Below are 103,781 nucleotides of genomic sequence, written 5' to 3'. Positions count from 1 at the left end.
AAAGCAGAAAGGGAATTTCCCTGGACAGGCTTCTTCTGAAGGGGGCTGCTAACACAGTCCTACTAGGGAGTCCACAGCACAGTAAAGTAAGGTCAGACCTTTAAATAGATTTCATCTGCTTCACAGACCATAAATGTTCCTCTGGATTCTGCTTGGTAAAGTGCTCATTCAGGGTCCCATTTTTTGTTTGTTTTTTTGTTTGCTTTTGTAAGCTTTGTAGGTGGAGGCAAATGAAGGAAGCGAGGCACATGGAGGGAAGCTATGCTTCTTAAGCCCTTTATCCTCACAAAAATGCATCAAGAGTCTAGTACACTGTGTAGGTCAACATTCAGAAAATGCTGCCACTCAAGCCAGGTGCCAGCTGGATTCCTAGTAATCTAGTATATAAATAGAGCTGGTTAGGGACTTTCAGCAAAGTATTTGCCCAGCAGACCAGGACAGCTCTTTTGTAGCAATAAAAGGAAAGGTTTTCTGAACCCTAGCAGACAGCATGTGTTATGAAGTACAGTGTTCTCTAGTATCTAGGGGATTTTTTTTCTTTGCATCTGCTCAGTATGTGCATTTCTAAAGTCTGCATAGCTCATACATCTAGTAAAAATGATCACATCCTCCTTCTATGTCCTGTCCAGGTAATTGTGCCACATGTTGTAAATGCACCACAAAACAGACTTGTTTCCCTGGCAGCACAGGAGAAAGGGACTCTGTGTGTCTCCCTGAAAAGAGGGGATGGGAGGATTGACCCTGACTTTCAGAGAGGGCTCATCTCACACAAGGTCCAGCCTTACAGTATCGATATCCTCACCTGGGCTGGTTACACCAGCTCCCTTTCTAGCACGTAGAGGGAGATCCCCATTTTTACAACTTGCTTTAGACCCGCTTTAGGATGAGATGATTATAAACAGCTGGCTGGCTGTGTTTTGTTGTGTGGGTTGAACGCCTAAATGCATGCATGTATGGGTACACCCACAGCCTCCCACCCACCCACGCACTGCCAACACAGCAGTGTACAGCAGCACGCTCAGTGTTCACGTTATCCACCCTGGAGAAGATTTTAGCTTCCTACAGAGCTTCCCTGCATTCTGGCCTTTCATTCTTTCTGCCCATTTGCTCCTTTCTGGGAGGAAGGATCTGCTTTTATTCTTGGAAAGACCCTCTGCTGGGGTAAAATTATCAGCTAAGCTCTAAATCCAGGGGGGAGAAAAAAATACCAACTTTTCTGAAAAAATTTCTGCCATGGTCTGACCCTGCAAACACTCTTGGACAGCCTTTCTGTTTGCATGGGTAAACATGCAGCCTTCTCACAGGTCAGCTAGCCCACCACAGCTCTTTGAGTTTTTGCTCTCCTCCTACAGTCAAACAAGTTGGCGTTTCTTCATCAAGCCTGCACTTCTCAAATTACTCAGAGGGAACTTAACTTATCGGTCTGAAGGTCTGGGAAATAACAGAGGCTACACCTCCTGATTCAGCCTCAGTTGTACTAATGGACAAAGTGGCTCTTGTGTTTCTCATCAATACTATTCATTTCTGCTGAGAAGTGACTTGGCAGAGAGAGCTGACTGAAAAAGAGCAGAAAGATATAAATGTATTCCTATCTAATTTCTTCTCAGAGTCTGTTCAGATATAGTTTTTCATTTCCATTGTTTGGGGTAATTAAAAAAGTTTCAGTTATTGTATTAGATAAACTTCCCATCAGAAATCCCCCTATAAGCAGAATTCTTACAAATTGATTTGCAATGTCACTTTTGCGATACTGAGATATAGCTTTGGGCTTTTTTCTGCTTAGAAACACAAGGAGGAGCAACAGTCTTTCCTGGATCTTTGGGGTGTTTTTTGTTTTTGTTTTGTTTTGTTTTTCCTGGTAGAGCTGTCGACAGTTGTAAATTTTGTCTTTGTTTTTCTTGACCTCTTCTTGGCTGACAGAAGAAGGTGAACAGGGACTGAGCTGAAACTTAAAGATAGGCTATGCCCTTAATGGAAACATTTTCATCTACCTTCTTGTAGCAGACACATTAAAAAAGCTGAATTTTAAAGAGCCTTCAAAGAAGAAATTGAGTAATTAAACACAGAATTTTGACTATACAGTCGTTCAAGCATTTTTCATCTTGCTTATGTTATGTGAATGGACTAAAGCAATAGTCAAACCCATTAACTCACTTTGTTAGTCATTCTTTATCACCACAAGGACTGTTTTCTGTATGCTGCTCTTCAGAGAACAACCAAGATAAGGGTCTCTCTGGATATGACTGAGAGAACTGAGTGACATGGAAAACATTGGCTTTGGCAGAGAAGAAGCTCTTCTGCCTACAAGGACAGCAAACTCAGAGTCCTGCTGCGAATATTTAATGCAAAAGGGCAGTGTATGTGTCACAGGTTGAATGGGTTAGACAATCATTTCTTCATTGATTCTCTTTTGGGGGTAGAAAAAATACCAGAAAAATATTCAGGGTCCATACAAATAATCTGTCCTTTGAACACTGTCCTTTTTTGTGCACAGGGACAGAAGCTGACATACTGGTAAAACTGAAATGATCGCCAGCGTTATTATGACTCCTTATTTTTAGGCAAATGGTTCCTAATTAAATAAGAACCTAATTCAGCCTTCTCTTATACTTCTTTTGTCAAGAGAAAATAATGTTAATGAACCAGGGTCTTGGAATAAATAGTTTATTTGTAAAGACATGAGCATTGCAACTATTTCTGAAGCAAGTAACGATAGTTGCCATTAAAGGTAGAAACTTGGATTAGGTGGTTTGCCGGTCTGATACGATCTGCTCACTCCTACACTCCTACGCTTTATGGACACTTTTTTTCCCCCCATGAGATGGCTTAAGCCAAAAAATTCATCTGTATTCAAGTCTTCCACGAGCTGGTGATTATTTGGATATAGAGGTTAGCTGTGGTCACCTGCAGGGGCTTCCCACCACCACACGTCTTCAGAGATCTTACTTTCAATTACAACTACAAGCAGAAGTTCCAGAATAGCACAAGAAAGGATGTTCCCCAAACTGTTTCTAAAATCAGGAAGTAGAAGAAAGCTGTTAAGACCTCCAGAACTAAAACAAATGCTAACTTCATTCACAATGTATGCATTCTTGTTGGGTGCTTCTACCACCCAGGCTTTTGGGCTTCCCCATCATTAAGTAGCTTTAAGGCTTAAATACAATGTGATGGGACTATGCTTGGCTGTTCAGAGAACCACAAACCCTCATGATCAATCCACAGAAAAGAAGTCTGCAGGCTGTTTGAACCTGTTGCTTGGGGATTAGCTCCGTGGACATCTCAACACAACCAGCATGGAGAAAGGCCAGGGTAGTCCCCTTAAACGGGCATCGTGTGGCTCAGAACTGGTTACGCACTGGTTTCATCTCCTTTCCAGCACAGAGCGCATGGGCTGAGGGACAGGGGGTGTCTGGAGAACCAGTTGGACCTCCCTGACCTTCCTCCTGGCCCTGGGGCCTGGGGTCTGGCTGCAACTGCTTCTAGGTTAGAAAATACTTGCAAAAGGCACATAGGCCTGATAAGTTTCGTACTCTGGAGAGAAGATTTGTTTGACTGATCTCCTCCAGTCTGTCTCCAAGGCTCTCTGTCTTGAGACTTCACAATAAGACGCCTCGTATAGCAGAGACAAGAAGCATAGAGAGGTCTGTGAGCTGGCTGGTAGGTCCCCAGGGACCAGCCAGGATTTGAGGAGACCTGGAGAAGAATGCGGCCACTCTGTGTGTCTTTTTCTCACCTTGCACAGCCCATCTTCTCCATCTTTTTTTTGTCCTGGAGGTGGGGAGGATGGCAGAGGTGCTGCTGTGCTAAGGTTGCAGTCAACCAAGGCTGTCAAGCAAGGGGAGGCTGAGGCATCTCAGGAACATGGCAGGATGGATGAAGTGCCCCAATGACTCGGCTTGCTCAATGCAAACCACACTCAACATATTTGAAATGCAGCCCGCATAAGTGTAAGCAGTAATCCGCAGAAGAGTTGTTTGTATCTGGGCTGACAAATGTCGGTTTTCAGAATTTCCCACGTGTATTCTGATTTCTGAAGGCCTGCAAAGGCTTAAAGTCATTTGTGAAAGTAACACCACAAGAGTGAAAGAATTCAGCCGGGGTGGTGTTGACAGGGACACAAGAGAGAGATTTTGCTTCAGTTTGGGCTGACTCAAAGCCATTTGCTAAAACATGAATTTGGCAACTGTAGGTTTTTCCCTGAGATCCCAGCTAATCTGAAAACCCACCTTTGGCTTTTTCAAGTATCACTGTGATTTGTAAATATTGACTAAGTGTTCTGCTAGAATACCTTTCCGACTGCACCCATGCTAGTATTTCCCAGCCCCAACATGAAATGTAAAACTGGCAGCTGACCCTGCCCCTACTTTTGCCTGAGTGAACAAGAAGAACAACAGGTAGCAAACACAGCCCTAGGCTTCTGTGCACAGGGCTCCCCAGGCCTTTCCTGAATGCTGACAGCCACTGGCATGGACTCAGGCAGTGATACCTCGAATTCCCTAGTACAAATGTGTTGCAGTGAAGTTGATCTCTGGCTGCAATTTTGTCAAGGCCCAACAAGTGAGCCTGACCCTTGCTGGAATAAATCTGGTAAACCCTGCTCCAGCTGCTGTGAGGATGATGCATGATGCTCAACGCGTACAAGCAAATGGAGAATTCTGGTCATGGGAATAGACAGGGATTCGGCAAGTTTCTCAAACAGCAAAAGTCACAAAGTTGTTTTCAAACGAATAGCACAAGCCAAGCTGAGTTATTTTACAGGTGACAAAATGAAGAGCTCATTTAAAAGAAACCAGGCATTTAAAAGAAACCAGGCATAACTAAGCTGTAGCAAACTTCAATATTTGCACAATAAGCCACTAAGTACTGAAGCAAGACACCAACTGGCCGCCACAGATCATATGATGCTCTCAGTCACATGAACCAGCTTTACAGAGAAAATGTCTCTGATGTGCCTTTCGGACACATTAGTCAGCAGACTTGCTGCCACAGCCCTTGTGGAAGGTTATCTTCCCCATTTTGTAGCATTATGTATTCTCAACTGCCTATTTTCAGGTATCCACAGAAGGGTTAAAGAAAGAGATAGGCGAAGGCCTCCAAACTCTTTGATGGGGACAGTGGGCAAACCCTTACCTTTTCATACTCCAGTTTAGATTGTTAGATACCTAAAAATGGTTATACCAGGTCAAATTGAAGGGACTGATTTTTCCTTGCTTGCTTACTTAGTTCAACACAAGCAAGCAGACCCCTCTTCTAGTCTGTCAGCCTCCCAAGAAAAGACAGAAAGTGTAACCCCTCAGAACCTACCAATTTCTCTGTGAGGAGGAGGGTGTGAAGAAATGCCTCCAGCACTTTCTTTCTGAGTGCCCAGTGGGCTGAGAAGTCCTCTCACTGATACCCCTGTTATGCAGCCTTTGGAGGACCCCCTCGCTGACATAATCACAACTGGAGATCTGCCTCTTCTCATTCCTTTTTTGCCTTTTGCTTGGTCAAACTGGAAGCATAAAACAGCAATGGCTGTCTGGGCCTGGAATTGCTTTATACTCACCATGCCCTGGCCAAAGCAGGGGAGGACCCACCTTACAGCATAGTCAGCAGTGTGATGGGAGCCTAAGGCAGCCACAGCCACCCTTGGGGATTACTCTTGACACAAACACCTTGCCCAGAGAGGAAAGCTGCTTTCTTACAGCTGTCACTGAAGGCAGAGGTCAGGGCTGAGCGGGCCCACAGCTGCTTGCAGCTGCAGGACCATTCCCAAGGGGTTTCCGCTGGGACTGCTCTCAGGTGGGATCCAGGTAGTAAAGGGTAGAGATAAGAAGGAGAAGGATGTCATCTCCTCTCTTTCTTCTTGCTTCAGTGACTGTGGGAGCACAACGCAGCCCTTTCAGCACTCATCCAAGTGAGTTGCAACAGGCATTGATGCTAGGCAACTACGGCTGAGCACTGGAGAAAATAAGGAGTCCACAGCCACAGAGGCCTGGCTGAGACTGGCTTAGGAGAGCTGAGTGTTGGATGTTACACCCACCTGCTGAGATGCACGTCCATGCCTTCTGCCAGGCCTTTCAACCTGCAAGCCCAACACAGTGGTTTACCTATGGATGTGGCCTTTGTAAGGTACCAGCACAGTCTCGAGACCAGATGAAGTGGTATGTACAGGCTTTTCCAAAGGAGGGGAAGTTCACACCATTGCACTCATCATTTTCCCTTGGCCCACCTCAACAGTTCCCAGGAGTAAAAGGCAGATAGACAGAGCTCAGCTACAGATTTACCGTTATTTTATTCCCAAGCAGCTATTATAAAGCTGTCAGGAAACAACAACAACAACAACAACAACAACAACAAAAACACCCACCACCACCAAAACAAAAAATCAACCTAAACAAGACATGGGAATCCCAAGCTTCCTTTGTCATAAAGGAGGCATGAGAGCAGTACAGACCAATTCCACTGAAGGGAACCTTGGTGAGTAAATGAAATGTATCTCGGTGCATAAAAGAAGAGAGTGAGAGCTACTGCTGAAGAGAGCAGTTTAAGAAGTTAAAGTTAAGGTGGAAGGAAAACAGTTGTGTTATTTCACTAGAGATGCACAAGGAGAATGTCCTTCTTTATCAGGAACTGAAAGAAGCTCTTTTCTATAGATAAAAGCAAGATGAAGACATCATTCACTTCCACTTAATTTCTTCATTTGAAAGATAGGCTTACTCCAGTTTTTCTCTTAGACTGAAGAAAGCATGCTGCCATCTATGCTGTGTATGCTACTCTGAGTATACTATATGTGTACCACCCATGTATGGTGCTGTCGGAAACACTCAGCATCTGAGCCTATGGTGCAAGCCCCTTTGTAGTAAATGGGAAGAAAAAGTCAGTTCCAGCTGCAGAAACCCTCTGATCTGACATAGGTTCTTACCTTAGGAGACATGGCTTTCTTTTTTTCTGGACTATGGAGAAAGTCTAGCTGACTAACTTGGATGTAGATGTATCAGCTTAGACGGAGGAAATACCCAATGTGTGTTATGCCCATTACCTTTTGCACTGGCACAAGAGGTCTCTTTGGATCCTCGTGACACCCCATTTTGTCAAAGGCTGAGAGTGGCTGTGTCCACAAGCAATCTCACACTTTGCATCCTCTTTGGGTGAAAGCTGTTATTTTGTGCTTGTGTTTGAACAGCACCTTGAGCAAGAAGTTCAGTCTTCGTTCCTTCAGCAAACAGTTAGTTTTGCCACACACAAAATTGATTATAATCATCATGCCCCAAAATGGAAGCATGTAAGTCTCATGCTTCTGTGATTTCAGCGTTGGGATACCAATGCTAGTGCAAATGGCAGCTGCAGGGAAAAGACAAAGATGTGTCATAGGTCAAAAGCCATGGCAGAGCCAGCCAGCATGTCTTCATAGCGCTGACTGTTGTTGATTTCCACCACCTAAGACTCTGGGTCTCCATTCCCAAAGCTCTGCCTCAATAAAATCACCCTCCAATAGAAGGCTGCCCTAAGAAGGCGACCTAGAAGTAAGTCCCTGCTGCTCCTCTCTGGAGATGTGACATAACTTTCTGCCTGAAGCACATGCTGAGTCCTGGTGAGATACAGGTTTTGTGCAGTGAGATGGCAGTGTACCGATGTGAAGAGCAGGGGGTATTCAACTTCAAATGTTGCAGTTCTCTTATCCTTCTCTGGCTCATCAGCTTCTTTATTCTTACTTTCTGGTGAATTTTTGTGTTATTTTGCACCATTGTACTGGATTGTATGGCATAGCGTTTATCTACCATCCTATCCGGGCTATTTCAGGCTGGTGTCAGAATGTGGGAAGTGAAAGTAGAGGCAACAATTTTATTTAGACTGTGATCACATTATTCTGAATTGATCTTCTCCCCTTTGTAAACAGCTCATGCAGCAAGTGTGAAGCATCACAACAACAAGGCCAAGTTTGCAGGTGGGGTAGGCAAAGAGATGTGCATGTGTAGGCAACTGGAACAAGAAGGGCAGATGCGCAAGGGTGCATCTTCTGTTTACTCCACACCAAATGGAAAGTGGTCAGTCTTGGTCACAGAAAACCACATATTTGCTTTCACTTAGGAGTTGGCTAAAACCAGTTAAATACCAGTCAGCAGCATTCCTCTTAGGAATCCATTCTTCAATTTCAGGCTGTGACAGCTTTAGAAGAACTGTACAACCTGCATAAAATCTAGACAACATGACAGAGCTCACCAATAAATGGGATCTATACAAGTTGTATAGATACAGGACTGAAAGAGACTGCTGAAAAGACTTCTTCTGGCTTTGTGCGCCTTTGCACCAGACAGCCTTTAGTCATTTTGTGATTTGCTGCTGTTAATGTGCTAAAGGAGGACAAGCAAGTCTGTCTTTTACCCCATCTCCTTTGTCCAATGCCATGTACAATGGAGAGCACCTCAATGGAGGCCATTTTGGTACCACTGGGATGTGACCATGGTCCTGGTCTCCAACCTCCCTTTCTGTATGATCAGGGAGATGACCCCCCTGTCACTGTTCCCCAGTTACATGTAGGGATACATGTGGGGACCGAGGCTTTTCCCTCCTCCAAAGGGCTGTGAGTTGAGGGGCAGGAGTGTGCTCTCAGAGCACATGGCACCACAGGCTTTTCCCCACCCTTTAGCCAGCAGCAAGGTGAGGGGACTTTCTCTAGGCAAGTATCTGTGGCTGTCAGAGCAGAGCCCAGATGATCTGCTTTGGAGTAGCCCTGGTGACCTCGCTCAGACATTGCCGTGACTGATCTAAGGTACGATCCTTACACTGCAGCCCTGGAAAGAATTATATGGGTACAGAGAGACTCCAGGCAAACAGCAGCCCTATGTTCAGCAGAAGTAGGAATGGGAAAATGGAAGGAAAAAGACTATTTGTGTGTATTTCCTGCCTAAAAGCAGTGCTTCTTCATTCTGGAATGGGACTTGGCTGGTGCAGGCCAGCACCAGCAGTGCTCCAGGAGAAACTTAGAGCCTGTGCTCAGAGCTGAAGGGATTTAGATTTGCTAGCACTTGGTGACTGACATCCAAACCCAATTAATTCTCTGTGGCCTCTTCAGCCCCTATTCAGTGAGGAATTAGTGGTCCTGTCAGATATGGGAGGAAGAATTTGTTGGGGAACACTTTACCTACCCCATGAAAAGTTTCCAAGTTGTAACATTTTTCAGAAGAAAATTACATTCAGATTGGACAAAACTCCAGTCTTGCAAGGTATTTCCCAAGAAACAGGAAGGGCAGATTTAAGAGTGGCACTCAACTAAACAACAGGGGGAAAACTAGGCTGGAGAGAAACTTAATGCCAGTCCCAGAACAACCACTATTGGGCCACTTCCCCGTCTTTTGCTTCAAACTAGTAAAATGAAAGTTAAATTCACTGGGTGGATTTTTAATTGCAACATCATCCTCTGTGATGTCAGTTAATGGATGTTTGTTACATTGGGCCGTTGAGACAAATATCTCCACAAATTGAGGAAGTAACTGCCTTACTGCCCCTCTTGTGAAACATGTTCCAGGAAATCATGAGGGAAACAGTAAGTCTAGTGAGGATCCATTTCCAGGAAAAAAAAAATCAGCTTGGATGGGCCACAGACAAGAGAAATTGAACAGTGTGGAAGGGAAACCTAATCACAGCAAACTATGTGATATCTCAAAGCAGGAATAAAGACGTGTTAGAAAGCATTGCATGGGTTGCGATGAGATGTATTCAAAAGTTCTGAGCTAAGAAAGGTACAAATATTATTTGTATTTATCTTCAGCCAACTCATCATACATTCATTTCAAATACAGAATGTGGCAGGGATCTTATGAAAAAAAGAGATAGTCATATAATTGGAGAGATTATCAGAACTCATGGAGACAGGACAGCTAACATAGGTTTGCCCGGGCAGCCATAAAGTGGACGCTTCCCCGTTTGACACAGCAGTCAAAATCACTGCCTTTCTTCAATGCAGTTTCCCAGGTCTTTATTAGTAGGAAACCAAATACATCTTTATTACTTTGTTTTGCAGACACATGCATCCTTTTACTTCAGGTTTCATTGTTTGTGAGCCTGAGTTTGAAAGCTGCGTATCATTATATCCAACTTTCACTAGCATCTACTTTTCTTACTCCACTTACCCTCAGACCATGGTCTGAAAAGAGAAAATGAGAGAAAAAGAGAAGAATATCATATTTAGATAGGTATTATAGAATTATTTTTCTCTTCTAATAATTATTTGGTATCTCCCTGAATATGTCATCCAAATGCCCTTGTCAGAAGCCCTCCCTCTATGCACCGAGACACTTGATCCTTTCATCGTTGTAAGGGTCGTGTCAAAAGAAACAAGTCATGGCAGCTTGCACAAGCCTGCTATCTCAAAAATAAGGATGTATATTTGCATGTGAGAAGTCAGCCAGCTCCTCACCCAGCATCTCTGTCAACTGTTGCCTCCCCACCTTGTGGCATTATGTGTCTGAGTACAGGTGGAAGCTGTTCAGCTAACCAAACCATCTCCCTCCTCCCTGATCTTTTGCGGCTGCTTTGACAGCTCTTAGATATTCTCAGCACAGCGGCTGCTGCTGTTGCTGGATTGGTACTGACATGAGCTTGGCCTTAAAAGTTCCTGCATTTAGTTGTTATTTGGACAGGCTGGTGAATAGTAATCAGGTTAGCCAGTAACAGTGAGGTGAGGCCCTGCGATGACTGGGGAGTCTATGGCACAAATTAACTATGACATGTACAGGTGCTGTTAGGCATCATCAGATAATATTGGTTGATGTTTTTCTCTACATTTCTGTTATTGTTGTATATTTTAGGAGCAGATCAAAACATCTCCTGAATTCCTGTGAATTTTTAGCAGGATTCATATTTTGCTCTTTGTATTACAACACTGCTTATTAAAGTAAATGGTACGTTGCTCAATTTCCTGTGACCATGCATATCACTTTTACTGCACCAGGTTTGTGTAGAAGGAAGGTCTTCTTCTGCTTGAGCATAAGATAATTAACATGGTAAAAGTCAATACAGCATGGCACCATGATAGAGACATGACTAAGATCTCAATGATCCAGTCTCCACTTACGCTAGAGGAAGCTACACTAGGGGAAGCATCTCACTGTGCCCCCATATGTTATTCTAAGGCAGAATTTTGAAAGTAAGAAATCTGTCAAGACAATTAAGTTCCCAACTCCCATTTAAAATTTAGGTGCTTAAGTGACTAAAAAGGAGATATGTCCCCAGATATTTTGAGGATCTGGTCCTTGGCTCCACTTCCTCAACAGAGCCCTTGGGGTAACTCCCCAGCACAACGCTGCCCATGGCTGCCAAGGCCAGCTCCAGCCTCCTCCTGCTGAAATGGTGCAGAGGGCATGGCAAAGGAGATAAGATCTCACAAGTGGGTAAATACTATTTCCATCCCCTCTTCTCTTCTAAGGAACAGATATTTGGGTGGTACCTTAGCTGTATAGGGTAGAACCCTCACATATGTATCATTGTGAAAGAGTCAGTAGTTTCTGATGGAAATCCCCCATTCCAAGGACAGAAAAATTTGCTAAAAATAATAGAATATATCAAGACAGAAGGCTTTTATGGGTGTCCTATCATAAGGGCACAACCTGACAACAAATTTGGGGATTATTCCCCATTTTTGCTGTCACTTTTCCCTGTTTAAAATTAATTTTGAACACTACTTACATCAGAATGGTGGCACTTTTTTTATCTGGGTTGCATGGGGAGCAAGGCTGCAGGAGTCAGGACTTTTTCAGTTATACCTGCACCAATACAGAAACAGCAGCACAAACCACTGTGAGGGAAGGTATTTTTGGCGGGAGAATTAATTCTGCAAAACTTCCAAATGTAGACAACTTGTGGTATCTTTCATTTTGAGAAAAAGAGAACCAAGCAAATCGCTTTTTGGGGAACTAGCGCTAGGATCTGCTAAGCAATAATAAAGAAGAAAGAAAAAGAGAAGGAAGAGAAAAAAAAAAAAGACAGTGTCTGACTGTAATTTTCTTTTTAGAGGATTACCACTGTGTAAGAACTTAAGCAATTATTTCCAAGTTGATGATTTTTTTTTCAATCAGTACAACATAATTCAGCATCTAGAAAACAAACCAGAAACTACAGGCATCTTTTTTTCTTAGTTTCTTTAAAATCACTTTATCTACATAGAATACTGGCCAAATCCTAGCCAAAATTCTCTCAGGTAAGCTAAGTAAAGATCTGACTTTAATGAAAGAGATGATACTGTTCCCATTACATGAGTTATTGGATTCTTCTCCCACTGTTAAAAATAAGTAATCTTTGGGGTGTAAAATGGGCCTGCCTTGCAGGTACCTCAGTGTACTGAAAATCAACGAGGGGAATTTCAAGCTCTGAAGTGATCGATAAGCCCCAATCCCATTGATTTTTATTTGTTAGTGATCGCAGTAGAGGAACAGAAAAATGTATTAGTGACAAGGCTAAAGTAGTGATTTCTGTTGTGAGACCAAATGTTCACACTTCAGCTCAGCCTGTTCAGCTAAGCATTCGTGTATGCTCATTGCTGTAAAGTGATGAACTGAATCGAGTGCTTTGATACAACCTGAGCCACTGTCTCAGTGTCTGCACAAACAGCGTCACGTTCTGTGGAAAGGGATGTTCTCTGACCAATCATTAGGATCTAGATTAACATGTCTACCTCCACATATACATCCTTTTAGTCATTATCCCAGTGAGTTGTTTTTTAGAAGATCAAATATGACATTTATAAAAATCAGCAGATACCTTTTACCTTCAGCCCTTCTTGTATGTTGAATATATGGCAAGTTCTTGTGCATTCTGGCAGACCTTCAGGCATGTATCTGTTGACAGAGGCACACCTTGGCACATTGTTGATAAATAAAATGGATGGTCCATCTAACCACCTTCCATGCTCAGTTTCCTCATTTTTGCACCTCAAAACTTGGACAAAACAGTGGAACAAACGGTGTCTTGTTTTCTGTAGACTCATGTCCGTTGTGCCTGACCCATATCTCTGCAAAGCCCTTGACCTCCCCCATGATCATATGGCATCAGACACATCACAGCTACAGGCCCAGCAACTGAGTGGCCATGATAAACATGCTGATTTAGCAATTCACAACTGTCTAATGACTTTTTCTCAGTGAAACAAAAAAATTTCATTTTTCTACACACGAGGCGCTAACTTCTAAAATGTTTGTAGGAAATTCATTGCCTTGGAGAAGAGCAGCTCACTTGCCTGTTGTGACTGAAATTAACCTAGATACTAAAACTTACTGGGGGTGGTAGAGGGTAAAAGAACAGCTGGAAAAGAAGTGGAGTCACGTAAGTGTTGCCTGTGAAACTGGGAGCCTGAGATTAAAAACACAAAAAGGACAAAATCCAGCTAACTCTGGTAAAAGTTTTGTTTGTTTGAAGATAAAGATTTTGACATAGCCTCTGCTGTGACTGTGCAGGTATTCCTGTGCCGGGTCCCAAACCAAAGGACAGGCAAAGGGAGGGGAGTTACTACAGAATCTAGCTAAAATGGTTAGGTCTGTTACCACATTGAATGGTCATTTATTTGTGAAATTGTTGCATTTCCTCATGACAATAAGCTGCATGCTTAAAATAAGTGACCATTTGATCTGGCTAGAAGGTTTCACATCACGATGTGGTAAGTAGAACTGCAAAGACCTTGAGGGACACAGGTAATGCCTAGAAAGTAACATACTGTCCTCACAGATGATGCATTTAAAATGCTTCCATTTGTCAAAGATTTCTCAATAAGGTTAAAATTAAGGTCTTCTTTTTGCTATGTGGCATATAGGAAGCAGAAGAGGCAACAGCTGCCAAACTCTTTACCGGGTTCTCCTGTATGTACTACTTTTCACCAGTAGATATCAAAGCATCCTACACTGTGCAGTGACCTTTTATTTTCTGCATGTTATTTAGGAGAAACTGAGGCAGAAAGAAGGCAAGCTCCATTTCAAATATTGTGTGGAATATTCAAGGGCAAAACAAAGCATCTCCTAGAATTAAGTCACAGAACCTTAATGCACAGATGCAATTACAGTTTTTAGCTGGACTAAAAAATCTGTAATTGGGGTATTACTGAACTATTTGTTTCAGGGGTAAGCCTGTTTACGTATCATAGTAACTACTTGTTTTCATGCTTGTGTCATTCTTTAGGATTTTTCTTTAAGGTCAATACAGAAGTATTATCTGTGTTGCTTATTCATGTCAGTCTCACAGTTATGACAGGTTTACATTGCAGCACACTCTCATCCAAAGAAAACTGTGGGAATGTGTGGTTCTGGAAGTAAACAGAAATGTTGCAGGGAGGAGGGACAACTGCTGGGACATAATGCAGGCCTCCGAAACTCCTCTTCTAGCACATCTGGCTCTCTTAAAATAGCACAGACAGGAGTCAATTACAGTGATATGTTGCATTTCATTGCCTGAGTTTAGCAAATGTTTTAGCTGAGTATAGCATTGGAGATGACTAACTCAGAGCTATCATAATTTCAGGGTGTTATGTTTGAAAGATACACTCTGGGCATCTGTGTGTACTGCAGTAAGAATAGCACTTTGACTTGTTTCCTACCGGGTGGAAGTAAGACCACCTTACAAAAGTAACAGCATCTTAGGTTTGGCATGACTTATCGAATAATGGGTGTTCATTTTTACTTTCTGAATATCATTCCATTAAGCTACACAAGGACAGGATCAGTTCACTCTGTTGCACGAGGAATGCTAACACTGAAACAATACGGTCTTTGGCCTACAGAAATACTACAGCAGTTGCTGGACTGTACATCTTTTGGTTTAGCATCTTGATATCCGATGGTGTGTAGAGGTAAGAGGGTTCAATCTCCCTTTGGAAAGGGAGTACACATCTTGTTTCTAGTAAATTTCAGAGCATTCATTCTCAACTTGTCTTTAGATTGAAGACAAATAGGCCCTTCTTTTCTGACCTGGGAAAGGGCTTTGTACCTATATCAGTTGCTCTGGTAAAATATATATCCTCCCCATTGCAAACTTTCTTGCTAATACTAAATAAGGCAGTTCATGACTGTAAGACCACATGCAGTAATTGTTTTCAGAGTGAAAAATCCAAAAGAAACAAGTTAATCTGATAAATTGGTGAAAAGGTAAAGCTCAAACAAGCCTTTAAAAGGAAGTGGAAAGGGAGGAAAAAAAAAAATCTTCCATTCAAATCTCAGCCACCTGAGCTGGCAAATGGACAAGGTGGCAAGTAGTTGCTTTCTCTCCATAATCCTTACTGTCATCTCTGTGCAGGACTGCAGATCTGAAAGCAAAGGCAGGGTTCAGAGCAGGCACACAGAGTGGAATAAGCAAATACAGACAGAACAGCACCTGGTCTGAGTGGCAGCAGTAGTAATTAAAAGCCAGCTTTGCAGGAATGCAGGCCTGAACAGAACAGCCCGGCTGTCGGGCTGAACCCTCTCGAGCAATGAGTCAATACAGCTAAACTCATCGCAGAAGACTTTTCTGCAGCCCCTGCTTTGCTCTCACTAGAAGGTAATCCCAGATCCTGCTTGCTCTGGGTGTTAGGAAATCCTCTCTTGTTCCCAGCCTGAAAGAGCCACTGTGCTTTTGCAGATGCAGAGGCTGGGATCTGGCTGCCCTGGCTCCGCATGGTTCTGCTGGTCAGTGCTGGTGCCTGAGGCCGGCCTGCTGTGGTTTGGGGCACCTCCATCCTCCCCACATCCCCTCTGCAGAGCAACAGTCCCCTTTGCCCAGAGACCTCCTGGTGCCCTGTGGTAGGAGCCAGAGCCCATGCCAGGCGAGGCACTCGCTTCATGAGATCCTCATAAGGTAGTCCCGCTTCAAAGTGGGACAGCAATACAAAAACGGAGTGTTTATAAAAAGCAGCAACACAGCAGCTGTTGCTAGTAGCAACAAAATGGCAGTCACCAGCTAATATGGAGATGTTTGTCTTGAATTTATCACCAGCTAATATGGAGATGTTTGCTTCGAATTTATCGTCTTGATTTTGATGGGCGGCCAAAAATTCATGAAGAACATTTTATTTTGCTGTGTGTGGATGTGCACACACAAGGACAGAGGGCATGACAGCAAATAAGTCTCCCAAGTACAGGACCAAATGTACTCAGGGGAGTTTGATTCCAGACAGCAAAGATACGCTCGGAAAGATTTACCTTGCCTGATGTTGCATTTGCCTGGAGGATTGAGTTAGGTGTGTGGTTGTAAATGTTTCCATGCATGGTTCATTTAGTGGTGATGAGGATCTGGTTACTAGCATTTCTGCCTATTGCCTAGGAAGCAGGTACAACACAGGAACAACGTACTCACAAGGGCATCATTACGATGAACAGTTTGGGGATATTCTGTCATACCACCAGGGCTCAGAGAAACCCAATTGGAGATGAAATTCCAGCTACTTCTGGTTATTCCTCCTGGGAGCATCCAGTGACAGCTGTGTTCAAGGCGATGGGCAGTTTCTGTGCCTGGAGCAGCTTCCGTGCTAGCACTGGATCTGGGAGGTCTTGCCGCTCCTGAGCCTGGTTTTCTCCTCTAGCTTTGTATCTGTGTGATGCATATACAAAGAATCCTAAAATTACACTCGGGACAAATTTTCTTGGTCTTATTCTGGACTGGTTCCTAGGCCATTGGCAGCCTGCAGATGATTTTTTTATATGTGTGTGTGAAAGTAAGATAACTTACACCTGAAAATCACATGCAAGTTGGAAATCAGTGTGAAATCCAGGTTCTCTCTTGTTTCCACTGATTCTCATTTTGAGATTTGAGATTGTTTTGATGCTGAAATTCAAAGCAAAACACAAGGTGCAGAGGCAGGAGAGATACAAGGCTATGTCAAACAAAATCTAAAAGGAAACACTTGCATTAATCCTGAAAAGCAAAATCAAGATTCACACCTCTCTGGTTTCGGTAAATCTGTTCCTGAGAGCAAATGAACCTGGCAGAATAGCACCATAACAGTTTCTGATTCATGAATGGACAACAGAAAGAAGCAAAATAAGTGAGAAACCTGCTGGAATAACACTACTACCAACAAAATGAGTAGCATCTCACTTTTGATCCTTTTTGAGTACCTTCAGCCAGAAACCTCAAGGAGAATTGAATTGAAACATAGTCTCAAATATTCTCTATGGTTTATTTGTTGTTGTTGTTGTTGTTGTTTATTGTAAGTGAGCAAGGGCTGAGATCTGCATCTGCTCAGTCAGAAATAATGGGCAACCTAAATTCACGGAGGCCTTTGTGCTGGCCACCTCAGGCAGCCCAAGGAATGAGTGGCTCTCAAGTACCTCTTGAGATACACCAGCAAGCTGAACACCAACACAAACCCTTTAAAAAATGATCTACATACACTAGTTCTAAAAATCACCCAGTGGAAATAGTCAGCTGATGACTTACAAAAATCTTTATAGCTGCCAAAATATTCTTGGGGGAGGAGGCAGTACCCATGAAAGATCAAACAAACAATCCTGCAAAACAAGAGCAAACAAAAAATGGGTGTCATGGGAAGGGCGCAGAATACTCCCCAGACTGTATCTACAGTATTATTTTTGTTCTGTAACTTCTTCCTGTGCAGTAGTAGCCCAGTATACAGAAGGGTGGTGCACCCACATTGCAGTCTAACCCTGATATCTGATTAAGGATAAAAATAACAGAGCAGATCTGGGAAAAAATGACAGTGGGTTTCACTTTCCAAAAGCAGGGGTAGCATGAACCCAGGTCCTACATGACTAAAACTGTAAGAATTCAGCATCATCTGGCTTCATGGATCTGGCTTTGAACTATTACTGGTAGAGGGTAGGGACTGGTCTGATTAGAGCTCAGACCATGCTCTCTTCAGTGATCAAACCTTGGACTGTGCCTGTGGGATGTAGGCAACACGCTATGGACAGTGGTAAGAAATGACAGCTGCATTCAGAAGACATGTAGAAATGTGCCCCATTCCCTGCAATCCATACAGTCTGTTCTTTGACTTTGTGGAGAGATCATGCAGAGCTTTCATCCCCCTCCCTCCCCTCCCCGGAAGAAAAAAAAAAAGAAAAAAAAAAACCAAAAACCTCTGACTTCGGCATAATTGCTTTCCTGATTTTGGTAAATGTTCCTACTGTTCCCTTGGGAGATTGCAATTGTGCCAGTGAAGCTGAAGCTGGAATACAATTGGTTTTCTGTATTGAGAGGCACTGGTGCTGAACTTGGCTCTTTCTGTGGGATTATATACGGGCTTGAATGAGGCAGTGCTCCAGGTGCATCTTGTTGTGTGCTTCTCACAGCTATACTTCTGCTGCTTTCTTGCTGGAGAGACGGCAAGACAATGGCAGGTTTCAGGATTTGTTCACACACTCCCCCATTTCTAAGAGCTGTCATGTCAAACATGCGCTGCTGTGGTGTTGAAACAAACAAAAGTGAGCTATGGCTGGGATTTTCCCATTTGTGGTTTGATAAGGAGAGAAGAAAAACAGACATTTCCCAGCCGCAGCAGACTACTTGTGTCTTTGTTCTTTTGTTTACCATCATCTCTTGATTCCTTCCTTCTCCCAGCTGATGCTGCCTCTTCATTGCTACAGCTGGGTTCTCTCACCAAGCCACAGCGTGAGGTTGTTGCAGAGAGAGAAAATGTCTGGTTTGATTGCAGTTAGAAAGATTTAGTCACCATTTGGTCTGTGTTGGCACCAAGCAATGTATAAACCCTCTCTCCAAAAACTGGCTGGACAAAGTGCTTGGGAGTGGACCACAACAGCAGCCATGCCCTGGGGGGGAAAAAGGGAGCCTGGGCATGGTGAGAAGCAGAGGCATCAAACTGATGTCCTGGCTTCTATGAGGAAAATGCTTCACACCTTGAGGAGCAAATGCAGTCCTGAGAGGCCTGGATTTACCTGGGGTCAGCTGCTCTGCTCTGATTCACAGGAGGGGAACAGCTCGTACATAGACGGTCCCCCAAAACCCTTGTAAATCCTCCTGCCCAATGCCCTGACACTCATGTCAATGTGCCCTTGTCTTCGAGGGGGAGCGCATTCACTTAGGGATTGCTTGGGAGAAGAAAACATCGCCTACAGACAGCTCTAGCTCCGTAGGGTTACTCCACCAAGCCATGGATTTTCAGGATGCCTGCAGTTCGGATGGGGCGTGCTTGTTTGCAATGAAATAAGCTGCTTTAAAGTCCTTCTGGCACAAGTTATGTGTCTGTGATACAAGGCATATGAGAGCTATAAAAAAGAAATGAAATCATGAGGGTGAAAAAACAAACAAATGTTTTCCATATGTACAGGCGATCCTATACACACACCTTCCATGTACAATGGCCATTATATCCTGCAAACTGTTAATAAATGGGAATTAATTAGACAGAGATACAGCAGAGCGTGCTAACTGGCAGCCTACTACGTGCTATCAAAACACCCCTCATTACTGTAGCTCTCCTCCTGGGAAATTCAGAGCATTATGCGCTGTGTACAGCTGTGTCCTATTTGTAATCTACGCTTCTGGCCTGGCTAATCACCACTCATTAAACTCGCATTTTCTTCACCAGTCACACGTTTTCCAGATCAAACCCTGTGTCTTAACCGTGAAACAGATTGAGCTCAGAAATAGGTCTGCATGCACTGCTGGAAGTGAGGGCAAGGCAGAACTGAATGACAGAAGTCCCCTAACCCTCCTAGATGCCTAACAGACAGAAATATTCAGACACACTTTTACCAGACACGTACTAAACAATAGATGCTCCTTGTCGCAGAAGTCCTGCTGGGACTGTCAGCAGGGGTGCTGCAGCTGCCACGGAGCCTCAGAAGAAATCTATGAAACCTTTCTATGACTCTCTGAAATGCTCAAGAGGACACTGTGCAAGATGGCAATATTTTCCTAAGGATGTAAATCAACCCATGGAATTTAGTAGGGAAATGACATATGTGCTTTAACACCTAATGGGACTCTTAATTAACAAAAAATCAGTTACAGCAGTAACTAAACAATCAGTGTTAAATACACAGGTCTGTAGATTAACTGTTTTTGATTCATCTAATTAAGTTTTATCCCTAAACAAGTCTACAGAAGGGTGTACCTACAGAAGCACAGAAATTATGACCCTCCAGAGGACTTGAAAGGTCACCCCCAACACCTCCATCCCCACAAAACCAGAGTAGCTTTCCTTTTTCCCTTCTGGATGCATCTGTCTAACCAAAAGTGAATTTTGTACTCTGGATATCTGCCAAGCAGAACCGAGCTGAGACCAGCTGTCTGCTTCACATAGACATATCTGGGCCAATAGTCCACGGGGCAGATCTGATGTGGTTATGCAAAGAGTGGCTCGCAGGGTGAATTCAGCAGCGGATGTAGCCGTAACGTGCTATGACACAGCCTCAGCCCCGGCAGATATGAAGCAGAGCATCCTCCAGAGGAAGCAGCAGAGAGACCACAGTTCCACACGCCTCCTTCTCTGCTAAATCCACTGCTGAAATATTCCCAGCACTTTGAAACCCAGCTCTAGCCCCTCTGCTTCATTAGAGGAAAAGACTGGTACCCAGAACACTGTATCACAATTTGCCTGTGTCAATGAATCAGCAGAGCTCACACCTGCATTTTACAAATGATGAGTTTTCATGATGACCCTGTAAAGTAAGTCCTGTTGTCATTAAGTCCCTGTCCCTGATGGCTGAACTGCAGTAGGGAAGTGAAGTGCCCAGGCTGGAGGGAGTCAGTAACAGACCCTGAAGGTACAGGGAGAGCAGAGGTGGATTTCTCCTGGCTTTTTTTGAGCTCTTCAGCTGAATTAATTTCTTATTGTTTGGACACGTACACATAGTTCTAATTAAGAAATATTTTATTTGAGAATTTTTATAACATATTGTTATATATTATTGTGTTATTACATAACATCACTTCTTTAAAAACAGAGTAGCATTTTAAAATCGGAGTGTTCTCCTTTTCAGTCAGTTTATTTTTTAAACTTCACTCATCTTCAGCAACGAAAATCTCACCACCCAATGTAACTTTATCAGATAATCCATTTCCAGCCTGTCCAGTCCTTGGATACTCAAGAACTAGTTGGCACTTGCAAAGTGTGTGCCTACATTTGCTTGCAGACATTAAACCGTTGCCATTAGTTTTGCAAAAAAAAAATATATATATATACAAAAACATTTCTCTGAATCTTGGCTATTCCACCCCCTTTCTTTTTAAATATTCTAAGCATAAGTTGATCTGGCGGCACATCTTTATGCTACAAAATCTCAGGTCTTCGGGTAGTCAAAGAACAGAGGGCACCTGCTGCCCTTTAGCAGTGAGCAGCTGCCCACACTGCAGCCCCCTCTGCACATCCCACCTCGCAATCGTGATGCAAGATGGAACCTTTACCTGGTAAGTGTCTCATCTTTTCCATGCATAACAGCTACAAGCTTGTCTTTTTTTTTTTTCTTCATCTTCTTTAAGGAAAAAAAAAAAAAAAAAAAAAAAGAGAGTAGCTCCTCTAAAAGGAAAGAGGAAGGCAGAAATTTCACAGAATCTCAGTCCTGCCCCATGATGCTGCTTCCTGCCTGTGAATTTCCACCTGCTGTCGCGCGCTATATAAGGCAGCACACGTGGGGTAGAACTGTTTAGTCGCCTCCGTCTGTCCAAGGGATTAGTAGCAGCGGGGAGTGATGCTGTCTCTCCTTTCCTCGGCAGTTCGCGGGAGGTGAAGGAGCTCTGGCGGGACTCACTCCTTGGGTAAGTAAAGCCCAGGGATTAACAAGCGGTGTCGGGGTGAAGCCGGTGGGGTGCTCCAGATGCAGCTGTACAGAGACACACACAAAAATATGGGTGGGGCAGAGGCACCCACCACGAAGTGCAGCTCCTAGGCAGAGCTGCCTGGCTTGCTCAGCCTTGTGCTTGCACATTAACAACAACCTCACACAGCTGTCACTGCCTGATCGTTTTTTTGCATGGATTAAAAATGGAAAGTCACTTTTTTTTTTTGGATTTAATAAAGAGGCGCGCAGAGCACAGGACTGGATGCCTTACAAAGAAGGGCTTTCAGCGAGTGCTGCTTTACGATTGACTGGGGTGGGATGTCTTGCTAGTTCGGGATCATACTGAATTGCCAGCCTGGCTTGCAGGGAAGAAAGGAAAGAAGGGTGCAGTTTTACAAAGCTCTTTGTCCCTTCCTTTTTCAATAAACAGGCAAACAAAAGGACCTAAGGAAACCAGAGCGTCCAGAGCTCCCCTGATTAAACTCCTCATGAAAGTGTTAAGCAGCTGTAATACTGTGAGTGTCTTTATTTTTTCAGCTCTGTCAACAGAGTGACTTTGAAAAGCCCTGATTCTAAACTGTAGCATTAAATTACTCACGCACGGTCTTTGTTTTCTTGCCTAGTCAAAGACACTAAATGCTGGCAACATGGAGAGTTTGATCGAGTGCCCGTCAGAGGTAAGCAGCCTCTCCAGTCCCCCAGGTCTTCTCCAAAGGGGTGGCTGCTGGGGGAGCGCGGTGGGTACGGGGCAGGGAGAGCAGGCAGAGCACTTCGAAGGTGGATGTGTGCAGAAGAGCCCTAGGCTCCCAGGCAGTTTTGGGTAGGATCCTGACAGGCTCTGAAGCCACCGAGACAGCAGCCCCCTCCTCACTGGAGGAGCTGGGGAGGAAATGCCCAGCAGCAGGGGGAGGATGGAGAAGGATGGGCTGTCCAGCTTGTTTCCAGCTTCTCTGGGTCAAACAGCAGCCTGAAAGAGCACTGGGGTTGTGAGTAGCTGGGCAGGTCCAGGGGGGCTGGCTGCAGCATCAGCCCTTGCCACCACCACCACAGTTGGGCAGTGAGGCAGTGTCACAGCTGGGCCCAGGGGTCGTTCAGCAGGTGTCTGGCTTGCTCTGGTTGCTCCCTGGAGCCTCTCATGTTTTTCTGTGCGGCTGCAGCAGCTCGCTCACGGCCCTCGTGTAACCCCGGCATGCTTCTTGCAGGCTGATGCCAAGAAATGTCCCCTGTTGGGACCAGCAGACACCGAGGATGGACTTTGCCACTTGGCTGGTGAGTTTTAAAAACAGAGGAACTGCTTTCTTATACAAAATGCTTGCAAGCTGGTGCTTCTGCAGAACTGCCCGCTCCACCTCCCCCGGCACAGCTCAAGCCCTCGGCGCTGTCCAGGGGGCGGCTCAGCCCCAGCGTGCCGCCGCATGCGGGCGACCTCTCTCCCTTATGCTCCATGGCGGATGGCAGTGCTGGGTGCCAGCGTATCCCTATTCCGTGCTCCTCGGAGCCAAGTCTAATTGTGTTCAGCAGCATCAGAAAGGAAACGTGCTGCTTTCTGCCACGAGCATCGCCGCTGGGGCGTGGGCCTGCCGGTGAGCGCCGCTACCAGCGGTTACGCTCCAGAGCAAATAAACCCTCCTGGCAGCAGCGACCGCCTGCGCTTGTTTTATCTCACCCTGCAAAACCTCAGCACCTGCAAAACAATCTGGAGGAGAACATTAGCAGGGCGGATCTGGAACAAGCTTGCATGCCACACCATTTCTCAGGAGTGTCAGAAGCAAGGGTTTTATATGACTCTACCATTGGGTTACTTTCTCACAGCCTTTAACCCTTGACTATTGAGGACTTGTGCTAAGCCACAAATACAAGTCCTGAGAACTTGTATAATTTCATTTTGGAGTAGAAGGCAAGTCCTTTAGAGTAAATTTGCAGAGGGCAATGCTTTTAGAAAACTTTCTAGCAGAAAGATTCTACTGATAGGAAAAAAGCACAGCTCTTACCAATGCAACTGTCATCTCCAAATTCCTAGCACGCCCTCCTCTTTAAGGTGCAGATGCAAAACCCATGCTATGAGATTTGTGACCCTGAAGCCAATGAGGCCCAACAGTGATGCTCCCATCCTCTGGAGCAAGTATCACCATCCAGTGGCTGGCTGGCAGGGGGCAAGCTCTAGCAGGGCCACTGTCATCGCAGCACTGCTACTCTGGAGCTGGCAGAGCAGGAGCCATGTGTTGCCATTGCGGACTGTGGAAGAGGCTGAAAAGCACGAGTCCCTAGTTCCACCCATGCCCTTATACTGGGCACGGTCATGTCTGCATAGTGAGAATTGTTGCCATTACAAGCTGCCCAAGTAACATATCTACCTAAGATAGTTATCACAGAAACCTCTGCAGTACCAAAAATCTCTATAAACATCAAATATTTGCTGTTATTGCTGTGCCTTTTATGTCCCCGTTCTCTAAGAGGAAATAGTGACTAGAGCGCCAAAAAAAAAAAACACCAAAAACAACAAAAAAGCAACAGGAAAGGTGGTGTCCTTAGAGGGATGGTCACAGCCCCACAGTTTAGGCAGTGGTTTCCTTAGCAACAACTTGGTTGTCTTTCAGTTTAATTTGAGGTGTTGTTTCGACATACATCTCTGCTCTTCATGCTGCATCACACAGCGCTGCACACAGATGAAAGGCAGCATAATTGCATAGTTCTGTTTTTTTTAAAAAAAAATGTTTTTTGTTTGTTTGTTTTCCTTTTGCTTGCAGCAGATGGAATGAAGAAAAGAAAGAAGGTGATATCGTGGCCGTTCGCTCTGAGACGAACCTCTACCAGTGGGGATTCCCCTGGGCAGCTGGACTCTGGCCTCAAGATCGCTCTGTTTGGCCAGCCTCTGGCAATTATTTGTGGGGAAGATGACACGCTGCCCCAGCCAGTCCAGGTAGGCGATCCTGGCGGTACATTTATCATACTTCTGGCTTCCAGCGGGAGGTGGGATCCCCAACACTTGTGCTGCAGTGCTCAGGAGATGAGTGATTTTGGTGTTTCCCCTCCATACACACTTCTGAGAAGCTCAGGGCCCATCCCAGATGTAGAAAGAGTTAGGTCTGTGGGTTTTGTCCACCCCATGCAACTTTCACTGGAAGTAATGTTGAGTGGAGACAACGCAGGACCAGGAATAGGTGAAGTAGATCTGCTGCTTAGTATAAACATCTGTGATTTTACAGAAGTCATGGAAATGAATGTCTCAGCATCATAAAAATCCAGAGATTTCTGTATTTTCCCAAAAACTTGTTCAGCTATGGACTGCCACTGATAAATAACTACAAACTATCTTCTAGTTAAAAAATGATCTTGTGACAGTTCTCTCACTGAGATGGTTTTTCCAATTTTCCAGGCTTCTAAGCAATATTTGCTAGGCATTCACCCTGGCTTGGGAGGGAGGGAATTTGAGCCCAGGCTTGAGCCACCTCTTGTTTTCTTCTGGAAGGAAACAGGGATGACTCCAGTATAATCTGCTTGGAGACAGAACTAGATGTTGACTTGTGTAAAGCAGAGTGTACCTCCAGCCAAAATTTTTCTTCTGCTTCTAAAGGAGTGTTCACCTGCTAAAGGACCTTTCTTCACGCACAGTAACAGTTCTCCCAACCCTGTCTGTTTCTTTCCTGCAGGATCTCCTCGCTATATTGTATATGAAAGGACCTTCCACTGAAGGGATATTCAGAAAAGCTGCCAATGAGAAAGCACGAAAAGAGTTGAAGGAGGACCTAAACAAAGGCGAGAACGTTGATTTGAAAAGCAAACCTGTGCATCTGCTGGCAGTGGTCTTGAAGGTGAGTTGCTCTGACTTTCTGCTGTGGGTGACATAGCTAATCTGCACAGGCACATAGCTAATCTGCACAGGCACATGTTGCAATTTGGTTTAGGTGGAGCTCCAGGGTAAAAAACAGAGTGAAACCAAATGAAAAGTTTCCGACATGGGAAAGTTTGGCATTTCCCTTTTCTGCTGGCTTTTCAGCTCCACTTCTTCTGCCACTGATTTCCTGTATGCCCACAGGAAACTTGTTTCATTCTCCTCCTCAGCAAGGAATAGTGAGCTTTAGGGGTAAACAAAAAGCAGAAAAGAGCCAGGACCTCTTAGTGTATTGATGCAAGTGTACTCAGCATGTACTCATGAAGCCCGCTGCTCCCCAGTGGTGATGGTCACCTTAGGGAGCAGCCAGCTCCTGCTCCTAGTGAGCCCAAGTTGCGGTGATGCTGTCTATGTGCACAGGGGAAAATGTCCAAAGCCTCATCTATATCTCTTGGCCTTGCAGGACTTCCTCCGAAATATTCCCTCCAAGCTCCTGTCAGCCGACCTGTATGAGAAGTGGATGCTAGCACTGGAGAAGCCAAGCAAGCAGGAAAAAATTGAAGAATTGAGAGAGTAAGTGTTGTAACCAGCATGTTTTGCAACCAGCCTCCTCTGGAAATTGAGCTTCATTTAAAGTCCTGTGGTGCTGCTCAGCTTCCCTGTGAGGCTGGCTCAGAGGCCAAGTGGCACTGGCAGGCACTCTCACAGCAACACCTCCTGAAGGCGTTTGGGCTCTCCGTAGTTATCGAGCAGCCCGGCAGGAGGGACAGATGGCAGTGAACGTGGTCACCATGCAGGGGGACGGGCACTGAGGAGAGCCGGCAGGCCTGCTGGCTGTGAGGTCGGGCACGTGGGGCCACCTCTGTGTTGTGCTCCTCAGACAGAGCTGAGGTGGAGGCTGGCCAGAGGGCTGTGAGAGCCGTGGCACTACCACAGGCCTTTCACGTGCCGTCAGGAAGACTCTGGTGACACCTCCTGACGCCACCTCAGCTGCTCAGCGGCACGGACGCTGTGACGCTGCCCTTCAGTCGGGATCTTGCAGTGCGAGGCCTTGTAATTAACCGCACGCAGCTGCCGTTGGGGATTTCTCAATGGTGCTTCTGCTCAGCAGTGAAAGAAGCGCACGCGTTCCTCTTTCTGGAGGAAGCGTCGTCTGCCTGAGTTTAATTGAGACTGGCTCAAATAAAGAAGTAGCGGCCCCCGCACCACCGATTAATGTCGCATTGTGTTTGTGCTCACTTAGGGTGGCCGACAAACTGCCCAGACCAAACCTCGTCTTGCTCAAGCACTTGCTCTCCGTGCTGCACCGCATCAGCCAAAACGCCGCCAGCAGCAGGATGGACTCCAACAACCTCGCCATCTGCGTTGGCCCAAACATGCTGGGCCCGGGGACGGACAGCACGCTGCCACTGGAGGTGCAGAAGGAGATGAACGACAAGGTATGTTGGGACAGATCTGAGCCGTGCACAGGGATCCCACTGCCAGTGCAAAAGCCACACAAAACAAAACCGCACCGCTGAGAGGCGGGGGTGCCCCATGTGCCGGGTGTCTGTAGTGTGACAGGCCAGGCTTCCCCTCCTCTGAGCACAAGCAGAGGTTGCCCTTTAGGCCCCTGCGCTGCACCACAGCTCCTGGGCACCTCACACCCAGAGAGCAAGGGGCACCCTGGGGGCACCGCCACCTGCACGCCCTCTGGCTGATGGAGTTCAGCTTGTATCGGGGCAGGCCACACTGGGTGCAGCATCAGGCCTCGTGCTGTAGTGTGGACTCAGTCTCTGACTAGGCAAGGATTTTGGCAGTTCACCATCCTTCTCTGTGCTGCCTTTCATCTTACATTAGGCAGGAACAGGAAAAACTACGCAATATGTTTTCAGCCCCTTTGACTGAAATATGGTTTTCTGTGTGCAGGTGACAGTGTTGGTGGAGTTCCTCATAGACAACTGCTCAGAAATATTTGGGGAAGACATTGTCTGGCCCACGAGTGCCTTGACTGAGGAGTCAATGGAGCACACAGACAGCTCCACAGGTGAGAGAACAGACTGAGGGTTATGACAGATGGTGCTGCTGCTCCAATTTCTTTAATTTTATGTAGGAATACATCTGTGGAAACACAGAGAGTTGCAGAGGGTTAAAGACACTATTGTTCTGCACTTCCACAGGAGTATTTTCCAGATAGTTCCCTTTTATTGTCCAATGACCAGTAAAAACTAACAGGTGCTTTGTCCCCACAGAACACCTATGTGCTGCTCATCAGAATGATTCCGCCTATGACAGCCCAGATCCTGAAGCTGAATGCAGCTCCTGTACCTGTGAGGTGGAACATCCCAAAGGGAGAAGCACTGGTGTGAGCAGAAGATACCCAACATGCATGTCTGCCAGTTCACTGACTAGCTGTAAAAATGACATCAGCACGATGGACAGGAGGTACTCAGAGCCAGACCTGTCCTTTCAGAACCGCTTTGAAAGCAGGATAAGGAAACAGAAGCTAAACAAAAGTGAGGACAATTTTCCAGTTCAGCAGAAACAGCAAGGGTTGGAGAATGAGGCACTGGAAAAACGGCTTGCAATCCTACCTTCACAATTATCAACAGACTCTCTACCCAAAACATCCTCCAGTTGCTCCCTGGAGAGCTCTGATGGCTCGGTCTTCACCAGTTCCCCAGTAGTTTCACCCTCTAGTCCCAAAAAAAACTTTTTAAATAGGCCTCAGTCCTTTTGCACCAAGCCCAATGAAGACTGCAGCACACCTCGGCGAGAGATCAAAAAGCACTCCATGTCATTCTCTTTTGCAAACCACAGGAAAACACTAACAAAACCCCTGAGTTGGGGGCCTGGAAAAAATATGGGTTTCCAGAGAGACAGTTTCACGAGGAAAGATCAATTCTCTTGCAGAATTGTCCAGGAAAACAGCCCTGAGGATGACAAACCATTGCCTGTGCCATGTCAGCAAAGACCACGTTTCAGGTCAGCTGATGAAGTCTTCAGAGAGGTAGACCAGAGGAATCCTGGAAGACCACCCTCTTACGAAGAAGCTACTAGAAACTGCCTGGCCACTCATGTTCCCTCCTGCAATCTCACAGTTCAAACTATGAGATTAAAGGTTTCAAACCAGGACACTTTGCTGCCCGATCCATGCAGCAGCTGTGCACAGGGCACAGCCTGTGCAGCTCCAGGGGATCTACCCAGTGACAGAGTTCCTGCAGTGAAGGACTCTGATGGAGAAACTGAAACCCTCAGTGTTACTGTTGGAATAAACTCCCGCGTGAATTTACCTGTGACCCCTGGAGTGTACCGACTGAGAGCCATGTCTGAATCCTATCAAAAGAACAAACACGAGTACGTGGCTCGGAGGTGCAGCCAGCCAATTTTTGAGGTAGACCAAATCCAATATGCGAAGGAATCCTATGTTTAAAGAGCTTATCCCCCCTCTTTGCACTGTGCAGAGTAAATATTGTAAAAACAGATATCTTGCTCATCCTTTGTAAGATTTTACTTTCAAGGGACCAAGAATAAGCTAGCTCCATATGAACTTTTTTTTTTCTTGGAGGCTCTTCTGAACTGTTTGTCAGTTTGACATGTCACATTCATCCACCGTAAGAGGTGGGGTGGGGGGAGACCTGTGTGTATTATTATGTAAAAATATGAGTAAATACGCTGTACATAACCTTTTGTGTTTGAAAACTAGTCTATAGTTGATAAACAGTGTTGTATTTGTATCCATAAAAGGACAATTAAAAGGTAGGCAGGTCCAAAACCTGCACCACCTTCCTTTTCTTCTCTGTATGGTCACAGGCTCTATGCCATGTGTGTATGTCAGGCTGATGCAATGCTTTGCTGATTTTCTGCATTAAGAAGTGGGTTGGCAGTTACCCCAGCAGGGGAAGAGCTCTTCTGTCATCAAGGCCATTTCTACAGTCTTCCCTAAAGCCCTATGTACCTGCTGCCATTCCTTCCTCCTGCTTGCTGGTCATGAGAACAATCCGACCACTAACCAGCATTAGTATTGTGTACTGAGCCTGGGTTTAGAGCCACCGAAGCCCTACAAGGTCATTACGGGCATGTATCAAGTAAGCCTCATGTGGTCTGAGGTGCCTCATGTGGTCTGAGGTGCCTTTATTTGAAAGAAACTGGACGGCTAATCAGAAAGAAAGAACATCTTCAGTTTTGCTTTTATAAGAAAAAAGAAGAAGAAAGAAATCTTGTAAGGAAACATTCTAGATTCCAGCTTTAACTAGTCAAAATTGCAGTTTATTTGTAAAATGAAAAAAAAGAAAAAAAAAAGAAAGAAAAAGAACATCTCCACGTGTTGTCTTTATAACCTTGTAAAAATGACTAGAAGTGCAATGTGTTTTTACATGTAGGAACTTGTTTTGGTTAGCACTTACCTTTATGGCTCAGTAAAGCCTTGAACCAGGAGCTGGCAGACTTTTGTTTTTCTCCTGTGTAACTTCACTACAATAAAACACTTTTCTGCATGACCACCACACTGTCCATTGTCTCCCTTTAAAACGCTCAGGCACTGCAGGTATTCTACCTACTTTTATGCTATTTCATGGCAGTGCAGTTGTGTGTGAATGACATGACATATCTAAGTGGGAAGGAAAGAAACTGACTGGCAGTATCTCTGTTAGTGATGTTGTAAGAGACTGCAGGCTAGATTTTGGGAACAACTTCTTCTGTCAGGAAAACAAGTTACACTGCCATGTAGCAGTAGATGTCATTAAGAAGGAGAGGGAGTTACAAAGAGGTGATGCTGCTCTGAAAGTGGCTGGTTGGAAAACAGTGCACAAGCATCTCAAACAAGGTATTTGCTGTGTGTAGCTGTTCACAAGACAGAGAGAAAAGGGGAAGGGAGTCCCTGGTGTGTCAGGAAAAATGATGCAAGAAGGGCCATATGGGTAGGCTGCAGCTAGAGAATATGCCATGTCACTCAGCCCTTGTAAGCAGTGGCACTCTGCTCCCAAGGAAGCCAAAAGACAGGGCTCTGCTGTGAGTTGCAAGAGGCATTTGTCATTTTCTGGAATCCACAGCTCTTGACTCACAAAATCACAGCATGGCTGAGGTTGGAAGGCACCTCTGGAGGCCATCTGGTCCAACAACCCTGCTCAAGCAGGGCCACCTAGAGCTGCTTGCCCAGGGCTCTGTCCAGATGGCTTTTAAAGATCTCAAAGGATGGAGACTCCACAACTTCTCTGGGCAACCTGTTCCTGTGTTTGACCACTCTCAAAGCAAAAGAATGTTTCCTTGTGTTCCGATGGAATTTCTTGTGTTTTAATTTGTGCCAGTTGCCTCTTGTCCTGTGTCAAACGGGAATGCCAGCTTAGTTTTGTAAAATACACAAGTGTTTTGCTGTTGTGGCAGAATGGGTGTGAGAAAACAATCCACATCCAGTGGAAAGACTCAGAAGGCACTGAACAGAAAACACAAATTTGAAAATACACTTAAACAACAACACAGTCACTTCTTCAGTAGCTGACACATTCTTTTTGACTGTGAAAAAGAAAGGATTCCTGAGAAAACTAAGGATCCCAGAAAGAGGAACTCCTTTCTGGCCCTATAACCACACCAGAAAACCCAGAATAAGCACAGACACTTCACCAGAGAAGAGGAACGTATCCCTTTAGGTCCAAGGAGGTGTCCTAAGACAGACATGACAATCATACTCAGAAAGCTTACCTGGGCTCTAAATACTCGATACACACGGGACTAAATCTTTCAGTTTCTGGGTAAGAAAGTCCATTCAGAACTTGTTTTAGGGCACTTCAACAGAGGGAAAAAAAAGGAAGATGAACATATCAGAGAGGAACTCTACACCTTGTTAACAAACAAGGGTAAAGTAAAGGAGTTTTATAAAAGACTGGCCCAGCCCCCTACACCTTGCTCTTGTATTTCTTCAAGTCCAGGAAATACCATATGATTAAATAAAATCTGAATGTAAACAGATCCCAAAAGAGTTGTATTCCCTCATTAGCAGACACCTTTGGTCTTCCTCCATCTCTGAAAACTTGCCTGTTCAATCAGCACTATTTTCATGTCATGTCCCTTCACACAAGTGATTTCTCCTCTATATAAGCACTTAGGATGCCTCAAAAGGCTAGGATGACACATAAAACAGAGAGCTTTGCTTTAGCACTTACTCATCTGCCTTCAGCTCAGAAAAAGCTTTATCTTGCTACCAGTCCACCCTACTACGTTCAGGGATCCAGCCCAATGTTCCTGGCATCCGAGAGAGGCCCTTTAACTGCAACGTCTAACAAGTGAATTATCTCAGTGACTCTGCCAAAGTTGCCTTTGACTCCCTAGTCAGAAGGATTAAGTACCCCTTTACAGCAGGGTCAGTTGGAGCTGAGTTGGAGTTGGGGTGATGACACTAAGGATCCTATTCTCCACACGTTACTCCATCATTGGTATTGCTTCATTTGCTTCACACACCCGATTTTCTAAATAGGTTTTGTGAAGACACTTCAAATATACAAGGTGTGTAAGACCAAAAGAGGGAAAAAAAAATGAAAAAAACCACTATATTAAAGCAGAAGATCCAAGGCTTTTGATTGTAAAACGATAATGAAATTAAGTTTATTGGTGCAGCTTGAGTTCAGTTTCTCATGTTTGCATCCTGCTGCTGTTTTTAATCACATGCTGCACTCTGTTCTTCCCCACAGGATGCACCTGTTCCGGGGAGGAACCTGTTCTGGGGAGAAACCAATGTTGTGCAGCAAGGAAGAAAATGTTAAGCCTGGGATTCCCCAGAATGCTTTGCCCTGCAGGGCTTTGAACATTCCTAGGATTTGAAAGAGCCAACAAAAGAACAAAGGAGTTCCTCATGGAGCAGCACACTGCTCTCCTTCCTTCCACACGTTGTGCAACACTGAGTTGCAAACTCTTTTTCTGGGCTACTTGAATGAGGACTGCTACTTAAAGCAGAAGTCCATTATCATCAACTCTATGGCCAAGCATTAGTGAAGGCTGAGAGAAAAAGCATGCCTGCAGGTTTCAAAAGCTTTTGTAGTGGGACTCAGGTGCAGAGTGCAGGCTCTTACTATCCTGTGTGCAAGCATTTATGTGAGCTTATGTCTCATCTTCTGCATAGCCTGCAATTGGTGATCCCTCTGGACTCCTGTGACTGAACTGAGCACAGGTGACATTCCGTTGCCTGAAAGTAGGTATCTACAGTCATTGGGGTATCTTAGGGCACCTCGAGGAATTTTTTAAGACATCAAAAGTAGATGCAGCTCTGGATGTGGTGATACAAGATCCACAGTTTTCTTCTTTGGATGACCTGATGGAAATGGAGGACAAGACTGCATTCCCTGCATTGACTGGTATCACTTGGAGTTCAACAGTTAATATTAGGGAAGGTAGGGCATTGTGTTTGTCACCCAGAACTCTGTTTCTTTTAGGACTAAACCACTCTGTAGGATGTGGCTGTGCTCCAAAATGCTGACACCTAAAATAAAGCCAAGAACTTCGGATTTTTTTTTTTTGGTAATAAAAGTCTCTCTCTTCAGCCTTTTGTCTAGAAATAGATCTTTATATCTTCCAGTAGCACTAAAGTAAAATGGTTTAGGGATTCCTGCCTGGACTATGTATGATTTTAAAATGTTAAAAGATAATCACAAAATTGCTGCCTTGTAACTCAGTTACATATTGCAGGGAGTTCCATGTGGTCCATTTGCACCATAATGTTCCCTTTTGAAATCTGCTATCAAGTGCCTTCAACTACAAGAAAAAGAAGTATCGTGTGAGACAAAAAGCCACCTAAGGAAAAATGAGATCTGGTTTTTAGTCTGAGAACAGGAGTTCTTGTTTCTCTACTGCCTGTTCTGTCTTTGGTGCTAATCCATCACAGGAGAGCGGTTGGTTTGCTGCAGTACCACACCAGCCCTAGTTGTTCCCAGGTTGACTCATTCCTCACCCATACACCACAAGTCACAATTTCAGCTTCCCCTTGCACCCATGCAGATCTCTTGACTCAGGGAACAACATCATTGCCATACTGAGGCCCAGAGATTACACCACTTAATTATCACAGGGGTGAGCTTTGAAGGAACAGGTAGGCAGCTCGGGATCCTGAATGACAGTCTACAGCAGATAAGAGAGTTATCAAGTTAAGGAGCTACTAATTTCCAGTGCCTCTTCTCCAAGACCTTTAAGCTCAGGTGTTCCCTAAAAGAAGATATGATTGTGGTGTCAGGAATCATCCCCTACCACAGGAATGTGTCCAGAGATGCTTCTTCCCACAGGATTCATACAAATGGAACCCCTTCCACTTCATAAAAAAAGGACAAAAAAAAAAGAAATCCTGAGTGGCTCACTGCCAAAACCGTGACAATAACAGGATCTTTCTTCCCTGAAATCCATTAATTTATTCCCTCTCTCAGGAAAAGAGGGCGTTTTCAAGTGTCATTCTTACAGTTCTGCATTTTTGTTCAATGTAAGTCATGTTTTCAATAATGTGCACAAGTCATTTCACCTCACTATTACAACATGATCCAGACAGCAGTCCGGCTTCTCCATTGCTTTGCAGATTCAGGGGACAGCGAGAGCTGCATGGAGCAGGCATGAAAAGCTGTTTTTTTTGGTCCACATTCCCTCTGCAAAGCAGAATATGTTTGTCTCAGATGGAAAGCAGCATAGAAACTCATTCACCAATTTAACTTGGAAACTCAGCCCCTGAGATTGACCAAGTTAGCTTTGAAGTTCGCTTGGTCAACTGTGTGACCCAGCAAGCATTTTATGTCCAGAACTGATCACATCCAGCTGCAAAATTCAGGTGATTATAACGTGCTGTTAAACTGCTAGCTTTAGCCAGATCACAGTTGCTGTGACTATCATGTGTCTCCACAAGGACAATTTCTGACTACAGGAAAAGGAAACCCACCTTGGTTAGGCGCTCTGGTTACATTTTTCTCTGAATTTTCTTACCAGTCTGTTCTTATCGCGTGTGTCATCAGAACAATGAGTGAAAACTTTAGAGGAACTTCTGAAGGCTAAAAATTCACAGGGGGAAGCAACTTTTTCAAATGGTCTAATGATAAAAGAAAGAAAAATCCAGGGAAGAAGGGCATCTAATGATAAAAATCTAATGATAACATAAAAAAATCCAGGGAAGAAGGGCGTCCACTCCTGAAGAAATGATATAATCTTCATATGGTCAGCTGACTCTCGTGTATATAGAGACCGCAAGTCTCTTTTATTTTTTTTTTTCAATTTTTTTTGTCTCTTTGATACTTAGAAATGCTAATTATCTTGTCTTTTTTTTTCCATAAAATGTATCACTTATCATTCTAAATCAATCTCTTTCATTTGATGTGATAAATATAAAAATTTAAACCTCACTTCTGAGTGAAGCTTCTACAAGGGGAGAGGAGATCACAGATCATTTTCTGTATCTAACCTGAGGTGCTGGCATGTGAATCTGAACAAACAGTTCACAAATCCTGAACGGGGTTTGACTCGTTGAGCTCTGCTTCATCTGCTGGTAATAATAAGAAAAGGTTTCTATGAAAGACCTGACACTTTCTAAACAAAACTTGCTCTTTAGCCAAACAGCTTTTACAGAACTGATCCAACGGCCGCTTGAAACTCTTCCTTCCTACAGCCCACAAACCTCTCACCAACTTCCTTGACAGATGCTACAGTCCAAATCCCAGCCCTGCACCTTTAGTATTGTACAAGTCAAGTTGAAAATTATAAAACGCTATTTTTTAGGTTTTACTTTTTTTTAATATTAAGGCCAAGCCCAAGCAGAACCCGGGTGATCAGGGAGGATAATCTTCTGATAAAGATGAGAGATTTGCCTTCTTTTCCTCATGCTTCCTGCACAATCTTGGGCCATGCAATTCATCCTCATCATATACAGGGAATAGGCCTGTCTACTTCCTCCATGCGCTGAAGAAGATGTTTCTTCACTCACCTTTCCCCCTTCTCCTCCAGGTGTGAATTCTGTCTCACTGTAGTGGTTTTACTCAGGTGGGCAGCTGAGCTCCACCACAACCACTCTCTCACTCCCTCTCCTCAAAGGGAAAGGAGAGAAAATCTAATGAAAAGGTCTCAAGGGTTGAGATAAGGACAGGAAGATAACTCAACAATTATTGTCATGGGCAAAACAGACAGCATAGGGAGATTTGTAAAATTTATTGCCTATTACTAACAAGCTAGATAAGTGAGAAACAAAGGAAAGAAACTAAAAACACCTTCCCCTCATCCACCCTCTTTTACGTCCTCCTCACGAGCGGCACATGGGAATGGGGGAATTGGGGTTGCAGTGAGTCTATAGCGCTTTGCCTCCACCGCTCTTTCATGGTCTCTCTCTGCCACTGCTCCATGTGGGGTCCCTCCCACGGGATGCCGTCCTTCCTGAACTGATCCTGCAGGGTCTTCCCACAGGCAGCAGCTCTTCAAGAACTGCTCCCACATGGCTCTGTACCACGGGGTCCATCCATCCATCAGGAGCAAACTGCTCCAGCACAGGTCCCCCACGGGCGGTAGCTCCCCCCAGACGCCCTGCTCCTGCGTGGGCTCCTCTCCACGGGCTGCAGCTCCGGCCCGGGGCCTGCTCCTGCGGGGGCTCTCCATGGGCCGCAGCCTCCTCCAGGCCACATCCACCTGCTCCACCGAGGGCTCCTCCACGGGCTGCAGCGTGGAGATCTGCTCCTTGTGGGACCCATGGGCTGCAGGGGGACAGCCTGCTCCACCAGGGGCCTCTCCACAGGCCACAGAGGAACTGCTGCCGCGTGCCTGGAGCACCCCCTGCCCTCCTGCTACACTGACCTTGGGGTCTGCAGGGCTAGTTCTCACTCCTCACTCTCCCAGCTGTTGTTGTGAAGCATTTTTTCCCTCCCTTTCTTAAATATCCTCTCACAGAGGCACAAACAACATCTCTTATTAGCTCAGCTCTGGGCAGCAGTGGGTCCCTTTGGAGCTGGCAGAAACTGGCCCTTATCTAACATTGGGCAGCTGCTGGATTCTGTTCACAGAAGACACCTCTGCAGCACCCTGCTACCAAACCCTTGCCAGGTAAATTCACTACACTGTCATAAAGCTGTAACTTCATACAAGTGCAGCTGGAGAGCTTTGCATGCAATTCACCAACCAGTTCACTTTAGCACAAACAGCTATGAGGTGAGAAAGTAACCACAACGTCATTCAAAAATTTTGCAGAGCCCTGCACTCAGAGGAGTACTTAACATTACACGACAAGGTATACAAATGCATATTTGCATTTGCATAAATATAACTCCTATGAGCTACAGACACCAGAAGACATGGCACTTGAGAAGTCTTTGGGTGTGTGAATGAGAAGAGCAGTAACTTCTTAAGTGATCAGAAACATTGGTCTTGAGATAAAGGCTGTAGACTTGTTGTTCAATTATTTGATATCAGGGTCTGCGTTTTCCACATGCCTCATGCACGCTCTTGGACTGTGCAGTTCAACCTCAGTAAAGCAAAGATGATACTGCTCTGTTTCCCAGAGATAAAGGGCAATTTATTTCCAGATGGACAAACACAGATGCTGCAGTGATGGGGCAACAGAAGCAGATCAGTCTTCTGCAGGTTTAGTGCAGTTGAACAACTACCTACAACTACTCACAGTACAGGGAGATGGAAATTAAGGCAGAGCTTTCTGAGGCAAAAGGAAGACAACTGGGAATGCCTTGTTCAAGGAGGGTTCAACGTGGCTGGAGAGGGAGTAACGGTGCATGATTGACTGAAGTTTAAATAGGAAGGTCATCAACAATTGATTTTCCAATTAGCGGTTTAATGAATGATAGTTTAAGTGTGCACCACTCTACCCTCTAAAATGCTTTCTCACTCTTCCCTAATTCTTTCTAGTCACTGTGTATGAAGTCCCAGGGTGGAATAGGGCAAGGACACAAGCCTTTTAAGCAAGTTTGTCATACTGAAAAGAAAACTTGTGGTGAAAATTGAGGGAAAATGGTGCTCAGAGTGAGAGGTCAAGTGGTAGGGGAAAGCAAAATTGATAATTGTGTCTTGAAATCATGAGTAATAAAATCCTGACTTTGCCTAGTCTTGGAGAAATTAAGGCTTTCAGAATGGGAATTTCACAGCCCTGCCCAGCCCCATCAGGACTGGGATTAAGATAAAGCTGTAATGTTACAGAGAAAAGGAAGTTCAACTATTTTGGCTTGAAGACATGAGTGATAGGATCTGCATTTTTTTTCCTATCGACAATTGCAGATCAAAATTTGCAACCCAACTTAAAAAAAAAAAAAAAGTAATCTCACCACTGGAACTCAAGTTTAGCTCAGGTAGGATGGTGGCTTTTTTTTTTTTTTTTTTCCCCTTCGATGTCTCTCATTTGTCAGAATTTGCAAGCTTGCACATATTTTTTAAAACTAAGTGCCTCACTGGCTAGGCTTATGTGTAGGTAATGGCTGTGTATCACAGACACATTAAACCCAGCGCCTAAAAACAGCAGCAAAGACGACATCTGAGGGCTGACAGTTACCAAGGGTATGATACCGGAGCAGTATTGCTGATTCCCTTTGATCATGTCACTGCAACAAGACAAAAGCAGGTTTCTGTGCACTTCTAGTAATCAACCTCCAAAAGCATTGGGGCAAACAATACACATGTCCTCATCTGGGCTCTGTGATTCTTTCATCTTTGCAGTCACACTGATGGCTTCCCATGCTTATACTGTGTTTTTATGTTTCTGTCAGACATCTCAGGACATTGATTAGCAGCAGCACAACACTTTCCAGGATTTTCAGTGCCACCCCAAGCACTTCTAACCCTGGAGATTTTCAAAATTTGGCAGAATGAGGCCCTGAACAATCTGATCCACCTTTGAATTTGTTCCTGCTTAGGCAAGGGGCCTACACTAGAGACCTCCAGAATCCCTTTCAGTCTGGATTGCTTTATGATTCTGCGATGTCTGCTTGAAGACAACGGCATTTTTGGGATTTGCTAACCTGCAAAGACCAAGCCCTTTCTCTCCACAGAATACATCCAATGCTTTTGCTCTAAACTGGTAACTTTGGAGTTAGCAGGGTTCTACTGGTTCTGGTCAGCCTTGTCCGTTCTCCCAAATTTAAAGGCCACAGTCCTCTGGGTTGGCTGGACAAAGCTGCTGATTAACTCTGTGTGCCCAGACGTGAGCAAATACTGAAGGTCTGCTCTCCCCTCCCTCCCCAGTGACACTTGCACTGTGTTCCTGCAGCCTCCTACCTTCTTGTCCCACCACCCCGCTGTTAGCCCTGTAGTTCACATAACTCCCATTCCTGCACTGACTGCCAGCTGCCTGTTAATTAATTATGAAACCATTCCTTCCTCTTTTCCCTTGCCTCCCACACTTTGCCTTTGCTTGTGGTAGTTTTTATTTATTTACTTAGCTATTTCTTTTCTACAGGCTTCTCTTACTACACAGCTTCCCCTGTGCCTTGCAGGCTTCCTGTGAAGTGCTCTCTGCTACTCAGAGTCCTCATCTGTGACTGTCCATGGGGTGTTGTGTCGGGGCACAGACCCCTGCCATAGTAACATAACTGAGATAAAGTAAATAGCTTTTCATTGGTAAGTTACGTTTGAACCAAGGATTTCTAAAACAAAGGCCACGGGTATTTTACATATTCAGCAAAGTAATCAAAGCTTTGTATCACCACCCACGTAGATTAAAAAAGGCTCTTACTATAACAGTAACACTTAATTGCTGTTATGTTTCACTTAGTATTTCTTAACTTTTATTTTATTTTATTTATTCAGAATCTGAAAACATAATTCTCGTTGTTTGCCATGACAGGGAGTACAGAGGGGGTACCAAGGGACACTCCCCTATTTCCTACCACACTACATCTTTGCAGTGTCCAAATCCCACACCACTTTGTGTGCAGGGAAAACAAACCAGAACAAAACAAAACGAAAAAACTCGGTGTGTACGGAGAGCATTTTCGGCTGCCCTTCAGGACGCCGGCACTCCAGCCACCCCCATGCGATCCAGCAGACTTTTATGACCCCCCAGCAAATGTTCGCCACCCACAGCCTGCGGATCAGGTTCAGACACCGCCACAAGCTTAACCCGACACTTCTCAGCCCCTCGGCAGCTCGCACGCGGGCGGAGGAACCACAGCGACGCCCGGCGGGCCCAACGCCTCCTCGCTTCAGCTCCACACAGCCTCTCCCTCCCATCTCCCCCGCGGCTGCCGAGTGCAAAACACGCGTTGAAACCTATAATTAAAGCGATTTCCACGGCCGCCCGCAGCCTCGACGCCGCTAGGGGCGCCCCGTGGCCCGGCCCGGCCGCTGCCCTGGAGACGGTTGCGGCGGGGCGAAGCCCGAAGCCGGCGGCTCCCCGCCATGCTGCCCGCACCGCGCCGGGAGGCTGCGGCCCCCAGCGCCGTCCCCTACTGCTACTGCAGCCCGCCCCGCGCCCTGCCCGCCCGCACCAAGTACCGAGCGCCGCCGGAGGCCGCCCAGCCGTGAGTGCCAGCGGCCTGCTCGTCCCCGCTGCCCCTCCCGGGCACGGCAGCTCCCAGGGAGCCGGGGGAGCCGCGGGAGCCGCGGGCTTGTCGGCATCTCAGAGCCCTGCTGGCTCGCCGAGGTGTCGGGGTGCGGGTTGCGCCTCTGTAACCGCGGCTGTTGTTGTTGTCCTTGCTGCAGGGAGAAGGAGCCCGTCCGCTATGCCAACCTCATGTACGACCGGAGGGTGGTGCGCGGCAACACTTACGCCCTTCAGGTCATGCCCGCGGTATGTTTTTTACGTACATCATGCTACGAAAAAGCTGCAGAAGCTCTGCTTTTATAGCTGGGTGAGCCTAAGAATGCCCCAAGACTTAAATTTCCCAGTTCTGTAGTGTAATGGTGTAGAGCATGAGTCATCGCTGCATCATCTGCTGCCACCTGCATTCACAGTGAGAGCATCACCTCTCGGGAAATTTAAGTCTTGGGGTAAACTCAAGGGGGGGGGATTGTCCTCTTCTGCTCTGCCCTCGTGAGGCCCTCCTTGGAGTGCTGCATCCAGCTCTGGGGCTCCCAGAACAAGAAGGATGTGGAGCTGTTAGAGGAGGTCCAGAGAAGGGCTACGAAGGGCTGGAGCACGTCACCTGTGGAGAAAGGCTGAGAGAGCTGGGGATGTTCAGCCTGGAGAAGAGAAGGCTCTGGGGTGACCTTGTTGCAGCTTTTCAATAGTTAAAGAGTACTTATAAAAAGATGGAGAACGACTCTTTGCTCAGTCAAACATTGACAGGACAAGGGGAAATGGTTTTAAACTAAAAGAGGGGAGATTTAGATTAGAAGTTAGGAGGAAATTCTTCACTCAGAGGGTGGTGAGGCACTGGAACAGGTTTTCCTTTCAGTCGACAAACACAGTACTGAATTTAAAAGTTAGTATGGGTTTCTTTTCCTTCATCAACAATAAAGATCTATCTAACAAACAATTCTGCTGATAATAAAATAACTGGACTTAAATCCATTTGACCTTCTTAGAGCTTCACCTAGAAACTCTCAACTGAACAACAACATAGCATTTTAATATGCTTTATCTTGTGAAATTCTATATATAACATCTGCTTCCAAATAGCAGTTGATTGCTCTTGGTGTGAGATGCCATTAGTATGTGCCTATAGGTAGTTATCAGACTTCATTAATTTCATGCCCTACAGTCTTAAAGGTAACTGACACTTTAGGGTCAGTTACCATGAGAAGTAGGTCTGAAATACTAGGCTTCTTGTGTTAAAAATAAACAACAATGTTCATTTACCAACAGAGAGAAATTAGTAATATTTCCAAGTGCAAACTGTATGGTAATGTATTTTTTACGTTCATCCCTGTCCAGAGTACCCAGCTCGATCTGTTTGAGATTCAAAGGCAGAGAGAAGCACGGAGAAGAGCACTGGCTAGAAAGAGAGCGAAAGAGCAAATGCAGCTAAGAACACCTGAGCCTGTGGAAGGCAGAGAGCATGTTCATGTGCAGACAGGTAAAAGGACAGATTTTTAAAAATTTGATCTGAAAACAAAAACTTGCTGATATATATTCACTTACTAAGTGGATGATGCAATCAGTAGATTCACAGATGGTTAAGGTTCTCTAAGCCTTACCACTATAGCCCCCCTATTTTTAGTACTATCTAATTATTTATAAACTTGGCTAAACAGAGTGACATTTTTGCAGAGGCTCTGTTTTTCAGTTCTCAGTGTACATTCGTGAAGACTAGTCAGGATTACTTCATTTATTCTTTCATTTTCTACTGTCTTCAGAGATGCTTGGTATATGCCACAGATAGAGGTGTGGGTTTTTTTAATTATTATTTTTTATTTATATTTTTCTGAAGAATGCAGTCATATCTAGGATTAAGATCACTATTGAAAGTTACTGGGGAAGGGGTAGGAGAAAGAGGATGGGCGGTGGCCCTAATTTAGAATAAGAGACTGCCCTGTATGTGAGAAAACAATCTGATTTGTTGCAAAACCAAAATTTGGAGTAATCACTGGGTAAGTGTAATGTATTGCTGTGTTCCTCTGAAAAGCATTTCAGGTTGGACTGACTTACAAATGGTCAAACAGCTGTGGCACATGCTAATCAGACATGGCCTTTGTTTTCTGAATGTTCACTGTGCCCCAACGCCACGGAACCTCCTATACCACCTCTGATGTATGCAGCAGCTTTTCACCATTGAAAAATGCAGAAGAAGGCTATCTGGTGTGGGCATCTTGGTGTCTTATCCTTCCCATTGACTAGTGCTGATAATCCTAAGTCCTCCACAGACCTCATTTTATGAACCAGGCTATTTATCTCTGCAGTAGGGGACAGGTATAATTCAAGTCACGCACATGCTGTTACAGATGTGTGGTTTCCTCAAGGTCAGTGCTGGTGGGGCCAGAAGTAGACAATCATTCTTTAAACCCAACAGATACAGTGTTTTTCATACAATGGAGAAAAATGTGTTGTTTTTTTTTTTTTTTTTAATATTAATGGCTAGTAGATATATAATCTTTGTCCCTTTTTGAAATTGCCATATCCCGTTACATCTACCAAGAAATGTTTATTCTGCAAGGTGGGCTGAAATGGTCTAGACACTCCTTTGAAACCTGGTCTAGGAGTCATTTCCAAGAAGCACACCAGACATTACAAAGTACGTGTCCTCAGATGGCCTGTGCAGCGAACTGATCTATGCTGTAGGTCAAATCTTTTTTTGTTTTGTTTTGGTTTGTTTTTTACTTTATAGAAGACACTTTAATGCACTATTTGGATATAATTCACCCTGTACAGTAATAAGGAGTAGCTGAGACTTAAAATAAAAAAGAATCCGATTTAGAGCATTCATTATGCTTTTATTTCTAGAGCTGTATTTGGAAGAGATTAGTGACCGGATAATAGAGGTTGATACAGAGTGTCAAACAGATGCATTTTTGGACAGACCACCCACTCCTTTCTTCATACCAGCCAAAACAGGAAGAGATGTGGCCACACAAATAGAAGAAGGAGAGGTATGAAGCAAAGATGGGTCCACAGGTAGTGTCAAAACATGTCTCCTATATAAAACAAGTTTGAGGCAAAATTGAGGCAAAATCAGAAGGGAAATTCTCCGCACAGAACATGCAAAAGAAACCATGCAAAACTAAGGACGGTGCTTCTCCATGTGCACTGGTTCTGCTGCTTTCAGCTAAGAACTACAATGCTGAGAATGCTCTCCCCTGCAGAAATAGTGTCCAGCCCGAGAGGGGGTTGGAAGCACAGAAGGGAGCAGCAGTAGGGTGCAGGTGAGAGCTCTGCTTCTCCCTGGCAGTCCCCCGTGTGGCTGCAGTTTGGGGTGTGTGGTGTCTCACTCCAGCCCACTCATCACTTAGTCCCGGGTGGCATTCACGCTTCCTGCCTTACTGACACTGGGCCCCCACGTGCACTTCTCAGCACCCCCTTCAGCACAAGTGCTTTGTTCATCCTCCTTTTCTCCTTGCTGAGATGTTGAGAGGGACTGCGGTCAGGGGTCATTTCTCTCTGTCCCACTGACCCCCATCCCCAGCTGTTTGACTTCGACGTTGAAGTCGAGCCAATCCTGGAAGTGTTGGTTGGGAAGACGATGGAGCAAGCTTTGCTGGAAGTCGTGGAGGAAGAAGAGCTGGCCCAGCTGTGGGCACACCAGCGTGCCTACGCTGAACTGCGCAATGCCGAGCTGGCAGAGGTGCAGCGCCTGGAGGAGCAGGACAGGCGGTACAGGGAGGAGAAGGTAAGGCTTGCTAGGAGCAAAACAGGCCTGTCTGGGTGCCCATCAGACAAGAGGAAACCGCTTCCGGTACTGAAAGACAAGCTGTGAAGTAAGCTGGATGAATGTGAAAGGGTATTGTCAAGCTTGATATTCCTCTAAGCATTTTGGTGCTAAACAGCTGCACTGTTTGCTTTCACGTTCCAGCACTACTGTGCTGTTCTGTTCCTTTGGAGCCGTCATACTCAAGTGACCTGGTGTACTCAGACACCTGATCAGGAGGCCAAACCTGACAGCATTTTCCTCTGTACCTGGTGCAGCTGTTACTCAAGCCTTTTTGTTATGATAACTGCTAAATGAATAGTCAGAGTGCTTGAAAATAAGAGGCACCTTCTAGACTTTCACTGAATGCATGCATACACATACCTCTCAAGATCCCCAAATATAAAACTGCATTTATCTAGAAACAGCAATGGCAGGTCTTCAACAGTCTTATATATTGGGGTTTTGAATATTTTCCTGGACCAATCTAAGTGTTTTTTTTTGTTGTTGTTGTTTTTTATTTTTTGTTTTTGTTTTTTCTTACGTCAAATAGGATATAAAATTGAAAAGGTGAAAAGTTTAGGAAATCTTCACCCAACCTCAGCTCATTCCTAGACCAACGGTCAGCTCTATCTGCAATAATAAAGTAATGAGTCAAGAGATCAGTGCATGATAAGGTATCAGAGAAAGATTTCATTTAGCCAGGCACAAGACCCTTATTTTACAGATTTGACAAAATTAAAAAGGTACACCAAAGGAATCTTCTAGTCCTTGTGGTACTCCATAGACTGAGTACAGGCTTGCTTTCAAGCACTCTTTTTTACGAGGAGTTTTTGTGAAAGTTGGAGGCCACAAATACTGGCTTCTAGCTTAGAAGTCTTAAGTATTGGTACTCTTGTTTATCTTTACTATTTGTGAGTTTCACACTATGATCATTCTTCAAAATCTGGATCAAAGGAGTAACAGGTAAAGGGCTGAAAGTTTTATGTGCCATATTGTCTTGACAGGAACGTCGCAAACTCCAGCACATGCAAATGCTGCAGAAACAGAAAGAGACGACAGAGAAAATTGCAGCTTGGGCGTTTGCTAAACGTTACTTGACTGACCTCATTCCTTCAGTCTTCAACAGTCTTCGTGAGAGTGGGTTTTTCTATGATCCTATAGAAAGAGGTTTGTCTTTTATTTTTATTTTTTTTATTATGTGAAGTGAGTAATATGAAAGTCAAAGCAGCCTTAGAATACGGTTTATTGTCTTATTATTTAGAAAAATATAATAAGATTTCATTCATTTACATTTGTGCCTGCACAGATAGTTTTCAAACTCAGTTTTTTTTAAAAAGAAACATTATTGTTCACCTGTACAAGTAGTCAAGAATAAGCAAGAGCTGACAGTTTTGGTTGTAATGAGAAGAGGTGCTTTTGATTTGAGAAAAATAAATGGGTGGTTAGGATTGGTAGAGAAAGAAAGAGAGGGGTCCAAATTGTATTAAATGTATTTTGATAGGACAGACATATCATTCTGAATCTTTGTTAATGATTACCAAAGCACGGGAAAAATAGTCAATAAGAATTAGGCTCTGAAAATAATTTTGGAGTTGTACATCTGTGACTTCCAAGCTTTTAGAGTCGGCAGCATTTCTCATGGGCTGCCTTGCTGCATCCCACTTCCCCGGTCCCTGCACAGGTGCCCAGACCACAGCTTGGGAATGGATACACTGTCTCCAGAAGGAGCCATGGAGCAAATGCAGAAATGAGTGTATTTTTCAAGCAGGGCAGGGTTTGGGACCACTGCATACAGAGTACGATGTAAGCAAGAGCTCCATAGTCAGAGGGAACAAACATTTTCGGCAGACCAGAAGCCAGATGTACTTGGAAAACAGAGCAGGAAATGTTATTCTCCTGACTTGTTCAGGATAGTTATTTTCATCTGACTGGAACATTACTGTGCTGCTCGTTTGTGCTTGCCGTTCAAGGGTGCCAGGCTCCTTTGAAAATCAACGGAGTTGAGAAGACTCTGGTTCAGATCCATAATAATGAGGAACCTCAGTAAAAGAGGGAGGAGATAAGACACCCAGTAATGCCTGAGAGGTTTCATCTGGCTCTTGCAAAGCAAGTGCCTTCTGGCAAGGATGTGCATCCCTTAACAATCACAGCAAATGAAAAACAGCCTTGAGATCCTGTTGCTCATCCTTAATAAACAGATACTTTTTCTTGCTTTCCTCCTGCCAAATTCATACAGATATTGAGACAGAATTCCTTCCATGGCTGATGACAGAAGTGGAAGAAACACTAGAGAAGAAGGTTCTGGGAAGGATGATGCTTGACTGTAAGTTACCAAATCCTGGAATATAATCTGGGCTGCTTGTTTGTGGTTGTTTTTTCCCCAGTCAGAACAAATATGACATTTACAGGGTCAGTGTGGACTAAAGAAGGAATTAGGAAGAACTCCAACTGCCAAGTGTGTTATTTTGTTTATTTTTTGTTTGTTTGTTTTTGTTGTTTCTCTTCTCCATTTAAATATGTTTTTAAAGTTGGGAAAACCACTATGGCAGCCATCTGGATAATTGATTCTCAGCTGAAATACTGAAAGTGTCAGACATGGTGCACTACTGGCTTTATACTGTTTGAGATGTGTTGCTGCTAGAAGATGCAATGCCTCTGGCAGAACAAGAATAGTTAAAGTATGCCAATTCTTTTCTCTGCTATAAAAACTTGTATTTCCCATGTGTTACACAGCCCATCCTTTCTAGAGTCATATGTATAACGTGAAAGTTTGTTAGTGCATTTGTGTGAACTCCCTGAGCTACAGAGTGATGTGCTACTCCTTTCATCCAAAGTGAAAGAAGAGAAGGATAATTTTGGCCATGACTGACAGAAAAGTCAGGTGACCGACACTTTTCATCAAAACAAGGGCTTACTTCTTCAGCAGTCAATAATCATGTCTTTGCTTTTGAAGTAGATTAAAATATCACTCTCTGCTGTCTTTCAGTCTAATTCAAGCTAAGTATGCAGGTTTGTTTCTTGGTCAGTCTTCAGAGGCTGCATTGAATACATGGACAATCTAAACTCTGTCTTGTGTAGAAGCACAAAATTATGATGAGTGTGTGTCCACCTTGGTGGTCCTAGGTCAAACCACTTCTTACACTTGCATTGTGTCTTTATTCTTGTGGTTTTACCTCTGGCTGTGATTTTGGGTTTAAATTACAATCGTGTTCATTTCCTCTAGGTTAGTTTTCAGTTTAACCAGGACCCTGAATTTCCTTTAAGGTCCAGTTTGGATGATTACATCTGGCCTGTTAGTATTTTATCCTATGATATATGTGCTTATATGTTTACTCAAGGATCACTTCTTAAAGCAGCTCTTCAGAACAGAGGGAATTTTCTCTCCTGATAAGTAAGAAGTATTGTATGTGACCACTAAATAAACATCCCAAGGAAAATGTTGCTCTAGAATACAGTCTTGATGAGAACATCCATCATATTCCTGTTAAATCTTTGTTTAATTTTTACTGCCAGTAACCCTGGTCTTGCACCACTTCTTCGAAGCACAGAGCAGTTGGAGCAGGCTAATAAGTAATACCAGCAGCCCCTGTTTTGCTACTTATCGTCTGTGTATCCTGGCTTATACCCAATCACGCATTGTTGAATAAACATTAACTCTGCAAAAGGAACTGTGGATTGCCTTCTCAAACAAGTTTTATAGAGGCAGACAGCCTCAGCTGAGATTGTGGCTTCTGCCCCATCTTGTGGAAAAGCATAGGAGAAATCTCTAAGGATACGTTTTTAACCTATTTGAATGTAGAAGCTACTTAAATGGTTTACATTTTATCACCATCCAATAAAAAAACCCTGAACTACAAGGGAAGCATCCACAGTCTAAGGTGGCTATGTTTGCCCTCTGATGACCATTCCTTCTTTTACTTGCAAAGCTCAACCCAAGAATTAACACCCTCTTCCTCTTCTATATGAACACCTTCTTCCTTCATTGTTGGCCTTTTTATTTGCCATATTTAAATTATGTATTACAAAGTGAGTGTTGAGTTATTGTTGTGTTCATGGATTTGGAAGGTGTGTAATGTTTAGAAAAAATTACAAGGGCTAAGCATCAAAAATAATAAAGAACAGATGCTTTACAGCTGCTTTTCAGAAAGAGAAAATCTTTTTGATGACTCCCACAGTTCCAGGACTACGCTGTGCCAAAAACATCACACTGTACGCAACCTGGCTGGTCCCCTTTCCTGGCAGGGTGACCTGCTTCAGAAGTGACCAGACAACAGTGAGGAAATGAACAAGGCAATCCACGTGAGCCATTTCAAATCACTGCTTTCAGTGCAAACTGCTCATTTGGTTTCAGTTAGGCTGCAGCAGCAGGGAAGATTTTTCTTATTCAACTGTTTTTTCATTTTAGTGTTCTTTCTTTTTTTTTTCTTCTCCTGCACAAGAATTCGTAGGCCAGTAATATATAAATAATTTCAAATTACAGGGTTTTTGCGCTGTGTTTGTTAACTGTATTTTCTCTGTTTCAGCCTTGATTCGTACAGTGGTTGAAAAACGCTTGGATGCATTTAGCCAGGAACCTCTGTCTGGTCAGACGGAGGCCCCTGCTGAAGAGCCCGGGCCGATAGACGCAGCCCCGCAGGAGGCTGATGAGACAGAAGCTGCTGACCTGCCAGTCACAGCAAGTGAGGAGAGTGACCAACCTGTTGCTGAGGAACAGCTTTCACGTCGCATCTCTTTCCGGTTAGAGGAACCCAATCGAGCAGAAACAGAGGACCTGGAAACTGAGTAACAAGCAGGCAAGTCATCGTCCTGTCTATTTACAAGTGTTGTGCTGTGTCCATTCTGAAGGATGAGCTTAAGCCACAGTAGAGCATTAAAGGATGTTTTCCAAATACTGGCATTGCTGATTTCAAGCTAAAAGAAGCAAGGGAGGTTACTAGTGTAATGAGTGGCAGTGAAATTCTATCCTCTTCTACACAATCCAACCCATCAAAAAACTGAGACATTTACAATTGAAAACTAATGCTGTCCCAAACCCCATGCAAGGACATGAGAAGGGTATTGAGAGCATCCTAGCAACTTCTGCAAGTGCTTTGATCATGTTTTCAGAACAGAAGTCAGTATTTTGCTTACTTTGAAATGTAACTACCAAATGTTACATTTTGTAACATGTTCTAAAACATGTAGAAATGTTCTACAAAACTTAAATTTCTTTCCACTCATGTTATTCTCTCTTTCCCTGACCAACTTCTATGGGCATCTCAGCAGGCGGTAGGGCAAAGGCAGCTGTTCCTGAAGCTCTTCAGGTTCAAAGAGTTCTCTGCCACTGGGCACTTGTGCCAGTGCAAAATCCTCCTCAGCCTCCTGACTCCAGCAGCACTGCTGAGGGGCTGGAGCCTTGCGCTAAGCCCAGCCTCAGATTTCTTTCTAACCACCTTTCATGCTGCTCCTCCGCAATGGTGACAGACACGACTGACAGAAGGCACCTGCACTGCCACACATACCTGGCTGCTCCCCGGGCAGCTTTACAAGTGGGGCATCCCCGCTCACAAAAGTGCGTCGGTGCTCCACTGCAGCAACGCCATTTCTTCTTTCTTTCCAGCACTTCTCCCAAACCAAAGCCTTGTAAGTTGCACCTCACGGGACCAGAGAGGTGGTGGAAGGAGAAACGCTGGCTGATGGTGTTCTCTGGTGAACAAGGAGATCTGAAGTTCTGTGCTTTTGGTTAGAAACACAAAGAGGGGAAGCCTGCCAGTCTGTGCACGCTGCTGCCTGGGGCTTTTGTGACCGAGTCCCAGGGTGGACGTGAGTGGGGGAGGCACCAGCTCCTGCAAGCTGCGGTACCCAATTTCTGTGTGCTGCAGGGGGCCCACCAGACACAGCTGAATGCCAGAAGGAACCTTGTGCCTGGTTTCTGAGGGGGCTGGAAAAAGGACTCAGAAGCACCTGCCCTTCTGGGGAGAGCAGCTCTGGTTTTAGAGCAGCGGTTATCATCCTCGTCCATGTGCAGGCTCCTGCACCCTCCTGGTGCTGCAGTTTGCACCAAAGGTGCTTGCTGAGGGTGAGCACCGCCTGTGCACTGCCACCAGGGCTGGGGTTTGGGCTTTCTGGGTCACCCTGCAGCACTTCAGTTCCACAGCCACCACGGGGCGAGGGTGGGTGCATGCACACGTGTGCACCCTCCCGTTTGTGTGCTGCCTGCTGTGTGAAGCTCCGGGGATTGTATCAGAGGGCTGGGAGGTGTGATCAGTTGATCCCTTGGCAGAGGTCCCAAAGACAGATGATAAGATATTCTTGAGAGAGTAAGTTGTCATTAATAAAGCGTCATTACTGTATTCTTCTTTTCAGACATGTTAAGCATTCATTTTGCATACGGACGGATGCCATTTCTTGACAACAACCAACAGTCTGGTGGCAGAATGAGATGCTTTGTTCACCAGCCTTTATTCTTGGATGTTAACACCTGCTCTTTTTGAGACTTCACTTTTTTTTTTTTAATTGAAAAGCAATGCCTTTCATGTTGGATATCTCTACCCATATGTGTTTGTACTTACCCAGAATTCACAAGTGAGTGAAAACTGTGACAGTTACTGTTATTCCCACAGCTAACCTGTCTCTTGTCTCTCCCATCTCTTTCAATCCCTTCTTTCATTCCTTCTCCCTTACCTCACTCACCTTCCACAGGTACCTTGATTCTGCCTACCAAGAGGCCGTAATTGCTGGTTGGCTTTCATGCTGAGGGGGATGAAGAAAAGAGGAGACATCGCCGATGAGAACTGTGAACACACGAGCCTTGTAGCTGACTTGTATGCATTCTTTATCAAACACCAGGAGCTGAATCATGCAAAAATCCTTGCGCAAGATTGTTTCCTCTCAATTCCATTCAGGTTGCTGCAGAGGCTCCATCCTTCTGTTGTATTTGTGCAGACCGAGTTTAGATAGAAATGGCTTACCCAGTGTGGCCTTGAAAGAAAGTTGAGAATACATTTTTTCTGTTGTTACAGACTTCCCTTTTCTTACAGGTTTCTAGAACTGTACTGCAATGTCCTCTATGTGTATGTCTTTGTTCTGATTTTAATGTATAGCCGTGATACTTCTGTACCATTTAGGCATACTATCCTGGAGAGGAAATTGATGGTGTCATTTACTATTTATTGCCTGTTTCTTCATTTGGAGGAAAGGAAAGAGGGGTAAAGGCTAGGTGATGAATTCTGCCTTGAATTGTAAAGGCTGGAAGGGAACTTTGGGGTGCTGAGAATTTAAAAACCTTCACACAAAGTGAATGTGAGGGGGATTGGACCGATAACAGCCTTACCACAGAATGAGGAGAGCTATTTGAAGGTGGGAAGAAGCTCCAGTTCTAGAACGGAGCTTTACTTTTGGTGTTTACATTAAAATCAAACACAGTGGATACAGTCCCAACTCTGAGGTAAGTGACGAGCTGGTTTCCACAGGAACAGAAGGGTGTCCTAATGTGACTGGGGAGTATCAAGGTTAAGTTTGCTGTAATAGGTTATGTCTTATGGAGCCGGAAAGCCACAGAGCAGGAACTTCACCAAACTCCTCATGACGCCGTCTCCTCCAAGCCCATCTCCTTGATCCCTGTTCCCAGCAGGAGCTCCGTGCTCCCAGTCCCTGCTTGCAGCCCTGGCAGCATTATGCGTGGGTGTGGGTGAAGGATGCGGGAGAGGACATGGGGGCAACGTGGCTAGCACTACAGGGTGGGACACGCTGCAGCCACCTGGCCACGACGAGGTGCCAGGCAGGCACCACTCTGACCTGCAGCGGGGCGTTCATCCTGCATCAGAGGCCTTGCGGTGGGCCCTGGGGACATTGGCCTTTTGCAAAGCCCACATATGTTTACAGCATGAGGAGCCAACAGCAGTCACCCAGCAAAGTCCTTGGTGAGATCATGGGATTCTGGGCTTTATAATTAATAAGCAACTTGATAAGTGGCACGTCGGGTCAGGATGCAGGCTGTGGGTGCTCTCCCCAGGAAACGCCAGAAACCAGGCACAGTGTTGGTTTTGGCACTGAACTTTGGCCAAAGGACCAGCTGTAGCTGTCAGGTACCCAGCGGGGTACTCTAAGGGTCAGTAAAAGCCCCAGACAGTTGCATGCATGCCCAGTGAGGCTGCTTGTCTCTGTACATCTTTCCCAAAAACTGCTGGTGACAATAAGACTGTATCCACGTGGTTTCCATCTCTTGCTTTCTCTGCAAAGCAGAGCCAAAGTATTGCTCCAACAACCAGCTCAGCAGTTTAGCTTTGTGTTTACTTCAGCAATTGTTTGAGAAGTGGGGAAGACATTGAGATTGCCTGTTCCTGATTTAATTTGGAAATCCTCTTGAAATCCTCTTGATGCTGATGGACCAAACCAGACTCTACATTTCTCTGTAGCACAGTGACAGACTGGGAGCAATCTCTTGAGACCAAAATTCATGGCTGGTTTGCTGCTGACAGAAACCACAGGTTTCAAAGAGCTGAGGAGAGAACGGATAAGGAAAATACACCTATGAAAATACACCTTGCTTGCTTTTTTATATGCATGTGCTAAATATGAGCCTTGCCTTATCCATCCTTAATGTCCACAGCCTTTGGGGCCCTCAGAAGCTGCATTGCTCTAAGAGCAGCATGCAGCAATGGACAGCACTGGCTGTGCGGTGTTCACAGAGCTGTGATTCCTGTCCTGTCCTGCAGGAGCCACCTTTACACCTCTGTGACAGTACCTATTGCAGTGAGATACCGTATTCCAGTGCAGTTTCTCACTGCTGGGGTAGCTATCCTGGCACAAGATAGGAGATAGATATGGCCCAGAGTACGTTTCTGCGCTCTGGCTGTAATATAGCTTTACTGCAGCAGTGATGTAGTTGCAAACTGCCTCACATTGCTTCACTCCTCCTCCTCAGCTCCTCCAAGAGCATTTGGGCATCTCGCTTTGCCCAGGCCTTACGTATTTACGTGTGGTTTTAGAGTACATGCCATACGAAGTGAGGCTAAAGAAGTTGAATGTGCTCAGCCTGGAGAAGAGGAGGCTCAGGTGGATCTACTCGTGGTTTTCCAGGCCTGAACTCGAAGCTATGGAGCAGAAGGGGGGAGCGCTCTCTCCGCAAGGATGCACAGTGACAGGCCAAGAGGCAACAGGCACAGGTAGCTTGAGGGGAAGTGCTGCCGGCAGGCGTGCACACGCGTACCCCCTGGCCCCTCAGCACCCTGCTCAGGTCGCCGAGGTGCAGAGATCCGAGACAAGGGTGCAGAACAGGACGCGTGCAGGACATTTTAATGCCGTAAGGCTCCCTCCTTTACAGGACCAGGCTCTACCCGATGAAAGCCAGGACATTTCCGTGCCTCCTCAGAAGCCCCGACAATTTCCTGCACCCCTGACAATTTCCGCGGCCGTAAAGCTGCGATATTTCTACTTCACTTTAAGAAAACACTAAAACTTTCCGGCCTGCGCAGCTGCCCAGCAATCCCCCCCGAGCCCGCGGCGGGCGAGGAGGGGAGAGGCGGGGAGGAGGAGAAGGGGGCAGGCGCCGCGTCCCGCCCGGCCCCCTCCGCCCCCCCCCGCCCCCCCCCGCCCCCCGGCCCCGCCGCCGCCGCCCGGCCGCCAGGCGTCTCTCGGGGGCCGGGACGAGCCCCGGAGCCTGCACCGGAGCCGCCGCTGCGCTCCCCGGCCCGGCGCTGGGGCAGCGGGCGGCGCCCGCCGAGCCGGGCCATGAGGTGAGGGGCGGCCGCGCCGGGCCGGGCCGGGCCGGGACCGCTGGGAGGGGCGGCGGGGCGGAGGGACGGGGGGCGAGCACCGGCCCCGGGCACCTGCGCGGCCGCGGGGAGGCCATTACGCCACAGGAGTCCGCCGTCGGGTTGGGTGGTTTTGTGTTTTTTTACTTTTTATTTATTTTTTTTACTCTTCGCCCCCTCGGCTGCCTCTGCCCCACGCCGGGTGCATCGGGGGGCTCGGGGTGGGGGCACCTCTCGGCGTCGCCCCCGGCACCCTGCGAAGCCCCGGCACAGGCTGCCCGATAGCACCCCGGCAGCACGAAGCTGTTCGGGGGCTCGTTTCCGTGCCAGGAGCAGCCGCGGGCTCGGTCCGTGCCCACCGAGCTGCTGCCGGCTCGCTTCGGTCCCCATCCATCTCCAGCGGGCAGTGCCTAGCTGCCGCCGGCCCCCGGGGGAGACGTGGTTGCTTCCCGCAGGGGGGAGGAGGGATTTGCCACACCGGACGGGTTGTTTGGTTTTTTGAAGGGTCTAAGTTTGTTAATGTTTAACTTTCAGTTTTGTTTTGTTCTCGTTGTTCTGTGAAAAGTCTGCGTCTCACAACCAAATGACAGTTTGGGTTTGTGGACAGGTGAGTGCAGGACAGCCAAACTCTTCCCCAGCGGCTGCTTTCCGTGTTTGACTTGAGCATAACATGCATGGGCCTCCTTACAAAAGGCTAACCGCCTCTGTAGCAGATATTTAAATTATTTGATGAGAGTACAAAGTAGTATCTGTCTATAAAACGCGGGCTTAAATATGGTCTTCCACCTGCAGCTGATATCTTTAAATTTATAAGGGACAAAATCCAGGTTATGCTTTGGGTACATGATATGCATGTGTATGTATGTATATATATACATGTCTATATGTATCACCTTGATGACAAGTGTCTTCAATAATAAATATAAATACCACCTACATCCTCTTTCTGAAAAGTGCCAGGAGAGGATGTGCGTGGTGTTATTGCCAAAAGATTAGCAAATCCAGCTCTGGCAGAATGAGGAAGGAAGAAGCTCCAAATCTGTAGACCACTCAAGTCTCTCCTCGCTGCAGTCACAAAACTACCATCAGCCTCTGGGACCTGAATCTCGGTTCTACCAATGGTTGGCAGAAAATGTGTTTCGAGTCTCAGATGCCTAATCACGTGCAGCGACGCAAAGTGTCAAGTGGTGCTGCAAGGATTTGGCAGCTTCTCTTAATTTCTTTGTCCTGGAGCCCTTGGGAGAAGTGGTACTGTTTCGACATGGGTAGAGCAAAGCGGTATCAGGATACTCCTAAAGCTTTTGAATCAGAGGCCAGTAGGGTTTCAAAGAAGAGATCTTGCTTCCTCTTCCCTCACCACCTGCCCTGGCCTTCAGGTGATCTCTCTGGGGGGCTGGCCGCTGTCCTGGGGGCAGGTTGACTGCAGCACTAGGAGAGGTGACACAACTCTTCTCCTCCCTTACGTTGGGCATGGCATACTTCTCCTGCAAGACACCAGTATCTCATTTTCTTGCAATGCCCACCGCGTTGTACTGACCCACGTGTGCAGCACCTTCGTTGTGCCCTGACCCTTCACTGGAGAGAAATACAAGTGCTGTCCTTGGGAATTCCCATTCACTGGCCCTTCCCGTCCCCGCTAGGGCTTTGGAGAAGCTGCGTACCAAGCACCGCTCCACCTCCGTTCGTGCCCAGCTGTCGCACTGTAAAACACAAAATGGGGCTGTGCCAGGCAGGTGGCTCTGTGTGGAACATGAGCAATTCCTCTCTGGACAGAAGTATGGATACAGTGACAGGATCAGTGACAAATTGTGTGATTATTATTTGATATTGCGTGCATTTGCTGCCGTGGTGCAGCTATGCATTTCGTATATTTTCCGCCATTAGTGTGCACTTACTTGTCCTGCATTGTAAGTCAAAGCAGTCAAAATCTCATTTGCAAACCTAATGGGAGCTGGTATAGATCCTGGAGTAGTATAACTGCGTAATAGGCCGGCTGCCACAGTGTTCTCATTTTTTTCTCGGTGTCAGGGTGCATCTCTGACATTTGAACAGGACTTGGTCATTCAGAATTTATGGTAAATACTGATTATTTACGTAAGAAGTAGATTATGGGTTGAATGGGAATAAAAACAAGAAACAAGATCAGAAGAACTACCGGTTTCTGTGGCCCTACGCATCATAGTGAGAACAGCAGTGGGAGGTTTGGAGAGTTCTGTTCAGGAAAGCACATAAGCACAACAAGATAATTATTTCTTAAAGGCGGAAGGGGCTACTAAGTAATGTACTTACACCTCCAAGTTTAACCAGGTTGAAGCCTTAGATTGGCTTCTTCAAGATAAATTAAAATTGCTCTGCTTTTAAAATATGGAGTTAAATTGCTTTGAGTTCATTGCTTCTAGGTAGACTTTCTGATTTTTAACATAGACACTTGTTCAGCATTCATTTTGCAGTAACATAAGCCAGCAGGTCACAGATTAATGCTCCCTAACTAAAGACAGTAATTTCTGTTTTCTCTCAATTCAATAATCTGCTCTGCAGTGAGGATCTCCTTGTTGTGAGGATCTGTGAGCACACACGTTTCTTATTTCCCTGCCTGCCCCTTGGCCAGGATGGGGTGGCAAGGAAGCAGCACAAGATAATTCTCCCCAGACCATCACAACACGCTTATTCTGCAGTGTGTTGCAGGGGCTGGGACCTGGGCCTCTGTCCCATGTGCTCTTTCCCTCAAGCACTTAATTTCTTGGCTGATCATTAAAAACCAAACCCATCAACCTCCACCCCTCCCATAAGTGAATACATGCACTGCACTTGAGGCTGGCTGTGCTGGTGTTTTATATAAATTTCATTTGCTTGAGCACTTGACGTTACACCTAACTTTATGGACATAAATAGTCCTCTTCAGTAAGAGTAATCTTGCTCACAAGATGTTTGCAGAACCAGAGCGTATTTAAAGCATGCATTGCCAGCTAGTTCCCTACTGGCTCCACCGAGTTTTTATTTTAAGATGTTCCCGCTTTCTAAGATAAGCATGAATCAAATGAGACTGCTCCAAATGCCAAGGGAACAGCGGTCACACACCTACTTAAGCACATGCCACCATACAACTGACCACATCATTTAATTGTCACTAAACCCAGAAGAAACTGTTTGTTCTTTTTCCATGTGTGTTTGTGGAAACAGGTAGGAAATCTCTTTAGAACACTGCCAAGGATACTGCTATTTTATGAGAACAAGTAGGAAATAACAAGGCTTAGGACAGACAGAAGGTCAGTCTCCTTGAATTCTGCATGGGGAAAATCCTGAAAGTTGATCGTAAAATGTAACTCCACACACGTCCCAAGAATAATCAAATAACGTGCTTTTAGCTCTGTTTTGCTGCCGACTTTTCTCTTTCTTCAGTGCGTTCTTCTGAATATGGGAATTCACTTCGAAAGCATGTTTAGGGTCACAGATGTCTCTAACATGAAGATGTAAAACAGACAGGTCTTTCCACTAGTCCTTATCTGTGTGTGTCTGATATTTGCTCTTTTCTCCTGGTTTTTCTGTCTGTACCACACAGATTGAACACCCTCTGTAAAATGGCATGAGTTGCAGTGCTAAATGAGGATCGAGGATGCCTTGGTAAACTAATTCTGTCTTGGAGGACAGAGAAGATCTGCTTTTATCTTCCTGCTTCCTTCGCCTAGAACACTATTTTAAGGAGAAGCCGTTTCACAAACAACTTGAGACAGGAAAATCTATACTTCCCAAATAACGTTAACCATTTGTAATTCCAAGATGGAATTGTGATACAGTACAGATTGCTTTATGGGGCATTCATTTATAATTGTAATGAGTTGGAAGGAGAACTTGATCACGCTGATTACCTCCCAGTGTTTTCTCCCACTCAGAATATGAGATTTTCAAGGGACATCCCTGGACGCGCTGACACTGTATTACCTTGCTTAAACCTGTTGAAAACTGCAATGAGAATAAAATGCAGAACTACAAAACATGCATTTCTAGTTCTTGTGGTGGGCTGTAAAAGTGCTTAAATTACTTTAAACAACCCAGATCAGTCTGGCTGGGTTGGTAATTCAACATCTGACTTATTTTTTGTTTTTCATCATTTTTTCCTATGGAAAGCCTCAGCTTTCAACTATGGGAAAAAGGTCTGGAGATTTGAGTTGATAATAAATCTTTGAAGATATTAAGCAAATATAAATGAAAACTCTAGTTCTTGTCCGTGTCAAGAGCCTTGATGAGTAGCTGTGAAGGGTAGGATCTGTGTGCATTTCATCTTACTCATCTCATCTTTGGTGCTGCTATTGGAGTATGAAAGAAAGTGTAAGGAGTGTCTCACTGTGGTCTGCTGCTAGGAGAAGCACCTGGTCCTGACTCTCCAATGATTAAGTGCTGGAGGAGATGACCTCCCAGCTCTGCCTGACCTACAGGGGTCAGAGAGTAAGTGCTGACATTCATCCCAGCCCAACTGCTGGGACTCTACTCCACGTAATGTGGGTGAATTCCCCATCCCAGTCATTTTCTCCTCCTCCCGTAATTTGAGGGAGCCAGGAATGGGTCTGCCCTAGCAAGATGTTTCTTCATTGCCTGTTTTATGTGTATATCCTGGGGAGGAACAGGGGATTTGTCTCTTCTGTATGTTGAGATCTGATGGGAGAATGCCCTTCTCTTACAATACATCAGTCTTGTCTGGATTGGTGGTATTCTTTTTGCCTTAGGTGGGGCACGGGGCTCCTGCTGGGGAAACCTGTGCACATGAGTAAGGTAGCTTAGCTGGTGGCTAAGCTGGTCCAGACCCCTGTGTTGCACATAGAGCACTTCTATTATGTTGCACATAGGCAAGGAAATATTCCTGTAGTCCACTTGATACCTAGAGCAGACAAAGACAATACACAGACAGCATTTCCTCCAAGTGTTGTGCCATAGCACAGGTAACAAAGTCAGCAGAGACATGCTTTGCTTTTCTTTAGAACATGTCATAGAATTGCACTTAGGAAAATATTAGTGTAGTGGAATCTAATGTGGCGTAGCATGCAGACATAGTGCATTGAGTAGCAGTATGCGTTGCTCCTCCGCTCAGTCTCTTTTTTCCAGGTTCCTGTTACTATGAATGGTGCTGAGGGACTGTTGAGGTGTAAGCAAGGGTAACTTCTGCAAGAGTATCATGGATGTCTTTCAGAGACAACTGCAGCAGCATAAGTCCCGTGTGCTTTCTTGGTCATTAACTGTCATGACTAGTTTCTTCATTTAGTTTACCTAGAGTGTTATTTCACTGCAGCCATACGTGGTCAACAGCACTTGTTTGTCTTGTCCTGTCCTGTCCTACCCTACACAAATAAGTAACATTAGAACCAATACAGCTTTTTTAAAGATTAAAATGAAGAAAGTGCTGCAAGGCTGAGCAATAAACAAGAGATTTGTGAAGCATTACCATTCTGTTTTGCCAGTGCTTTGATGGATTGACACCCAAAGACATCAAGTATTTAAGTGTTATATTACCCTACGATAATAAACACTTGAGGGACCAGTGAAGTACATGTTAAAAACGTAGCTAAGCTAGTTCAAAGTTTGCCTGGTCCCCGTAGAGGTGGCTGTTCCTTCTGTGCCAGGTAGAATCACCTCCAGAGCCATCTCTGTGTTTGTGGTGTGCTGAGTCTGGGGACAGAGAGTCAAGGTGGATGTGAAAGGAGGGGAAAGAGTGATGACAAACAAAGGTTTGGAAAACGACAGTAGGCAAGAGGCAAAGGAAAGATAATGAAATACCAGGAAGTATTAGCTGAAAGAAAGCAGTTACTAAAAACATAACTGAAGTTGGACTGAAGAATCAAAAGAGAAACTCTTAGAGGAGCAGAAAGAAACAGATCTGCTTTTTTCAGTGTAAGAAGTTATACTTGAATTTAGTTTTCAGTTAGTCTTAGGAACCAGCTCAGCTTTCTGTCTGGAGAGGTCTCCGGCAGCCTTTTCAATGTTCTAGAAAGTGACAAGCTCTACACATGCAGCCCAGGATGCTTTCTGGCCTTTGATTTTTTTTCTTCCGTGTTAGTGAGAGTCATGGCTCACCTGCATCGTTGAGTAAGCAGAATGCATTAAACCCTTTCCAATACTACTGATGTTTTAAAGCAATTAAGTCAAGGAGCTAAGATCCACCATAACTCTTTTCTGCTTCAGCTCCTCTTAGGTATATCGTTGATCACCGCTACTAATTAAATAGGTGACTTAATACCTCTCGCAATGAAACAGAGGCAGGTGATTTGCCTTTTGAAACACTACCTTTTTGTATGCTCAGTGCTCATCCAAGAAAAGCCTTGGGTTGCTGGCCAGAATGAATCCAAATGCAGCAGAATAAAACCGCTCCTCCTCATTCTTTCAGAACCCTTTCCGTGGAGGAGAAGTTTCACAACTAGTACACGATGTATCCAGGGTGAATGCATCACTTGCTTCTTGTAGACCTGGCAGCCAAAATGGTCCTTCCTCGTTCTGATGGTGCCAAGCACTGAAAAGGGATCGCTGTTCTCTCACAGCCCTCAGGGTGGGTGCTGACGACATTAAGAAAAACAGTGCCAGGTGAGGATTTCCACACTTGGTGGGGGCTGTTGTATCCCCCAATGAAGGAGGGTGAAACTAAGAATTTCAGCAAAACGTAACACAGCCAATAGCACTGCTTCATCACAGTCAGTGAAACCGATACGTTTCTGTAAAACGTTTTAGTTTCAGTATCTGAGCACGTTCAGACAAAAATAAGCTTTACTGGAAATATTCTGACTGGTACATGACTCATTTGTTTTTATAAACCTAACGCTGCTTTCCTCACAAAGCAAGTAAATAAGCAGGCAAAGCTAGCACAGGTTTACTCTAAAATCTGTAGATCTTGAAATTCTGTACCTCTAAAAAGTATTCTCTGCTCACCAGGGGTAGGAGTAGGGATGATGGTGAAAAGTTTTTTACTGCTATAGTGACATTCACAGTGTCCTGTTTTGGAAACTTGTTGCTTTGGATTTTAACTTTTGCTTAGAACAAAAGCTTGCAGAGGAATTTTCAGTATTTTGGAGGTTGCAGATGGATCTTAATGATATTCTTATCACTGTTCATGCCCAGCAAGGCTTCTGGGCCTTATTACTTCTCGCACAACAGCTGCCAGTGACAAGAATAATTTTCACGCTTGGAAATCATCTTTACTTGACCTGTGTGCATTTCCATGCTGTTCTTCTCTAAAATATTCTGAGCATGAGTGATAGAGAGAATCATCTCCCTTTTTAATTCATGAGCTTGCTCTACAGATTTTTCACCGCATCTGCTAAGATATGCGGAGCTTTTTGATTAAGAAAAATGTTGTCTAGTTTCAATGCATTTATTGACTAAAATGAAGAGAGGCTGCCCTGGTCAAACATAGACAAAGAAGAAAAGAAGGATAAATAGCAGAGTAAAATGATTTATCTTATTCTATGAGAAACTAGAAGACTGTAACTGATTTTTCTCCTGAAGTTGAGCTTAGAGCTTCAGTGATTTGTCAACATTAAAGCCTACATCTCAGAACACTGTAGTCTTTACGTGCCTCAGCACCAATACGGATGACTGTTTTTCACAGGCATCTGTGAAAAGCAAATTTTAGGTTCTGGACCCCTGACAAAGATGAAATTCTGAGTTACAGAGTGCGTGCAAGTATGTAAGAAGTCATCAAAGTGACTTAGTTGAGAAGGGGTTTGGGGTCTTAGTTTTTATTAAAGGAAATTTGTCAAACTTTTACTAAGGTTTTCATAACATCTTTTATTACCGTTTAAAATAAAATTTATTAAAATTTTAAGGAATTTTAAAATACGACATTACAAAAATGACTATTGACTCCCTAAACTAATTTAAAACAGTATAAAAATTAAGTCATTTTAAATATTTTGTATGCAAATCAGTAGAACAGTTCACAAGATATTTGAAAACAATGCAGCATTCATTCATTTATTTATTTATTTTAATCTGTAAAAATATTAGGAGGATAATTTTTTTTTCTTGTGAAATTCATTAATTCTTTGGGCTATATAAGTTTCTGAATTTTCTTTATGGTCTATGGTTTGCACTGATTGTTTTATTAATCAACCAATTTAATTTTTAAAGTTATAACCTGACCATGGCTTTTTCTAAATTCCAGTCTGTTAGCAAAAAATGTTGTGGACCTATTTGGGTGCTAGTGTTGCTGTTACAAGTCTAATAACATATTTCGGTTTCAGAATCTTCAATTGCAATAAATAGTCATTTTTCAATCTTTTATTTCAACAAGGATGGTCTTTAAAAGTTGAATCTGTGGAGTTTACAACATAAAGCGTTATCTTTGAGAAAAATGTGAACTCTGCCTTCAGTTTGTGCCTGCAGAGCATTGACATCATAAAGATTCCCCCCATGAGAATCTGGTTTGTTTATCATCAGTGACCAAATACTAGAAATCCTGTGGTGTAGGGTTTTTTTGTTTGTTTTGGTTTTGTTTGTTTTGTGTTTTTGTTTTATAAGCATTTTAGTGGAGTTGAAGACCGGTACAACAAGTATAGTACACTTCAAAACCATCTGAGTATTGGAGAGCGGACGCTCTTAGGTAGCCCAAAGTTCTTCCACCTGCAGACCTTACATCCCCTATGGACACCTCACAGAATATGTTCATATAAATTTTATAAATTGCTAAAATGACCTTTTGGTAACTTGGGGTGCAGATGTCAAATGTCTGAGTGGATTTGGGTTTTCATTAACTCACTGAACCATGCTGAATGAATGTTTCAGATGTCAAAGTTGAAGAGGTCATGCAGCCGAGTGAAGAAATAAGGACAAATGACCTCTTGGTGAACTTTCAATGAAAGGCTGGAGATCACAGGATTTTTTCTAGATTATCATTACAAGCTTTTCTACATCAGGGCAACTTTTAACAGAAGAAATGATGTATTCCTGTACTTAGCATTCCTCGACGATGCACCAAATTTCATGTAACTAATTTAGTATGGATATGGGAGTTAATGGTCACTTATTTTTAAGTGTTTTCTTCATTCTGTGGAGACAGTGGCTGAGAACTCATCCTTTACCAGCCTCCACAGGACTCTTCAGCGTTGGCCTTGTTATTCTGATTTCCTAATTCCTCTTGCATTCTCCAGCACTGAAAAAAAGAAGCTTGCTTAGGCAGGAGCCAGCCTCCTTTCATTTAACTTTCAGTTTTGCCAGAGAAAAGATGAGGACTACATTGCAGGATGAAATTACAAGGCTAAATTTTTTAACAAGCGCAAACACTGTGCATTTAATGCCACATTATTTTTTTTTGGCTTCTTGTTTGAGTAACGTGCAAGGAGTGGCACAGGACCCAAGGGGGTTTGTGTACCATACAGTTACTAAGAAGGCTTCCAGTCCAGACCTCTGAAAGGAAGAGGTCTAATTATAACTCTGTGCTACAAGCTGTCAGTCTGGGAAAACAAGAGGTTCAACAGATCAGTAGCTGACAGTGGGGACCAGCTTTTTCTCTCTCCTGTACCTCTGATATAGGTTATTATGCTGGATAGGAATGGTGATTCATTGTAGTGAATTTGTGCCCATATCTACATTTATTTAGCAGTAATCTGTGAGCCGCAACTTGCTGATTTTAGGAACCATCATATGGTTCCTGAATCAAATGAAAAATGAAAGAAACAGATAAAGAACTTTTGGGAACCAGTGCAGCTTTCATTAGTGAAGTATATCTGCAATATTTGGAGGATTTGGATTTCTTTAGGGTGTAGGGTTGTGCACTACAGGCATCGCAAGCATACTATGAAAATGGAACCCCTAAAATGAACGTACTCTTTATGAGGAAAAAATAAAAGAGAGATATCACTCCTTGAGTATTAGGCCCTGATGATTTAATGTAATGACTCCAGTTCCGTAAACTAGATTTAATAATTGAATTAAATGATAGTTTCCCAGGATTGAAATTTAAAGCTGTTTAAGAGGAAGAGCAAGACTCTGAAAGTGATATTTGATCAAATAATTTGTATATGAGTATTTACATAATTTAGCAGCAATGCTACACTGAAATACAGTGGTATAGGACACATCTGGATGATGTAGGTACGTGCAAAGTTTATGAGTATCTGAAGCTGGGAGATTTTAAATTACCATAATCTAAGCAAGATGTGCAAGGTAAAATATTGGCTTCCAGATGATAAATCTATTTTAAAGATTTCCTGAATTTTACTTCTGTTGCTCGAGTACTTACTAAATACATTTACCCCCGTTCTGGTCACAGGTGCGATTATGGCTGTAAGTGGAATCGTGTGGGCCCGCTAACTCGTTGGCCTGCTGTAGGTTTCATTCATCATTTTTGGAAAGCTGGCAGCTTCAAATATGTTTTACTTGTAGTGAGTTTATGAAAGGAGATAGTGTTAAAGCCAAGACTTTCGTAAAACCTTTTTTAAGCTCCAGGAGGCTTGTTGACTTTTTGTGGTAGGCTGCATAAAGAGAATGCAGACAAGGAAGGGAAAATCTCTCTATCAATCTGCCCAACTGTCAGTGGCTTTCCTGGCCAAAAGCGAGTGCCTGTTCCTAAAGGGAAGATTGGAATTTGAGTCTAAAATGATGAGAATAGCTTAGCCAGTGTGTTGAGAAAGAATGTCTCACAGGAAAAGTGCTTTTTCACATGACTTCATACAAGTGGGTTTTGTGTTTGTTTTGTGCCAGCTCAGTCCTGAGTTTCAGTTAGTAGACCAGAATCCTCTCCACAGACTCATTGAAATGGAAATGTTTCTGCCCTCTGCTGTGGAATGCAAATTATTTTAGGAATGTTCCTGGGTCTTGAGGCTTTTTAAAACTCACACTTTTAAGATTATTTTTTTTTAGCTCTTTTTTAACTGATTCTCAGAACAAAACAAGCATCCAGAAAGATGATTGGTGCCTAGGACTTGACCCAGCAAAACACAGAAGTGTAGGTTTGTCTTCACATGTACAAATAGTTCCCTGTAAGCCAGTGGTGGTAAGACATGGGAAATGCAGAAATGCTTTGCTGGATCACAGTCAAAGAGCTGAGTGCTTTGCAAAGCCAAACAACACAGAAGCCCTCAGTATGGAAGAGTGGTGTGAGATACTATTTGGTATCATTCCCTAAGATTTGGGCTACCTTTTGTTACTATCTTTTTTAAAAATACTATTTCATAGTGTTTCCTCTGTCAGCAGTGCACTGGAGATAGGCAAAGACCTATACTTGCTGCATTGTCTGCCATAGGTCTTTTGCTGACCAGCGTAGACCAACATCAAGTGGTACAACGTTAGGAAAATGATAATGAGAGAGAGTGCCGTATTTCAGAACAGGGAAAGCTTCCTAAGGAACAAGACATGGGAATTTTTGATCTTTGTGTTTCTAGGATTAAGACAGAATATAAAGTAGATTTGCTTTTAATGCATATTGCGATTTCTTCTAAACTGAAGGTAGACTTGAATAGGTTAGGTTTATATATGGACCATATTTGATAATGCTACATGTTGAGATGATCATAAGCAGGTTAGATTATTGATTGGTTGGTGCAAGGAATGTAAAGACAGGACTTTTTTAGGTATGCTGTTCAAGTTTAACACACAGTGTAAGTCTGGCAAAATAAAAGCCAACTGATCTGAAAATTATTGAAGTCAATAGGATGTCTCATTGCCTGATCTCTTGAAGTCACTGGAAATTGACATTGCACTGGGTTGCTTCCAGAGATGCTATAAAGTATCCTTCAGCAGCAGGCCTAGTTTATATATTTGCATGTATGTATGTGTGTGTGTGCATACATGGATTAAAAGGATATGAAGAAGGTATACAAAGTATTCTCAGTAAACACATTAGAGAAACGGTATCCTTGAGTGCATTACTTATTCTCCACTCACTGTCTTCCTTAGGATTTTGCTCACCATTCTTGTACCTCTGCTTAGTCCTCTTAGTCCTTTGTAAAAGAGAAACGTTCCATATGTAACTCCTGATTTTCTTTATTTTTTACATTCACAAATAAAACTTCCATATGAAGAACTTCTGCAATATCCATGAGCCAGATTTCTAGAGCTGGGACACAAGTGTTTGTGTGTTACTATGTTCGAGTTCTTTTCTTAATCAGGGAAAGATGCAGAATACCATGTAATAAAGAAAAAAATATTATAATGGTAAAATAGCTGTACTGTTTTCTAATTATAAAAATAATTCCATGATTTGAAAAGATTATGTAATTTTACGAAAAGGACTCCATATGTAGTAGGTACGAAATGCACAACATTTTACTGTGGGATGTGTTTGGTGAGTTGTAATCATCATGTGCCAAATCCTGATTTTGGATGCACACGTGGGACTAATACTAACTTCTGAAAGTCTATGTAGGTTTCTCTGAATGGAGATTTTGGCCCTTTGTATTATTTCCTCCCCTGTTAATACTTAAATCATTTCTGTATCACTGTGATTTTCCTTCCTGTTCATGAATTCAAGAGAAGAGAAACTATGTCAGCAGAAATGCCCAGCATGAGAGCTAGCGACAGCCAAAAAAGAACAAGTAGGGAGCACTAATGGGATTCTAATGCGGTGCAGTAGATGCGTTGTCACCAAAAGGTGTGCTTTCTTCTAATGGATGCAACCCGAGGCATAAGGTATGCTGAAAGTGAAGCCCTGGCAAACAGTTTCTGTCAGGGGGGAAGAAAGAGTCCTTCCTGATTTAATCTTGGTGTAAGTAGGTTAAGTGTGGTTTTCCTGTCACGTCTTTGCTTGTGTATTTTAAAGACATCTGCAACCGCGCTACTTAGCTTAAATGTCTTGAAAGAAAATGCTTTTACTTGCATTTTACCTCTACTCAGTTAAAATGTCATGAAAGGTACTTGGACAGTTACAAGCCATCTATTTTTACGTGGGGCTGTTGTGAATCTATAAACGGGTTGTACAGCACATTCTTCAGAGTATCTGAAATATAGCAGCGTCCCCTTTACATCTCTATGAAGAGGGTGGAGAGGTGGCTTCACAGCATCAGGAAAAGAGTCTTCCAGGGACTGATGAACTAACACATCTCTCTGGCGTGCAGCACAGCACTGAGGTGCGTTTATGAGCCATGTAATGTCAAATCGTCAGAAAGGCTGTGCCTGCACTGGCAATTGGCATTGGTTTTTGAGGCAAACTGTTGTGCCAAGAGCAATGTAAGGAGCTCTGTAATGACCTCTGAGGGCTCAGGGGGTGGGGGCTGGGGTGTTGTATTCTGTAGTAGATGCTGACTAGTTCAGAACAGCCATACTTCTAATCGCAGTGGATTCAGAATTCAAAAAGTATCATATAGGTCTTTGTCTCTGCATGACATGGGTTTCTTCTGCAGACAGCATGTTCTCCTGCCATCTGCAGATGGCATCACGGTGCAGACATATGAATATCACCCACAGCATAAGCGTGTTAATGTGAAAGCTTTTCCTGTTGCTGATACTTATCTATTTCCTTGTCTATGCCTGCTTTTCCTCCGACTTTCTGGACCATGATGCCAGGGAAGGCAGGTGTACATTTTCTGAAAGAGAGTCAGGTCCTAGGTAGAGCCCTAACACGAGCCCACGTGACAGTGCCGTGGCATTGCATGCAGGACAGCAGTCTCGAACATCGAGCTCTAGTCTTATGCTGCAGATGTTGCAAAGGCTCCTGTCAGTCAGAGCAGTTTCCTGGCCCGCCTTGCAGTGGAGTTTGTCATCTCTAGTGAAGACTTCGAGTGAGAACTACATTCAGAAACCTTAGCCAGGTGCCATCATCACATTTTCCAGGCACAGAAGGACTAAAGTGGACCTTTTGTTGCCCTTCTTGCTGAGTTGAGCTCTCAATGCTCAACCACTGGCATGCAAGGTAGTTTTCAAGGCCGCTGTAGGCAGCCCTCACATATGTCTTATCCGTGTCATGAACAGCGCCATAGGTCCTGTGGGGGCTAGTTTCCCTTGCTGTCCGTTTTCTTGTGGAACTCACCTTCCCTCTGGTGCAGCAGGGGCCCTGATCCTCACGCAGGGCCTCATGGACCATACGTGGAGACTGGCCGGCTGATTTCATTTCTCCTGCATCCTCTGTACCAGAGCAAGCAGGGTAACGGATGTTCTTTTCCCAGTGGGGACCCTGGACATCCCAGGGCTCTCCCACTGCCACAGTGTACACCCACACCAAGTCACACATGCTTGCAGTGTGCCCACTGCAGTGACTTGCGAAATACACCATGCATATTCTGTAAATTTTTGGCAATAGTAGAACACCTAAGAAAAACAAAACCTGAAATCCTGCCTGTCTCATATACCAACGTATGCTGCGACATGTCCTTCTCCTCAGTAGGCAGAACCAAATGCATCTTCAGTTCCTCTTACCAGTGCATAACCCATGTTCAGCACCACAAGGCATTGAACTTTTCCTCATCCAGTGTGCTTGTAGTCTGTGCTTTGCTCTCTGTAAACATTGCTAACCATCTATCATACCATCAAGTCCTACTTATCTTAAATTCATAAGCCAATTTCCTAACACATGAAAGCCCTCGAGAACCTCAGAATGCTTTGCCTCAAATTAATTCTCATGGCTGCAGTTTCCAGGTATGGGAAACATTTCCAACTCTGTTCCTCCTCCTCCTCTGCCCATCCACTGATGAAAAAAGACAGTATTTAAGGGCAACCACAGTCAACTTTTGGTTGTGTGGGCATCATAGTAAGTTTGGCTGATATACCTGCAACACTTCATGTAAAGGCCAATGTGGCGTACAAGGAGTAAAACCACAGAAGACTGGCCAACAGGAATGTCAAACTGAGGCCAAGGTGGCCAGAGGCCAACCACCTAAGTTTAGATTGACGAGTAGCCAGTGTGGCCAGAAACCACCAGGCACTGTGCCCAGCTGGCCCAGCAGAAGTGGCTGCCATGGTTGTGTATGTGCCATTCTGCATGCGTTGCAGCCCCCTGGGACAAGGGGCATATACAGCGTGCAAGAGGTGCCCTCGTGCACCAGAGGACTGGCCTTGAAGCAGGAGCAGGATTATGGTGGCTGTTTTCTGCGGCTAGAAGGACAGGAGGTTCTGGATCTGTGTCGAGTGTAACTGCAGGGAAGGGCTGGTGCAGCTTATGAAGGAGCTTTTAGTTCTGCTTACACTCCCTTGCCTCTGCAAATACTGTGCTTATCCTTGCACCAGCAGAGATAACGTGACCGACTGCTGGAAGAGGAGCAGCTCCTTGTGCTGGTGCACTCACTGCTCTACTGCCCTGCAAGTGGTTTGTGTTGCTGGGACTGGGATGCCCTCAGGAGGTGTTTGCTCTTGGTCTGTGGTCTCTGTGCCCTCCCCAAGTGCGGGACTTGGGCACTACGGGGTTGCTGCTGTTAACGCTTGTTCACCAGAGGGTCATATAGAGGAAAACAGAGGAAGTTGCTCAGGCTTTCAGGGCCTATGGAGAAACACGCTTTGGTGATTTATGGTTATCTTCTTCGTAGTACCCTCATTGCCTGGGCTGAATCTTCTGCAGCAGTGTCATACCTTTGGACACATCCTATGAGGACTGTTAGGAGCAGAGAACAAGGTGACCTGCCTGTCCTGGTAAGCAACTCTAATACCAAGAGGGGCAGCAGGTGGATGGCAGTGTCACGGACTGATTCCTTCCTGGCAGATTCCAGGAGAAGCATGGGCAAAAGGGATGGAAGAGTGAAGCCGGGCAATACCATTTTTGTGCTGTGGTTTAGTAGCTGGTTCTAAGTAATGGGTGAACAGAGAGCCTCCTCACACTTACTGTAGCTGCCCCCACCCCTGCAGGAGGTTATCAGAAGTGCCTCGCATGTTTGTGTTGCTTTGCACTGTGTTGCTCTTTATCCAGCTCAGAGAGTGATGTGGTTTTGTGTGCTGCTGTGGATGGTCTAGCCAGCTCAGACCTTGACCTCTCCTCCCTGCCCTCCAGAATACGTGCTGCCATGCAGTGTTGCTCCGTCCCTATACTACTCAGTAGTGTATGTGGTGTGCCATGGGCTCTGCTCTGGTAGAAGCCATACCTATGGCAACTGCGGTGGTGGTAAATAGAGGATGCTGCTCTGACCCAACGACTTTGATGTCATTCAGACCTGTGACTGCCTCGGTGTGATGTGAGGAATGACCTTCTGTCCCAGGGAGTGTGTGTACTCCTTCTCCATGCCCCCCTCCACAGCCACCAAGTGACACCACAATATAATTCAACCAAACCTTAATTGGGATGTTTGTAGGCCACAAAGTCACTAGAGTATAGCTGGGCGGCAAGTATGTGAGGGGCAGGGAGAGGATGGATTGAGGGTGGACTTTTACCTGAGAAGGGACTTCTGGCAGACCAGATGTGGGAGGATGAAGGTAAACTACTGACTCACACTGCATGAAAGGGCATAGCTTCTTGTTTTGTGATGGTTTACTAGGTGATTGCCCTGCAAAAGGAATGCCAGCAAAATTAAATCATTTTGCCTCGTGATTCAGTGGGGGAATGAATTCTTTATTAGTTGATGGCACTGCTTTGACAGTAGTAACATGTAGTCTGCTGTGTTTGGGGATGAGAAAGGTTGGCATGTGTACAGTCACATATGGATGCCATTAAAGTCCACTGTTCCTTCTGCAAGACCTAAATTCATGGAAAGTAATACCACAGACAAGGGCCTCACTCTCAGCCAGAGTGGAATCCAACTGCAAGAATAGGGGTTTTTTATTGTTTTGTTTTGAGAATTAAAGTATTTTCTGGTTGGTGGAAATCAGGAATAGAAACCCTGCTCTCAGCATGACTGTTTTCATCTGGAAAGGAGGACTTATACATGTCCTTTGAGAATTCAGGCCCCTTTACTGCTTCTTTCTCGTGTCTGTACACAGTCCTAGTCTGAGACAAAAGCAAGTTTGTACTGATCTTTGTGTTCACTGGAGACAGCTGTTTTGGCAGAAGACAGAGGTTACAGAAGAGAAGTTGATGTGCAGGCACTTCTGTTTCATGCCTTGTCCTCGGTCTGCTTGATCTCAGAAATGATGCACTAGCAGCCTGGCTGTTCTCAACCTGGCATCCCGTAAAAAGAGAAACAGCAATACTGTAAGACTTGATTCATTTGCTTAAACATAAGCTTCCAGTGAGTGCTGTCTGAGCTGCCCTGGGTAATCCTGCCTGGCTTCTAGCTCCTGGCCCAGGAGGGACTCATTTTCCCGTGTAACCAGTATTATATCTGTCAGCCTCATGTGGGTACTTCAGGTATCCTAGCACATCTCAAAGGGCACTGGATGCTTGTGTATGAGCAACTAAAGCATCTTTCCTTGTAATGTCTTCCCTGCTGAAGTTCTCTGATGATCTGCTCCCTGTCGGCTTTATCCCCTTGATGTTAGGGAATGTATGCTGCCCAAAGGTGGGAGGAATCTTTTTGGTTTTGTGTTGAAAATCTGAATTTTCAAGAATATAGACTACAGTATATCCATCAACTACCCTTCACACCCACCCCTTTAAAATGCAAAGTATGTACTTGTCATCTATTTGGTGAAGACAGCATAGGCTTGAAATACATGTTTAAGCATGTGGGAAGCGAAGACTAGGCAGCTGTTCATATTTCAAAGTCAGAACTCTTCCAAATTCCAGTGTGGAGCATATATAAAATGTATTTTCTTTATGTATCGCCCTTTATGCGAGGATTGACAATTTAAATCCATGGTGGGTTATGTTGTGGTGAGAGACATGGTAAAACAGCAAGTCTGATTTACTAGCTTTAAGTGTGTGATGGTTTGGGATGGGGTCTGTGAACACTTACAGATGAGGATATGTATGTTTACCAATTGTTAATTTGATAATGTCATCAGCATACTAATTATGTTGCTCAGTATTGATGATCCATACGTACATCATTGGTGAGGGCGAGGGAAGCTCAACGTGGCTGCTCGTGTATCCAGGGGCAAACACTATGTCCTCCAGCTGAGGTGGCAACTTACATGCTTACAGTGGATCACCAGAACTGTCTTCTTTATCTTCTCAAGCTTGAAAATGTAACCACAGTGTGCTCCTAAATGGCAGCAGATAGCTGGATCACAGCTTCCTCACCCTGCTGGTGGGCAACCTGGCAAAGTCATGGCTTCTTTCTTGGCGTATTCTCATCAGTCTTTGGCCAATTCCAGTCAGCAACAAAATACCATTGTCTTCACCAGGGTCAAATTTTCACCCTAAATCACGTACATACACCTTCAGTCCCTGCCTGAAATTTTCAAGGTTTGTGCAGGACAAGGCAAAATGGCATATGCTGATGAAATTTTTAGTGTTACTTGTACAACTATTATTATTATTACTTGCTTTATTATTTCTGTTGCTCCAAGCAGCCTTATCAACGCATTGAGATCCCACAGTGTTAGAGACTGCAGACAGCTACAGAAAACCAGACTCTGCACTTACAGTAAACTCTGTGCTTATAGTAAAATTTCAGGCAAAAAACCAGTAGATGAATGAGGAGGGAACAAGATGAACAGAGTTCAGCAGGAAGCTGGAAGTCTACAGAAGTCTTCCAAGAGTGCAAACAAAATGCCTTATCCTATGTGTAGTTAATACTCCCTTTGACTTTGCTGCTGTGAGGACTCTTAAGATGAATACCAGAAATAGCAGGCTTAAACATAAAATGGCATGCAGTGGGGTAAAATATGCAGCAACTGAAAATTCTGCTTTTATAATAAATATCAATGAGGAAGTGGGATGTAGTGAATTGCTCTGACTTAATTACTATGCATTACTTTAATGTTGTCAATTCACATTGTGAAATGAAGTGGACTCATTTGTTCTGGAGTTAATAATAGATGAATTTACTCTTTTCCTCCTCAAATTATTCCTTGCTAGATTTCCCTAGATATGTTCGCCACATTTCCTAAAGAACCAAAAAACTATGGGTATGATAACTAGCATGAGATTTAAATATGAATGACACTAGTTCAGAAAACTGATCTTTCTTTTTCATTTATTTTATATAGGTTTCCTTTGCCTGAGCTGTAAACATGTCCACAGACCTGCTATGTAAGTACATTTCTCTCATCCCGCAGTGATTTTTTTGTACCATATGTTTGTATCAAATTCCCAGATGTGCTCATGGTTGATGTCTTTTATCTTAAGTATGAAGTCTGCTTTTACATATGCGTTTGTTCTGAGACATCTGTGGAACAGTATTACCATCATAATCAATGGGATTATTCTTGGAGTAAGGCATGACTTAATACGAGTAAAATTGTAAAAATCTGTCCCCTGTATAAGAACAGACTGATTCATTGAGGCTTTAAAAATCACAATTCTATTTAAAATGTTTTATCTATCATTGGCACAAATACCATCTGGGATTACTACCAAGTGATATGCTTGGGAGGTTTTAATCACTTTGTGAATTTAACTCTTGTGTTTCCAGGGCATCATTATCCATGTCACATCCAAATCTCACTCCTCATCACTATTACCCATCCTTCTTTTCATACAGTAAAGACTGTGCAAGTGGCATATTCTTACACTTTGCTGTCATAACTACTGCAAAATCTACTTCTTGTGTCTCCTTGATACTTGCACTCTCACTCCAGCCTATCTGCAGCATTAAGCACGTTTTCTGCGCTTATTGCTCTATCTAAATACTTCCTTTTGGAGTCTCTCCAGTGCTCAGCTGCCATTTTTTAATCATTGCCTCCAAGGGTTGCCCAACTGCGTGCTGTACAGTATAAGAGAGGGGAATTTGGGGAACCCATTTTATCAGTCTTCAATCCTTCCTAAGAAGGAACAAGGAAAAAAAATATATTTTTGTCAATAACTGCAATCAATTGTAATCAATTAATAAACATAAAAGCATCAGTGGCTGACTGGCAGATAGCACCTGTTTGTGGAGGCGATGTATAGAGTTCAAGATCAAGTTATTTGAGAAAGTGAATTTTTCAACCTGTGTTTGCCAACTGGCAATTCTGGATTGTACTTAGGTTCTATTAGATACAGAGAGAGCTCGAAAAAAGGTGGATAAGGAAAGTAATATGCCTGACTGTGTTATATACAACAGGCAAACAGCAGGAGTATAATGTTAAAGACAGGAGAGAGGGTAGGGTGACTTGTGCAGTAGTCCTGGTCAGATTTGCTTAAGATGCCTCAACTCTGCTTGGTCATATAAGCTAGTTCATTCATTTCAGCTAATTTATGCTCTAGCAATTTCTTTTTTTTTTCATCTTCAGCTCAGTGTCAGCACTGCTCTCATGCTTTCCCTAATGATCAGTGGCTTGAGGAACCTAGCATGTGAGGAGAGGCTGAAGGAGTTGGTTTTGCTCAGCCTGGAGAAGTGAAGGCTTGGGGGAACTGATCATGTCTCCAGTATAAAAACAATGGTTATGGAGAAGAAGGGGGAAGCACTCTGTCCACGAGAATGCACCGTGGTGGGACGGGGCAACAGCCACAAGTTGCTTCGGGGTATATATACATTGTCTCTGGATATAAGAAAAAAAATCTTTACCATGGTGTTAACTAAATATTAGAATAGACTGCCCAGAGAAATAGTTGAGTTTCCCATGCTGGAAATATTCACGATGTGGCTTGACAGGGCCCTGGGTGGTTCTAATCTAAGTCCCTTGCTTTCACTAGGAGGGAGGACTAGTTGATCTCCAGAGATCTCTTCCAACTTAGGTCTTTCTATTACTCTGCACTTCAATGTTACTTTATGTCCTCACCTATCTTGTGTGCAATGATCAGTTGTCCCTACCAATTTATTGTAGCCTGCCCCCAGTCTCCTCACTGTCATACAGCTTGTGCTGTGCCGGGTCCTGTGACACTCGGTCATGCTAGTAGGACAGACATTTGTCTCACTCAGAGGTGTGTGAATAGCATCCAGGCAGTAGCAGTGCTCAGGGGACTTTCCAGCTTCCAGCGGGTGGAAAAACATACGCATGTGGGGTTTGTGACAGCCAGGTAGTGCCTTGCAAAGATGTCAGTACACAGGAGAATGCTGAAGAGTAATGTAGGACATATGTACAGATGTGAATTGACTCTAGATCTTTATGCCTGCTTTTATGTAAATAGGTAGCACAGAGTCAGGCCATGAGCGTAGTAATTATGGTAAGATGCAACACCAAGGTGTGTTTTGGGGATAACGTCTGCCAGGCTCTGTTCCATGTAAGGAATTTGGATGTAACTAATCTGTTTATGGGGGAAAGAGAAGGCAGAGAGGGGTGTTTAGACATGTGGACCATGTGCCAGGTGGTCTCAGCACCAGAAAGCAGTCTCTGCTGGTAGCAGTAGACATGTAGCCTTAACACCCAGTCCTTAAACTTAACCACAGTCTGTCACTAATACTTGGTTCGGTACAAGGTCAAATTCTAGGACTAGAAATCTTGTTCCAGATCACATTAATGAGGACTACATGTATAAATACAAATACAAAATCTATCAAAATACAAAATCTAATACAAAACCAGAACAACCCCCCCCCCTTAGATTCCTAGAGAAAAAAAACGCTGCAGGTGGGGGCAAATTACACATAGAAAATGTCATAGCTACACGATGCAAGGGCTGCTGTGGCCAAGCCTGAAATTCCAGTAGCTACCTCTTCAAGCCCGTGGAAATAATCCAGAAAAGCCAGCATCCCAATGAAGTTTCATCACGACAAATTGGAGATAGGGAATGTTTCTCAGTTTCAGATGGAGAAGCTAGGGGTAAAAAGGAGAGGGGAGTTTATAAAATGTCTGGCAGCTATTGAGGCTCGACCAGTCAGGGAAGTAGCGGACTTCCCTTGGAGCTTGTTTTTCTTTTTATCCTTGGATGAACTAGCGTGCAGTACATTATGCCGCCTGAATGTAGGGGTTTGTCACGGTTGGCGCTGGGGCTGTCCCGGGAGTGTAGGAAGGCGATGAGTGTGAATGGAGCATGCGGTGGTCGCTGGGGCTCCAGCCCTGTCTTCAGGAAACCTGTCGCTGCTTCTCTGAGAGCCATGCAGGAAAGGAGGTGGGTCTTTGATCCCTTTGTTGTCGCTGCTCCCTGGGAATTTGCTGAAATCAATGCCCTGTTTTCCTGGAGAAATGAATGGCTATGCCTAACCAGCTTTGTGAAGCTCTGGGGAATTCACTGCCTCTGTTTATTGACAGCTGAAAAGGAGCACATGGTGCTGAATGGGTCCTCTTGTGAAAACAAAACAGAGCAGAGCTAGACTTAGCTGAACGCAGGGGCATTTGGAAAACTCTGCTGAAGGAAGATGGCATGTTTCCTGCCACCTTCTACTAGAATAGTGTGACTTTCTACTAAAAGTGCAATTTAAACTAAGGTAAGGGCTGTTTTGAATTCCTCCGCGTAGTATGATTATGAAATGTTTGCATTTGTATTCTTGAGTGCAAAAACAGTGTTTGCATTGTGTTGTGTCATGGGAAACACCTTAGTGACTCTTGTGCTGTTTTTGGCCTTTGTGTTATGTTCACTTATTCTTTAATTAACAGTGATTAATGAGTATGAAAAGTAATAGGAAATTACTTGGTATTTGAGTCTTGCAGTCGGGTCCTTAACATCAGTCTTTTATGTAGGCTATTATATACAGAGCTTTATGTCTCTGAGAATCAACTGAATTGCATCAGATGATTTCTTGACCAGTACAAATCACTGTGTTAACACTTATGCACACAGCAGCTGAGTAACCAGTGGCCCTGTCTGGCAGAAAATCTGGGAACCTAAAATCCCGTGAAGTGTAAGTGCATATTTCCAAACCTCTGTTTCTGTGCGTCGACTCAAAGTCAAGAGCTGGATTTACCTTTATGTTTGCTGATTTTAGGGATGTGGGTTTTTCATAAAGACAGTGAAGAATAGCAACAGGAGGATGGTAGTGAAGAAGCAGTTTTTTCTTCATGCAAGTCCAGAACAGTTTATCAGACCAAAGGAATTTGGTGTGTAATTCATATGTAAATTTTCTACTGAAAACAGGAGAACAGATCACCAGAGTTTCTATATTAGTTTCTGCAGGGACTGAAGAAGAAAGTTTCTGAGCTCATGTAGCTACAACATTCAGGTGTGGGCAAGTTCTGACTGCAGGAATAAAGTTAAGTAATGTCATCTCTTCGTTTGTGGGTAAGCTCCGGGTGGAGTACTAGCTATCACGCTGCCTTGTTCTTGCAGGGCAGCAGGAATTGCTGTTTTTGTGTTGTAAACCTGATTCAAAGCATCTCAGTGTGTGCTGTTCTGTGAAAACTTTTGGGTAATCCCATAATTTCAGAGGGAGTGCTTGGAAATTTTCGTGTTTTATTGCAGTAGCTTGTGTTCCTCAGTCTGGCATTTTTCCCTTAAGTGACTTTAAGCGAGTAATCTTACTAGTTTTGTCTCATTTTGCTCTTCTCTGCAGCAGATAACTTATCTGTTTTCCTTGGAAGCATCGAGGCTGCATATACAAACATGCTTTCTTTAGAATCCTTGGTGATCCTGAAAAGGAAAACATGTAGTTTAACTGTAAACCATCAGCATTTTTGCATGTGGGTTCTGCTTTTAAATTTCCAAGATTTTCAGAGGAAAAAGCAAAAAAACAGATTCATTTACGATTTTGAAGAAGATGTAAAAACATTGATGTCAAGCAGCCTGATATTTATATCTGTGAGCTGCCTAATGGAAATTATTATACAAATGTTTCTTTTTTTGGGGGGGGACCACATGTAAGTGTATTTATAGATGGTAGGCATTGGAAGGCACTAAAATTTAGAGCTAAAACTGATTTAAAGCTAAAATTTAAGTTAGAAAAGAGAGACATTTGTTGGTTGGTTGAATAACATAATCTAGATATGTTATAAAAATATTGGCCAGTGAAGGTTTTGGATTCTGGGTAGTTGTAATGGTGTAAATAAAAAAGAATCACAGTCTTGGAAAGCTCAGTTGATCACAGCTTTTTTTCATGAGTATAAGTGAAAGAAAGTACATTCACATATGACACTGAAGTTAGCATTTGTGTTTGGTTAATTGGGTGATAAAGCAGGGAAGAATCACTTATGCCTAACATAATTGACTGGAAAGTGTTTAGCCAGATGTGTGAAGGAAACTGCATGAGGATGTTTTGGCAAGACAGTTGTATCTTCACCTCTTCTAACTTCAGGGATTTGTGAAATATTAATATTTCTGTGATCTACTGGCAATGTTGAAGTACAAGGCGTATAGAGTAATTTATGCCCAACCAATAGAATAAGGTATACTTAAATACATCGTGGAGTATGTGACCATGTACAGCTCCAAGTACATATGGATATTAAATGTTAGGGTTATACGAATACATATCTGAGGAATGGTGCATTTCCCCAAAGATAATGCCTTTAACACCTGTTGATCTTGTTCTTTGAGTTAGCAAAATACAAAAATGAATTGTTTGCAATTTTGCTTTGCAAGGTTGCTTCTTAGATTCTAGTAATAGACACTATTGTTTTTATTTTTTGATTTTTGGAAGTAGTTTAAAGAAAATAGAAATTAATCAGAAACAGCTGTAGATAGAGTGCTTGGGTTTTATTTAATCACAAACTAAGATGACTGTCAACAGGAGGATAAGTAGGGCTTTATGGAGATACATTGTAATGTGAGCTTAGAGTGCTTCATCTGCAGAAAAAAATCTGTAATCATTTCTAAAGTCACAAATTTTTGCAACTTTTAAATGTAATTCTCCAATAATACTGTAATTGTGTGCTATGTAATTCTATATTTCAGAGAAGTAGATTCAAGGTTGTCCTTATGCCTGAGGAGAAGAATTATCATAAGGAAAATATATTATACTGCTGCCCAGTCTATTGATGCTATTTTTTAATCCTTTCCTAATCATTCTATTAAAGAAGCTCAGATGGATGTAATTTCTTTAGTACAGTATCACTCAAGACATTAGATAATTATCCTTTGATTCTTATTGAAAATCTTCAGGGTAGAAAAAAGAAGTGTGTGTTAGATCTCAGGAAAAGATAACAAGTAAACAGAAACACAGATACGACAGTTGTATGTGTGAATGTTCTCTTCACAGAAATAGTTTTGTGTTTGTTCAGAAGCAGAGCTTCCCAATGTCTATACATTTTAAAGAAATCACATCATGCCTTAAAAGAGGAAAATAATTTAATGGGACCATAAAAGCTAGGGTTAAGGGTCTCCTACTGACTGTATTCCCAGGAAAACAGGGATTGAAGCGTCCTCTGCATTCTGGAAATCAGAAAATTAAGGCACTTCATGCCATAACAGAAATTGTTTGCTATGTCCTCTGTTATTCAAGTTATGCAGAGGAAGGGCTAAAGCTGTTCTGCTAAGCAGTTAGTGACCCTTCATTTATGAAAACAAAACTTTTAAAAGAAGGTACCTGTATTTCAGTATTCTAAATATTCTTCGGGATTCATGAGCTCAAAGCAGAATTAAAGTTTTTGTTCTTTTGGATGAACTAGAATGCCCAAAGGAGGTTTGGAATGAGAAAATTAACTGGTTCCCTAGTTTTATCCACATTCAGTTTCTCTTAAATGTAGTGCAGATAGTGAGTGTTCTTCAGGTTTGGCCCTCCAAGGTCTCAATGCCACAACTCATCCTAAGTGTCCATGTCTTCACTTCTCCACATCAACTTCCTTTATTCCTAATGTGGCTACTCACACATCAGAAGAGCTGAGCATAAGGACTTCTGCCTGAAGAACTGGGTCCCATGGTCCCACTGTGATTTTATTCCCACTAGCTGTGCCTTGCTTCATTTAGTTAAAACTGCCCCTAAAGACTCCAGGTGCTCCAGCTGCAGGACGAGTAGAGCTTCTCTGTCATGCCGCTCTTCTTCATTGTGTCCTACAGCAAGCACGTATTTCCTTCTCCAGAGTATGTCTACCTGCTTCATTCTTACTCCCAGGGAGAGACAGGTTTTGTGACCAAGCCATCTGTCATTCTCCTCCGGGCAACAGCTGAACTTGGTGGCCAGTAACAACCAAGTTCAATGGAAAGTTTCACGACAATGTGTTTCCACATAAAGGAGAGAGAGACCCAGTCTAAGGTTCCCTTTTAAGGGAGTGTTGCAAGTGTTGGAAATACTTCAACAGATTAATATGAGGCATTAGTCATTAGAATCTCTACACTTCATTTATCAGAACTGAAACCGTGGTGTTGACCAGCCGTGAATAAAGTTGTTGGCCACATTCACACTCTTGATACAGTGTGTGTGGTTGTGTGCATGTGTATTTATACATGCGTACATACACACAAGAAGACATGCATGCTTTTTTGTTGTTCTTTGTTAGAACAACATTTCTAAAATTTCTGGTGTCTCTGTTAAATTACAACAGTAGCATTAGCATTATCTGCTAAATGATCTCACACTAAAATAAATCAACCAGCCTGCCAAAAATCTCCCCCAAAGAAAAGACCTTGAGACCAATTAAAGCCACTTCTGCTGTGGGTGGTAAAACCTCTGCTGCGAGGGGCATAGAGCAGGGGGTCCAAAATGTGCCCCAGGAGCCACAGGGTGCTTACGAGCAGTTTGGCTGCGACTCTTTTGATGGTTGCCTGCGTTTCTGTGGATGGTGGGGTTTTATTTCTGCTGTCTGCAGTACTGAAGCAGCGCAGTTTGGATGGTGCTGGCAAAGACCTAAAGTGGGGAAGTGGCGCAGCCAGGGGCCGCTGCCTGCACCAGCTGCCGCTGGCTGATACGGGGGAGATGGGTGGACTGCAGCAGGGAGCCTTTGCTTGGCATTCTGTGGGAGCACGCTGCACTGGCTGAGGCTGTTTCTTGTAAAAAAAAAAATGGCAGTTGTTTCTGTGAATTTGCTGTTAACCTCCTTCTCTGTTTCTGGATCTAATTTTATATGACTTTATGCCAAGCCAGTGGGGGGAGGAGAGAAGGGGAAAAAAAAAACCTCAAAAATCGAACTGCATTTTTCAGTTTGATTGTTTGAAATGTATTCAGCTTTCAGCAACGAGAGAAGTCTCTTTGTTCATGCTGATTAGAAGCTATTACATGTAAACTACAGGAAGTGACTTCATTTGAACTGTACATTAAATATATGGATTCTGATAGCAACCAAACCAATGTGGTGTACCAGAAATGTGACACATACATTTTAGTCCTGAAACTAACCAGAAAAAAGTGTTTGTTTTTTTTTTAAACTTAGCTTTCAATCAACCAATGCTTTGATCTGAAGTCATTTTTAGATGAGTGAAGCTAACAAGAACTTTGATAAACTTGTTGTTCAGACTGCAGAGTGAAGTTAAACTTGATAAACACTCCAGCATGCTTTCCCTGCTGTTTATTTTTTCTTTTCTCTAAGTTTACAGAAAAGTCCTGTAAGGCACTGCCCTTTCAGGCGTTCAAACCATGAAGGTACCTTTCTATTTCCCCTCCGTGTGAAGTTTGTAATGTACAGCAGAGCACAGGTATCCTGCTGCTGCACAGCCCTAATGAGACCTTGCCGAAGCTGCTGTGTGCAGTCCCTTTTTGAATTTCACAGCCCAGCTGTGCTCCTTGAATCTTCTTTAATTATTTTGCTCCTAAGACTTGCTCGATGGAAGGACGACAGTAGAAAGCCTATCAGGGGTCAGTGGGAGGAGGGCTTTTTATGGGAGGCTGGGGGAATTCTTCCTGACCGTGCCTGTGGTAGTACTGCATCGTCACCAGATGAAATCCTTACTGCTCCCAGATGTTCTCTACTGTCATCACGGTTACTCCCTCTTAGGAACTAAGAATGAATCACGGTCACTGTTATCATTTATGTGTTTGTATAACAAATAGTTTTGGAGTTCTGAAAAGTTTACGTGCTTGGACTCATGTCTGTCAGGAAAATAAATGCATGTGTACTTTGCACTGGAAGTTTTCCTTACAGTCAGAGAGGTGCTCAGCCCCTCTGGGTCCTTTCTCAAGCCATCCTTTCATCACAACAGCCGTGTGGGACAGGGTCATACCTGGGTAAGGCAGGAGTGGGCGCCTGGGCTGATTACCGGTGTTGGAGCACATGGAGGGTGTACGCTCCATACGAGTCGTCTTCGTTCACAGGTGGGGGCACAGGGCCACGACAGGGGCGATGGGAGGGAACATGTCACTTCGACATGTGTCGGTGCCTAGGGCCTGGGCTCACCTGCAGGGCTGGTCCTGGTGCCCGGGAGCAGGCACGGCTTACCAGTCTGACCAGAAGCGTGGGGCGGCAGTAAGGCACGTTTCTGTTTTATTTCCATCTCCAAATATAGTAACTCGGTTTTTAAGTTTTACATTTTAGTAGAATGAGGTCATGTTACTATAAATGTGCTTAATGTTAAGAACGATTGCTGGGATGTTTGCAAGCCACCCACCCACCGTTCCCTTCCCTGGGGAGTGGGGGCCCTAAAAAAGGCATAGGCGCTCATGCTCGCAGTGCTGCTCATCCCTGCACGAGATCAGGACTGCTCCTCCACTGAATTTCCCAAATAATACAAATTCACATGTGTATGAATGTTGAAGTTTGCAGTCTTTGCTCAGGTGAGCGGTTATGATTGCAAAGTCAGCCCCAGCTGTGGTTTCCTAATCCTTTCTTTTTTTTTTTCTTTTGCATAGCTGATCAGTTGCATCTGTCTGCTAATGCAAGGTTTTCTTTTATGAGGTAGAAGGGATACAAAAAAGAGAAATTGAAGAAAAGTTCACCTATTTTCATGCTGGACTAGGGATCAGTTATTACAACTAAAGACTGGAAGTCAGTAGAAAATGTAGCATGACAAAATATCAGAAGGTAAAGTTTTTAATAAAATTCTTATATAGTTCTGGTAATTGTAACTGGAGATCTACTTTACTATAACATAAACTGGATGAATTATTTATCAGTTAAGAGCTTCAGCTCCTTTGTAAATGCACTTTGTACATCAAACTTAGGACATGTAAGGCTTCTTTCATAAAGTTTTTTTTACAGAGGAAATGTGTGGCAGTGGTCCACAATAATGGGAAAATAACTTGGGATTAACTGTTTGCTAATTGAGTACTTTGAATTTTTGCCAAATAAATAATATTTTGGAACAAGCTTTTCAAGCTTGTCCAGCAGTGGGTGCTTCAAAACAAACCACAGAGCAGGGAAACCTCACATACTTTTAATGTAAGAAGAATCAAGACTTACATACTGCAAATGCAATAAATGTTAGGAAATTTCAATAAGGTATTTATGTGGCGTTCCTCTACATGAAAGCTGCACGAGGGTAATGGAGCAGTACAGTTTTACTTTGGGATAAATTACTGTTGTTTGCTATGCAAATCTTATGATTGTAATTAGACTTGGATTTGGAGTGCTGTGTACACTGATCTTTGTTCCCTCTGTGCACGGGAGCTAGCTTTAATGCTGCAAAACAGCACAGCAAATCTGGAGCGCTGCTGGGCCAGACAGTCACTTCTCGCCGCGCATCTTTGGAAGAAATGGGCGTTGTAAGAGGAATGGTTTGCCTCTGTGCTCACAGCGCACCCGCGTAGTGCTGCAGACGCCTTCTGAGCCACTGAAGGATTCAGGTACCACAATGTCACTTGACAGCAGAGGTTGGAGAAGATGCAGGAAGGCTGCCTGATAAGGATCTGGTTGTTAGCAAGCCATTTTTAAAAAGTTTTGCTCTATGGCTGATTGGCCAAGGAGCTGGTGGTATGTTCGGGCTCTCCCGGCAGAGATTGCTGTTCCTAGTATAGCTATGTATAGCTCCGTTATCTCTGCAACCGGACTTTGTGTAACCGCGGCCCGTGGCGCCTTGCCCACGCTAATGAGCTCTCCCTTGAGGCCGGGCTTGTGCCTGTGGGGGTGGCACTGCACGGGGACCGTGCCACCGTTTTGGAAACACGGGTTTGTTAACCGTGCTCGAGCCCAGCTGGCTGCTGCTACCCGCCGGAGCTCAGCCCTGAGCAGGGCAGACGGCCCTGTAGTCATCCGTGGGGAGAGGGAAGCAGGCCGGGCTGTGGTCTGCAGCGCTGGCAGAGGAGAGCTGTCATCTCCACCTGGAGCAGGGGGAAGCACCACCACGGTGGGAAAGGCACAGGTGAGCCACGGGCACAGTGCTGGTGTCGCGGTCAGCCCATTGCGGTCAGCCGGTGGGTGGAAGCCCGTTCTGTGGGCACTGTGGCCGCTGGCAATGCCTGCTAGCAGCCAGGCAGAAGCTGGCCCCATGGCATGCAGCAGAATGAAAATCTTACCAGGTACGGGATCTGCTAGCTTGTGCGGTTTCATCTGCAGGTGGATAAAAAGGGCATTATTTGCACCTTTGTAAGAATCTTTACAGGCACAGAGAAAGAACCAACAAGTACCCTGTAGGGGACAACATAGCACTGCTGCTCTGAAGATACAGTAAATGGCATGATCTGTTTTTTACAGCTTGTAGTTCCTGTGAATTTGTTTCTATTATTTTTGTTGCCTACTCATTTAAGTAGCAGCAAAGCAGAGGAACGGAGGCAGTTCCATTAATCCCTTGCAGGCTTGTGCATTATCAAGTATTTCTGTAAACATGATATGGAATCCATCAATCTTGTTTGTGTAAATATAAGTTAAGGGAGCAGGGAAACTGTAAAACCACCAAGCAATATACTAATGTTCCCAACAAAAAGCAGAAAACATTCTTCACTAAGAGTGAAGAATTTCTATCAGACTGCATTTCAAACCTAGTGCTAATGCTGCCAGGTGTGTGTTGCTCCCATAACAGGATGCTCCATAGTTCAGAACACCTTAGAGGGTGTGAAAAAAAATATAAAAATATATAAAAATATGTATATAATGTTTTACCTAATATATATATTAATTAATATATATTAATTAATATTAATTAATATATATATAATGTTTTACCTAAGCAGCCAAGTGAAAACGGCATAAAATCTGTGTGTGTTGCAAACTGGTGCCACAGTGTGGCTATAGTAATGTATACATTTTTTGTATGTACATTTTTTGTATATATACAATGTATTTATGTGTGTATGTTATGTATGTATTTATAGTAATGTATACATTTTTTGAGGAATCTCAAAGACCCCCACTCCTCAGGGGAATTTTTTAAGGCAGTGGGTACTCTCAGCAGTTACTATATTTGCAGTGGCCCAATCCTGTGGTTGTGCCCAGCAATTTTCAGTGTGCAATACATTCAGAGTCAGGCTACCAGCATGCCAGTGCGGGGTGAGAAGTACTGTGCAGTGCATGTAATTCCAGAATGCCTGTTAAACTGCTAAATTAGCTGGTAATCTTCATATTCCACATCACAAAACACAGGCGGTCCTAAAGCAAGCATTGGGCAGGTTCTGGGTGTTTTGAGGTGCTGCACGGAGACACCAGCCCAGAGTCACCCCCAGCAAGGTGCTTAACAGGCGCTTGAATCCAGACGTACCAAGCTGCTCCAGGCTGAAGTGGGTGGGAAAGCTAATTAACTGATTGCAGTGTCCTAACTCAGATCTGCTTCCAGCTATGGAGTCTGCTGTTTTGTCATGTTCTCCAGGCCAGCACCCCGGTGTCCCAGGTTTTGGCTAGGCACCTTTCTGTCAACTATTTCTTTGTGCTAGCCTTATTTTCAGTTTCAGGGAGCGTCTCCCACGTGTGTGTTTTAAAGTTCCATGTGAGAGTGTTAGATTTCCGTTGTTTTGAAACCAAATCCTCCCCCAGCGTGGATGGAGGCTGGTTGGGAGGTCAGCTCTGTGCTTGTGACGGCACCTGCAGGTGGTGGCGAGTGCCTCAGTCAAGAGCAGGGATGTCACCACCCGTCAGCGGGGCCTTCGCCAAGCTCGTTTTGTGGTTGCCACTGCTGTCTCTGGGAGTATTTGATCATGAGCCTTCCCAGTCAGGCCACTTCAAACCAAACCACCTGCTTGCATGGCAGCAGGGTTTAACTGACAGGATACCAGTGACGGATTTGGAGGCAGGTTCAAGGGAGGCCTGTTGTGTCCTTCTCCCCTGCTTTCTGCTCCTCGCCTACCCGCTGCCTGCCCCGGGGCCTCCACAGTGGCACTGCCCCGGGAGGGCTGCAAGGTTTGCTCAGTAGCTGGGCATTCAGGCGATGAATCACAGAGGCATGGCAGGGAGTGATAAGGTCGTGTACTTTATGATTAGATACATCCTCCCTCTAACAGCGGCTCTTTGTCTCCCTTTTGCTTTTGGTAATGTTTTTCAGCTATTTGCATACAACAACTCTCCAAGCAGGAGCTGTGCAACTTGAAACAAAGTCGCTATTATTCTAGGTAAGCCCAGGAAGCTGATAGAGGACCCTTAATAACGTGGTTGCCCTCAGAAGACATAGATTGTTTGTAATTTATTTAAAAGCCTATTATGTTAAATCACCATGAAAATATTTTTTTTTCTTGCAGCCTAGCTGTAAAGGACCTTCAGGTACATAAAATGCTGTGTAACGAGAAAAATCTATCCTGCAGCTGTATTTAGGGTGGGGTTTTTTTGTGCATTTTCAGTGATGACTGAAAATGTGGCATGTGGTGATGCCACAGTGATGACTGTAGTATGGCATGTTCTTTATCTGTAATACTAGCAAAAAGAAAAAAAAGTCATGGATTTCAGCTATTCGTAGTGCAGGTGTGCCATCTGGGAGCCATGACAAAAGAAAACTATTACATGGTCCCGAAAGTATTGAAAAACATGGACTACTGCCATGTCTGCAGACTGACAAACACGTAGTTCTACCTCCTCATTTACATCTAGTGGAGACACCAGAGAACTCATTAGGAACACTTCCGACTTATTTGGGGAGATTTTGGACCAGACTTTTGAGGTGTGTAATTTAGTCTACTGCCTACTTGTGTTTTCGAATGGAAACCTTTTGGAGCCACACTGAATATTGCATCTGTGTCGCTACCATCCTTTCTCAAAGACTGTCTCCAATGTCTGTCTAGACGGTGTCTTCTGAGCTTCATGCTTCTCTGAACCTCTTTGGCTACTAGCTCCCACCTGTAGTGAAGCCTCATTTCTCCTGGCCCAGTCTTTGCTACAGCTTCCCGTGGCTCCCTTGAACTCTCTTGGCTGTCTTGGCTTCCCCCTTCCATTGCTTACTGACAGTTACTTGAATAGACTTGCTCACTAGAGTTGTCAGAAGTAGAACAAAGCAAGGTGGTCACGGATGACCAACATCATCTTTTCCTCTTAGCTCAATCATAAAGCATTGTTGGCTCACTGGTTTGGTTTCTACTGTCTATAAAAAGTTTTTGTGCAGTGTTTTTCCCATCGCACTGTGTAACTCCATTGCCTGGATGACTTCTGTTGAAGAGTATCATCGGTGGGTTGTATCCCTGCTCAATTCGAGTTTCCCTGGCAACCAGTCTGAGCTACACTGAACCAAAAATACCGTACCGTGCTGGGAGAAAGTCAGTAGTTGCAGACATGTATTTCTCATTAGTGACTTCTCTGGATGGTTTGTGTGTTCTGCAAATGTGATTACTAAGAAAAGATCACTGGGAAATGTGGTGTGCCCGTTGTGTTTTCCATAGGCTGCACACTCTAAGAAGGCTACCTTGCGTGGCGGTTGACTGAGTTGTGGCTGTAACACCTATCATACCCATTTCTGTGTTACACCAAGGGTCTCATCTCCAACTAAAAAGGCTCTGTGTAAGCTCACAAAGTCACAGTGATCTTTCCTGGGATGCTTGGATCTCTGCAAGTTTCTTTGGTTATTACTAGTAATGTTGCCTTTCTCATTTATATATAAATATATATACCTTCATTTAAAGGTGTGCATACTATGAGCTCCAGTTTTCCTGCCATCCTAGTCTCCAAAGGGACTGTTTGCAACACCTCAGAATGAGCTTTGTATAAATCTTTGGAGTCAGGACCTACCAATGCACACAGGAGGGAATGCACAAACTGGAGGTCTTATTTCAAACCTTCCTATTTCAGTTTTGGTTTGCAGATCTTTTCACTACTTAATGTAGAATAGTGGTGTAAAGGAAAAAAAAAAAAGATAATCTAAGCTGTGTTCTCAGGTGAGAAAATTAGAAGGGACAAAATTGGAGAGTAGCACAGCATTTTAAATAACAGGTTCTCTTTTCTGGATTTTTAGGGTGTGAGGATTGCGGTAAGAGCCTTCTAGGAGAATGCAAACTCCATGGACCACTCATCAAGGCTAAAGACAGGGTTATTCCTAGCCGAGCCCGTCTTACCCTACCTCATTACCTTACTTTGCGAGTGTTGGAGCTGCGAGCTGGAAATCAGCAGAGTAAGTATTGTTGCTCTTTTCCCCGCATTTGAGAAGGAGGAGGACACTGGCTGTACTAACACTGGCTTGTTTTTGTGAGTAACTTAATTGGGTATTAGCTGTACGAAGCTGAGTGTAACCAAAGCTCAGACTCAGCTACTGTTTTCTGTGACTGATTTCTAGTAACCTCAATGCATAGACTGATGTCAGGACATTAGCCAGAGCTGGTGTGACATTGAACTGTGAGCAATCAGTTGGTTCTCTTGAGGTGACAGGCTTCTAATGAATGTTGAATTTGTATCTAATGGTAACAGCCATGCACTATTACCTGTCTCTTCTTTTCCCAAGCATGCAAAACAGGAAAGAGTATTCAATAAAAGGCCAGAAACAAAATGATAAATAACATCCCTCATCCACCACCCACCCACTGCAGACTCAAAAGAACACAAGGTGTTAATGTACCTTTTACAGCATCTTCAGTTCACATTGTAGAAAGACAGTTGTTTCCTTTAGATGGCAGGACAGCTCGAATGTCCACATTTGAGCAGGGGAACTACATGCTCAGTGTGCAAATCTTACACAGATACCTGTGTAAAATTAGTTCTGTGTAGATGACATTTCAGAAAGAGAATGGCAAGAAGCCTGTTGTGTTGATCCACTGGTATTAAATTAGACCGGGTAAAATGGAAAATTCTGAGTTTTTTATAGATCCTCTTCTCTCATATTGGGAAACGACAACCTTGTCAATTATACCAACAAGCACAGCACTGTGATAACACCAGCTTGTACATTGAAGAGTATCAGCACATTTGAGTATTGTATGTTAATGTCTTGTCATGGGTTTTATGCACTTTTGCAAATTGTATTCAGTGTAAGTCCCATTTTTAAAAAGCCTCTTTAAAGACTCAGATCCTTTTCAGACTCTTAGCCTTTGAATGATTTACCTGTTTTATTAGTCTAGAAGAAAAACTAATGTGTTCAGCACTATTGTGTGTCTCCATTTTCATAACTGTAATTACACAAGAAATAGCTCGTTATGCCTGTATTAATATTAGACTGGTCTTATTTATTTATTTATTTATTTTTCATTCACAGTCCTTGGAGTATTTGCAAAGAAAGTAATACAGAAGAGAACACAGTTTGGTCCTTATGTTGGTCAACTGTCTACAAAACTGACCCGCTATGATGAGAGTAGGCTAGTCCTTCAGGTAAAAACCCTATGACTTAACATGAAGTACATATATGTCTTTAACATTTCATATTTATTTTAACTGGAACCTGCCTTCTAATCTATTTAATTAATTGTACTTCTGATCTCCATGTATGAAGTTAAATCATATTGCTAGATTGCACAGCATAGCCTGAAGTAACAATATGTTCCTATACGCTGAGTTTGCTTTCCTGCTTTCTAGTTTTACCACTTCCAGTGTGATTTGCCTATTAGTCTAACTGCTCTTGATTAAGTTTTCATGAAGTATGGCTCCTGAAAGATTCCAAGGATAGTAGTCTTCCATAACAGAACAAGAGGATCTGTACTTAACACCATTCCACTGGGAGAGTTAAGTGTGTGCACTGAGTTAGGGATAGTGGCAGAAATACGCTCTAGGACACTTGCTTAGTAGGAAGGAGCAGTGCAAGGATGGGGAAACATTTCTTAATGATGTGATTGTATATAAACTTTGACAGACAGTGTACTAACTCAATTTATTTATTCAGGTGGTTATTTAGGGCTGTTACCATCCCTTGCTGTATATTCATAGAATCATAGAATTGTGGAATCACAGAATGGTTTGGATTGGAAGGGACCTAAAAGCCCACCCAGTTGCAAACCCCTGGCCATGGGCAGGGATACCTCCCACCAGACCAGGTTGCTCAAAGCCCCATCCAGCCTGGCCTTGAATACCTCCAGGGATGGGGCATCCACAGCTTCTCTGAACAACCTGTGCCAGTTCCTCACTGCCCTCACAGTGAAGAATTTCCTTCTAACATCTAATCTAAACCTACGCTCTTTTAGTTTAAAGCCATTACCCCTTGTCCTATCACTATACTCCCTGACAAAGAGCCCCTCCCCAGATTTCCTGTAGGCCGCCTTTAGGTACCGGAAGGCAGCTGTGAGGTCTCCCCAGAGTCTTCTCTTCTCCAGGCTCAACAACCCCAACTCCCTCAGCCTGTCTTCACAGGAGAGGTGCTCCAGCCCTTTGATCATCTTCATGGCCCTCCTCCGGACTTGTTCTAATATGTCCATGTCCTTCTTGTTCTGGGAGCACCAGAGCTGAATGCAGTACTCTAGGTAGTGTCTCATGAGAGCAGAGTAGAGAGCTGGTCAGATGCTGGTCACCTCATCTGGACCCTTTACACTACTGTTAGTACTTTTTCCAGCACATGTAATGGCCTGTCTCAGGACCAGCCTAGTTTAGATATATCTACATGCACATTCTTTCTCACAGCAACACCTTGGGAGTAATGGTTGACTGTAGTCCTCTAAACCCCGGTCTCTGCATTTTGCTGCATGGGGTCGTGCCTGGGCACGTCTTTGTCATGCAGCATGTCCGTGGTCAAGGCACAGCCTCTCCTAGGACTCTCTGACAAGCCATGATTCTTCCAGAGTCTGTATTTAATATCAGGCCCTTCCACCCTCCAAGAGAGGCCAGCAGCAGCTGTCCCATGACATGCTGTATGTCTTCCTTTGAACTTTCCTCAGAAGCCTGGGACTGGAAAACAGTTTGCTGTGGAGGAAGGCATAGATGTAGATACTCCTGTAATTTCATTTCAGAATGAAAGCAATAGCTTCAGTAATTGCTGAAGATTTCATTTGCTCATGGAATTCATCTGAGTGGTCTGCCAGGAAAGGAACACTATTCTGCTGTGGGATTTTCCTTGTATGTTGATACCAGAGAGCATGTGTTCTTCTCCATAACTAAATTTCTTCCATCCTTACGTGACACTGTAATTCTTACAAATGCAGAAAAGGTACATCTCTAGCAAGTTTGTGAGCGCGGATGAGCTAATCACCCAGTTCCTTCCTCTCCACCAAGCCATTGTAAACCACACCCTATCCTCTATCAGTCGGCCCAGTTTGCTTTAAAGTGTACTCTGATAAGCACAGCTCTGGCTGATGAAAGGGCTGTTTCTTCACGAAAAGAGACTGAAGTCCCAGATTTTCTACATGACATCAGTAGCTGCCTTGGCATTTCTCTAGCAGCATTCTGAATGCAATCAAACCAGGACTTGACCATCAGGCATGTATTTTCATTGGAAACGAGGCAAAGTTAGGTAAAGTAGTTCCCAGAATCAATGGAAATGAGACTTGTTTTGTAATTAATTGTTAGTGTAAGTGGTTTTTAGAACAGATACATGCAGTGCTGACATCTGTTATGCAGCTTCAACTGTCCATGTTCCAGAGAGTGTGGAAAAGCAACTGTCTTGTATGAGAAGGTCGGGAGTGTTTGCCTTGTAGAGGCATTCTCTTGCTAAGGCATCTAGGAAGAATGAAGTAAAGCAAAAAGAAGGATCTTTCTGGCACAATTGTTCATTTGTATTTATTTTTACATTGTTAAGGAGAAAATGAGATGACTGTTTAAAAAGTCATTATATTGTACGTTACCTCTTTGGACTTATTACACAAGCTGCATGATTGTTCCATGCAAAACATAGCATTAATGCATCACTAAAGTTTGAGATTATCAAGTACTCAGGAAGTACATTAAGGCACAAAGCTTATCTTCCTACCTGCTTGCACTTAGTTCTTATAATACTATCTTTATGTAACATAAAAAAATGAGAAATATAAACTGGAAATACATACAAAGGACTACAGCTATTTTAGTAATTGGGCGCCTCAGAAGGTACTCATTCTTCGCTTTCTTTTGCACTTGGTGTTCTCTGAGAGTGATCTATTTCAAAACAACCATGATTTCAAAGAATGTATCTCTGAGAGAAGGTAAATAACTAGTAGCTCTGATTCTAAGTTAAAGAAAATTAATGTGTCTCTGTACAGGACTTGGTTTTACCCTGTTCTTTCTCCCATCCTCCACCTTTATTTCAGGTGTTGAAAGATGGAGGGAAGTACTTTCTGGACACTCCCAATGAAGACTGTGGAAACTGGATGATGTTTGTCCGGCTAGCCCGGAACCAAGAAGAACAGACCCTTGTGGCTTATCAGCACTGTGGAGAAGTCTACTTCACGACTGTTAAGGTACTTAAACCCATATTGCTTCACCTGTCACTCACATGGCAGTTCACCAACAAAGATTCTGAAAGACCAACCCTTTTACAGATGAAAGATTGATTATATTCAACTGGAGCTTTACGACATACCACCCTTTATGTCACTTAATCCATAGTAAAGCAAGCAGTGTATGGGGTTTTCCAGTAAAAGGCAATGTGTACATACTGTTATGGGTAGTGAAGAAACTGAGCAGAGAAATAAAGAAATATCATTTGTGGTGGTGGTGTTTAAACATGAATGCTGTAAAGTCTTACCACTCTTCAGTTCCTAGTAGGCACATGGAGAGATTATCTAGCAGTGTTACATTCAACAGTATTTTTTCTTGGAAAGCACATACACACTTCTTTCTTTTATTACATTTTTGGACACACAGTATGTTCTGAGCACATTACCAGGTACTCAGAAACAGGATACTAAATAGCCTCTTTAAGTATGATTTTCCAGACTTTTTTTTCGTTTTATTTGTTTTAAATCAGAACTTGAACTTTTAATCAGAACAGCATTACTAATCAAAGCGCTTTTTTTTTTTTATCAAAACTTTAATCAGAACTCTTGTTCATTTAGGAAACTGAAGTCTGTATTTTGAACATTCCTTGATCTTTTTTTTTATTTTAAATAAATACCTGTATAGCATAGTGAGCAACATAAAAATAAATACAGAATACTAGTCAAAAGAGGTTACTGTGGGAATATTTACCACACAGTGATGGTGTGAGAGTAGGTTAATGGTGATAACACTTTATATCTTCAAAGTCTTTTATAACAATGTTAGGTATATTTGCCTTTGGATGAATAATAAAGCAATTAAAAAATCAATGTAAAACAGTATATACCAATCTGTGACAATGTTTAGGCTGTGCTTGAAATTCTGATACAGTCGATACCATTTGAGATTTGGTATGTGATTTTAGATGCATGCTATACACGTAAAACTGACAGGATTAATAATACTGTATTTGGAAAGCATGTGCAAATGCTTTTCTAAGAAATTGTAGTTACAAATTGATAACTTAAAACTTCTGATATAATTTAAATACTGTATTGAAACAGCTTTCTGCTGTTTTCAACAATACTACTCATTGGCATTAACGGAGAGTTGCATCCTATATATTAAAAAGAAGAGCATTTTAGGATGAGCGATGTGTTTTGGAACCCTTACTATGCATCATGGGGAGTTACTCTCTTTTTCTCACTCCTAAGTCCCAGTACCATTCATGGTACCATTACATCTTGCAGACAGTGTCCAGGTCAGTAAGGTGATAGCCTTTTGCTATACTTAGGCACACCCTGCTGGTCACATTGTGAGGCTTCCTTAGGGCTGGTTATGAAGATATTTTCTCAGGATATTTTGAATAAATTATGTTAAGTTGGGAGTAGAAGTATTGTCTCCTCTCTCTACTGTTTTTACAGAGATATCAGTTTAGAATAAAGGTAGAAAAATTTCAGTAACATGAAACTACAACACAAAAGCATACATGTATGTATACGTCTAAGTGGCCTACTGACAGCACTGTTGGTGTACTTGCCGATCTAATGACTGCAATCCCTAGAAATAAGTGTTTTTTAAAAGCACTGAATTATGAGGAAGTAAAAATAATCCAGGCTTGCTGTCTGTTTCATCACAGGAGAATCTCTTGTGGGTGCTGTCATAGGTTTCTGTTATTAACACAGCTGAGACAGAGTAAATGATATCCTGTAGAAGATTAGGATACTAGAGGTTCAGAACTGAGATTAGGGCTTTCATCTTACTTGATTATTTCACACACTCATGCACTTGCTTCCCCTACAAAGTCACATTCACTAGGTCTCAACTTTCCACGAGGGAGATCGCTGCCGATCCAGGAGGGTCAGGCAGGAAGTCCTGGCAGTATCGTGCTGTGCAGCCATTTTGTGGTGTCACTGGCCAAGGGCCCAGGGCAGCCCCAGACGCGTATCTCTGTGGATCTCCCCCATTTCCAAGTTCCTCTTCCTGATGGCTTAGTTTTGTCCATCTAAATAGACTATTCAGGAGCTCAATGCATGATTGGCCTCCGAATTGGTGGTTCTGCTTCACATCCTTTATTAATTGGAAGATTCACCACAGACCAGTTCTGTTTAGACTAGGTTGTATCAGAACATACAGCCAACCCATAATGGTTGTAGTTAATAAGTAGGCTTGTGCTAGGGAGTTCAAAAGTTCAGTTTTGGACATTATGCACACAATTATCTGTCACCTTTTGGTATTCACAGTCTGTTATCTTTTACCTACTGTGCTTATGCCATACTGATTTATAAAATAAGTCCATTTTCAGATGTCACATTATGTGGAATAAGACTCAGTTGCTATCCTTCCAGGCTAGTTTGTTCTTTTTAGGGGCACAAGTTTAGCTTAGTTGAAATAAAACTACAAGTACAATGCAGATTGGCTGTAAACCTATTACAACAATGTTGTGCGATTGCTTGTTTGTTTGTTTTGTTGGTTTGGTTTTGATTATAGATGAATAAAATGGTGTACAGGGCCAGGAAGTCATAAATCATGACCCAAAAGTTACTTTTCTCCTTTGCTTCTAAGTACATAATGGATTTTTAGCCAGTGAGTATAACCATTCACCTCTCTTTTTCTGTTTGCTGTATTATTGACTGAAAGTATTTGTAAGAGGAGGTCATAGTCCAGTCCCAAGAAGATCTGTGCAGGCATGACTGGATGGGAGACTGCAGAGTATGGACTCCCTTAGTCCTACGTAGGAAGGCTTCAGCGAAATAAGAGCAGAGGTACAATTAGCACGTGCATACTGAGCCTGGCCCATTAGAGACAGCAAGTGTGAAGAACTTCCTTAGCTGTCTTGCCAGAAATGTGCAAGTTTGACTCGCAGTTCACATATTAATTCTGCACCCGTGCCCAGTAAGCGTGACACATCCAGGAGGCATCCAAGCTGTTGTGCATTCATAATGCATTTTTCTTTTGCTTGTACCTGACAGTTAAGTGTTATGTCCAGGGGGGCTTCAAGACATCAAGGAATAGGCATGCCATATTGCTCAGAAAGACTGCAGGATGTCTGGACATCTCAGATAAATGCTTCTCCCTGAGCAAAGGTCATGAGGCTGAGGCACCCTTCCTGCTACTGTCCCCCCAAAATCTCTGTATATACTCATATCTGCTTTTAGAAACTGTGAAAGTGTCAAACCCCAGTAGATAGTAATGCTCAAAAAACATTTGACTCTTGAAACTAAGTTATCAATAATTTAAACAGATTCGGTTAATGCAGCTTGGGTAATGATAACAAATTGTACTTTCTCCTCCCCCGATCTTCAATACAGTATTATTTTGTGTAGAAAAAATGGCACAAGTAAATGTGAACTATTTGTTTTCCATTCACAGCCAATTGAACCCCACACAGAACTGAAAGTATGGTATGCTGCCGATTATGCCAAATTTATGGAAGCTTCTGCAGTCTTTATTAAAGAAGAATCTGATGTCTGTCCATTGCCTCCAGTAGCAGTAAGTACCCCTAATCTGCATTCAAGCCATCAACAGACACAGTAAATTACAGCTTGCTTACATGCTTCATCTGATTATGTAACTCTGGTAATGCTAGAGCAAGTCATAGAATAGGTGGCTAACACAAAGCCAAGAGCAATTTTAACTAAATAGCTATCCATGGAAAGGCTGCTCTTCATCTCCTGCCTTTGTTATCCAGTGGAGCCATTAGAAGTATCCAGACTACAATGGGATGTATTGGAAAGACTTGAGTTTGTCATTGTTTTTCACGTAACCAAACTGTCCAGCCTCAGACTTTTCTCATCAATTCCCCTTTGTTATGCTGTGATTGGTTGGTCAGATAATGCATTGGTTATTTCAGTCTTTCCTGGGTAAAAACTCTTCTTTTAATCCCAATACCTTTACCTTTGTATGATAGCTAGAATTCTTAAACTGATGGAAAAGGTGTCTAAGTGTTGAAAATGTGACTGTGAATATTGATACCTAAGCTAGAAGGAAATGTTAAACAGGGAATATGATTGAACCAGGAATTCAGGGGTGCTCCATGAAGGAAAGTAACCCAATTGATTCATAGAATCATAGAATAGAATCATAGAACCATTAAGGTTGGAAAAGACCACCAGGACCATCTGGTCCAACCATCCCCCTACCACCAATGTCACCTACTAAACCATGCCCCTAAGCACCACGTCCAACCTTTCCTTGAACACCCCCAGGGATGGTGACTTCACCACTTCCTTGGGCAACGCGTTCCAATGCCTGACCACTCTTTCTGAGAAGAAGTGTCTCCTAATTTCCAACCTAAACCTCCCCCGGCGCAACTTGAGGCCACTCCCTCTAGTCCTGTCACTAGGTATCTGCGAGAAGAGGCTGACCCCCAGCTCCCCACACCTTCCTTTCAGGCAGTTGTAGAGAGCAATGAGGTCTCCCCTGAGCCTCCTCTTCTCCAGACTAAACACCCCCAGTTCCCTCAGCCGCTCCTTATAGGGCTTGTGTTCCAGGCTGCACTTGCATTGAATTCACTTGCATTGAAGGTTTTATACAGTCTGGAAAGGAGGAGTGGGAGGGCCACAGCATAAGACACAGAAATGAGAGAGGAAGGCTCTGTTTGTAAACAAAGACAGAGTGGGCATAGCCTCACTATATTCTCCAAAGCAAGCTAACCCAAGAACAAGGGAAAGCAAGGACGCTTTATAAGAAGCATAAGTGAAATACAGAAACAGCTAAGGAAGTATACAGTTGTGTATTGTTTGGAAGTATATTTCGTCAGTGACTGTTGGTTTTGTTGTCGTTTTTTTCAATTGTTTTTCATTCGAATTTTTAAAATGTCTATATTCAAAGTAAATTCAAGTGAATCCAGTAGAGCTCTTATTTCGACAGAAATAATAATTCCAAATAATACATTGCATTAAAAAAAATGTTTTAATGCCTTTAAGCTAGGATAGGCTTGATATCCCCAAAGCTAAAACTTATTGAGTTTAAGAAAGTCTAATGCCAAATGTCAAGCTGAGTGAAGAAATCTCTCCTGGAGGCATTAACAATTGCCTTCTGGTAAAGGGGCAAGCAGCATGGAGTCAGCCCAAAACAGGGAAATCCTGTGTGGCTAAACTACATTTCTGTGCAGAAACCCATCCAATTAGACAGGTCTCAGCTCTGGGATTTTTGTGGTTAAAGTACGGTTCTCAATTGCATTTATAAGTAATTCCATAATAGGAACAAATAGACTTTGAAATCTAATACACAGAGATGAACAAAGGTGAAGGACTCAGTACTATTGCAGTAAATGCTAAACAAAAACGTGAAAATCAGTATTCAGCCAACCATTTTTTTTTTCCCTATAGTTGCTAGACTCCTAGAGAGAATCCATTTCTAGCTGAACAGCTGTGTGGTGGTAAACTGAAGTAAATATCACTAAGGACAACAGGTCTTGGGAAAGCCCAGGAGAAGATGTAGTGTCAGTGAGAAGAATATGACCTTTCCTTAGAATGGCTAATAAGAAAGACCTGCTTCTGTTCTCATTGCAGAAAGAGCCCGTAGACCCTTGGATATGCTCCAGTTGTAGAAGCGCTTTTGCAACTTTTGCTCTGCTGGAATCTCACCAGTGCATCAATAAAGACCGAGTCCTTACCACAAGGTTCAGACCACCAAATAAATTGGGACCCGTAAAAGCAAAAAGCAAACTTAAAGGGAAACTGAGAGGATCGGCATTAGGCAAAAGCATCACTCAGTGCTATGGGACCATTTCATGTTCCTCTGCTGCAAAGCTTAGTTGTGCCAGCTCAGGAAACACTTGTGATGCTCTTGTGAGGTTTATACCTAAATGGAGAAATGGCCGGTCTTCACTGTTGAAGGGAAAAGAAGTGAAGCAGCCAGAAAGTTACTCTTGCCGACTTTGTGGGAAGATATTTGATTCCATTGAAAAGCTCACAGTCCACACTTACGCGCACAAAGGGGAGCGCCCCTACAAGTGTTCACAGCACGGATGCACAAAAGCCTTCATTTCCAAATATAAACTGCTCAGGTACAGCTCTGAAGGCAATCCTTTTCTTGTGGGTGTGTGGGGGAAAAACAAGGACATCTTTTGCCTCTTGAGTGTCTTAGTGACAGTTAATCCCAGAGTTCCAGTTTTCATATTCCTATGCAGGAAGAATAGAAAAGTAGTCTCCCTCAATTGCAGTTGCTACTCAAAAAGATTATGTTGAGCAATTTGAACCTTCTCTGTGCTTTATGATTAACACGCCTTAAAAAAAAAAAAGCTAGGCTTTTTACTAATAATTCAAGAACTTATGAAAATGCCTTTCTTCTTTCTGTGTTTGAGTCTTGAGCTGCACTGTGTACTAGAACAAATGTAAATGCTGATAACGCTTTTTTTGTGTGTGTCTTAGGCACTCAGCCACTCATTCTCCACAGAAATCTCACCAGTGTGGCTACTGTGAAAAGACCTTTCATAGGAAAGACCATCTAAAGAATCACCTTCAGACTCATGACCCTAACAAGATGGCCTTCAAATGTGAAGAGTGTGGCAAGAAGTACAACACCAAGCTAGGTTATAAGAGACACTTGGCTCTTCATGCAGCCACCAGTGGGGACCTTACCTGTAGGGTGTGTGCCCAGGAGTTTGGCGGTACTGAAGTTTTGTTGGAACACCTCAAAAGTCATGCAGGGAAACCAACTGGCAATACCAAGGAAAAGAAACATAAGTGTGACCACTGTGAGCGTCACTTCTATACCCGTAAAGATGTGCGACGTCACATGGTGGTTCACACGGGTTGCAAAGACTTTCTATGCCAGTTTTGTGCCCAAAGGTTTGGGCGGAAGGACCACTTGACTCGCCATACTAGGAAGACTCATCCACAAGAACTGCTGAAGAGCAGGTTGCAGAATGGTGACTCAGTAGGTCTCCTTGACCAACTTTTTCCATTCAGACTGAAGGAAGATGCCAGCATACCATCCCCTTTTCCTGAAAGAGCCTCTGCGCAGAATGGAGTTTTGAATAGTCCAGAACCAGAGGAATACAACTGTTCACATCTTCATCCCCAGCCAAGCTTACAAACTGCTCTTCCTCTTGAACCTTCTCCTCATTTGCAAAGGATGGGCTGTGCAGACAGCCTTGCAGCTGTCCATCCCACACCATGCTCAACAGCCATTCCTGCCAACCTGAACCTTCATCAGTCTAATAAATATGACCTTAGTTCTACCTCATTTGCAGCAGGATCCCTCAAAAATCTTCCAATCAGAGTGGATGTTAAAGGTTACAACGTCCATCTTCTAGAGGACCTGCCATTACCAGAACCTCAGTCTCTCCACAAAATCAGTCTGGAAGAAGCTTCCTCAGGGCCTGTAGGTGATATTCACAAGTACGCAGTGCACAAGGAGACAGAGACAGCAGCTGAAACTACCAGCATGCCTTTCATGGATCTCACTCATGTGATGAGTTTCTGGCAACTCCCACCAGGTGACAACCAGAACACTACTGGGGACATCACAATGGCATTTGGTCCAGAGGAGCCATCACATAGGCTGAATGGCCAACAGCAAGGTCTACAGCTAGCAACTGGTGGCATGGCCATAAACCAGCTGCATCATTTTCCTCGCTCCTTTCCATCCACTACAAATTCTGTAACATTGCCTCATTTTCATCATGCCTTCAAATAACTATGCCTTTAAAAAAAAAAAGACTGATTTACTTAAATCTTTTAGGAGAGGGTTTTTTTGTTTGTTTGTTTTCATTTTGTTTTAAGAAAAACTGTCCCAAATGTTTTTTAAAGCATGTTATGAACATGGTAGTTCAATTCAGAATGTTAATAAACAAGAAGCTCTATTTTTCATACTACTATTAGTTTTTAGCATATGACAATAGTAGGACTAACATATTTCCCTCAACATCCTCTGTACTTTTGTTTCTTACCTTTCAAACAAACAGCTGAATAAATATCTTCAATAATAGCAAAGCATCATAACAGGCACAAGGAAACTTTGGCTGCCGCAGTAGGAGAAATAGGGTTAGGGTGAATGGGAAGAAGGGGGAAATCACAGAAAAATAACTTTAATGAGCCAAGAATCACAATAAGTGTATACACATGGAAACCTTAATATGAACAAGTTATTGGTGTGATCTAGATTTCTGTTAAGCACTTAATTACTGAATTTTAGGAATCTTTAATTTAAATCCAAATAATTCCAAGAATAAATCTTATCTCCTTGTTTCACTCTTTTAAAATGAAGAAAATTACTGTTGTGATTATGTTTAACTAGATTTTTTTTTTCCTGAAGCACACTTCAGCTGTGTGCATCTCCTGCATTATTCCTATGGCTGGAAATAGCTACCACTGCTGCATGACTGTGCCAGAGCAGCTGTCTTGTATGGGTGTGGTTTTCGGAATGGGAAGTGAATTTTCTCAAAGGTTAGAGCAAACATTAATTTTCACTTAGAACATGATCATCTAGCAAGATACAGGAACCTGGGTCTCACGCTAGCAAAGCACTTAAGCATTTGCTTAAATTTAAGCACGTGTAATCCCATTGGGTCAACAGCTTGCCTGATTTAACACTCAATAAAGAATAATGCTTCCTACCTAAGGGGCCTTTATTCACCTTTTGTTGATTTTTTTAAAAAATGGCTTTTGTTTAGCATGGGAAATTATTCTTAATCATAGCTGTCTGAGACATGGACTCCTTGACAGAAAGCCAGCCCTGGCAAGGCAGCCCGCCTCCATCCAAGCTTAACCTCTGTTGAGTCAGGGGTAGGTCCCCATGCAGGAGGCTTGTGGTAGTTACCTCAGGCTGTGCCCTGTTCTAAACCACAGGTTGTGGCCCTGCCTCAAAAGCATCTTACGAAGTTAGTAGGTACGGTAGTGGTCAAAGCCATCTTAATCATGTTTGTTTTGCTCAATAGTATTTGGGCAGTTAGAATTGGGCTTTCAGCCTGTGTTTCTTCCAAAGCAGCTTCACAGGGACTTCTCTTTGTTTCATGTGGTAAATTGTCCTTGTATGTTTCCAGTTTCCCGCTGGAAACTGGTGTGACAGTCCCATCACCTGACCGATATGTTAGCAGAAACTGCAAAAAAAAATCAAAAAAACCTACGTCTCCCAGTAGATGACATTAAATAATAAATAGATAAATAAAAAGCCTTCCGAATTTACTTTCTTGCCTGACCCATACTTAAAAAAATAATAATAATCCCATTCTACTGTATGATGCCATTACTAGTGGATTTTGTCACAGCTGAAACAGATGCAGAATTTCTGAATCTGAATACACAATCTCTTCCATTAAATTAAAAGGTAATTAATTGTACCTAATGATCATTACAGATAAACCATGAAACAAGTTTGTTCTTGTCTCCCCCATTAATCACAGAAATATTTCCAGATAACTTCTAATAAAAACTATTTTTAAAATGATTGTTATTTTGCTTTTAAAGAACTACAATGACAGATATTAATATTTTTACAAGCTTATGATTATTTGGATTATGGACAGGTGGTATTATTGCAGTTTGTGCAAGACTATGTTCTTCAGATCCATTTTTATTGCAAATGTTTTTGGCATAGAACAAAACAAAAGGAATTTTAAAATCATTTGAATTATGAGAATAGCAGTAGAAAAAGTGGGTAGCTGCACATTCATGTCCAGCTAGCAGTTATTTAAATTACAAGTGTCAGAATAGTGAAAAAGTCTAAAACAATGTTACATGCACAATTTACAACTCATCTCATAATTTTATCTAGATGTGGAAAGGTGTGTTTATATTCATTTGCTGCATTGTTTTCCTTGTTCATGCAAATTGTACTCAGTTGCCTTTGTTCAAGCATGTGTATTTGTGGGAAAAAAAAAAACACAACACATTCTTGTAGCACTGTCTGATCATATGTTACTAGTAGACAATTTGTCCTTTTGGTTTGTGCTTCTGTAAGAGGTGTAACTAATTATGAAAATACTTGTCTTTGAATTAAAAAATAATGTTAAGAAGGAACCATTACACAAACATTGAGCTAGCCTGACACCCACGCTCTGTGAGCTGCTCGACTGCAATTAGGAACCAGAGCACTGGGCTGCCAAGAGATGCATTGGTCCCTGGTCAGAAGCTGTTCTGAAATATGCAAAGTTATGTTAATGAGCGGCATTTATCATATGTAACTATGGGTTAAAGACCGAGTCTCAGTTAAGCAAAACAAAGAAAAAGAACCCTTGTAATAGTAAGACTCTTTAAAAGCACACTATAGTGGTGTCTACAAGTAATACAGAGAAGCAGACCTTAAATAGGTGATCCTGTTGGTTTAGCTCTTCAGTCTATTCCTTTTTTTTTTTCTAGATTCTTGACATTGTAAATAAGGAAGGTGCTCAGCAGTATTCTGTATACAGCATATGGTAGAAATACCCTAGTGTGCAGCAAATTAAAGGACCTATTTTTGCCTGCAGATTAGCTGTTACCACTTCATTATAAGTTTTTAATTTATCCATTACAAAATTGTGTCTGCATTAGAATGTGGCTTATTCTAGGCTGACATGAAAATGCATGTAGCCAAATTGCAGGTCAAATATATCTGTATTTAATTTTGCACAATTGTGGCTCTGGGTACATATATGCTATCCATACATCTCTTCCTTAAACCAAGGTAATTGTCTTTCAAGAGTATCCTAGCACCATCACACATCTACTTCAGAAAAGATTATTCTGTTCAGGCGCCATTCATTAAAAACCATGGTCTAATCACATTAAGCCATCTCAGCATAAATGCTCAATAACAGTACAGTAATATAATGGTGTTACTGTGTTTGTGCCATACTACTATTTGTGTCCTTGATATCATCAAGTCTTGTATCCCTAATATCCCTGTTGCTGTAACCATGAGCACAATTCCTAGAGGCCAAAGAGAGAACTATAACAGTTCAGTGGTCATCTCGTTTTTGACTACAGTCAGTGCCACATACTCCACACACAGACATGCTGCAAGTTGTGCTCATGCTGAGCTCTGCAAGAGTTTTATGGCTGAAGTCAACATAAGCAGGAGTAGATTCCTGTACTCCAAGGCACAGAGTGTACTACCTTTGATACCCCATCCCTGGAAGTGTTCAAGCCCAGGCTGGATGGGGCTTTGGGCAACCTGGCCTGGTGGGAGGTGTCCCTGCCCATGGCAGGGGGTTGGAATTAGATGGTCTTTAAGGTCCCTTCTAACCCAAACCATTCTGTGATTCTATGATCCTGGTCTTATTTCTCTCCTGGAAAAATATTACCTTCCTTTAAGAAATGAGCTCTTAAAAACACCAAATTCTGTGCACACTTTGGAAGAAAAAGGTTGGGAAAATGTGTGGCTCTGCAGACCACTGACCATTTTCTGTAATAGAAATGAAAATAGTTTATCTATCTATCTGAACACTGCTTGGAAATCTGTAGAAATAATGTGATCTGTGGCAGCTAAACAACAGAATTACTATAATCAAATGCTGTAAAACTGAAAAACTTGGTGAACATTTGCTCTCACAGAAAAAAAAAATACTAATTTAAACAAGAACATGGAAGCCACATAAGCCTGTTGAAATAATGTTAAGAAGCTAACACTGTATTATGTGGAACAAAAGAATCTACAAGCTCTGTGCACACAACTATTTCCCATCCCATATTGGAAAACATGTTCATTTCTTTTTTTTTCTTTGGTTTTATTTATGAATTGTTCCTGTCAGACTCGCCGTTTTCTCAACCAGTAGTTTGCTGTAAATTCTCAAGCTTTTTTTTTTTTTTTTTTTTTACAATCAGTCTGAAATTGCTTCATATATTGATGACTGAGTGATACATTTTCTGCTAGCAGAATTTTTAACTATTGTTGTTCAATAAAATGTTCCTGCCCCTAGAATTCGGTTTTCTGTAAGACATGGGAAAGTGATCTGTGGAATCAACACCAAGAAGTTCTAAACATATACAGAATATACAGGGGGACTAAAAAAAACAGACATAGAAGCACTGCTTTAATATACTTGGGCTAACTTCATGCCCCTTGTATATTTCTGAGACAGTCTAGCTATAGGAATTGCACTGATTTCAGTGTCATCCTTTTTATAGTTATCTAATTGCTATTAGCT

At 43.5% G+C, this 103,781-nt stretch overlaps 3 protein-coding genes across 8 annotated transcripts; all 3 read left to right on the top strand.

The window, feature by feature from the left end:
* The first annotated feature begins 21,547 nt into the window (after positions 1–21,547).
* Positions 21,548–30,014, top strand: TAGAP (T cell activation RhoGTPase activating protein). 3 transcript variants are annotated; one of them, XM_050709874.1, is made up of 10 exons: positions 21,548–21,675; positions 22,129–22,213; positions 22,322–22,375; positions 22,901–22,967; positions 24,446–24,618; positions 25,349–25,510; positions 25,994–26,103; positions 26,774–26,969; positions 27,439–27,556; positions 27,762–30,014. In XM_050709874.1, exons 2-10 carry the CDS (start codon positions 22,187–22,189, stop codon positions 28,940–28,942), a joined length of 2,088 nt encoding a protein of 695 aa, XP_050565831.1. In that variant the 5' UTR covers positions 21,548–21,675; positions 22,129–22,186; the 3' UTR covers positions 28,943–30,014. The 3 variants fall into 3 exon arrangements, with proteins under 3 accessions (XP_050565831.1, XP_035394574.1, XP_050565832.1); XM_035538681.2 differs by having other exon boundaries at positions 21,568–21,675; positions 24,449–24,618; positions 27,762–30,013; XM_050709875.1 differs by lacking the exon at positions 27,439–27,556 and having other exon boundaries at positions 21,568–21,675; positions 24,449–24,618; positions 27,762–29,786.
* Positions 30,015–39,777: 9,763 nt separating this feature from the next.
* RSPH3 (radial spoke head 3) lies at positions 39,778–50,878 on the top strand. The gene is made up of 9 exons (XM_035538504.2): positions 39,778–39,968; positions 40,150–40,237; positions 41,324–41,465; positions 42,830–42,975; positions 43,509–43,712; positions 44,738–44,900; positions 45,970–46,056; positions 48,257–48,526; positions 50,415–50,878. Exons 1-8 carry the CDS (start codon positions 39,847–39,849, stop codon positions 48,517–48,519), a joined length of 1,215 nt encoding a protein of 404 aa, XP_035394397.1. The 5' UTR covers positions 39,778–39,846; the 3' UTR covers positions 48,520–48,526; positions 50,415–50,878.
* Positions 50,879–53,321: 2,443 nt separating this feature from the next.
* PLAGL1 (PLAG1 like zinc finger 1) lies at positions 53,322–101,556 on the top strand. Of its 4 annotated transcripts, XM_035538498.2 has the most exons (9): positions 53,350–53,449; positions 59,841–60,034; positions 72,392–72,434; positions 87,360–87,515; positions 88,590–88,702; positions 91,540–91,689; positions 95,081–95,200; positions 97,225–97,721; positions 98,086–101,556. In XM_035538498.2, exons 3-9 carry the CDS (start codon positions 72,416–72,418, stop codon positions 99,353–99,355), a joined length of 2,325 nt encoding a protein of 774 aa, XP_035394391.1. In that variant the 5' UTR covers positions 53,350–53,449; positions 59,841–60,034; positions 72,392–72,415; the 3' UTR covers positions 99,356–101,556. The 4 variants fall into 4 exon arrangements, with proteins under 4 accessions (XP_035394390.1, XP_035394391.1, XP_035394392.1 ...); XM_035538497.1 differs by lacking the exon at positions 59,841–60,034 and having other exon boundaries at positions 53,322–53,449; XM_035538499.2 differs by lacking the exons at positions 53,350–53,449; positions 59,841–60,034 and adding an exon at positions 68,909–69,001.
* The last annotated feature ends 2,225 nt before the right edge of the window (positions 101,557–103,781 follow it).

This window comes from Cygnus atratus, chromosome 3 (assembly GCF_013377495.2).
Source record: "Cygnus atratus isolate AKBS03 ecotype Queensland, Australia chromosome 3, CAtr_DNAZoo_HiC_assembly, whole genome shotgun sequence".
Lineage (NCBI taxonomy): Eukaryota > Metazoa > Chordata > Aves > Anseriformes > Anatidae > Cygnus > Cygnus atratus.
The sequence above is the reverse complement of the archived record's forward strand: the minus strand, read 5'-3'. Positions and strand labels throughout refer to the sequence as shown.

Coding starts and splice junctions, on each gene's coding strand:
- TAGAP (XM_050709874.1), top strand. CDS start 22,187: ATGAAAGTGTTAAGCAGCTGTAATACT. Junction 24,619..25,348: donor CGCTGCCCCAGCCAGTCCAG/GTAGGCGATCCT, acceptor TCTTTCCTGCAG/GATCTCCTCGCTATATTGTA. Junction 27,557..27,761: donor GCACACAGACAGCTCCACAG/GTGAGAGAACAG, acceptor TTGTCCCCACAG/AACACCTATGTGCTGCTCAT.
- RSPH3 (XM_035538504.2), top strand. CDS start 39,847: ATGCTGCCCGCACCGCGCCGGGAGGCTGCGGCCCCCAGCGCCGTCCCC. Junction 39,969..40,149: donor CCGCCGGAGGCCGCCCAGCC/GTGAGTGCCAGC, acceptor TCCTTGCTGCAG/GGAGAAGGAGCCCGTCCGCT. Junction 44,901..45,969: donor CTATGATCCTATAGAAAGAG/GTTTGTCTTTTA, acceptor AAATTCATACAG/ATATTGAGACAGAATTCCTT.
- PLAGL1 (XM_035538497.1), top strand. Junction 88,703..91,539: donor AGAGTAGGCTAGTCCTTCAG/GTAAAAACCCTA, acceptor CCTTTATTTCAG/GTGTTGAAAGATGGAGGGAA. Junction 97,722..98,085: donor TCCAAATATAAACTGCTCAG/GTACAGCTCTGA, acceptor TGTGTGTCTTAG/GCACTCAGCCACTCATTCTC.